Source organism: Amblyraja radiata, chromosome 29 (assembly GCF_010909765.2).
Source record: "Amblyraja radiata isolate CabotCenter1 chromosome 29, sAmbRad1.1.pri, whole genome shotgun sequence".
NCBI lineage: Eukaryota > Metazoa > Chordata > Chondrichthyes > Rajiformes > Rajidae > Amblyraja > Amblyraja radiata.
The window spans coordinates 3,090,052-3,234,230 of NC_045984.1; the positions used below are offsets into that span (position 1 = coordinate 3,090,052).

At 45.0% G+C, this 144,179-nt stretch overlaps 1 protein-coding gene and 2 long non-coding RNA genes across 3 annotated transcripts; 2 read left to right on the plus strand and 1 right to left on the minus strand.

Annotated features, from left to right (window-relative positions):
- Positions 1-22,638: 22,638 nt before the first annotated feature.
- On the minus strand, positions 22,639-36,311 carry LOC116989681. Its single transcript, XR_004416288.1, has 3 exons — positions 36,183-36,311; positions 35,817-35,820; positions 22,639-22,649 (listed from the first exon to the last, which is right to left on the minus strand). It is a non-coding gene; the product is annotated as an uncharacterized LOC116989681 (long non-coding RNA).
- Positions 36,312-36,997: 686 nt separating this feature from the next.
- On the plus strand, positions 36,998-115,389 carry LOC116989251 (nuclear receptor ROR-beta-like). Its single transcript, XM_033046445.1, has 10 exons — positions 36,998-37,143; positions 81,122-81,207; positions 88,669-88,810; positions 92,334-92,738; positions 93,699-93,820; positions 99,563-99,695; positions 105,807-105,914; positions 106,976-107,086; positions 110,388-110,500; positions 111,360-115,389. Exons 1-10 carry the CDS (start codon positions 37,137-37,139, stop codon positions 111,519-111,521), a joined length of 1,389 nt encoding a protein of 462 aa, XP_032902336.1. The 5' UTR covers positions 36,998-37,136; the 3' UTR covers positions 111,522-115,389.
- Positions 49,482-56,797, plus strand: LOC116989252. Its single transcript, XR_004416197.1, has 3 exons — positions 49,482-49,713; positions 56,437-56,439; positions 56,787-56,797. It is a non-coding gene; the product is annotated as an uncharacterized LOC116989252 (long non-coding RNA).
- Positions 115,390-144,179: the final 28,790 nt, after the last annotated feature.

Consider the following 144,179-nt stretch of genomic DNA (forward strand, 5'->3'; position numbering starts at 1 on the left):
GGGTGATCGTATCGTGGTTTACAAAATTATGAGAGGAATAGATCGGGTAAACGCACAGAATTTCTTGCCCAGTGAAGGTGCATCGAGGACCAGTGGCCATAGGTTTAAGGTGAGGGGGGCAACAAATTTAATAGGAACCTGAGGGGTTTCTATTTAATTAATTGTCCATTGAGCTAACCGCACCCAAGTCTGCCAGCAACGTGGCAAATTTGACCCACATCCCAAACTGCAAGAGCTACGTAAGTCCAGGCCAAGACTCACAGAGGCTGGGAGACTGCATTGTTATTGCTTCTCCTTGTGCCTAATCTGGAGAAAAGGGAGAAAGAGGCCAACAAGCATGACAAAACAACCAATGTGGAGACACTAAATGGAGCTCAAAGGAAGGTGTGGTGGGAACTATTTAATTGAGGTGTAATGGGTTTTTAATTTTTAGATTCTAGTTTTAAATGCAGCGTGGAAACAGGCCCTTCGTCACACTGAGTCCATGCCAACCTGCAATCAACCTGTATCCTCGTTCTATCCTAGGGATAATTTTTACAGATGCCAACTAACCTACTAGCCTTTACGTCTTTGGAGTGTGGGAGGAAACCGGATCAAACAGAGCAAGCCCACGCGGTCACAGGGAGAACGTGCAAACTCTGTACAGACAGCACCCATAGTCAGGATCGAACCCGGGTCTCCGGCACTGTAAGGCAGCAACTCAACCTCTGTGCCACTCTGTCACCCCAGTGTTCGTCCATGTGGCATGTTAGAAGGGTTAGATTGGCTCAGGAGTCTATGCTGTCAATTAAACTTTACTGAGATGCGGTTTTGGTAAGACTCAGACCTGACAAATATTCTGTCCTTTTCCAAGCCGACACATGCCTCAGTTGGGAATAGTTTCGAGCTTGTACATTCTTGTAAATAATTAATAGCCTACTGACTACAAACATCAGTGGTGGTGGCATTGAATCTTCTAATTCAATAAAGATTTCATGATTATCCTGATGAGATGCAAGTTGACTCCTTTAGACTTTAGAGATACAGAGCGGAAACAGGCCCTTCAGCCCCACTGAGTCCACACTGACCAGGGATCACCATGTACACTTGCCCTATCCTACAACACTTGGGGCAATTTACAATTTCTACTGAAGGCAATTAACCTACAGACCTAGATAAATGCAAAGTGCTGGAGTAACTCAATGGGTTAAACAGCATCTCTGCAGAAAAACGATGGGTAACCCTTCTTCAGAATGTAGAGGGGAGGAGGCAGGGGGGGGACTGGAGGAAACAAAAGGCCAGAACAAAGCAGGGCAAGCAACAGATGACCATGGAAGGGTGGAGCCCACAATGGCCCATTGTTGGCTGGTGAAGTGGTGATAACGAAGCGATACAAGGATGCGAACAGTGGAACTGGTAGGATGATAGGGTTGGGGAGGGGGGAGGGATGTGGGGGAGGGGGGAGGGGGGAGGGGGGAGGGGGGAGGGGGGAGGGGGGAAGGGGGAGGGGGGAGGGGAGGGAGGAGGGAGGGAAATGCAAGGTTTACTTCAAAATTAGAGAAATCAACGTTCATACGTTGTAAGCTGCCCAAGCAAAATATGAGGTGCTGTTGCTCCAGCTTGTGTGTAGGCCTCCACTGACAGTGGAGGAGGCCCAGGCCAGAAAGGACAGTGTGGGAATGGGAAGCGGAGTTAAAATGTAAAACCTGTACGTCTTTGGAGTGTGGGAGGAAACTGGAGCGCCCGGAGAAAACCCACGCAGTCACATGGTGAACATACAAACTCCGTACAGACGGTACCCGTAGTCAGGATCGAACCTGGGACTCTGGCACGGTTAGGCAGCAGCTCTACTGCTGCGTCACCATGCCATTCATATTCAACTCAAACTGCAAATATCATTGAGTGTTAGTTTAGTTTACAATTTCACAAGTTCACGTCATAAGAGTAGTATTGGACCATTCGGCCCATCGAGTCTACTATTCATGGCTACTATTCACGAGCTACTATTCAATCATGGCTGATTCCGTCACCTAATCCCATTTTCCTGCCTTCTAGTCATATCCCTTGACACCCGTTCTAATCAGGAACTTGTCTATCTCTGCCTGAAAAATAAACACTTACTTAGCCTCCACAGCCCTCTGCGGCAATTAATTCCACAGGTTAACCACCCTCTGACTAAAAAAATTTCTCCTCACCTCCTTTTTAAAAGAACTCGCTGCAATTCTGAGGCAATAACCTCTGGTCCTGGACTCTCCCACCAGTGGAAACATCCTCTCCACATCCACTCTCTCTGTGCCTTTCATTATTCTGTAAGTTTCAATGTGGTCCTCCCTCAACCTAAACTCCAGCGAGTAGAGGCCCAGTGCTGTCAAACGCACATCTGATGCTAACTCGCTCATTCCTGGAATCATTTTTGTAAACCTCCTCTGGACCAAATGGTGGGAGAGCTGGTGGGGACATGTTGGCCGGTGTGGGCAAGATAATAATAATAATAATAATGGATGGGATTTATATAGCGCCTTTCTAATACTCAAGGCGCTTTACATCGCATTATTCATTCACTCCTCAGTCACACTCGGTGGTGGTAAGCTACTTCTGTAGCCACAGCTGCCCTGGGGCAGACTGACGGAAGCGTGGCTGCCATTCTGCGCCTACGGCCCCTCCGACCACCACCAATCACTCACACACATTCACACACATTCACACACAGGCAAAGGTGGGTGAAGTGTCTTGCCCAAGGACACAACGACAGTATGCACTCCAAGCGGGATTCGAACCGGCCACCTTCAGGTTGCCAGCCGAACACTTAGCCCATTGTGCCATCTGTCGTCCCAAAGATGGGCTGAAGGGCCTGTTTCCACACTTTATCACTCTGTGACTATGAATCTATGAGATGCTCGGTTCTAGGGCAAATCCATTGGACAAATGTAACATCCAGTGAGGATTATATGGATCATCAAGTCTTTATGGTGAGATCATCAGGAACATTATAGAGTCTTTAGTTTTAGTCTTGAAAATGCAGCGGGGAAACAGGCCCTTCAACCCACTGAGTCCATGCGGACCATCTATCACCCATTCACACTAGTTCTATGTTATCCCACTTCCTCTTCTCCCTACAAACTCGGGACAATTTAAACACTATACCCGCACGTCTTTGCGATATGGGAGGAAACCAAAATAAAAGACATACCTTTAGAAGAGGAGTTTCTTTAGTCATAGTGTGGTGAATCTGGGGAACTCATTGCCACACAAGGCTGTGGAGGCCAAGTCAGTGGATATTTTTAAGATGGAGATTAATAGGTTCTTGATAGGGAAGGGTGTTAAGGGTTATGGGGAGAAGGCAGGAGAATGGGGTTGAGGGGAAAGATAGGGGGCAGATCAGCCATGATTGAATGGCGTAGAGTTGATGGGCTGAATGGTCTATTTCGACTCCTATCACTTATAAACATGAAACCAGAGCACTAGGATGAAACCCACCTGGTCACAGGGAGAAGGTGCAAATTCCCCACACAGACAGCACCTGAAGTCATGATCCAACCCGGGTCTCTGGCGCTGTGAGACAGCAGCTCTACTTCTCCAACACAGATAATCCCAACATCTTTGCCAGTGGAATCTAATAACATTGACTCCTGATTTTAAGCCGCATTCCGGGCTCCAAGCAAATCTCTCCCGGAAACAAAATCTTCACCTAATTTATCCATTGGCTGTATCTCTAAACTAAGCTAAACTAAGATGCACACAAAATGCTGGAGTAATTCAGCATGAAAGGCAGCATCTCTGGATAGAATGATTGGGTGACCTTTTGGGTCAACCCTTCTTCAGAATCCAGAGATGCTGCCTGTCCTGCTAAATTACTCCAGCATTTTGTATCTATCTTCGGTGTAAACTAGCATCTGCAGTTCCAGACATTAAACTAAGATGCAATTGGACTTATGAAATAACTTGACTGCAGTAACGTGAGGATTTATTTACACTTTAGAGAACCATTTCTTTGACGATCTGGCTTCACCTTATTTCTGGCTAAACTGTACACAAGTGTCGCTTTGGTCCACATCCCAGATGGAGTTTAGCAGTTGCTTCTTTGGACCCAGAGGCCATTCTTGAGACACGCTCTTCACGCTTGGTGACAATCCACAATGACACACAGCTTGAAAGGACATTGAAACGAATGAATACGTCCACAAATCTCCGCCCATCACAGAGCTACTTTACAGAAGTGGAAATCGTTTCCTCGACGCGCTGCTACACGCAGAATGCAATCCTGAACGATTATTCATGAGGGGGGCGTGTCAGTCGCAAAAGGTTTCATTGCCACTAAAAAGATGCATATTATGAATATCAATATTCTTGTTCCATGAGCGAATGGCGGTGCGGGCTCGACGGACCTGGTGGTCTACTCTCGCACCTACTTTCTATGTTTCTATGTTTCTATGACATGGATCTCAAGTGTCAAGATTTAAGAGAGTTTCATTGTCATATGGCCCAGACGGAACCATGACATTCTTACTTGCTGCAGCACAACAGAATAAGTAAACATAGTACTCTGTAAACAATATAATAAACAGAAAAACATTTATATACAAATATCAATATATGTATAACTTTTTTCTGTTCATTATATTGTAATTAATTTACATATGTAAATATATATGTATATATAGATATAGATATATGCATATACTGTACACCCACATACACTGCAAGGGCCAGGAAGTGAGCGGGTAAGATTATCTCTGACCCCTCTCACCCTGGCCACAAACTCTTTGAATCACTTCCCTCTGGAAGACGACTCCGGACTGCAAAGCCACCACAGCCAGACATAAAAACAGCTTTTTTCCACGAGTAGTCTGTAACCAAAAGTCTGTAGCCTCATTTTGCTCTGGTATTTTATTTCATTCACATATTTAAACTATAATGTTTTATTATTAATGTTTAATGTTTTATGTTTTATTTTTAATTGTTTACTGTATGTCGTGTTGTTACTTGCAAGCGGAGCACCAAGGCAAATTCCTTGTATGTGTATATGCTTGGCCAATAAACTTATTCATTCATTCACACACATATATACACATGAAAATAAACAAACAAATAATAACCGTGCAAAAAGACAAAGCCAATGCCCCCGAGTCAATGTAGTACAGAGCTTATTCGGAGGTAGTAGTGTTTAATAGCCTGATGGTTGTAGGGAAGTAGCTGTTCCTGTTACAGTTTTCAGGCTGCTATATCTTCTCCCCAATGTCAGGAGTGAAATGAGTGTGTGGCCAGGGTGGTGTGGGTCTCTGATGATGCTGGCTGCCATTTTTAAGGCAGCGACTCCTGTAAATCCCTTTGATGGTGGACCTTGTACCAAAGTACACAGGTGACTTCATATGTCACATCCAGAGGGAAAGAATGAATGGAAATCAAAACACACAGGGGTGTCATAGTGGCACAGCGGTAGAGTTGCTGCCTTACAGCGCCAGCGACCCATATTTGATGCTGACTATGGGTGATGTCTGTACGGAATGTACATGTTCTCCCTGTGACCGCGTGGGTTTCCTCTGGGTGCTCTGGCTTCCTGCAATTCTCCCAAGATGTGCAGGTTTGTAGGCTAATTGGGTTCTGTAAATTGTTCCTAGAGTCTAGGATAGAATTAGTGTATGGAGTGATCACTGGTCGGCGCGGAACTCGGTGGGCCGAAGTGTCTGTTTCCACACGATCACTAAAACTAAAAAATCTAAAACTGAAAAAGAATTGCAGATGCTGGAAATCTGAAATGAAAACAGGAAAATGCTGGAGAGATGTCAGGCAGCACTTGTGGAAAGAGAAAAAGATGGTCGTCAGAGGTTTTAGTTTTAGTTTTAGTTTTGGAGATACAGTGTGAGAAGAGGCCCTTCGGCCCACTGAGTCCACAATGAGCAGTGATCATTCTATCCTACACACTAGCGACAATTTACAGAAGCCAATTAACCTACAAACTGGCTCATCTTTGGAGCATGTTAGGAAATCTGTTGCTCCCTCTTCTCTCCCATCAGGCAAGAGGCATAGAAATGTGAAGACACACACCTCCAGATTCAGGCACAATATCTTCCCAGCTGTTCTCAGACAACTCTTAGAGAGCGGTCCTGAGCAACTATCCACCTCACTGGAGAACCTCGGACTATCATTAATTGGACTTTACTGGACTTTATCTTGCACTAAACATTATTCCCTTTCTCGTGTCTATGTACACAGTGGATGATTCGCTTGTGATCATGTGTACTCTTTCTGCTGAAGATAGACACAAAATGCTGGAGTAACTTAGGAGGGTTAATGGAGAGAAGGACTAGGTGACATTTTGAGTCGACACCCTTCTTCAGACTGATGTCAGGGGAGAGGGAGATACATAGATCAGGAAATGTAAGGTGTGAAAATAGGACAAAGGGAATGGAGATCAAGGAAAATGTAGAGTGGATGATTGTTGTCTGGGAGGTAGCTGCATTTTTTAATCTCTGTTCAAAGCAAACAGAAATAAAATGTATTCAGAGACAGAAAGACTGCTTGGAAAACTGGGCAGGGGAGGGATGGAGAGCGAGGGTTATTTGAAGTTAGAGAATACGCATACGGCTGGGCCAAGCTGCCCAAGCGAAATATGAGGTGTTGTTCCTCCAATTTGTGCTGGGCCTCACTCTGGCAATGGAGGAGGCCCAGGACAGAAAGGTCCGTGTGGGAATATGAGGGGGAGTTAAGTGTTTAGCAACCGGGAGATCAGGTAGGTTTAGGGACTGGGCTGAGTTGTTCAGAGAAAGGGCAGTCATGGTGGTGCAGCAGTAGAGTTGCTACCTTACAGCAAAATGCAACGCCTGAGACCCGGGTTCGATCCCGACTACGGGTGCTGTCTGTATGGAGTTTGTACATTCTCCCCGTGACCTGTGTGGGTTTTCTCCGAGAGCTTTGGTTTCCTCCCTCACTCCAAAGACATGCGGGTTTGTAGGATAATTGGCTTGATAAAAATGTAAAATTGTCCAAGTTGGCGATATGCAGAGTACTGCCCTGCCGACTACAAAATTCAGAATCGATCGTTCACGATCGTTGGTCGGCGTTGACTAGATGGGCCGAAGGGCCTGTTTCCCCACTGTATCTCTAGAGTCTAAAGTCTAAAAGACTGTTCAAGACCACAGCATAGAAATCCAATTCCTGCCTCTGTCCAGTTAATGTGCGTAGTGTTTAGAATAGAATAGAATAGAGTAGAATAGAATAGAATAGAATAGAATAGAATGCCTTTTATTGTCATTCAAACAGCTTGGTTTGAACAAAATTGCATTTTCTACACTCATCATTACAAAAAAAACCAGGACACACACTTAACACAATTTACACAAACATCCATCACAGTGAATATCCAACACCTCCTCACTGTGATGGAAGGCAGAAGTCTTATCTCTTCCCTTCATTCTTCTCCCGCGGTCCAGCAGTCCAACTGCAGTGTCGAGGCTCCCGATGTTAAAGCCCGCGGTGGGCGATGGTAAGTCCCGCGGCTGTTAAGCCGCACTGGGCGATGTTAGGCCCCGCTCCAAGTCCTTTAACCTCACGATTCCGGCGGGAGAAGTTGCAATTGCGGGAGCTCCTAGAAACGGTCTCCCACCAGGGACCTGCGATCTCCCGATGTTCCTAGCCACGGGGCCTCCGAAGCTCCGAAGTCGGGTCGCAGCTGCGCGCCACCACAGCTCTTCCCGTTCCGAAGACGGCCAGCGATGGCAGTTCCACCGCGACTGGAGACTTCAGGTTCACTCCAGCCGGAGGCCGCCGCCGGCTCCACGATGTTAGGCCCAATGACATCGGAGACCCTTCAGGGAAAAAGTCGGGTCCCCCTGTAGAGGGAAGAGATTAACGGTTTTCCCCACCCCCCACATATACACAGCTAAGAAAATAATAAAAACTAGAATCAAAACATACATTTAACGGGACAAAAATAAAAAAAGACAAATGCACTGCAGTCGAGCCGCTGCCGTTAGGCGACACCACACCACACCAGAATATAGATTAGTACAGCACAGGAACAGGCCCTTTCACCCACAAAGTCCATGCTGAATATGATGCCAGGTTCAACTCCTGCCTCCTCTTAAAGGCCGCACTCATATCTGTCCCGCCACCACCCCCGGCAGTGCATGCTCGGCACCCACTAGCACAGACACGATGTGTCAAACAGCCTGTTTCCCCGCAGTAAAGACTGCATGGGGTGCCTGCATGACTGGGAGGGAGCAATGGAAAGGAGAGGTGTCGCATCTCCTGCAGTTGCAGGGGAAAGTGCTGTAGGATTGGAAGTACTTGGTGAAGACAGAGGGGTAACCAGAGAGTTACAACGAGAACAATCTCTTCGAAATAACGAGAGGAAAGAGAAACTAGACAATAAGATTACACCAGGGGTGACTGGGCGGAAATGAGGTGCACGTTTATTATTGTCCCATGCACCGAGGTACAGTGAAAAGCTTTGTTTCGCATGCTATCGAATCAGATAATACAACGCTATACGTAAATACAATCGTCATACTCAAGTACAATAGGTAGACAAAGGCAAAGAAGAAGGTACAGAGTGCAGAATATTGTTCACATTATTGTAGCACATCAAAGAATTATATTGCATAAAAACAGGCCCTTCAGCCCAACCTGACCAAGGTGCCCCATCTCAGCTTGTTCACTTTGCCTTCATTTGGCCTATATACCTCTAAACCTTTCCTATCCTTGTACTTGACCAAGTGGCTTTTAAATGCTGTTAGAGTACCTGCCTCAACTACATCCTCTGGCAGCTCATTCCATATACCCACCACCCTCTGAGTGAAAAGTTACCCCTCACATTCCTTTTAAATCTTACCCCTCTCAACTTAAACCAATGCTCACTGATTTCTTCAAATTCCTGGGCGAGCATATTTCCGACGTTCTTTCCTGGACCCAGCACACTGATGCAATTATAAAGAAGCGCCTCTACTTCCTGAGAAGATTACGGAGATTCGGTATGTCAAAGAGGATTCTCCTGAACTTCTACAGGTGCACAGTAGAGAGCATACTGACTGGTTGCACCGTGGCCTGGTTCGGCAACTTGAATGTCCAGGAGCGGAAAAGACTGCAAAATGTTGTGACCACTGCCCAGTCCATCTCCGGCTCTGTCCTCCCCACCATCGAAGGGATCTATCATAGTCGCTGCCTCAAGAAGGCTGCCAACATCATCAGAGGCCCACACCATCCTGGCCACACACTCATCTCACCACTGCCATCGGGAAGAAGGTACAGGAGCCTGAAAACTGTAACGTCCAGGTTCAGGAACAGCTTCTTCCCTACAGCCATCAGGCGATTAAACACGACAACAAATAAGCTATGAACTATAATAGACTATTATAATTATTATTGCACTATTATTGTCTGTTCTTTTTTTCTGAATTTTTGTTATATTATTCATTAGGCTTACATGTTGTGCTGCAGCAAATAAGAATTTTGTTGTTCTATCTGGGACATATGACAATAAAACACTCTTGACTTGTTTCCCCTACCCTGGGTAAAAGTCTCTGTGTATTCACCCTATCTATTCCCCTCATGATTTTATCCACCTCTACAAGATCTCCCCTCACCCTCCTGTGCTCCATGGAATAAAGTCCCAGCCTGGGTAGACACAAAATGCTGGAGTAACTCAGCGGGTCAGGCAGCATCTCTGGAGAGAAGGAATGGGTGATGTTTCGGGTCGAGCCCCTTCTTCAGACCCGACCTAAAACATCACCCATTCCTTCTCGCCAGAGATGCTGCCAGTCCTGCTGAGTTACTCCAGCATTTTATGTCTACTCTTTGTCTTTGTCTGTATCAGATCTCCATTTCTGCCACAAGCCATCAACCTGTAGTTTAGTTCAGTTTGGAGACACAGCATGGGAACAGGCCCTTCGGCCCACCGAGTCCACGTTGACTATCGTTCTATCTTATTCCATTAACACATCCACTCCTTACACACCAGGGGTGATTTTTTTTACAAACCTACAAACCCACATGTCTTTGGGAGACTGGAGCACCCGGAGATAACACAATGTGTAACAGTGAGAATGAGCAAATTCTGCACAGACAGCACTGAAGTCAGGATGGAAGCTGGGAGTGTTGGTGCTGTGAGGCAGCAGCTCTACCAGCTGTGCCACTTGGTGTCTTCAGCCTCTGGCGTTCCAGAGAAACCAATTCAAGTTTGTCCAAACTCACTTTGTAGCTAATAGCCTCTAATCCAGGTATCATTCTGTTAAACCTCTTCTGCACCCTCTCTAAAGTCTCCACATCCTTCCTGTAATGTAAAGGCACAGTGGCGTAGTGTAGAGCTGCTACCTCAAGGCACCAGAGACCAGGGTTCAGTCCTGACAATGGGTATTGTCCAAGCGGAGTTTGTACCTTCTTCCTGTGACCATGTAGGTTTCCTCCAGGTGCTCCGTTTCCCTCCCACCATCCAAAGAGGCAGGATGACCCACTGAGTTACTCCAGCATTTTATGCCTATCTTCGGTGTAAACCAGCATGTGCAATTCTTTCCTAAACTAAACTAAACTAAACTAATTCATCATTCATCATCGTTGAAAGCATTAGTGACGCAGTGTTGCTGGTTTCCAACGGGAACGGTGACGGACGTGCCACACATCTCTGTCCTCCAGTTCCGGTGGACTTCTGCCGCTGGATATTTAGGATTTTGGTGTGTGTGCTTTATCATCATTCCTTACAATGCCGTGTACAACAGTGATCGCAACTTCTACTGAAGTGTGGATGGCCGTTGGCTCACTAAAAGCTCAACAGCCCTTCGACAGGTCTTGGTTTTGGTCCTGCTGGGGGTCCACAGCCCCCTCCTCACCTGGCAAACCAGGTGGGGGAAAAGATTAAGTCACCGACTAGATGTGACAAGTAAAATGGATGAAGGGGTGCCAGAGGAAGTAGTGTATCTAGACTTTCAGAAAGCCTTTGATAAGGTCCCGCAAGGGAGACTGGTGACTATAATTAGAGCACATGGTATTGGGGGTAGGGTGTTGACATGGATAGAAAATTGGTTGGCAGACCGGAAGCAAAGAGTAGGAGTGAACGGGTACTTTTCAGAATGGCAGGCAGTGGTGAGTGGAGTGCCGCAAGGCTCGGTGTTGGGGCCGCAACTGTTTACCATATATATTAAGGATTTGGAAGAGGGAATTAGGAGCAACACTAGCAAGTTTACAGATGACACAAAGCTGGGTGGCAGTGTGAACTGTGAAGAGGATGTTAGGAGGTTGCAGGGTGACCTGGACAGGTTGAGTGAGTGGGCAGATACGTGGCAGATGCAGTATAATATAGATAAATGTGAGGTTATCCACTTTGGCGGCAAAAACAAGGGGGCAGATGGGATTATCTCAATGGGGTTAGGTTAGGTAAGGTGCAGGTTAGGTTAGGTTAGGGAGGTGCAGCGAGACCTCGGTGTCCTTGTACACCAGTCACTGAAAGCTGGCGTGCAGGTACAGCAGGCAGTGAAGAAAGCTAATGGAATGGTGGCCTTCATAACAAGAGGATTTCAGTATAGGAGTAAAGAGGTTCTTCTGCAGTTGTATAGGGCTCTGGTGAGACCACATCTGGAGTATTCTGTACAATTTTGGTCTCCTAATTTGAGGAAGGACATCCTTCTGATTGAGGCAGTGCAGCGTAGGTTCACGAGATTGATCCCTGGAATGGCAGGACTGTCATATGAGGAAAGATTGAAAAGACTAGGCTTGTATTCACTGGAGTTTAGAAGGATGAGGGGGTATCTTATAGAAACATATAAAATTATAAAAGGACTGGACAAGCTAGATGCAGGAAAAATGTTCCCAATGTTGGGCGAGTCCAGAACCAGGGGCCACAGTCTTAGAATAAAGAGGAGGTCATTAAAGACTGAGGTGAGAAAACACGTTTTCACCCAGAGAGTTGTGAATGTATGGAATTCCCTGTCACAGAGGGCAGTGGAGGCCAAATCACTGGATGGATTTAAGAGAGAGTTAATGGCCTGTCCCACGAGCATGCGACTGCATGCGGCAAGCGCGACCAAACCAGAAGCGGGGCCCACGCGGAGGTCGAGTGAGTGACATGAAGTTCGGGCGAAGTCCGCGGGAAGTTTGCACGTGACGTACGGCGTCGAGACGGTGCGTACGGCGTAGAGGCGGCTGCGGGCAACTCCACAACTCCATACAGCTCCGGCGATCGAAGTGGGACCAGCCCCGAGAGGCCGTACGGCTCAAGCGGCCACGTTAGGTCGTGTTTGCCGCATGAAGTTGCATGCTCGTGGGACAGGCCCTTTAGGTCGCGCTTGCCGCATGGAGTCGCATGCTCGTGGGACAGGCCCTTTAGATAGAGCTCTAGGGGCTAGTGGAGTCAAGGGATATGGGGAGAAGGCAGGCACGGGTTATTGATAGGGGACGATCAGCCATGATCACAATGAATGGCGGTGCTGGCTCAAAGGGCCGAATGGCCTCCTCCTGCACCTATTTTCTATGTTTCTATCCAACCATGGAGCAGGTAGCACGGGATTACATGGTACCCGTGGCGGGGGGGGAACTCCTAAACTAAACTAAATTGCATGAAATACTCCAAGTGCAGTGTGTAACGTAGGCTCAATATTCTCTCCCTTTTAGAACAACTTCACCTGCCGGGCATGTCCCTCAATACTGCTGTTAGCAACACTTGTCAAAGAACATACAACTGTACAGCACAGGAACAGGCCTTTAGGCCCACAATGTGAGTTCCAAACACAAAGTCAGTTTAAACTAATCTTCTCTGTCCGCACATGATCCACACCCCTCCACCTCTTACTGATCCATGTGCCCATCTCACATGTTTCCACCGCCATCCCTGGCAGCATATCCCAGCGCCCACCACTCTCTGTGTAAAGTATCTGCCCACATCTCCATTAAACATTGTCCCTTGCACCTTAAAGCTGTGTCCACTAATTTAGTTTAGTTAGAGATACAGCACGGAAACAGGCCCTACAGCTCACCGAGTCCGCGCTGACCAGCGATCCCCACTATTATACTATATTATTAACACTATCATTAACTCTATCCTACACACACTAGGGACAATTTATATTTATACCAAGCCAATTAACTTACATATCTGTACATCTTTGGAGTGTGAGAGGAAACCGAAGATCTCAGAGAAAACCCATGCAGGTCACGGGGAGAATGTACAAACTCCGTACAGACAAGCACCCAAAGTCAGGGTCAAACCCGGGTCACTGATGCTGTAAGGCAGTAGCTCTATTGATATGCTACCATGCACCCCTTAGTCTTTAACATTTCCATCCAAGGAAAAAGATTCTGACTGTCTACTCTATCTATGCAACTCATAATTTTATATACTTCTACCAGGTGTCCCCTCAACCTCCGCCGTTCGAGACGTCTCCTTATAACCAATACCCTCTAACCCAGGCAGCATTCTGTTAAATCTCTTCTGCACCCTCTCCAAAGCTCCACATCTTGTAATGGAGTGACCAGAACTACAGGTAATACTCTAAATGCGGTCAAACCAAATGCTGGTTAGCACGCAACGGAAGCTTTTCACTGTACTTCAATACACGTGACAATACACTAAACTGAACTGAATTAACCAAAATCCTAAAAAGCAGCAACATGATTTCCTGACTGTTATACTCAATGCCCCGACTGATGAAGGCAAGCATACCATACGCCTTCCCACAAAAACGGAAGCATAATCACCATCTGCACTTCACGCAGCCAACGTGATCAAAGGGTGTCGGGGGTTATGGGGAGAATGGGGTTGAGAGGGAGAGATAGATCATCTATGATTGAATGGCGGAGTTAACTTGATGGGCCGAAGGGCCTAATTCTGCTCCTATGGTGATTATGATAAACCTGGTCCCCATTTGATGTCTCAAGCTCTCAGGGACACTTCAGGAATCAAGCAGAACTTATGAATGGACGAACTTATCCCACCCCTGTCACTCCTCCTTCTTCCCACTCCCGTTGAGCTGAAGATACTGAAGTTTGAAAGTGCGCACCACCAGACTCAGAAATAACTTTGAAGTTAGACACAAAATCCTGGAGTAACTCAGCGGGACAGGCAGCATCTCTGGAGAGATGGAATGGGTGATGTTTCAGGTCAAGATCCTTCTTCAGAAATAACTTATTTCCCTCTATCTTTAGGCTTCCGAATGTTCCTTGCAAAGTACTTAAGAGTTTAAGAAGGAACTACAGATGCTAGAAAATCGAAGGTACACACAAATGCTGGAGAAACTCAGCGGGTGCAGCAGCATCTATGAAGCAAAGGAAATAGGCAACGTTTCGGGCCGAAACCCTTCTTCAGTACTGTTCGATTCACCTCTACCTCATTGCGGACATTGGACTTTGTCTCTGGAATTGGTGCACTACAAAGGTGAGAACTATATTCTGCACTCTGTATCTTCCCCTTCACTCTGACTACTGTACTTGAATTTGGTTTGACTGTATTTGTGTATAGTATTATCTGCTCCGTTTGGACAGTGTGTAAAATAAAGCTTTGCACTGTACCTCAGCACACGTGACAATAATTAATCTAAACCTAAATCTAATCGTCCACGGTTTCTCATTTTAATTGGCCTCTCCCTTTCACAGACAAGAACTTTGTCCTGCCTCGTGTTGTCTTTGTGACGGTACATGCAACTCTAAAAAGTTAAAAGTCATTATTTTGTTTACCAGCCAGGTGACACATATGATAAGGCCACTGTGGGTCGGCACAGTGGCGCAGCGGTAGAGTTGCTACCTTACAGCGTTTGCAACGCCTGAGACTCAGCTTCGATCCCACTGTCTAGAGGGAGTTTGTACCTTCTCCCCGTGACCTGCGTTGGTTTTCTCCGAGATCTTTGGTTTCCTCCCACACTCCAAAGACGTACAGGTTTGTAGGCTAATTGGCTTGGCATAGTGTAAAAATCATCCCTAGTGTGTGTAGGGTAGTGTTGATGTGCGGGGATTGCAGGTCGGCGGGGACTCAGTGGGCCGAATGGCATGTTTCCGTGCTGTATCTCTAAACTAAACTAAACTAAAAGGGCTAAAAGGGACTTGCGCTGGAGGATGAGAGACTTTCGGCAGCAGTGGCAAGGCTTGCATGCCTCACTTTTTACAAGGCGAAAAAGCAGGGGGCAGATCAAGCAAGACATCTCTCCCAGATGAGCTCAATGCGTTCTATGCGCCCTTTGATAGGGAGAACATTGAAGTGCCTTCCCGGGCCCCCATAGTCACCAAAGGTGTTAGAATCTCAGTCACAGAGGCCGACGACAAATGTTTCAGGGGGTTGAAACCTTGGAAAGTGCCTGGACCTGATGGTGTTCCCGGTCGTGTCTCTAAAACCTGTGCAGACCAACCGGCTGGAGTTTTTGTGGACATCTTCAACCTCTCATTACTGAGGTCCGAGGTTCCAACCTGCTTTAAGAGGGTATTAATAATACTGGTGCTCAAGAAGAGTAAGGTGACGTGCCTCAATGACTATCGACCGGTGGCACTAACGTCCGTGGTAATGAAATGCCTTGAGAGGTTGATTATGGTGCATATCAACTCTTTACTCAACACAAACCTGGGACCCAGTATAATTTACCTAAAGTAGTGAACACTGCCCGGTCCATCTGGTGCATTGAACACTTATTATCCAGCCGCTTATTTCTAAGTATGTCTTTCACATCATCAACACGAGGGAAATATCCTTCCTAAGAAAGTAACGGGACCGATTCCATTCCCCTCAAGAACCAATAAAGGTGCACCACATATTTTCCAACACCCTTGGTTCAAGAGCCTTGCGTATTATCTGTTTTGACGGACCAACAGAGGTCATGATCTCAGGGGGGGGGGGGGGGGGGGGGGGCGAGATATCGGCCCACAAAGCCGGCCGCGGAACTCGGCTATGGATCTGCCGGAGTTCCAGAACCCCGGCCACAGGGAGTAAATGTGGACACACAAAGGGACTGCAGATGCTGGAATCCTGAACAAAACACAAAGCGCTGGGGGGATCTGAGCAGGCCAGGCAGCGTCTGTGGAAGGAATATTCAGAGGACATTTCGGGCTGAAGAAGGTCTGAAGGGTCGAGACCTGAAACGTTGTCTCTCCACTTCCCTCCGCAGATGCTGCCTGACCTAATGAGTTCTTCCAGCACTTTGTGTTTTGAGCAGGTCTAAGGCGGCTCAACATGGTAAAGCTCACAGACACCACAAACAGAAGCAGGTAGTGGTGGCGGGAAGAGCTGAGGAGAAAAGGTGGAGACACACAAGAGACTTCAGAAGCTGGAACCTTGAGCATGAGTCAAACTGTTGGAGGAGCTCAGCAGGTCAGGCAACGTCTGAGGAGAAAGGTTACTGAGAAACATTAGGAATACTAAGATTTATCCAAGCAGTTGAATCTTTGGTTCTTGAAAGACGGCATAGTGGCGCAGCGGTAGAACAGCTGCCTGAATGAATGAATGAATGAATGAATGAATGAATACGTTTATTGGCCAAGTATTCACATACAAGGAATTTGCCTTGGTGCTCCGTCCACAAGTGACAACATGACGTACAGTTAGGAATGAGCCGCCAGATATTCGGTTTCAATCATGACTATGGGTGCTGTCTGTACGGAGTTTGTTCGTTCTTCCCGTGACCTGCGTGGGTTTTCGCTGGGGTCTCCGGTTTCCGCCCACACTCCAAAGACATACAGGTTTGTAGGTTGATTGGCTTCAGTAAAATTGTAATTTGCCCCTAGTGTGTGTAGGATAGTGCTAGTGTACAGGGATCGCTGGCTGGCGTGGATTTGGTGGACAGAAGAGCCCCTTTCCACACTATATCTCTAAACTAAACTAAACTGAAACTAAGTCTGAAGAAGGGTTTCGGCCTGAAACGTTGCCTATTTCCTTCGCTCCATAAATGCTGCTGCACTCGCTGAGTTTCTCCAGCATTTTGTGTACCTTAAACTGAAACTAATGTGTGGGAAGGAATTGCAGATGCTGGTTTACACCGAAGATAGACACAAAATGCTGGATTAACTCAGCGGGACAGGTAGCATTTCTGGATAGATGGAATGGGTGACGTTTCGGGTCGAGACCCATTCCTTCTATCTAGAGATGCTGCCTGGCCTACTGAGTTACTCCTGCATTTTGTATCTATAAACTGAAACTAATGGGTGATTTTGGGTGACTAAACCATGGCGATTTTGATAGCCTTTATTGTGGTGTAATTTTGTGCTTGCATCCGAGCTGTGCATGATCCTACTGTTGTGATCTTATACAAGCTACACGTTATTGGTGTGAAACCATTTCCTGTTCACAAAACCTCCTGACTGGTCTTGTGGTGCCCTTTTGACATTTAACGGTGCCCTACTCTTGTGGGAAATTGGCCTGTTCCCCAAAGCCCAAGGCAGTCGTATTTTGTGTGTTAACATGCGAAGGAGAAGTTTTGTATATAAATTCCCTGGCAAGTAACTCATCAGCGACTGACCTGAGGCCTGCAGAATATGGAACATGGAACATGGAACATGGAACAGGACAGCACAGGAACAGGCCCTGCGGCCCTCAATGGCTGGGCCCAACACGATGTTAAGCCAATCTCTCACTCGATTTCACACGATCCATATCCCTCCTTAAAGCCTTAAAGCAAATTTTAATTGCCTGGATTCAAATCCTTTGCCTATCCACGTGCCTGTCTAAAAGCCTGCTAAACAGTTCTATCATGTCTGCCTCCAAAGTCACCCCTGGCACCCTCCACGCTCTGTGTAAAAAACTTGTCCCACACCCACCATATTTGCCCCTCTGACCTTAAAGTTTTCTCCGGGTGCTCCGGTTTCCTCCCACATTCCGAAGGCGTGCATGTTTGTCGTTTAATTGGCTTCTGTAAATTTCTCGAGTGTGTAGGATAAAGGTAGTGTTTGGGTGATCGCTGGTTGGTGCGGACTCGGTGGGCCGAAGGATCTGTTTCCATGCTGTATCTCTAAACTAAACTAAACTGAGATCTCGGGTATATGGTATTTCCATCTTGGGGAAAAGGTTTTGGCTGTCAACTTTTAGTTTAGTTTAGTTTAGTTTAGTTTAGTTTTGTTTAGACACACAGCATGGAAACAGGCCATTCAGCCCACCGACTCCATGCCGACCAACGATCACTACTACACTGCTTCCATCCTACACACCAGGAACAATGTACAGAGGCCAAATAACCTACAAACCTGCATGTCTTTGAAATGTGGGAAGAAACCGGTGAAAACCCACATGGTCATGGGGAGAACGTACAAACACCGTACAGAAATCACCCATAGTCAGGTCTGGGGCTTACCTGGATCACGAGCCGCTCCAGTACATCGAACGCATGGACCGGACTTTGGTCATTTTTTTAAATGGCTCCATAAATAAGGCGAGTTGTGCATGTGTGATCAAAGCAAAAAGAGTTTCACTGTGTAGTTCAGGTGTGACAATAAAAAAACATTGAACATTTAAAATGGTGGGCAGAAAGTCTTCAATGAAATGACAGGAATCTACCTACAGTACACGTGCCACGCACACTGCTTCTCTCAAATATCCAGGAAGATAATTTTTAGTCTATAAACCCCGTGCCTATTGGTATTGGTTTGTATCGTCACTTGTACTAAGATGCAATTAAATCTTTGGCATGGTCTCCACTCAAATAATACAATACGTGAGTACGATCAAGCCATACGCAAGTACAACAGAGAGTGCAAAGATCAAAATAACCAGAGTGCAGAATAAAATGTTACAGTTGCAGAGTAAGTGCAGGCAATAAAAAGTGTAAGAGCCATAATGAGGTAGATTGGCAGACTGGAACTACACCATTGGCTTACATGAAGATCATTCAGAATCTAATAACAGCAGGAAAGAAGCTGTTCCTAAATCCTGAAGGACGGCACAGTGGTGCAAAGATAGAGCAACTGCCTTACTGTGCCAGTGACCCGGGTTCGATCCTGAACGTCAGGTACAGTCTGGGTGGAGTTTGCACGTTCTTCCTGTGACTGTATGGGTTTCCTCCGATTTCCTCCCACAGAACGGCGATTTCCCTGCATATCGATACATTTATCTAAAAAACCTTTTAATGCCACAATCGCATCTGCCCCATCACCCCACTGGCAGTGTGTTCCAGGCACCCACCACCCTCTGCGTAAACGGTGGCGCAGTAGTAGTGTTGCTGCCTTACAGCGCCCAAGACTCAGCTTTGATCCCGCTGTCTGTACGGAGTTTGTACGTTCTCCCCGTGACCTGCGTGGGTTTTCTGGTTTTCTGGATCTCTGGTTTCCTCCAACACTCCAACAACATACAGGTTTTTATGTTAATTGCCTTTGGTATAATTGAAAATTGGCCCTAGTGTGTTTAAGTGTGTGGGGATCCCTGGTCGGCACGAACTCGATGGGCCGAAGGGCCTGTTTCCGCACTGTATTTCTAAACTAAACTAAATAAACTAAACATGCAAGTTTGTTAGTTTATAATTTCATGTGCATATGAGCAGAATTAAGCCATTCGGCCCATCTCCTCTACTCTGCCATTCAATCATGGCTGATCTAATTTTCCCTCTCAACACCATTTTCCTGCCTTGTCCCCATTACCTCTGACACCAGTACTCATCAACTAAGTAAAGTGGCTTCTGAAAAAACTCCCCCTGATGTGTGGGGAGTGGATGAGAAAGTGGGAAGAGCGTTGATCGATGTTTGGCGAGGTCTGGCTGGGCCAAAGAGCCTGTTTCCACGCTGTATCTTTCCATCAGTCAATTAAAATCTATTTCCATTTACATCCCTTTGGGGAAACAAGTGAGGTGTTCATATTTCAAAGATAGACAAAAAATGCTGGAGTAACTCAGCGGGCCAGGCAGCATCTCTGGAGAGAAGGAATGGGTGACGTTGCCAGTCGAGATTATTCATATTTCACTTTTGGCTTGAGAATTAACAATTATACACACCTTTCAAATCCTTGGCTGACTCTACAAGAACTTCTCTAAAATCCAATTAAATCTTAATTTTTTAATTGTAAGATATTATCTTGGTAATACACACCTGGTAGTGATTACCCTCATTAATTAGGGAAGTTATCAACCATCTCCTTGGCCTACTTAGTTGTTTCGCATTGGTCTGCTCAGATTCAGATGCCAAGTTTAAAGTGTGAAATAATAATTGGACATTTTCAAAACAAGTTTCACTAACCAATAATTAGCAGGTCGGTAAATACTTTGCAAAATATTGTTTGGTGTCTTAATTCAGCACAATCAATGCTGCAAGTTATATCTCAGGGGTGGAAGAGCTTTCTGCTCTTTCTTGTATTAAAATCGTTTAAAATGTTTGTGAGCAAAGCGACACAATGAGTCAGACTGGAACTACACCCTAACCTTATGTGACGGTCATTCAGTATCTAATAGCAGCAGGCAAGAAGCTGTTCCTGAATCATGTAGGGCGGCACAGTGGTGCAAGGATAGAGCCGCTCCCTAACATGCGCCAGTGACACCGGTTCGATCCTAACCTCGGGTACATTCTGTGTGGAGTTTGCACGTTCTCTCCGTGGCTGCATGGGTTTCCACCAATTTCCTCCCATACCCCAAAGACATCCCAAAAGTGCAGCACGGTGGATCAGCGGTTGAATTGCTGCCTTACAGTGCCAGAGATCCGGGTTCAATCCTGACCATGGGTGTTGTCTTTACGGAGTTTGTACGTTCTCCCAGTAACCTGGCTTAAAGGGTGCCTTCAATTGTCTGCTCACCAAGCCATTTTAGCTCATTTGCGTAGAAATTGGTTGCATCATTTTAATTTAAAATTATGACTTGTTTATACATGACTCTCTAAATAGTACAGCATATTTAAAACACTTGCTTTGCTTGCTTCTACCTGCCAGTTCCACCCTCTTATCTAAGTAAACCGGCCAACTATGTCCCAGCTGCACACACCCGCATTTGGTCCATATCGCTCCAAACCTGCCCATTCCATGTACCTGTTTAACTGTTTCTTAAATGTTCGGATAGTCCCCGCCTCAACTACCTCCTCTGGCAGCTTGTACCATACACCCACCACTCTTTGTGTGAAAAAGTTACCCCTCAGATTCCTATTAAGTCTCTTCCCCTTGTCCTCTGGTCCTCGATTCACCAACTCTGGGAAAGAGATTCTGTGCATCTACCCGATCTATTCCTCTCATGATTTTATACACCTCTGTATGATCAACACCCATCCTCCTGCACTCCAAGGAACAATGTCTTGGCCTACTCAACATCTCCTTATAGCTCAGACCCTCTAGTCCTGGCAACATCCTCGCAAATCTTCTCTGTAACCTTTCCAGCTTGACAACATATTTCCTATAACACAGTGCCCAAAACTGAACATAATACTCTAAATGCGACCTCACCAACGTCTTATACAACTGTAACATTGCCTCCCAATTTCTATTAATTAAAGTTGGTAAACTGCACAAACATTAGTTTGCTTTATTAAAACCTACTAAATCTTCGAGAAGATTATGTCATTGTTAATACAATGTACGATACTAGTTTATTTACTTCTGTAACCTTGGGGTTACATTTCTTCCATTCCTTCTTATTTTGCACGATTTCTAACTATGTTTGATTGTGCCTGGGGTGGACTCAAATGTGTTATGTAATCGTCAAATATTTTGACGTTTCGTGTAGTCTGAGCAACGTTATTTCACCAACAAGCTATTGTAAAGACAGCAGTGACCAAAATATTACAGTCTTACATAACAGCGGTGAATCTCTGGAACTCTCTGCCACAGAGGGTAGTTGAGGCCAGTTCATTGGCTATATTTAAGAGGGAGTTAGATGTGGCCCTTGTGGCTAAGGGGATCAGAGGGTATGGAGAGAAGGCAGGTACGGGATACTGAGTGGATGATCAGCTATGATCATATTGAATGGCGGTGCAGGCTCGAAGGGCCGAATGGCCTACTCCTGCACCTAATTTCTATGTTTCTATGTTTCACACTGCCGGGTAATGGCTCCAGCATCTTCTAGGTCGGCTGCCGGGACACGAAGATGGCCGGGCAAGGGGAGGAGAGGGGAGGAGAGGAGAGGAGGGACGTCAGTTCATCGGAACTGCTCCAGTACATCGAGAGCGTGTGACGACCAGACTTGGGACTTTAAATAACGGCGCCAAAAATGGCGGCACCTAGGTGTGTAATAATAATGGCCAATAAAACTCCAGGGACAATTGAACCATCATAATGCTGGGAGTTTAGTCTAGTTTAGTTCAGAGATGCAGCGCAGAAACCTCTGTTTTTTGTTGGGACTTTGAGAGGCGCAGCAGAAGAATTGCTGTCTTACAGTACCAGAGTCCCGGATTCGATCCCGACTACGGGTGCTGTCTGCATGGAGTTTATACGTTCTCCTCATGACTGCGTCGGTTTTCTCCTAATCTTCAGTTTCCTCCCAAACTCCAAAGACGTACAGGTTTGTAGGGTGATTGGCTTGGGAAAATGTAAATTGTCCGAAGTGTGCGTAGCATAGCGTTAATGTGCGGGGATCGCTGGTCGGTACGGACTCGGTGGGCTGCAAGGCCTGTTTCCGCGCTGTATCTCTAAATTTAACTAAACTAAGCTTTACAATGGTTCAATCATCACAGGTGCCATCTTTGTCACATAGGCAACTGCTATCTGAAGATGGGTCTCGACCCAAAACCTCACCCATTCCTTCTCTCCAGAGATGATGCCTGTCTTGCTGAGTTACTCCAGCATTTTGTGTCTATCTTCAGCACTCTGCAAACCACTCCTTCATCCTCTCCAAAGCCTCCACATCCTTCCTGCAAATGGTGTGACCAGAACTGCACACAATACTCCAAATTTGCCCTAATCAAAGTCTTAGAGAGCTGCATCATGACTTCCTGACTCTTATAATCAATGCCCCAAACAATGAAACCAAGCACAGTGTACACCTTCTTTACTTGTGCTGTGTCTATCTACTTGCGTTGTCACCATCAAGATCCCTCTGTACATTAATGCTATTAAATGTATACTACCCCTTACACTTACCCTTCCAAAGTGCAGTACCTCACATTTGCTCGCATTAATCTCCATCTGCCATCTCTCTGCCCTTTTCTGTAGCTGATTTATTCTCACTGCAGACTTTGACAGCCTTCCTCACAGTCTGCAACTTCACCAATCTTGGTGTCATCTGCAAACTTGCTAACCAACCCGTCTACATTTGTGTCCAAATGTTGGGTTCTGAGATCGCCAAACCACCAATGCAGTCTTTGGAAACACAAGGAACTGCAGATTCAGGAATCCTGAGGAAAAGTGCTGGAGTAACATAGAAACATAGAAAATAGGTGCAGGAGTAGGACATTCGGCCCTTCGAGCCCGCACCGTCATTCAGTATGATCATGTCTGATCATCTAAAATCAGTACCCTATTGCGGCATTTTCCCCATATCCTTTGATTCAGTTTGCCCTAAGAGCTAAATCTAACTCTCTCTTGAAAACATCCAGTGAATTGACCTCCACTGCCTTGTGTGGCAGAGAATTCCACAGATTCACAACTCTCTGGGTGAAAACGTTTTTCCTCATCTCAGTCCTAAATGGCCTACCCCTTATTCTTAAACTGTGACCCCTGGTTCTGGACTCCCCCAACATCAGAAACATTTTTGCTGCATCTACCCTGGCCAATCCTCTAAGTTGTATTTGTTTCTATAGGTTTCCCTCTCATCCTTCTAAATTCCACCGAATACAAGACAAGAGTCAAGAGTGTTTTATTGTCATATGTTCCAGATAGAACAATGAAATTCGTACTTGCTGCAGCACAACAGAATATGTAAACATAGTGCACTGTAAACAATATGATAAACGAGAGAGAAAAAAAAAGTTCAGTGGGTACCCACTGTATACACATACACATACCCACAAGTACACACATATATATACACATACACACATACTCAAAAAGCAAACAATAATAGTGCAATAATAATAGTAATCTATTGTAGTTCAGAGCTTATTTGGGCTTATAGTGTTTAATAGCCTGATGGCTGTAGGGAAGTAGCTGTTCCTAAACCTGGATGTTACAGTTTTCAGGCTCCTGTGCCTTCTTTCCGATGGCAGAGGTGAAATGAGTATGTGGTCAGGATGGTGTGGTCTCTGATGATGCTGGCTACTATTTTGAGGCAGCGACTCCGATAAATCCCTTCGATGGTGGGGAGGTCAGAGCCGATGATGGACTGGACTGTTCACAACTTTTTGCAGTCTTTTCCGCTCCTGGGCGTTCAAGTTGCCGAACCAGGCCATGATGTTCTTCACTGTACACCTGTAGAAGTTTAAGAGAATCTCTGACATATCGAATCTGTAATCTTTTCAGGAAGTAGAGGCTTTGATGTACTTTATATATAATTGCATCAGTGTGCTGGGTCCAGGAAAGATCGTTGGAAATATGCACGCCCAGGAATTTGAAGTTTTTGACACTCTCTGATATAAACAGGATTGTGGGTCCTCATCTTTCCTCTTCCAAAGTCCGCAATCAGTTAATTGGTTTTACTGATATTGAGAGCCAGGTTGTTGTGCTGGTACCATTTGGTCAATCGGTCGATCTCAAATCTATACCATCTACTCATCACCATCTGTAATTCGTCCAACAACGGTGGTGTCATCAGCGAACTTGAAGATGGAGTTTGCACTGTGTCAGGCTACACAGTCATGAGTATAGAGTGAGTAGAGCAGGGGGCTGAGCACGCAGCCTTGAGGTGCTCCCGTACCGATTGTTAATGAGAAAGAAGTATTTCTGCCAATTCGAATAGACTGTGGTCTGTGGATAAGGAAGTCGAGGAACCAATTGCAGAGGGATGCACAGAGACCCAGTTCCATGAGCTTGCTAACCAGTTTTTTTTAATCAAAAAATGTATTCAATCATTAAAAATAATATTTACAACACAATAAAACAAAACAGAACCCACCACCATAATACAAGACAAACAAATATACTAAATAAACGACTATATATCTATGTTACAATCCTTGTCAAAGATGCATTCAACCCCCCGCAGTGCCCAGCGGTCCCGGAAATCCCCCAGGGTGCCTGTGAACAGTGCGTAGTCCCTCTCTAGTACCACCCGGGTACGGATGTAACCCCGGCACAGGGGCAGGCAGCCAGCTCTGGCAGAGCCCTCTTCTGCCTGGCGCCATGACTCGTGGATGGCCCGCTTGGCCAGGCCCAGGACATCCTCGGCCCTACCCTCTCCCCTACGCACAGGGTGTCTAAAGGTGAGAATGGTAGGTGAGAAGTGCAGCCAGAAGCAGCCCCTTTAGATATTGGAACAGGGGCTGCAGCCTCACACACTCCATATACACGTGGTACACAGACTCTTCCAGCCCGCAACAGTGGCGGGCTGCCGCTGAGTTACTCCAGCACTTTGTGACTATCTTTATAAGATTTGGCTTTAACTCAATCAAATGACAGTCCTTGTCTCCCTAATATGATTGTACGATGAATATCTGCAACTCTTCCCTATTCCTCACTTTCATTCCATTCCTCTTTCTTCTCCATTCTCTATCTTCACCTCAGCTGATTGTCTATCTTTATTTCCGTGTACCACATTTTTATATTTACTTACAACATGGAAGGATGTCATTCGACCAAGTTCTGCCCCCCCACTAATTTTTGAAGTTATCAAGTGACTTGACTTCACAGCTATGGATGAGTCTGGTGTGTGCACTCCGAGCTGTTATAGTGCTGGCTACAGGTTTGTACTAAAGACCCTTCAACAAGATACCAACAATTCCTACAAAGTAAGAATGGAAAATGCTAGGATCAATCAGCAAGTCTGACAGCATCTGTAGAAAAGGAGCTCACGTTTCAGGTTCACCAGTTCTGATCTCATTTTAAGAATTTACATTTTGGATTAATTTTCAATAATTCCAACAAGTTTGCTGCCAGTTGTTCCCTCATTTTCACACATTCCATCGTGTTCCATTCTCTGTCTTGACATCTGTTCATAGTCTATTTACATTTCCACACACCATCTTTCATGCGACATAGAAGAATGCCATTCAGCCCATTGGGTCTATGCTGGAATAGACCAATTCCCTTCCCACACTCATTATCCCTGTGATGCATTCTCCCATGTTCCCATTCACTGCCCCACTCCCAGATTTAGTTTAGTTCAGAGATACAGCACAGAAACAGGCCCTTCGGCCCACCGAGTCCGCACTGGCCAGTGATCCCCGCACACTTAATGCCTTGTCCCACTTGGGCGTCATTTGCGCGTCATTTACATGATGTCATTTACCCGTCACGACGTACGACGTGCGCATGGTGCGTGGTGACGTAGCCAGTGACGCGCAGTTGCATGCGCCGCCCCAGGATTTTGGGATGTACAAAATCTTTGCGCGCCATCTGCGTGACGTGCAAATGACTCCCAAGTGGGACAGGCCCTTTACACTATCCTCCACACTCTGGGGACACTCCAACCTTCCACTATTCACTAAGTTTCAATGAGTTTCCCACACATTACTAATTCATTTACGATTATATTTGGAATAATAGGAGAAGATAGCAATTTAAATAAAGACCAAAATGTTTTTTTTAATTATGGGTTAATAATTGGAAAGAAATTGATACTTAAATTTTGGAAAAATACAACCATACCAACTGTTAAAATGTGGATTAGGAATATGATGGACATAGCACGCCTTGAAGAAATGAGACTCCGACTAATAAATAAATATGACCAATTCTTAAGGAGTTGGTCTCCTTTCATCGACTTTTTGGAATCATGTGATGCAGCGGTACCATAAGGATTACTGATTTCAGTTCATGACGTGGATAGATCTACATCTCCGAATACAGATTTGAAAAATTCTCTTTTAAGGGGCCTTCTCTTCTATTTCTAATTTCCACTTTTTCTTTTTTCTTTTCTTTTTTATTTATTTATTTATTTATTTTTATATACACACTTCACGTTTTTCTAATCTCTACCATCTATTTTTCCACTTTTTCCCCTTTCTATTGTTTTCTTTTTCTTGTCTTGCTTACTTCCTTCTCATAACTAGAGGTTGTACATAGAATGGATTACGGTATGACATAGTTGGCACCTAAAATTAGGTTCCACTGTACTGTTTTGTACTGTATTAACTTCTAATAAAATAAACAAATAAAAAAAAAAAAAATTATAAATAAATAAAATAATTCATTTACTCAATAAAGGTCGAGGGGAGATCCCATCGACACGGGTACCATGTAATCCCATGCTACCTGCTCCATGGTCGGATAGTCGGCGACTAAACCATCTCCCCCACCATCTCGTGGTGTGCCAGGTGAGGAGGGGTCTGTGGACCCCCAGCAGGACCAAAAACAAGACCTGTCATAGGGCGGATGTGCTCCTAGGAAGCCAACGGCCATCCACACTTCAGTAGACGTTACGATCACTGTCGTACATAACATTGTAAGGCACCGTGCCCGTTGATGTTTTCAACTATGATGATGATGATACACAATAAAGATTTATGCTTCAAAGGCCAACAAGGTTTATGATGCAGAGAAAGGGGTGGAAGAAAGGATAGGGCAAAATGAAGGTCTGTAACTGAGGGAGCGGATGTAACGGAGATGAACAACAAAGGGAATGGAATAATGTCCGATAAGGAAGAAGTGAGGAGATGTTTTCATGGGAGCCCTGAGGGTTGGAGAGCATATGGTGAATAGAGTGATACAGTGGTGTAACCAATAGAGCTGCTGCCTCAGAGCTCCAGTGACTATCGTTGTATCCTGACATCTGGCGCTGTCTTGGTGGAGTTTGCAAGTTCTCCTTGTTTCTCTGGACTTTCTGGCTTCCTCCCACATACCAAAGTTTGCAGGTAGACACAAAATGCTGGAGTAACTCAGCGGGACAGGCAGCATCTCTGGAGAGAAGAAATGGGTGACGTTTCAGGGTCGAGACCCTTCTTCACCCGACCCAAAACGTCTCCCTTTCCTTCTCTCCAGAGATGCTGCATGTCCCACTGAGTTACTCCAGCGTTTTGTGTCTAACCATATAACCATATAACAATTACAGCACGGAAACAGGCCATCTCGACCCTTCTAGTCCGTGCCGAACACGTATTCTCCCCTAGTCCCATATACCTGCGCTCAGACCATAACCCTCCATTCCTTTCCCATCCATATAACTATCCAATTTATTTTTAAATGATAAAAACGAACCTGCCTCCACCACCTTCACTGGAAGCTCATTCCACACAGCCACCACTCTCTGAGTAAAGAAGTTCCCCCTCATGTTACCCCTAAACTTCTGTCCCTTAATTCTCAAGTCATGTCCCCTTGTTTGAATCTTCCCTACTCTCAGTGGGAAAAGATAGATAGATAGATATAATTTAATTGCCACACAACCAAGGTCGGTGGTATTTGGGTTGCTAGCAGCGATACAGTAATAAAGAACACAACCACAATAAAAAATTTACACAAACATCCACCACAGCATTCATCACTGTGGTGGAAGGCACAGAGCTTGGCCAGTCCTCCTCCATTTTCCCCCGTGGTCGGGACCACCACCCTCCACAGCCGTTGCTGCGGGCGTCCAGATGGTAAGGGACAAAGTCAAAGTCAAGGTGAGTCCAGGATCGGCTCTTCCCAACCAGAGACCGCGGCTTCAGGCTGGTGTAGGCCGCAGGCCGGCGGTCAAAGTTTTAAAGTACCTGCCGTGCCGCAGCCGGAAGCACCGCAGTCTGCAGGGCCGGCGGTCGAAGCTCCCCTCCAGGGGAGATGGTAAGTCCATGCCGCACCCGCGGTAGAAGACGGCCGCGGGACGGCGGTGGAAGCTTCTTCTTCCCCCCGGGTCCTCCACGAGGGATCCCGGGCTGTAGACGCCGCACCAGCTGCAGTTCTGCAGACTGCGGCTTCAGGCTGCCGGCTGCCGGGCCAGCGTAACGGAGCGCTCCCCTCCAGCGAGGTCTCACCCGCTCCACGCCGAGAGTCCACGCTGCGCCCAGCCGCTGAAGCTCCGGGCGCGTCTCCGGGAAAGTCCGCGCCGATCCTTGCTGTTAGGCCACGGGGGAGGCGACCTGAAAAAATCGCCTCTCCATGGAAGAGGCGGCCGAAACGGTTTCCCCCTTACCCCCCCACACCACCCCCCACACATAACACACAAAGAAACATTAAAAACAGACTTTTAAACATACTAAAAAAAAAATAAAAATTGGAGAAAAAACGGACACGCTGCCGACAGGCTGCTGCCAGTGCAGCGCCCCCTTCCCCTATTAACTAAAGCTTATACACGTCAACTCTGTCTATCCCTCTCATCATTTTAAAGACCTCTATCAAGTCCCCCCTTAACCTTCTGCGCTCCAAAGAATAAAGCCCTAACTTGTTCAACCTTTCTCTGTAACTTAGTTGCTGAAACCCAGGCAACATTCTAGTAAATCTCCTCTGTACTCTCTCTATTTTGTTGACATCCTTCCTATAATTAGGCGACCAAAATTGTACCCCATACTCCAGAATTGGCCTCACCAATGCCTTGTACAATTTTAACATTACATCCCAACTTCTATACTCAATGCTCTGATTTATAAAGGCCAGCACACCAAAAGCTTTCTTTACCACCCTATCTACATGAGATTCCACTTTCAGGGAACTGTGCACAGTTATTCCCAGATCCCTCTGTTCACCTGCATTCTTCAATTCCCTACCATTTACCATGTACGTCCTATTTTGATTTGTCCTGCCAAGATGTAGCACCTCACACTTATCAGCATTAAACTCCATCTGCCATCTTTCAGTCCACTCTTCCAACTGGCATAAATCTCTCTGTAGACTTTGAAAATCTACTTCATTATCCACAACCCCACCTATCTTAGTATCATCTGCATACTTACTAATCCAATTTACCACACCATCATCCAGATCATTGATGTACATGACAAACAACAGTGGAACCAACAGTTTAACCTGCAGGTTTGTAGGTTAATTGGTTTCAGTAAAAAAATTGTAAATTGCCCCTCGTGTGTGTAGGATTGTGCTTGTGTATGGGGCGATCGATGGTTGGTGTGGGCTCGGTGGGCCAAAGGGCTGTATCTCTAAAGTTTAAAAGTCTAAAGGCTTTTATCTCTTGAACTAGGATAGAGTTTAAAGCAACAAAAAGACAAAAGGTCCACTATCATATTGCTTCATTTTAAATTGCTGTTAAATTTGCATTGACAGGTAAGGTCACATATTGGGAAAGAACTTTGGAAATCTAGAAGATATAAACTCGTGTTGGTCTCTATGTAAATCCGCAATATCTTGTCCTGGCATGCTGCTATTTCGCCTGTTCCAATCAGGAATATGTTTCTGCTTAATGGGCGGCTGGGTGGCGTAGCAGTAGAGCTACTGCCTTACAGCGCCAGAGACCCGGGTTGGATCCTGACTATGGATGCCGTCTGTACGCAGTTTGTACATTCTCCCCGTGACTTGCGTGGGTTTTCTCAGAGATCTTCATTTTCCTTCCATACTCCAAAGGTGTACAGGTTTGTAGGTTAATTGGCTTGGTATAAATGTAAAAATGACCCTAGTGTGTGTGGGATAGTGTTAATGTGCTAGTTGGAGTGGAGTCGGTGGGCCGAAGGGCCGGTTTCCGTGCTGTATCTTTAAACTAAACTTAACTAAATTAAAGATGCCGTCTGGTGAACTTGGATGCCTCGAAACCACGAGGCACAAGAATGCTCATATCCCGCTTGTGTAGCTAACAACACAATTATATGAACATTGAAGATAGACACAAAATGCTGGAGTAATTCAGCGGGCCCAGCAGCGTTTCTGGTGAACATGGATAGGTGACGTTGCAGGCCAGAACCTCTCTTCAGATGGATATGAACATATATCCATAAGAACATTTTAGGTAACTACAAACCCGCCACCCCTTCTCGTTCTCTCCCCCCCCCCCTGTCTTCCCCTCCCCTCTCCCCTGCGCCCCACCTGTACTCGCCCCTATTTCTCTCCCCCTCCTCCCACATTCCTTCCTCTAGCTTCACTATTTGCAACCCTTCAATCCTTTTGTCTCAAATGTTTTTTCTTTTCATCTCTGGCCTTTGTCCAACCATATGCTGAAGACAGACACAAAGTGCTGGAGTAACACAGCAGGTCGGGCGGCATCTCTGGACAAAAAGAATGGATGACATTTCGGGTTGGATCCGTCTTCAGTTTGTCCAACCACCTGCTTACCAGCCCCAGCCTCACTGTATCCGCCTAGTATCTGCCACACTCTTTCCTGCCCCTCCTCTCATCCAACTTTCCATCCCCCTTTCACAATCATACTGAGGAAGGGTCCCGACTCGGAATGTCACCTATCCATGTTCTCCATGGATGCTGCCTGACCCGCTGAGTTATTCCAGCACTTTGTGTCTTTTTTTTGTAAACCAGCATCTGCAGTTGCTTGTTCCTAGCTTTGACGATGTTGTGGTTAGGGCAGTATTAATTTCTAGTTCAATGCAGTGATCCCAAACTGTAAAACTGCATCCCAAAACCCAGCACATATAACCACAAGATCAGGCAATTATACCTCATGGGTAGGATTGACTTGTCATAAGTTATAGAAGCAGAATTAGGACATTCTTGCTATTGAGGGAGTGCAGCGTAGGTTTACAAGGTTAATTCCCGGGATGGCGGAACTGTCATATGCTGAGAGAATGGAGCGGCTGGGCTTGTATACTCTGGAGTTTAGAAGGATGAGAGGGTATCTTATTGAAACATATAAGATTGTTAAGGGTTTGGACACACTAGAGGCAGGAAACATGTTCCCGATGTTGGGGGAGTCCAGAACCAGGGGCCACAGTTTAAGAATAAGGAGTAAGCCATTTAGAACGGAGACGAGGAAACACTTTTTCTCACAGAGAGTTGTGAGTCTGTGGAATTCTCTGCCTCAGAGGGCGGTGGAGGCCGGTTCTCTGGATACTTTCAAGAGAGAGCTAGATAGGGCTCTTAAAGGTAGCGGAGTCAGGAGATATGGGGAGAAGGCAGGAACGGGGTACTGATCGGGGATGATCAGCGATGATCACATTGACCCTCAGGTGAGGCTCTGTTCATTTAGAAGACGCTCAAGTATGAGTAGAAGAAAGAAACACAAGAGACTGCAGATGCTAACATCTTGAACAAACCCCAAAGGGCTGGAGGAAGTCAGGCAGCATCTGTGGAGGGAAAATCCAGGACATTCCCATGTGCCTTCCCGCTGGTTCCTGCAGCACTTTGTGTTTCTGTCAGACTGTGAGCTTAGTTCCCCTTCAAAGGAATGACAGCATTACAGAGCAGCCCCGCGTCTAAAACATATCCTTTCCTCAACGCTATTTCTTTCATAGTATTCATCTTACTTTCTGTTTGCAAACAACATGAATTGTGAGCTTTTTTTTCACTTCTACCGCTGATCCCAGGGATCAAAGGAAACATCAAAAGCAAGCAACAAAAGAGCTGCAAATTCTCGGCAGTTCAGGCAGCAACTTTCGAGCGGAAAAAAAAGCAGAATGACATTTTATGCCAATTTCCTTTCAGGAAAGCCAACATTTCATGTTCTCAGGCAGAGTGTGCTGCCTGCCATCCCGGCGTGCACAATATTCGATCAAACCGCAGTATTATCATCCATGAATGGTTGTTTTCCCTGTCGTGTAGTCTATGACACAGTGCACTACAAAAGTATCCACTAAAGATAGACACAAATAGCTGGAGTAACTCGGCAGGTCAAGCAGCATCTCTGGAGAAAAGGAATGGGTGACATTTCGGGTCGAGACCCTTCTTCAGACTGAAGGTCAGGGGAAAGGGAAAGAAGAGATATAGATGGTGATGTACAGAGATATAGAACAAATGAATGAAAGATATGCAAAAATGTAAAGGTAATTGGCCATTGCTAGCTGTGGGTGAGGTGAAAACAGTCACAATGAAACTCAGCAGGACAACATCAAATTCTACACACACACATTAAATCAATTTAAACAAGACAATTGCTTATAAACTATCCAACATGAAAACAAATGTATGAAGATTGACTTCTCTAACTTCGAGTAACCCCTGCTTTCCCTCTCTCTCTCTCCATCCCTCCCCCATCCCAGTTCTCCCAACAGTCTGACTGTCCCCGTGATAACATTGTACCTCAGTCTGCTTAGTTGTCACCTTCTCCAAGCTAACAATGGCCTATTCTCCCTTTCCCTTGATCTGCATCTCTTTTGATCTCTTGCACTTCCTTATCTCTGTAACGCCCTATCCCCTGACGCTCAGTCTGAAGAAGGGTCTTGACCCGAAACATCACCCACACCTTCTCTCCAGAGACACTGCCTGTCCCGCTGAGTTACTCCAGCATTTTTGTGTCTATCCTCAGTGTAAACCAGCATCTGCAGTTCCTTCCTACGCATGTCCCCTGAGTTGATGTGATGGTTAATAAATACAATTATTTTCTCTCTTTATGGTTTCCACCAAACCAGATGCACACTGCGGGACTGGTATGCAATATACTTTGTTTCCTTTGCCACTTGCTCAGCACGGCGAAGTCATTGTGTGTAGTTACACCTTTACATACATTGTTAGACTTCAACCAGAGATTGCTATTTCACTATCACTAATAAGTACTAATGTGCAAAACATGTCTGGCGTGCACAGTATCGGTCTCTGAACTGGAAGAGAAGTCGAGCAGCCAGAAGTGTCAGCTCACGCGTCAAGCTGTGGCAGATGGCTCGGTATTTGTACAATGTGTTATGGTCTCCTATTTATTTGCTGGTTCAAGACTCCAAAGGCGAACTCGCATCGCCAATCGAAGCAATTTTTACCTACCTACCTAACAGGTAGGTCTGTCTAGCCGTTACCCCGACTGGCGTCTCTGCTATGAATATTCGCATCTTTTATAATAAAAAAAAACATCCTTCCAAAACTCAGGCCAACAGGTTCAATTGTAGCAATTGCAATTGCAATTCAAGATTCCAGCATCTGCAGTTCCTTGTATCTCAATTGTAAAACAGGATCAGTTGCCTTTTAGCGGAGAGGTAACTCTTTGAAGTTAGTATTCTCCCGTATTAGATTTCCAAGGTTTCGAAATAAATGCATCTTGTCCTGTAAAAATGCCCAATCTTCTAATCTTGTATGTGGATGTGTGTGTGTGTGTGTGTGTGTGTGTGTGTGTGTGTGTGTGTGTGTGTGTGTGTGTGTGTGTGTGTGTGTGTGTGTGTGTGTGTGTGTGTGTGTGTGTGTGTATTTATTTGTTTGTGTGTTGTCACATCTTCTCGAAAAAACGAAGCGCTAACTGTAAAATGTTTACATATTCGGGTAGAGATTTACCCCCTGGACTCCGAAATCGCCTTATCTGAAAAATTCATGCTTTATTTCCCGAGTTATTTATGAAAATGTTCACAAATCTGATAAAGCTTCGAAAATAAACGAAATGGTCTCGCTGATGACGTCACAATGGGTCTGCTGCGCGCAGCCTGCTCTGTGTTCCACGAGCTGCGAGTGACGTCACCCACCGACTACTCCCCACCCCACCGTACTCGGGCCCTGGAGCCTGCAGCCTGCAGCCTGGGGTCGCCAGCCAGGAGTGAGGGAGTATTCCGTTCGGGAACCAGCCTTTCCCTGTGATGAGCCCTCCCCCCGGGCTCTGGATTGAAGTCGCAGTCCTTTGGTTGACGCCAGCCCCGCTGCCCGCTCCCTGCTCCCCACTCCCTTCCTCCTCTCCCACCTCCTCCTCTGCCTCTCCCCCCCTTCTCTCCTCCCCCTCTCTTGCCTCCTCTCTCCCCCCTTCTCTCCCCCTCTCTCCCCCCTCTCTCTCCCCCCTCTCTCTCTGTTTCTGCCGCTCTCTCTCTGTCTCTGCCCCTCTCTCTCTGTCTCTGCACTCTATCTCTGTCTCTGCCTCTCTCTCTCTGTCTCTGCCCCCTCTCTCTCTGCCCTCTCTCTACCCCCTCCCTCTCTAGACACGCCTATGAGTTGGGGGCTATGCGTCAGTGGATAGGGCGGGGATGGGGTAAAAGGAGCTTATGAATAATATTGATATAATATCAAGGGGGTGGTTAGTGTGTGTGTGTGTGTGGGGTCAGCCTGGGCGATCGTTTCGCCGAACACCTCCGCTCGGTCCGCAATAACCAACCTGACCTCCCGATGGCTCAGCACTTCAACTCCCCCTCCCATTCCCCATCCAACCTCTCTGTCCTGGGTCTCCTCCATGGCCGGAGCGAGCAACACCGGAAATTGGAGGAACAGCACCTCAGATTCCGCTTGGGGAGTCTGCATCCAGCGGGCATGAACATTTAATTCTCCCAATTTTGTTAGCCCTTGCTGTGTCCTCCCCTTCCTCAGCCCTCGGGCTGTCTCCTCCCATCCCTCAGCCCTCGGGCTCCTCCTCCTCCTTTTTCCTTTCTTCTCCCTGCCACCCCCATCAGTCTGAAGGAGGGTTTTGGCCCGAAACGTTGGCTATTTCCTTCGTTCCATAGATGCTGCTGCACCCGCTGAGTTTCTCCAGCATTTTTGTGTACCTTCTACTAAACTGTGAGTGGTTTTACTGACCTGTCAGTGCCCTTAATGTGGTTTGAAAATATAGTTTGGAAATGCTAAAGCTGTGGTGCCTTTGGTTTGGAAATGCTAAAGCTGTGTTTCCTTTGGTTTGGAAATGCTGAAGCTGTGTTGCCTTTGGTTTGGAAATGCTAAAGCTGTGTTGCCTAATTAAAGTTGCCTTGCCTAATTAAAGTTGCCTTGCCTGATTAAAGTTGCCCTGACTAATTAAAGTTGCCTTGCCTTCTATATAATTAAAAGTCTAATCTTGACCACTTCCTGTTTGCGCTTTATATTGATTTTAGAAAAAATGCTACCATGTATGGCTGTGATTTTTGGCAATCTTACTCAGAGTCCCGCTCCGCTCATCAGGTGCAGAGGATTTTTCCCATCGATGAAAAATAAAAGAGTTATTAGTGTTTAACAAATGTTGAGATTCTCTCTCTCCTCTCAATCACGCAATGAAGGCCACGTCCCTTCTGGTGGAAGGGGGAGGGACTATAAAACCCAGAAGTGTGGGCGTTGCTCAGTTTCTGCAAGATGGAGGAGGGAGAGGTCATGATTCGCTGTCTTTAGTGGCCTTGCACTCTGCTTGAAATGGTATGAAACTGCACTTGAATTTGATGGCCTTGCACCCTGCTTGAAGTGGTAAGAAACTGCACTTGAATTTGGTGTCCTTGCACCCTGCTTGAAATGGAATTTCAAGGAATAGCCGTGAGTCAACTGCCAGCCCACCAGCCGTGAGTGAATGAGCTGCCAGCACAACAGGATTGAGTGACTGAGCCGCCAGCCCAAGAATCCAATCAGCCCACAATGTCCATACTAGCCCTCTTGAAACCTTCAGTCCACAACACCCCATACTAGCACACCAGAAAGCCCCTCCCACCACTGGCCACCAATATTGGAATTGGTGGAGAGGTGGAATATTGCATTGGGGGACCACCCCTCCCGTGTGATGCTGGGATGCAACGGGTCCCACTTAGTCTAGTATTCTTATAAAACTCTGATCTTAGATGTGTATTTATTTGTGTGTTTGTGTGTAATCACATCTTCGCGAAAAAACGACGCGGTAACAGTAACATTTTTACATATTCCAGTAGAGATTTTTCCCGTGGAGTCCAAAACCGCCTTATCTGAAAATTTCAGGCTTTATTTCTCGAGTTATTACTGAAAATGTTCAAAATCTGACAAATCTTTGAATTTAAAAACGACTCTTTCGCTGATGATATAAACTGTATATCACTGCACAATATGTGCATGTATGTATGATATAGATGTGCACAGTGATATATGTACATATCACATATATACACAGTATATATATATATATATATATATATATATAGGCATACAAACAACTCTATATTTCACATGTAACAATTTTGCTCCTTGTTGTATCCAAAAGTTGCTGCTATGGCAACAAGTTTTTTGAGGAAGAAATTGTTTGCAACTTTCAACCTCCCAAAAAGAAAAGTTCCCGTCTGCATGGAAGCGCAAGCAAGCGAGCAAGCAGGAGCGAGGGAGAGCAGCGCATGCGCGCCCACTGGGAGGGAGGGAGGGGGCGGGGCCAGGGCTGTGCGCCGTCGGCGAGGGGGCGGGGGGCGAGACGTCACGTGAGGGCGGCACATGCCTGCCGCTGACAATCTGGGCTAGAATTCCAGGCAGGAGGCAGCGCGAGCACTGGGCAGTCGCGCAACTGTGTGCAGCCGCGGAGCACCGAGCTCCCCCCCATTCCCCCTGCTCTCCCCCCCCACTCACCTCAGCCCATGAGAGCACCTTGCAAGCTGCAACCATGAGAGGTAAGTCGACGCTCGTGGAAAAGCAAGAATGCAATGTTTTGTTATTTTAAATTGCGTGCTTTGGCACCTGTTATTTCCTGCAGTTTATGCTCCCAAGTAAAGGGGCAGCGGTTCCAATGCAATGTCTGTGATATTTTTTTTATTATCTAATGAATGCAGACTCCCTAACTTTAGTTTTGCTTTGCACATGGGTCCGAAACTTGCAATGTTTTCTTCCTACTATTCCGGGCTCCGATGCAAGCTACGAACTCATCTTTTGCCACTTCCCCGACAGCCGCTGTGTGTGTTTAGTGTCCATGTTCATAATTCTCTGTTGCGCATTGCACTGGAAAGAGATCGGGGATTGTTGTTGCTTGCATTTTGTTTGGGTTCCCTTGCATGCTGACGGATTGGGTCAACGCGGCGCTTCTGTTCTCAGCCCAAGCGGGGAGGAGGTATGAACCGTGCAAAGTTGGCGTTTAACAATCTGCGCCCTGCAACTTTTTGTTTGCGACATTTGCAAACTGCAGGAACTTTTATTTAAAGCGTTGATTGCGGTGTACTCGGCCGGCAGTGCCAGACTGTCAGAGCGTCCCAGTGACCTAGATCTGTCAGAAGGGATAAATCTGGAGGAGGAGATGCGGGGGCGGCCGAGTGCTTCTGTGGATCTCAGTCCATGTGTGCACTGAACAACATTGTAGCATCAGGGCAAACGGGGGCAACATGCACTGCGCTCAATGCGCTCACCGTAAGGTACAAAATAAAGCGGGCTGCCCCTCTGTGTAAATGGGATCAAAGTTCAAGGAGTTTGTACTCTCCAAATGTGCCCAATTATTTATTATGATTTGCATTGAACGTGTCGTGCAAGAGGCATTGTCCTTGGCATTTAAATTATATATATTTTTAAAGCCCAGCAAGAAAAGTCACCAAGTATGGAATTATCCTGACAGCCCATCTTCTCACCTTTGTCCACTTTCAGGGGAAGAAAATATTCCACGAAATATTTAGGCTCTGTATACTGATTGTGCATAAGATTGGCTAAGTTTTATTGCTGCAGCTGAATGTAGCTGTTTCAATTAAAAAAATTAAAACTGGATTTTTATTTAAAAATCAGCAAGTGTGGCAGTAGTCTTGAAGCTGGAATTGTCAACTTGGTAGCCTTATCTAAGTGCTTTTATCAACAAAATCTCACATTAGTTACATTCAGTAGTAAATGTGTGTGCATTTTGAAAAATACATTTGGGAACTGTCGAACTATACACAATTTAGGTTTCTGTGTCAAATTGCACGAAAGAGTTTGGATGTAAAATGGAGTAAAATTGTGTCATATGGTGTGAATGTTAAGCTTTTGAGTTTGGGTGTAAAATGGAGGAATAGACGATTAATAGAACAATATCATGAATGCCCGTCGGTGTGATAATTCAGATTATTTTCCCGTTACACCACAACATAGACAGAATACTGGATAGTTGCTGATTTAGTGGAAAGATCCGTAGATCCTTTGAAGAGGAAGCAGATGAAGCCTTGTTGGCGTTGACGACTGTATCTGTTGTGCGATTGGCGTGAATAAAATCTAAATATTACAGAAGGTTTACTGTGACTAGAATTGCGGGATTACAGGCATTAAATTACCTTGAGATAATTCTGAAGTTTAAATGTTCCATTTTTATTCCCTGTTTTATTCAGAACAATAAATAGATGAAGATGCTTTTTCTCTGAGGAAAATACATGTCTAAAATATTTTCTATTTCATGGTGGTTACAAATATATAAAGAATGGGAACAGTAGGCATGTTTATGCTTTTTAAAATTTAATGGCATCTAAATTTAAAAAAAAATCTTAGTTTCCGTTAGAATATTATATCGCGTCCAGTTTTGTTTCTTGGTACGTTCAGTGAAAAGATGGGCCTATTAAATTTCTTCAACACGCTAAGACTTTCCACCTCTTCCTCCCCATGTGTAAGTCTTGCATCATTACGACCCTTCACGTCACGCCTTGAGAGACACCCGAGAGCAGAGAAACCAAAGCGAATGTCAGTTTATTCCAAAGTCAGTGCTATTACTGTCATTGTGCTCGTTGTATTTGCATCTTCCACTGAAATTAACAATTTCTTTATCCCCAAGAACATCTTGAAACCTAAGACCCACTCATCCAATTTATACTCTTCGTTAATAGTCGTACAGCATGGAAACAGGCCCTTCGGCCCAACTTGTCCATGCTGACCTTCTAAGCTAGTCCCTCCTGCCTGCTTTGACCCTTATCCCTCAAAACCTTTCCCATCCATGTACCTGTCCGAATGTTTTTAAAATGCTGTCAACATACCTGCCTCAACTACCTTCTCAGGCATTTCATTCCACATACCCACCACCCTCTGACTGACAAAGGTGCCCCCTGGGTTCTTTGGACTCAAAGGGCCGAAGGGCCTGTTTCTGTTCTGCATGCGTCTTTGACCCTAAAGGTCTAATCATTCAGCATGGAAACGAGCCCTGCGGCTCAACTTGTCCACACCGACCAAATGGTCCGCCTATTCTCTAAATCTTTCCTGTCTATGTACCTGTCCTAAGTGTCTTTTAAATGCTGTTATAGTTCCTGCCTCAACCACCTCCTCTGGCAGCTTGTGCCGTACGCCTGCCACACACTATGTGAAAAAGTTGTCCTTCGGGTTCCTATTAAATCTCGCCCCCCCCCCCCCACCTTAAACCTATATCCTCTGATTCTTGATTCCTGTACACTGGGTGAAAGCATCTCTGCATTTACCCCATCTATGATTTGCTCTTCAGTTTTGTCGAGTAGATGATGGATAGCTGACAAAACCAATGGATTTGAGGGGAAAAGGGGTCAATGCCTTGCATTAGAGTTGGCAGGTGTTCTACGAAGGTGAAGTAATAGTTGGCTAAAAGGAAAATGAAGTGTTCCTTTCAGCTGTTATATAACTATACAGTTAGAGCCCCGCCAAGGTTAATGTATTACGTGTAAAATTAGTGCAGGGATATTTATCATTAGATAGATTCCATTGTGATGATGTGCTGCATATTTCCATTTTTAGCATTTTTGGTCTTTTAACAGCCTGAATAAATTTATTCAGTTTCTGTCATCCTACAACAGTTAATTTAGTTTTCGGATACTGAATCTGACAGCATTTGAATTGAAAAAATGTTCCCTTTCAAAATGCTGTAAGTATAGTGTGCTGGCATTCACACTCTGGGACTTTACTGTTCCTTTATCTTTGATTATTTTTTCTTAAGGAAATCCAACAAATTACGAATTAATGTAAATTCCCTGAACAATTTGAATGATTTTTAATTGATTCTTGACAAGTGAGAAATCCGATGGTTTGACTTTTAACAGACACAGTAATTATTCAAGATCTTTCCTGGAGAGTTCTGTTCCCCCATTGTTATTTCCACTTTTTATACATGACTTGCATAAGCTTCTGTTGCATTCACTAACTGTTAAATAGAAGCTGGAGCTGTGAAAATGCTGCTTGTTGTTGTAAAGATGCTCGTAAGAGCTCCCTCAGTAGAAAGACATAGTCTTGCGTAGTCTTGATAGTTTGCCCTTTCTACTAAATGAGGTTTGGCTTGGGGCTTTATCCGACCAGAACCAAGTATGTTTTGGTCATTCTTTGAACCATTATTAAACAAACCCGAGGCTTTGATTCTGATTGTTATTTTCGCCTAATGTAATGAAAAGAATGTTGTCATTCCTAATAGAAATTTGCAAAAATATTATAATACGCATGATGTTTGTTCCCATGTGAAGCTTGTTATAAAGTGAAATCCTGTCTTTTTTTCCCAAATGAGCTAACTTTTGGCCCAATTATGTATAGGATACAAGGTGATTAAAGGTTTCAGACCCAAGGAAGTGCAGATACCAGGTTACACAGTGCTGGAGTAACTCATCAGAACCGGCACTATCCCTGAAGAACTTGGACAGGTGACATTTCCTGCTGGTTCTGAAGAAGGGTCCCGACCTGAAGCGTCATTTGGCCATGTTCTCCGGAGATTAAAGATTTCAAGTTGAATCTGAAATCTTGCAAGCTCCTTTTTTTTGGTCATTGCTATCCCCTTTTGATAAGCCTGGGGAACATCTTAGAATGATGCAGACCATATATTTGTAATGCCTGATGGGGAAGAGATTAATACATTACCACCTGGAAGATATCTTTAGAAATTTGCAGAGCACAACCTCATCACACTTGAATCTGAATCCTTATATGCAGCCCCAATTTAAAAAATATATAAAACGAGTGTCATTTCTTTCGGCACAGAACTTGGCCAAATGGTAGGTCCGTTCTCCATCACCATTCAGGCAGACTAAAGTACCAGTTATCAATTTCTACCAGAGTTTTATCCAAATATATATTCTTTGACAAACTTACTTTATTGCAAAGGAATGCCATTAGTTTTTTTTTAAAAGGATACGACATCTTTCCAGAGGAATGAACTCAATAAAAGTGTTCTATTTCATTCATCCCTTCAAAACTTTGCTCCATTTTTAATCAATACTTAATTGGTTTGGTTTAAAAGTGCAATTTAAACCAAACTAAAACTGCATGCATCGTGCCAGTGAATGCATGTAATGTTTTATTTGGATTTCCTCAATCGGATCACCAGCAATGCTTAGAGTTTTTAATGTGGTGATTTCTTATTCTGTTTTCAAACTCCATGTCTCAACATTAGACCACTATGTTTCTTTCGCCAATCCTAGAATTATTGTTTGAGTATTATATTAGTACACATTAACAATAATATATCCCCCATCCAACTTGTACCAGCTTCAAAGTCGTCTGTAACTGGTTTTCACCCAGCCCACAGCTAACAATGGCCTGTTTCCTTTATCATCATTACTTTTTTGCATATCTTTCATTCATTTGTTCTATATCTCTCTATATCACCGTCTATATCTCTCATTTTGATTTCCCTTTCCCCTGACTCGCAGTCTGAAGACGGATCTATCCTCCACTTGGCCCGTCTTAACCTACCTGATCTCCCGGTGGCTCAGCACTTCAACTCCCCCTCCCATTCCCAATCTGATCTTTCTGTCCTGAGCCTCCTCCATTGTCAGAGTGAGACCCAGCGCAAAGTGGAGGAACAGCACCTCATATTTCGCTTGGTGAGTTTACACCCCAGCGATATGAACATTGACTTCTCTAACTTCAGAAAGCCCTTGCTTTCCCTCTCTCTCCATCCTCTTCCCCTTCCTATTTCTTCCACTACTTAGTGTCTCTGACTACATTCTATCTTTGTCCCGCCCCTTCCCCTGACATCAGTCTGAAGCAGGGTCTTGACCCGAAACGTCGCCCATTCCTTCTCTCCAGAGATGCTGCCTCACCTGCTGAGTTACTCCAGCATTTTGTGTCGACCTTCGATTAAACCAGCATCTGCAGTTCTTTCTTACACGGTCTATCCGAAATGTCATCCATTCCCTTTCTCCAGAGATGTTGTCAGACCTGCTGCGTTACTCCAGCTTTTAGTGCCTATCTTCGATTTTAAATTAACATTTGCAGTTCCTTCCTACACATTAATGAGAAAATATTTGTTTTGAAAAATCTCTGAGGGATTTTATCATCTTGTTATGTGTTGCTGTCGTATTAAAGAGATTAAGCAAAGATTATTTCAGTTTATAAATGTTTACTTTCTTGAATCGATACATATGTTCTCAATGCATTTGCACAATTGACAATTTTTTATTGCAACATAATGTAAAATTTTCCATAATACGCAGGTAGAAGTATCTTTGGATTAGAAAAATGTAAATTCAGTGCCAACAATCGTATCCACACAGTTGTTCATTATATTTTTACAGCATCTTACCTCTGAAGATTCAAGTACACTTTAATAACTAACGAAACTCCTCTATTAAACCATGTTTGGCAATATCTTTGGATGAAATATCTTTAAAGATTGACAGTCACGGTGAAAAATGTATTTTACACTCCCTACAGGATGAAAACAGGCCCTTTGGGCCACCTATGCTGACCATCAATCACCTGTTCGCACTAGTTCTATGTTATTCCACTTTCTCATTCACTCCCTACATGCTTGGGGCAATATACAGAGGCCAATTAACCTTTGGGATGCGGGAGGAAACCGGAGCACCCGGAGGAAACCCACAGGGAGAACGTGCAAACTCCACACAGACAGCACTCTAGGTTGGTGTAGAAGCCTGTTGTCTGGCTCTGAGGCACCAGGTCCACCAGCGGTGCCAATAAGTAGGAATCTTTCTCCTCAGAATTTCACTACTTTAATTAGAACGCATCCTAACTTTCCGAGAGCATAGCGGTCAGATTTAAAATCATTAAAATCAGATTCTGCCCAAATAATTTTCTAAGCTTTGTTTATCCAAGTACTTCTTTAAAATCTCTTGTTTATTTGGTTTGTTTTGGGTGGCAAGAACTAACGTTGTATTCATAAAGATATCCATTAAGGCTGGGTTACCGATAACTTAAAATAGACACAAAAAGCTGGAGTAACTCAACGGGTAAGACAGCATCTCTGGAGAAAAGGGATGGGTGACGTTTCGGGTTGAGATTCTTCTTCATAACATCTGGCTACACTGGATATTTCTGCTGTGTCATTTCACTCTCTGAACTTTCTTCCCCTTTGCTCCGCCTATTGTACTTGAGTTTGACCTGATTGTATCTTTTATAGTATTATATTGGATAGCATGCAAAACAATGTTTTTCACTGTACCTCAGTACACATGACAATAATGAAGCTAAACCTGGGAACATCTCTAGAAGAACATTGAATTCTCTAATTTTAGGTAACTCTATAAGCCTCTCCATTCTACCCTATTTAAACCTCCCATGCCTTTCCCATCTCCCCTGGGCCCCACCTAGGCTCACACCTATCTCTCCCCTTCCACCTACATCCTTTCCTCTAGCTTCACAGTTTGCAACTCTTCAATCCTTTTGTCTCATACCTTCTGTCTTTTCATTTCTGGCCTTTGTCCAACTATTTGCCTTTCAAATCACCCTCCTCGCCTGTGTTGGCTTATTACCTGCCATGCTTTGTCCTTTCCCACCTCTCAGCTTTCTTCACTCTGCCACCGCCCTATAATCAGGCTGAAGGAGTGTACTGACCCGCAGTGTCACCTATCCATGTTCTCCTGAGATGCTGCCTGACCCGCTGAGTTACTCCTGCACTTGGTGTCTTTTTTTGTAAACCAGCACCTGCATTTCCTTGTTTTTCCCCATCTCTAGATGGCCAGCAAACGTTTTCCATTAAATCACGTAAACTCACTGAAGACCACTCTTGCCCCTAGTGAAAGTACGGCCAGTGTAAGGTCAGCTTGCCCAATCTGCCTGCACCGACTGTATTGTCTCAATGTCACCCCCACTGATCACGAGGCACGAGTCTTCTGGGAGGTGAGACAACAATAAAAAAATCTTTGTGGAGTTTGCACGTTCTCCCTCTGACTGTGGATTTCCTCCAGATCCTCTGGTTTCCTCCAACAGAAACCAACATCCCTAAGACGTGCAGGTTTATAGACTCTGTAAATTGCCCCTAGTGTGTAGGAAGCGAAAGTGGGCAACATAGAGCTAGTGTACCTGTAAGTCAATTGGCCTCTGTAAATAGTCCCTTATGTGTAAGGAGTGGATGAGAAAATGAGATAGCATCGAACTACTGTGAGTGGGTGATCGATGGTCGTCGAGGGCCGAAGGGCCCGTTTCCATGTTGCATCTCCAAACTAAACTGTCAAATGAAAACGTTCGTAATGTTGCTAGAATGCAAAATACCAATCTGTTATAATCTATGTTGCTGAGGTGTTTAGAACTGGACATGAAAGTTAAGGCCCTCTGAACAATCCCAAAACCTTACAATCATTAATAGAGCCAGGATTTTACCATGAATGCCATGTGCCTTTTCATGTATTTTTTGTTTATTTCACCAGGTAATGCCTTTTTCACGATCAAGTGCTTAAATCAGCCTTTTTTTGCCGTTTTGCTAAAAGGTCGTTTGATATTTTCTCTAGTTGTACCGTGATTACAATGACATTTTCTATGTTAACATGTTAATATTAATGTTATTATTAACGTGTTAACATAGTATAACTTACAAGAAAACGTCCCCACCGGGGGGAAACCTGGGACGCCACCCGTCGGTCGTTCATTCATTCGTGCCACTGCCCGCTGGTTCAGTCTTTTCCAAGATCTATTTAAGAAAGAACTGCAGATGCTGGAAAAATCGAATGTAGACAAAAAATGCTGGAGAAACTCAGCAGTTGAAGCAGCAACTATGGAGAGAAGGAATGGGCGACGTTGCAGGTCGAGACTTCTTCAGACTGATGTTGGGTGGGGTGGGGGGGGAGGGGAAGAAAATTAGAGGCGGAGACAGGACTAGAAGGAGATAGACAAAAATGCTGGAGAAGCTCAGTGGGTGCGGCAGCATCTATAGAGCGAAGGACATAGGCAACGTTTCGGGTTGAACCCCTTCAGACTAAAAGGAGAGCTGGGATGGGGGAGGAGTGAGAAGACAAGGGCTATCTAAAATTAGAGAAGTCAATGTTGATACCGCTGGGACTACCCGAGCGAAATACCCAAGCTGGTCTCCTCTCAAGGTAAATGTGAGAGAATGATTTCAGCTAACAAAGATCTTGAAGAAATAGAAAACAATGCTAACGTTCTCAAAGGTAGTTGTAATGCACAAGATATCGACATGAATATAGAGTCTGTAGCTTGTTTCGGGTATGCACCAGTGAACCTCAGCTGAGGAAGAAATAAGTTTTTTACAACTGAAGCATATTCTGTCTGATAGACGGCATAGTTTGACACCAAAACAATGCTAGTAATTATGTGCATGCGGGCAATTTTGGTCATTTAATGTAGTATACCTTTATATTATCATTTTTAACCATATTTTGGTGGTGGAAATAAATGCCTTTTTATGCCTTTTTTGTCAATAAATGCCCTTTTCGTGCCTTTTTTGTAATTTTATTATGTCTTTTTGCCTGCCTATTTCAGAGTTTTTTTAGTGCCTAAACATCCTGGCACTAATCATTGACCATGTGCAGAGACACAAAATATAGGCAGAGGATCAGTATATACTGTGGGCAATGGTGCAAATGGGTATTATTGCTGAGTTATTTAGAAGCAGTATGTATGCTGCTTAACTGTACAATAGATTGTATAATACAGTGTCATCCTATTTTGCACTAACTACCGGCCAAATTTCTATCTAGCTCTTTTAAAGGTTTTTTTATGTACAAGTACAGACCAAACTTTATTTTCTTTAGCTACTGCATAACAGGGCGTGACCCTCAGAGTTATGCATTATGACACAGAGACGTGTTTCCTTGCGTTTAGAGATACAGCTCGCAAACACATCTTTTGGCCAACCGAGTCATCGCCAACCAGCGATCCCCGTACATTAACACTATCCTACACACTAGGGACAATTTACAATCTTTACGGAAGCCAATTAGCCTACAAATCTGTATGAATGTGGGAGGAAACCCATGCAGTCGCAGTGAGACCATGCAAACTCCGTACAGACAGCACCCATAGTCAGGATCGAACCCGGGTCTCTGGCGATGTAAGGCAACAGCTCTACCACTGTTCCACTGTGCCTTTATTGACAATATTTCGGCTTGTCCTCTGTGATTAGATGTTCAATTCAATTCAATTCAACTTTATTGTCATTGCACAAATACAAGTATAGGTACAACGAAATGCAGTTTAGCGTCTGGTCATAGTCATAGTGCAAGATAGTAGAAGTAAGAATAAAAATACAAAGTTGGCATACAATAAAAGTTTTTAAAAAATAAATTAAAAAAAATACTGGTTAACAATGTGTGGATTGTGGATGAATTAAAACTGATACATAGGCAGATAACTGTATACAAGTGGGAGAGTCTAATGTAATGCTCATACTGCCTATAACACTACATTATCTAACTAAAATGTAATTTACCATACATCTGCCCATTCAAACCGCACACCAAGATCTGTTGTGATAATACTCACTCCATAATCTGTCGTAACTTTCAAATGCCACCAGTGGAAGATGTTGCAACAGGATACTGATTCACTTGCACCCAGTACAACTGTTACAGAAATCTCTGAATCTTGTGGATTATAGAGTACAATGGAGTTTTCTTCACACTGGCTGTTCATCTTTGAGGAGGGCAAATGTCCCAACCCGAAACGTCGCCTATCCATTTCCTCCACTGATGCTGCCTGACCTGCTGAGTTACTCCAGCATGAGTTACTTCAGCACTTTGTGTTTTGTTCAAGTATTTCAGTAAACTGTTTTCAGAATCTTTCTCCCCCCCCCCAAAAAACCTATTTTAACCCCCTACCAAAAACTAATAAGTATGTGAGATGCAATTTTGAGGTGTGTATTCCTCTTTACTATAAATACCTTTGCTTTAATTTACTGGAAAGCGCAAATAACTGTGGAAAATGGCAAGTAAAAGATAAATGCAGCACAGTGGTGCAGTTGATAGAACTGCTGCCTCAGAGCCAAAGACCCGGGTTCATTCCCAACTTTGCTGTTTATGTGGATTTGGCACGTTCTCACTTGGACCGCGTGGGTTTCCTCTGGTTTCATCCCACATCCCAAAGATGTGCATGTTTATAGGTTAATTGGCCTCTGTAAATTGCCCCTTGTTTGTAGGAGTGAGATAACATTAGAACTGGTGTAAACCGGTGATCACTGGTTGGTGTGGGCCGAAGGCCGGTTTCCATGCTGTATCCCTAATTACAAGTGTGACTCAATGACTAAAAAATTCAGCTAGCAGAATTCCATTATTGTTTATTTTAGAGATGTAGCAGTGAAACAGGCCCTTCGGCCCACCGAGTCCACAACGATAATCGATCACCCGTATACTAGCTCTATCTTGCACACAAGGGACAATCTACAGAGGCCAACTCACTTACAAACCTGCACGTGATTGGAATGTGGGTGGAAACACGAAGAAAACCCACATGGTCACAAGGAGAACATATAATTTCTGTTCAGACAGCACCCGAGGCCAGGACCGAACCGGGGTATCTGGTGCTGTAAAGGGACGGCCCCACTGCGGCGACCTAATCTGCGAGTTAAGAAGAGGGCACTGAAACCGCAAGCTGGCTGGATCGACTACACACACGCGCATACAGCCAGGGAAAGCGGGGGAGCGCTGTCTGAAATTCAGAGCCGACATGAAGAGGAAGGTCAAAGACGGCTGCAGAGTGTAGTGCAAGTCCTTTAGGGAGAGGGGGGGAGAAGGAGTGGAGACACTTTTAAGAAGTATAATAAAGTTTAGCGAACATTTAACTTACTGGTCGGTTTTCCTTGGTCCTGAACACTCCAATGAGCCTATTAAAATGCCCGGTCAGCCTATGGCTGCCCTCCACTGCCTGTAACTACACAGCGACCCCACTCCACTCCACTACAAGTTAAAAAGAACCATGCCGACCAAATTTTACTCGCGGAAAACTTTTTAACATGCCAAAAACAAATTCAGCATGTTGAAACATTTTCTGCGACCTAGCTGAGGCCGTGAGTATTCGGGAACTTCCCTCGAGCTTGAAGGAGAGTTCCAGTGACCTCGTAGGACCACCCAGGACCACGTGTCGACCATGCTGCGAGTTTGAGTCGAGGGCAAACTCTTCTAAACTCGCAGATTAGGTCGCCGCAGTGGGACAGCCCCTTAAGGTAGCAACTCTAAAGCTGCGCCACTATGAGAAGTTAGAATGAAATAAAAGCAAGTTAGTTTTAAGTTGTAGAGAATATGTCCACAAGTGCGCAAGTGTGAAATTTCCAAACTGCAGGTACTTGATGACAAGCCACCTTACCGGTTGAATGTTGGCCCAATATAACCACCCTTTAAAGATGGATGGCACAGAAAGGCCAGTTTCTTGACTATTGAACCTTTTGTTGTTTTCGGTTTTGCTTACGGTTATGTAATGCAATAGGACAAATTTTACTAAAACCGTTGAAAGGCCAATGCTTTCTAGACATATTTGACTATTTCCCCTGATATTCTGTTATGTAGTTATTTTTATTGTCCTTGCATTCTACTTCATTGGAACACTGAGTGGTGTGATTCGGGAGCTGCAGGTATTTTAACTGGTATATTAGAGGCCCAGTTTAAACATCGATAAACATTTCCCTTGGATGTGTGATTAATTGTATATTTAACGTTGCTGGTCCTGATAAAATGTTGCTTCACAGTAGTCCCTTTGCCTCTCCACCCTCCCCCCTCAGAGCAGCCTTGAGTTTTCATTTGGTGAAAGAAAAAATAATCTGTTGCTTGTGTAATGTTGTTCTAAGTGTGGAGGCTGAGGCAAAGTTAGAGTAGACACAAAGCGCTGGAGTAACTCAGACAGCATCTCTGGAGGACATGGACATGTGACGTTTCGGGTCGAGACCCTTCTTCACATTTTGCTGTTCTTGCAACTTCTATCATTACGGCCGTTTTCCGCATGTCGAGAACTGGTATTTACCGCCACCTAGTGTGCACTATGCAAACTGTGCAGCTCATCATTAATGGCCAACATTAATCTTTCTGCTAAAGATTTTTCAATGGACTGCAGGATAAAAGCATGCTTCCACATTGTCACTCGTTATATCTGTTCCAAGTTTAGCATCTCCCTGATTTGTCACACCCTAACATCCATCTTCTTCATTCAAACAAATATTGAGTGACGTCTTAAGACTGAAGACTTTACACTGTAAATTGACCCAGAGAGTTGAGAATCTGTGGAATTCTCTGCCTCAGGAGGTAGTGGGGGACAATTCTCTGGATGCTTTCAAGAGAGAGCTTTGAAAGATAGCAGAGTCAAAGGATATGGGGAGAAGGCAGGAATGGGGTACTGATTGTGGATGATCAGCCATGATCACAGCGAATGGCGGTGCTGGATCGAAGGGCCGAATGGCCTCCTCCTGCACCTATTGTCTAATGATTGTAACCATGTATTGTATTTCTGCTGACTGGTTAGCACGCAACAAAAGCTTTTCACTATACATCGGTACAGGTGACAATAAACTAAACTGAAACTGAAGAACGGTCTCGACCCGAAATGTCACCTATTCATTTTCTCCCGAGATGTTGTCTGACCCGCTGAGTTACTCCAGCTTTTTGTGTCTATCTTGAGTTGACAATTGCCTAGTTGATTTTTTGCCGTCAGCACGACCGGGCTGGTTTTTGTCATTGTTGATCCCATTTTGTCTACTTCCTTTTCATTTTTGTTCGGAGTAACACAGCAGGTCAGGCAGCATCTCTGGAGAAAAAGGGATTGGAGACGTCCACACATACCCTCCTTCGGACCTTCTGAAGAGTGAGCTGCAGATGCTGGTTGACAAGAACAGATGTGCAATGCTGGGTTAACTCAGTGGGTCAGGCAGCATCTCTGAAGAAGGATGTCTGAAGAAGGGTCCCGACCCAAAACATCTCCTGTCCACATCCTCCAGAGTTGCCGCCTGACCCGCTAAGTTACTCCAGAAATTTTGTGTCATTTTGTTTTAAATTGAGATGTATCGTCACTACTGTCCCTTGTTACAAACTTCAACAGCTTTCAAGAAAAAGTACAAAGAAATAGAAGTCATTGTGTGCTTGCAGCGAGTGAGGTGCCGTAGATGTGTGCGGCTGCAGGAACTGTTTCTTCTTGTGGCCATAACTTAAGAGGCAAAACAGACGGCTTGACATTTTGAAGAGCTATTTACTTCCTTTGCCACTCAACCTTGAAAAGGCTGTGTGTGGTTTCTGTGCACGCCAAGTAATTCTCATCTCTCTCCATGCCAGTCAGCTACTTATCTCTTTGGTTTGTGGGTGCTGTCTGCGACGGTTTCTGATTGCTGTTCTCAGCACTGGCATGGAAAATTGTTCAACCCAAGGGTTGATAATTAAAATAGAACAAAGGTCTTGATGTACTTGATTCTCTGGGGGCGGTACACTTAAACCTCAACAGCAAGCCAAAAATGAAACGGCACAACCAATAAATGTGCTCCTAGTTTATCCTTTTACAAACTGCTATCTGATCATAGAGGCCAGGTGATACAAAATAGCGTCGCTTTGCAGATAATGAAGATGGCTGTCAAAGATTGCAGCAGGATCTTGATCGGTAGGCCAGGCGGGCTAAGGAATGGTTGATGAAATTTAATATAGAGAAATGTGAGGTGTTGCATTTTGGAAAGTCTAACATGGGCAGGACCTACACAGTGAATGGTGGGGCTCTGGGGAGTGTTGTAGAGCGGAGAGATCTAGGAGTGCAGGTGCATGGTTCCTTGAAGATGGCGTCACAGATAGATAAGGTTGGCACATTGGCCTTCATCAGTCACAGTATTTAGTATAGAAGTTGGGAGGTCATGTTGCAGTTATATAATACGTTGGTGAGGCCATATTTAGAGTATTGTATTCAGTTCTGGGCACCGTGTTATAGGAAAGATGTTGTTAAGTAGGAAAGGGTGCAGAGTTATGAGGATGTTGCCAGGACTCGAGGGTCTGAGCTACTGGGAGAGGTTGAGAAGACTGGGACTCTATTCCTTGGAGGGCAGGAGAATGACGGGTGATGTTGTAGATCTGTATAAAATCACGAGAAGAATATATCAGGTAGACGCACAGAGTCTCTTACCCAGACGTGGGGATTTGAGAACCTGACGACATGGCTTTAAAGTGAAGGAGGAAAGATTTAATTTGATTTTGACGGGTAACTTTTTCCCACGCAAAAGGTGGTGGGTTTATGGAACGAGCTGCCAGAGGAGGTAGTTGAGGCAGGGATTATTGCAACGTTTAAAAACAATTAGACGGGTACATGAATAGGATAGGTATAGAAGGGGCAAATATAGTGTAGTAGATAGGACATGTTGTTCTGAGTGGGTAAGTTGGGCCGAAGGGCCTGTTTCCATGCTGTATGATTCTATAACATAGAATATTGACCACTTTCCGCTCATTGCTTCCGATGGATTGGGCCTGTTGTCAGTTTAGATGCATACAGCATTATTTATTTTGCACGCCGAGACAAAAGTTAATGCTTCAAGGGTGCTTTATTGTCACGTATGACCGCACAGTGAAATTATTTTTGCACAGCTCACACGTGCACGAGCAGCCATACTTTGACGCCATTTGCAAAATGTCCGGTCTACCTGCTCGATGTACGTTAGCGGCTCCCGATCCAGTTAAGCCCCAGGCTGGTGCAGGGCCTCCTCCATCGCTCTTGGCCCACAAACCGACGTCTCTCTCCTGCTGACAAAACTTCCTTTCTTTGACTTCCACACTGACTTCCAACCTTCCACCTGCCTCGTTACTGCATTGGACACCCTCTACGTCAGTTAACAGCATAGAGTGGTGCAGCTGGTTGAGCTGCCAGCTCACAAATCCAATGATCCAGGTTCAATCCTGACCTCCAGAGCTGCCTGGTGTGTTCTCCATGTGACTGCATGGATTTCCCAAGAAAGTTCCAATTTCCTCCCACATCCTGGAAAAAGATGGCTCTTCAGTCTGAAGAAGGGTCTCGACCTGAAACGTCACCCATTCCTTCTACCCAGAGATGCTGCCTGTCCCGCTGAGTTACTCCAGCATTTTGTGTCTATAATAGCTGGGTCTGTTGGTCGGCTGGGCTCTGTAAACTGCCCCTAATGTAGAAAGTCGGGGAATGGGGAAGGGAATGTAGGGAGAATAAAGGCTTTGCAACTAAACCTCTTGAAGACACAAGAACTTGCATGATACAACATAGATGTGGACACCCAGGGCAATGGCAACATTGCTGATATAATAACCGGACTCTAAGGTTTGTGACATAGGAATGTTTCAATAAACCAGACTGAAGAAGGGTCTCGACCCAAAACGTCACCCATTCCTTCTCTCCAGAGAGGCTGCCTGTCCCACTGAGTTACTCCAGCAATTTGTGTCTACCTTCAATAAATCATGTACATCAACAATATTTTGGTCGCTCAATTTTTTATTTTGACACTTGATGTAAGTTGTTTTGACTTGAATAGCTCAATTGGATAGACGGTCTCTATCTGTTACAAGATTCATTGACACGATGCATCAGTGTTGTAGGTAGGTAGTGTTCAGTTCAATCCATGCAATTTAGCTTCCTTCATTAAGGAGCTGGGGTACGACAGAGGCTGTAGATGCAGAATGTCTGACGCAAGCCTTGTCTTCAATTAAAAGGCTACAAATAATATGTGGACATTCTCAGGGAAATGTATTTCAAAGGAGCCATTATGTTGTATTGTTGAAGGCCATTGTTAGCACGGAATAATGCAGGTCAATGAAAAGCATAATAATTTGTTTGCGGCATTTGAATTTCTGGCTTTTAGATACAATCACGGGCGTGTGTAGATATATATCAGGAAGAAGACACGCCAGTGCCTCTACTTTCTTCGAAATTTGTTATGTCACTGAATGCTCCGACAAAGTTAATTTTTAGAGATAGACAGAAAATGCGGGTCAGGCAGCATTTCTGGAGAAAAGGAATAGGTGATAATTTGGGTTGAAACCCTTCTTCACACTGAGTCGGGGGAAAGGGAAACTGAAGGTAGTGAACTGATGACCACGGAAAGGTGGAGCCCAGAATGGTCTATTGTTGGCTATGGAAGAGGTTATAACGATGGGATATATGGCAGGCGGGATGGAGAGGGAGGGAATGCGAGGGTTAGTTGAAATTAGAGAAATTAATATTCATACCACTGGGTTGTAAGCTGCCAAAATGGAATATGAGGTGCTATAATTTATCAACTGGTCAAGTTTAAGCCAACAACGTGGGAATGTGGGCCTCACACAGGGTCAAGCCCGGATATCAACATGTGGAGGAATTGTCCATTTTAGCCCCAAGAAATCTAGATAAATAACTTTACTAGAACAATTAATCAACCATTCTGTTTTCAGAAAGTGTTCTAGGAACCATGTCACTGCAGTAAGAATATATTTGGTTTCATTCCCTTGGGGATTGAAAACCTGTTTAGAATGATGTTATGATTACATAAGGCGGCTTTTACATAACATAAAAGTGGGGCAGCATAGTGACGCAACTGGTAGAGTTGCTGCCTTGCAGTGCCAGAGACCCGGGTTCCAACCTGCTGACTGTACAGAGTTTGCACGTTCTCCCTGTGACCATATGTGTTTTCTTCTGATGCTCCTGTTTCTTCCCTCATTCCAAAGATGTGTGGGTTTGTAGGTTAATTGGCTTCTGTAAATTGTCTTTGGGTGTGTAGGGTAGAAGCAGTGTTTATGGGTAGTTGCTGGTTGGCCTGGACCTAGTGGCTGAAAGGCCTGTTTTCGTGCTGTATCTCAAACCTAAAAACTGTCAGGTTCCTGAACGAACCTGCACATCCCTAATCCTACTGGGCAAAGGAACCTTGACCTAGTGTTTAATTGTCATATGTACCAAAAACAGAACAATGAAATTCTTTTTTGTACCAGCATGATTGGCTTCTGTAAATTGTTCTTCGTGTGTTAGGATGGAACTAGTGTGTATGGGGTGGCCGTTGGTCGGCCTGGACTCGGTGGGCCGAAGGGCCTGGTTTTGCCTGTATCTCAAAACTCGGTCACGGTGGCGCAGGGGTAGAGTTGCTGCTTTACAGCTAATGCAGCGTCGGAGACACGGGTTCGATCCCGAATATGGGTGCTGTCTGTACGGAGTTTGTACGTTCTCCCCGTGACCTGTGTGGGTTTTCTCCGAGATCTTTGGTTTCCTCCCACACTCCAAAGACGTACACGTTCGTAGGTTTGTTGACTTGGTAAATGTAAAAAATGTCCCTAATGTGTGTAGGATAGAATTAATGTGTGGGGATCGCTGGTTGGCGCAGACCCGGTGGGCCGAAGGGCCTGTTTTTGCCTGTACTTCAAAACTAAATTATAAACTAACACCTTATTCTAAAACATTTCACAGGTGAAATAAGAGCCATGTGGGTCCTGAACTGGAGTAGGGGCCGTTTAAAACAAAAGGTTTAAATATAGAAGACATTAAGTAAAGCTGTACTACAAATACTGAATGGAAAGCGGAGCACTGGGCTGGAATTATGGGTTTGAGCTAGATGGAACAAACTAAAGGATTTTGCTTCCCTCCTCGCTGGAAAATAAACCTTAAGATTGGTAGTTGGACCTAATCCTCTTCCTGACGAGAAGACAAAGTAATAATATAAAAAATCGCGAGCTGTTCAATAGGTGCAAGTTAAGGCAGAAACGTTCCCACATAACCAATGGAATAACTGAGCCACTAAAATATACTGCAAATGATATCTGGGAATGACGGCAAGGGTGCAGAACAGAGGAAGGTACAGCACAAGAACAGGCCCTTCGGCCCACAATGTCTGTGATATATAGGACCTCCTCTGCCTGCACCTGATTTATAATCCATTCCCTGCATATCCATGGGCCTATATAAAGGCTCTAAAGCCCACTTTCGTATCTGCTTTTACCATCCTGGCAGAGCATTTCAGGCACTAAACGCCCACCTTGCTCTGCACCTGTCCTTATAAGCTTTACCCCGCTCATCTTATAACTATGCCCTCCATAAGTTATAGGAGCAGACCGTGGCCATTCGGCCCACCAAGTCTACTCTGCCATTCAGCCTTTTTTCCTTCTCAACCCCATTCTCTTCCCTTATCTCCCCCTCCCCCCAAACCCCTGACACCCATACTAATCAAGAATCTAGCCTACTTATGCCTCTCATAATGTGATGTACTTCTATCAAATCTCCCCTCGACTTCAGCGCGACATTCTACACTATTTTCAAGTCAAGTGAACTTCAATCAAGAGGGTTGAAACTATGTTTTCTAGAGAGAGTTAGATATACCTCTTGGGGCTAATGGAATCAAGGGATATGGGGAGAAAGCAGGAACGGGCTACTGATTTAAGGATGATCAGCCATGATCATACTAAATGGCAGTGCTGGCTCAAAGGGCCGAATGTCCTCCTGCACCAATTCAAGGCAAGATTAACCACCTCTGTTCCCTCCATATAAAATGGATCATTCTCCATATTTCAGTACGATGCGACCACATGGCATGTGTTCCTTCTCCTGTTGATTTTGCATTATAAAGGGATTGTTCCCTCTGCGATTCCCTGGTCCACTCAACCATCACCACCACCACCCACCTCTCATGGTTCCCTCCCCCATTTGCAAATGCAAGTGGTGCAACCCTGGCACCTTTCCCTCTTTCCACCAGCCAATGATCCCAACACTCAGAGATACAGAGTGGAAGCTGGCCCTTCAGCCCACCTAGTCCGTGCCTGCCAGCAATTACCCCGTACACTGACATTATCCTGCACGCCAGGGACCATTTTACAGAGGCCAATTAACCTACAAAACTGTACGTCTTTGTAATGTGGGAGGAAACCGGAGCACCCAGAGAAAACCAACGTAGTCACAGCGAGAACGTGTAAACTCCGCACAGACAGTCCCTGTACTCTGGATATAACCCTGTGTGGTGCTGGAAGGCAGCAACTCTACCGCTGCGCCACTGTGCTCCCCTACACGCCTTACAGGTAAAGCACCAATTCATCTGCCATTGATCCAACTAAGTTGACTGCAATTCCATGTTCACAATGCTATCTTCCTGTATGTGAGGCAACCACATTGCAGGGTGCCTGTGTCCTGTCTTCAAAGGTAACTAACTCTGTGCTTCAAGCCACCTGCCACTTTAAATCTCCATTTGACTGTTCTATTGTCGGACAGGACAGGCAGCATCTCTGGAGAGAAGGAATGGGTGCCGTTTTGGGTTGAGACCCCTCAGACTGATGTCAGGGGAGTGGGCGGGACAGAGATAGAATGCAGTCGGAGACAGCCGGTGGGAGGAGGGAGAGGGGATGGAGAGAGAGGGAAAGCAAGTGCTGTCTAGGTCACCAACCTTGGGTGTTACCTCAGATTTTCTAACCACAGTGGCCTGACCTGGTGGAGTGGTTCCAGAGTTACCTGTTTCCGTTTTAAAACAAAATAATAAAAAAAGGTCTTTTCCTGTTCCTGAAAATTTCAGGCCCATTGAACGTCATTAATTCTCTGAGGGTGTGGCAAACGTATAAACACTCACATGTTTTAGAAGTCTCTCGATGAATACTTGAATCATTAAACCATAGAAGGCTGCAGACTAAGGCATGGTAAATGGAATTAACACGGTGGCGCAGCGGTGGAGTTGCTGCCTTACAGCGCCAGAGATCCTCACTACGGGTGCTGTCTGTACGGAGTTTGTATGTTCTCCCGAAGGGCCTGTTTCCATGCTCTATCTCTAAAGTCTGAAAGATGGCTAGCATGAACGTGGTGGGCCGAAGGGTCTGTTGCCATGCTGTGTAACTCTAAATGGGGAGGAAATGATGAAATGAAGATTTTAGAACCATGTTGTGATTTGTGACCAATATGTAATTAAAGACTTCCTTTAATCAGCTCCCCTCTGATGTAGTGGGTTCAAGGCACGCTCCATCATTGTCATTCAGAGCTGAAGGATGAACCCATTTACTATGTTGTGAACATTATGGCCAGTTGAATATGGAAGGGAGTACAGGTGCACAACCTTTTATCTGAAAGCCTTGGGACCAGACACTTTTCGTAATTCAGAATTTGTCGGTCTTCGGAATGGAATTTTTTTAGCGTAGATTTTAATGGCTGGCTCAGTGGTAGAGTGCTCGGCTCATATCCGCAAGGTCGCGAGTTTGCGCCTTGATCCTGGCAGTTACTCGATCGCGAGTTTGAGTCTTCAATGTAGTTTTTTCTTGCAGAATAAATGTTTGTATGAAATGCAGTGTAGGAGAAGTGTACTGACTGTGTGGGCAGAACTTTGGAAGTGATTGCCCACCAGTCTAAAAAGCCGCTGTGTCTCCCTGTCCCTGGGATAGCAGGGGGGCGATCAAACAGCACAATACCCCCCTCCCCCTCCAACTCCAGAGGAATCCGCTCCCCGATGGGCCGCTACGGCGACAAGTGGCAGTTTGCCCACAGCCCCTTCATCCGTCAACCCAAGAACAAGACGTACCTTGCACACCATCAGCTTCTGCCCCTACGTGTTCCTCTGGAGTTGGAGCGGGGCTGGGCTGGAGTTGCTGCTGGCTGTGGGTCTCTGGGATCTCCGTGCTTGCAGTGGGCCTGGGGGTCGGTGGACGGCGGTGGGAGCTGTGGAGCCTGTGGACCTACGGACCTACCTCCGTGGAGCTAGCCAGCTTCGGAGCGTGGAGAGCTGCGGCGGCGAGCTGCTGCGACCCGACTCCGGTGGATGGTGACACCGGGAGCTCGCGGGTCCCCGGTGGGAGACCGCTTTGCAGGGCACCGGCAGCGGCGACTTCTCCCGCCCGAATTACGGGGTTGAAAGTGACCTGGAGGGGGGCCTTACAACGCCCGGCGCGGCTGTAAATTGCCGCGGACTTGCTAGCGCCCGCCGGGGGCTTTGACCTCGACTTTGGGAGAGGAATGGAGAGCAGGGGAGAGACAAGTCTTTGCCTTCCATCACAGTGAGGAGGAGACTCACTGTGATGGATGTTTATGTGAATTGAATTGTGTTGGTGTGTGTCTTGGTTCTTTTTTGTATGGCTGCAGGTTATTATTGTATTGTATTGGTGTCCCGTTGGTCCTGACGTCTCCGGCCACCCCCCTGGACTGGAGCTGAAGGGAAGACAGTGCAAAGCCCCCGCGCCGGTGCAATGGGCGGGGAGCTGGAGAGGGGAGGGAAGGGGTCACATACATGGCCGGGAAGCAGAGGGGTGTAGGTGGGGTGAAACTGAAGGGAGCGACAATCTGCACTGTGTATCGTGAGTCTACCGTGGGAACTTTTAAACTCAGCGGGCAGGCAGCAGCATATTGTCAATTATTAACCCTCCCGCGCAATATACCCTCACCTTCTCTTTTATGAATGGGGATTTAGTTCCCCTTTCTTCGAGGACCGAGCGGAGGTTCCGCTGTCACTTCTGCGGGCCGCCCTCGGTGAACGTTTTCAAGGACCTTTCTTCAAGGACCGAAAAAATGTCCGCTATTCGGAGGTTTTCGTTATTTGGATCTTCGGATAAAAGGTTGTGCACCTGTAGTAAGAGTGAGAGCTGGGAAGGGGGAGGGATGGAGAGAGAGAGAGAGAGAGAGAGAGACAGAGAGGAAAGGCAAGGGTTACCTGAAGTTAGAGAAGTCAATGTTCATGCTGCTGGAGTGTAAGCTGCCCGAGCAAAATACGAGGTGTTGTTCCTCCAATTTGTGCTGGGCCTCACTCTGACAATGGAGGAGGCCCAGGACAGAAAGGTCAGTGTGGGAATGGGAGAGGAGTTAAAGTGTTTAGTAACCGGCAGATCAGGTAGGTTCAGGCGGACTGAGCGGAGGTGTTGAGCAAAACGATCTTAGCTTAGTCGGTGATATATGGGAGTCCACCCCTGGAACCCTTTCGACTTTTCATTGTTTTACAATTGGCATTTGTCCTTCACACTCCAACCACGTGACTGCCCCTGAATGGATGCCCCTCTAATCCCGGGATTGAGTTTTAGGGATCGGATTGATACAGGTACCATATGATCAATACTCCCGTGCTCACTAGTTCAAGGTTGAAGCTTTCCCTCCGGTCATTTTCTCAAAACAAATGTTATAACCAATGGAGAACAAATGATTACCATCTCCTCACTCAAGTTGTTGCAAAGCCGAAGTGTGAGTCCATTACCGACCCTGGTCCGTGGCATAATAACTTGTGGCCAGGTAGTTTCAGATGGTTGAGTAAGAGACACAGCGCACCACATAACTGTGGTTCATCCATCTGGTCTGTAAATAAATGTTTTTATACTTATTGGTAAGTGAAAGGAAGTGCTTGCCACTCTATGCTTTTTGTATTTGCACTGTGGTTCGACACATCAAGGGAGGTGATAAAATTAAATGCATTAGAAGCACTTTGTATCATTGTCATTGCCCTCATGCAAGTTTACCGACCTTTAACTAATTAATTTGCTTAACCCAATTTTGTTTCCTTATTAATATTTGTTTAAATGTGCCTTCAAAGCATTGAAAATAGTTCAAACCAAGAGCAGCAGCAGCTGGATCTGGAGATCTGAAAGAGCCATAAAACTGGAAAATTGGACAATCCAATCTTAAACCATAATGTGATTCCTTAATCTCATAAATGTTTAGTCTAGAGATACAGTGCGGAAACAGGCCCTTCAGCCCACCGGGTCTGCGCCGACCAGCGATCCCCACACATTAACATTGTCTTACGCACACTAGGGACAATTTTCACAATTTTACCAAGCCAATTAACCTACAAACCTGTACGTCTTTGGAATGTGGGAGGAAACCAGAGCTCCCAGGAAAAACCCACACAGGTCTCGGGGAGAACGTACAAACTCCGTACAAACAGCACCAGTAGTGTGGATCGACCCTGGGTGTCTGGCACTGCAAGGCAGCAGCTCCACCGCTGTGCCACCGTGCCACCCTGTTTAACGATAGACAACGTGATTAACGTAAATGATGAATCAAATGGGCACTCTTGCCTCCGTTTAACAGTCTGATTGTTCGACAAGGCCAGAGGCAATTCACTGAACCGATCAATTTAAAAGTGAAAATGTTCAAAGTTGCCCGGTTTCTAAGTATTGGTGTCTTTGGTTGGGTCCATTTCTCGAGAAGCTGAAAGCACTGCTTGTGGTTTGTACATTTCGCAGCCAGCATGGATTCTGTTCGTGCTCAATGCAGCCAAAGTCTTTGCAATTAATGTTCGTTAGTCCAGTGTTTCTCGGCCGATTTATTCTTCATCAGTTCTCTTGTAATTCCTTTTCTCTTTTATTGAAATCACAAAATTTAATATTGCTGAATAAAGTTTAAAAAAGCTGTCAAGGGGAGGTGTGAAGAAGCTGTTAGTTTATTCAATAATGCAAGATATTTTAGCTCGTACCCGTGTGAAAGAACTTGCGATAACCACAATTCTCTCCCCCCCCCCCCCCCCCCCCCCCCCATCCATCTTTATTCCAAAGCAAATATTAGTTGAAAATTACCTCTTTTTGTTTCCAGGATCTCACCTAAATTATTACTTGTAACATAGAATTTAGAAAATTGACAATATTTTGTTGAAGACTTGAGAGGCTGCAGATGCTGGAATCTTGAGTAAAATAAATGAGCTGCTGGTGGAACTCAGCGGGTCCGGCAGCGTCTGTAGAAGGAAATGGACAGATGACGTTTCGAGTCGGGACTCTCCTGCAAGACTTCAGGAAGGGTCCTGACCCGATACGTCATCTGTCCATTTCCTTCCACTGATCCACATAGAAGACAGAGCACCTCAGCAGGTCAGGCAGCATTTCTACAACTCCAGCAGTTTGTTGGTATTTTTGCTCCCACTTCTTTGTGGCACAGCTGGTAGAGCAGCTGGCCCTCGGTGCCACGTTCGATCCTGACTTCGGGTGCAGTCTGTGCGGAGTTTGCACGTTCTCCCTGTGACTGCGTGGGTTTCCACTGTGTGCTCCGGTTTCAACAGTTCTGCATTATCATTTGAATCGATGTACACATCCCAAAGACGTGCGGGTTTGTTGGTTTAATTGGGCTCTGTAAATTGCCCCGAGTGTGCAGGGAGTGGATGAGGAAGTGATCGATCAAAAAACAACTGGGAATGGATGATCGATTATCGTAGAGTACCCCCCATCCCTTGCCACCGCAGCTTGGGAACACTGAAAATAAATGGGACATCACATTGCCCCTTGTTTCACAGCTGAGGCTGGAGAGGGGTCGGGTACTTTTCGGCGCCGCTGTTTCGGCGCCTCCGTTTATAATATCTGTACTCATCAGAACCCTAACCCTAACCTCTGTAAATACCTCCAGATAAATAAAAGTGTTCCATGCGTCACAATACTCCGGGATAGTGAATTCCAGAGATTCATCACCCTCTGCAAGAAGTTCCTATGCCAAGGATATTACAAGTGAGATCAGCTTTATGTTAACACGTTTGGAAATTGGTTTCCACTGGCCCATCGCTGTGGCACCCTAACCCATACCCTAACCCATACCCTAACTCTTAACACCCCGAAACGGAGGCGCCCAAACGGTTGCGCCGAATGGTACCATTCTGCTGGAGAGACCCAGGTTTGATCCAGACCTCAGGTGCTGTGTGTGTGTGTGGAGTTTGTGCGTTCTCCCTGTGACCGAGTGGGTTTCCTCCGGGTGCTCCGGTTTCCTCCCACATCCTAAAAACGTGCAGGTTTGTAGCTTAATTGGCTTCAGTTTCATTGTAAATTGACCCGAGTCTGTAGGATAGTGCTAGTGTAAAGGGATCGCTGGTCTATGCTGATTCGGTGGGCCGAAGGGCCTATTTCCACGCTGTATCACTAAACTAAACAAATTTATACTGGTAGAACTGAACGTAAACACACATGTAGCTCAGTCCAACTCTGTACATCGTGACCAGCATATGACAATATTGCCGACTGTACACATCGGGGGAATCCAGAGGCACTCATTTGCAATTGAGTCTGTGTTGTGCCACTGTTCATTCACACTACATTGCTTGCCTAATCTGGCTTATCTTTTAGTTCTGCCCACAGAAGGCCATCTGTTGTATGTTTTTTCTCTCTATTTTTGTTTCGTAGCTTTGTTAGGCTGAACATTCTGCTAATCTAGGTGTAATGAGAGAGTTGAACCATTTTTCTACTGGTGTAAGAACCTACGTGTAAGTTGTTCCTGCCTTTATGTTACTTTAGAGATACAGCGCAGAAACAGGCCCTTCAGCCCACCGAGTCCACGCTGACCAGCGATCACCCCGCACACTGGCACTATGCTGCACACCAGGAGCAATTTACAATTTTACCTAAACCAATTAACCTACAAATCTGTACGTCTTTGGAGTGTGGGAAGAGGCTGGAGAATCCGGAGAAACCCCACATGGTCACAGGGAGAACATTCAAACTCCGTACAGACAGCAGCCGTAATCAGGATCGAACCCGGGTGTCTGGTGCTGTAATGGGCCTGTCCCACTTAGGCGATTCTATTCGTTGCCTGTCATAGTCGTAGCAGGTCGACTGGACCCCCTTACGACAATGTCTACAACAACCCGCCACCTAGTCTACGGCAAGCTACCGACAACCGGCGAGGCATTAGGACGTCCACCTAGGGCAACCTACGTCCACCCGCGACAAGCTACGACAAGGTAAGACAATTCAGTCGCCGGTACCTGTCTCCGGATGACGTAGGTAGTCGCCAATGGAATTCACCGAAGTCAACACCGGCGATAACCTACGCAATCCTGGCGACAACCTACGACAGCACCTACATCAGGAGAAGTCAAGCCGACTGTCACCGAAAAGTTTTGAACATTCAAAATCCAGCGGCGACCAGAAAAATGCTACGATTCTTTGGGTGACTGAGGAGACCGGCACCCTGGCGACCATGTGGTGGTGACTGCCCAGTCACCTTTAGTCGCCTAAGTGGGACGGGCATAAGGCTGCACCTCTACCGCTGCGCCACTGTGCCGACCTGCATCCCATTTCTCATGCAGTCAATGCAATGCAAACGCTTTAACTTCTGATTGGCGTGTCCTCTCACTAAATGTTTTATAATAATTTTTAAAAACACTTTGTTCCAATGTTTATTACATTGTTTACAGTGTACTATGTTTTCATATTTTGCTGCTATCTGGGACATATGACAATAAAATACTCTTGACTTGAATCTGCAGTAAACCACACTTGGAGTATTTGTGAGGAGTTATCCTCATTAAGCACAGATTCCATCTCGATTAAAGCCATTTTATGTGGAGCACATTCAGGTATTAGTGAACACCCTTTGAAGCCAATATTTCGGGCTGAATGTGAACCTAAATATAGGCAAAAATTGATGGAGTAACTCAGTGGGTCGGGCAGCATCTCTGGAGAAAATGGCAGTTTCTTCCCAGCTATGATCGGGCCACTGAACCACTCTATTAACAACGAGAGAGAAGTCCTGAGCTATTATCTACCTCAAGGGAGATCATCGGACTATCTTTAATCACACTTTACTAGACTTTATCTCCACTAAACGTTATAGTCTTTATCGTGTGTACACTATGGCTGGCTTGATTGTAATCATGTACTGTCTTTCCGCTGACTGGTTAGTACGCAGCAAAAGCTTTTCACTGTACCTCTGTATACTATACGATAAATTAAACCAAATAACTGTTTTCTTCAGAGATGCTGGCTGAGTTACTTCAGCATTTTGTGTCTGACTGGTAGAAACCAACATCTGCAGTTCCTTTATTATATTGTGTTTGAGCTTGTAGCTCTTGTAAAATGACCCTGCCAGCAAGTGTGGCAACACAGTGGTGCAGCGGTAGAGTTGCTGCCTTACAGCGCTAGAAACCCGGGTATCATTCTGACTACAGGTGCTGTCTGTATGGAGTTTGTATGTTCTCCCTATGACCTGCGTGGGTTTTCTCCTGTTTCCTCCCACACTCCAAAGACATATAGGTTTGTAGGTTAATTGGCTTGGTGTAATGTCCGCAGTGTGTGTAGGATAATGTTAATGTGCGAGGATTGCTGGTTGGCACAGACCCGGTGGGCCAAAGGGCCTGTTTCTACACTGTATCTCTTCATTAAACTAAACACATGCTCCTGCTCTAATTTTTGCTCTGGTTATGTGACTTAGTAGCATGTACACATTGGATTCCAATCATTGTACATGTCAAATTTGGCAATTGGACCTGCAAACATTTACCTCTGGAGCCTTCAAAGACCAGTTATCCTCACTGATAATTTCCTTCCAGTTTAACTGCAATTCTAAAGGTGCACAAAGTGTTTCTCAAGTTTTTGCATGACAGAAGGAAACCAACCAAGACCCAAAGTGCTGCAATAACTGAGCTGGTCAGGCCGCATCCCTGGAGAACATGGTTCGGTGATGTTTCGGATCGGGACCCTTCTTCAGACTGGTTTGGGTCTGGGCCTTTCTTCAGACTCCCTGCCCGACCCACTGAGTTACTCCAGCACTTTGTGTCTTTGTTTGTAAACCAGCATCTGCAATTTCTTGTTTCAGGCAGCCATTTTGTAATTGCGTCCATGCCACCTCAGAGCAATTCCATCAATCCCTTCCCCCATTTTCCTATTGCCTATTCTCTCTCGCATGCCAATGATCTCCCCTTTAATTCACCAACTGTCCAGCAACACTAGTCATGGAGTTGTCCAGCACAGAAACAAGCCCTTCTGCCCAACGCATCCATGCCGACCAACATGGCCAAACGATCTAGTCCCACTTGCCTGTGCCTGTCACACACCCTCCAAACTATTCCCATCCAGGCACCTGTCCAAGTGTCTTTAAACTGTCATAATTGTATCCGCCTTCAACACGTTCTCGGGCGGCTCATTCCACGTATGCACCACCTGTAGCAAATAAACCTATCAACTGTAAATAGACAAAGTGCTGGAGTAACTCAGCGGGTCAGGCAGCATCTCTGGAGTAAAAGGATGGGTGACATTTTGAGTCGGAGCCTTTCTTCGGACTGAAAGTAGAGGAGGCGGTGGGGGAAACATCTTTAAGTCTGAAGAATCGTCACTCATCCTTTTTCTCCAGACATGCTGCCTGACTTGCTGAATTACTCCAGCACTGTCTTTCTTCTGTATAAACCAGCATCTGCAGTTCCTTCCTAAACCTACCAACCAAGTGTGCATTGTTACGTTTTACCGCTGTTTTTTCCCCAAACCATCTCATATATACGTTAATTCTTATCTCGAACGTACAGAGATTGAATGAGACGTGTGTGGGCGAATATACTTGACTTGTCAAAAGTTAACAATATTGCAAAAATACATTTGGGGTTATATTTAGTAACAAGCTCAAATATTTTACGGGAACATGTTAGTGGATCTAACCAAATCCTGTTGGCTGGAATCTGTTTCTTTGCGTGGGTTGCAATGTTGGCTGCATCTCGACAGGCACAGAGTCAAAGACACAAACTGTGTGATTGAATTTGTAAATCTGTCGTTTGCAGCCATAATCTCTTGCAGTTCCCAGATATAGTAAATTACTCATCATGGTGATAACTTCAAGGAAATTTGCAAATGCATCAGTTGATGCAGAGTCCTGAGCAGGACAGTGACTTGACATTCACCCCAAACCTGTTTTGCTGGTGTTTGAGCCTTTAGCACTAAAGCTACACCACAAAGGTTCTTACAACACCCTTATGAAAGCCATAATTTACTTGTGGCTGGCAGGCTAACTGATAAATGTTTATGATATGTAAATACTTCACTAATGCTTGCCGAAACATGCAATTACATAACACTCTTTCCCCAATGTGACATTTGAAGATTGTGTTTCTCCCCAGAAGATCCAGCAGATTATTAGTCCTGCGAGGGATAGTTTTGATTAGCTTAGAGATACAGCATGGAAACAGGCCCTTCAGCCCACCAAGTCAGTGTCAACCATTGATCACGCATACACTAGTACTATGTCTTACACACACAAGAGGGCAATTTACAGAGGCCAATTAACCTATAAACCTGCATGTCTTTGAAATGTGGGAGGCACCTGGAGAAAACCCATGCGATCACAGGGAGAACGTACAAACTCCACACAGACAACACCCGAGAACATGATCCAACCATAATCTTTGATATTCCTCATACACTAGCCCTATCCTACACACTAGTTACAACAACCAATTTTACCAAAGCCAATTAACCTACAATCCTGTATGTCGGAGCACCCGGAGAAAACCCACGCGGTCACGTGGAGAAGGTACAGACTCCGCACCGGAGGACAAGATCGGCAGGTAGCGCTTCACATTTTAAATGTGACTGTCTGAAGAAAGGCCCCGACCCGAAACATCATCTGCCGATTCCCTCCCTCCCCAGTTGCTGCCAGACCCGCCGAGTTCCTCCGCTTTGTGTTTTGCTTTTAAATGCGACCACTTGTTTGCACAGACTGCAGAATATTAATGCCTTGCAAAGCTCACAGAAGTGCCTCTGTAATCTCATCCAAGCAAGCTCAACACTTTCCAATAATGCCATCAAATCTGACTTGATCTCACAGCAAAACGTTCCAACTGGCCAAGTGATTTTGAAGCAGGCCTGCTTGGCCCTATGGTTTTGACACAATGCCAGATAGTTCTGTGACGTACACTCGCATCTTGGTCACTGGTACCCACCACCCATTGTACAGCACTGCTTGTAATCCGGGTGTCACTTGTGTTCCTGCTGAGTATAGTAGTGAAAACTCTCATTACTTGCATCTTTAAATAATCAAAAATAATCCCCAGTGCTGTACTTTCATTGTAACTAAAGAATATGTGTGCGAGCCAAAACCAGTTTTTCAATAAAGTGCATATTTTTGCTCTAGTTTTAGTTTAGTTTCTTATTGTCATGCCTGCTGTGGTACAGTGAAAAGCTTCTTGGTGCGTGCTGTCCAGTCAGCTAAAAGATTTCTAATCATGCCATCCAGAGCGTACAGATGTTGGATAAAGCGTATAACGTTTAGGGTGGAGTTGCTGCCTTACAGCGACAGAGACCCTGGGTTCGATCCCGACTACGGGTATCGAATACGGGTACTGCCTATACAGAGTTTGTACGTTCTCTCTGTGGCAATGTGGGTTTTCTCCGGGTGCTTCGGTTTCCTGTCACACTCCAAAGACGTACATTTTCTAGGTTTAATAGGCTTCAGTAACATTGTAAATTGCCCATAATGTGTAGGATAGTGCTAGTGTACGGGGTGATCGCCGGTCGGCGTGGATCGAAGGGCCTTTTTCCGTGCTGTATTGGTAATGTCTCGAGCTTAGTGCAAGATAAAATCCAGTAAAGTCTGATTAAAGATAGTTTGAAGATCTCCACTGAGATAGATGTGATGTCAGGACTGCTGGTGAGAGGACGGTTCAGTTTACTTCAGATGACTGATAATTTATTATGTGCATCTAATATGCCTGTAATGCTGCAGCAATGAAGAATATCATTGTTCTGGCCCATATCCGGTGCATATGATAAATGCACGCTCTTGACTCTTGACCTTTTGCTTTATAAAATTTGCAACACAGTTTCGTGAAGGCTTAACGGCAACGCATTATTTCCAACTCAGAAGTAACACAAAAGCTTTGAGCCTTCAATCAGTAAACTCGCTAGAGGTTCAGTGTAAAAAGCAACTGATTGAAACTTCTTACAGGAATCTGCTCCTTCTGCTTTCTCAGCAGAATATAACCTGTGAAGTTTTTTTTCAAAAACATGGTCTGACACCGAACAGGAAATGTTTTTGTTTCCTTCGAAGCTTCCTGTTATTTTTATTTACCCACTCACCTTAATTTAATCAATTTTTAATTTAATTTTTTTCTCAGCAATTCTGTTTTCCAAGAAGTCACTTTTTTTTTTGCTGTTTTAGAGAAATGGCAAAATTCTGGAAATAATAAGAGTGCTTAAAAACCGTAAAGTGTGGATTGTGTTGGTAGCAAATTCAGGTTTAGGAGCCGATTCTTCTCTACAGCCATCGGGCTATTAAACACTACAACCTCCATATAAGCTCTGAAGCACATTGTCTTTTTGCACTATTATTGTTTTTGTGTGTGCGAGTATATTAAAATATATATATTATTTTAATCAGTTTATACTATTTACATATTCTGTTGTGCTGCTGCAAGTAAGAATTTCATTGTTCTGTCTGGAACATATGACAATAAAACACACTTGACATCCTGCCATTCTAGATAATACTGTGAATTGGCCACTAAGAAGCTAAGCACAACGACAGAGGTTTTGGACTGAGTGTTTACATGGGCTGCATATAAGTGGCAATATAATGAGAATTGGAATAATGACAATCTCCAGAAAAATAATCTGTCCACCTGTACCAATCAATGGCAGTGTCATCACTATGGACCTTACCGTCAATGTCCTGGGTTCACTATTGGTTAGAAACTCAACCGTAGCACCCAGATAGGTAGTGTGGCTACAAGGTTAGGGCTGAGTTTGGATATCCTGGGGTGAGTCCCTCATCTCCTGACCTCCCAAGGTCTTTCCACCATCAACAAGATTCTAACCAGGAGTGTGGTGTGGTGGACTAAAGCCAACAAAACACAACACTTCAGGGAAATACAGCCTCCTCGCTTGATTGGTATCTTATCCCCATTCTAAACATTAATGTCCTATACTCCTGGTGGTTGCTCTGTGTACCAGCTGCAAACCGTACTCCACTCACTGGCTGAGCTACTCCGACATGCCTTTGTTCTAGGTAGAGGGATATGGGAGGGGGGGGGGCAGGCGGGAGAGCAAAGTGGGGGGGGGGGGGGGGGGGGGGGCCGAGAATGAAAAAGGACCAAATGTAATGAATATTTTGTGACTTTGTTGGTGCCCTTTAGATGGTGACTCTTTGCATACTTTGTGTATGGTTTGTAAAAACAAAGAATTTCACTGGACCCAGTATATTTTTCAATAACATATCACCATACCTCCCAAACCAGTGACCTCTCACTGACATGGAGGCATGTTAATCTTAAGGATGCCTTCACCAGAAAAAGACATAAAAGGCTGGAGTAACTCAGCAGTTCAGGCAGCATCCATGGAGAACCTGGATAGGTGATGTTTTGGGTCGGGGGCCCTTCTTCCATAACACAAAGCAAGTGATGAATTAGGGAATAATTATGCAGGCTGACCTTGTAATGCAATTTCGATCAGGAGCGAGAGAACCACTTAAAGGTCACTCAGATTGATTGCAAGGAGGGAGAAAGAGGGGAGAAATAAAGCTGGAGGGAAGGGAGGAGCAGCGCAGGGCAGGGCAGGTAATAACTCTGGCAAGGGAGGTGGGATTGATAGCATTCATGATCACAATTTAGTTTATTGTCACATGTATCGAGGTACAGTGAAAAGCTTTTGTTGTATGCTAACCAGTCAGCGGAAAGTCAATACATGATTACAATCAAGTGTACAGATCCAGTCTATAGATCTCTGATAATAGAATAACGTTTAGTGCAAGGTAAAGCCAGTAAAGTCCGATCAAACATAGTCCGTGGGGCCCCGATGAGGTAGATAGTAGTTCAGCACTGCTCTCTGGATGTGCTAGGATGATTCAGTTGCCTGATAACAGCTGGGAAGAAACTGTCCCTGAATCTGGAGGTGTGCGTTTTCACACTTCTATACCCTTTGCCCAATGGGAGAGACTGATCATTGATTATGCTGCTGTCCTTGCTGAGGCAGCGTGAGGTGTAAATGGGGTAAATTGAAGGGAGGGTGGTTTGTGTGATGGTCTGGGCAGCGTCCACATTGTTTTGGAATAAGTGCTGGAACTCCATTCCCTGCAGACTTGTGGAATACCAAGCACCTTGGAATGTTGTTTTGTGTTAGACTTGCCCTATAAATGGCAATTACTTATATTATATAATTGCTCTTATTTGGGCGGTTAGGGTGGCGCAGCAGTAGAGTTGCTACCTTATAGCGAATGCAGCGCTGGAGACCCAGGTTCGATCCCGATTACGGGTGCTGTCTGTACGGAGTTTGTACGTTCTCCCCGTGACCTGTGTGGGTTTTCTCCGAGATCTTCGGTTTCCTCCCACACTCCAAAGACGTACAGGTTTGTAGGTTAATTGGCTTGTTAAATGTAAAAATTGTCTCTAGTGGGTGTAGGATAGTGTTAATGTGCAGGGATCGCTGGTCAGCGCGGACCCGGTGGGCCGAAGGGCCTGTTTCCGCTGTATCTCTAAACTAAACTAAACTGAAGATGTACCTGCCCTCTTTCCCTTCTTGACTCATGATCTTGTTTATAATTCATAGTGGGAACTAATTGAGAGCCTAAAGCAAAGAATGGCTGTTTGTGAAAGCAGGCTCTCTGAGTTCCTAACAGATTGCTTTTTTCAATATACGTCAAAGAGTCAGAATGTTACATAACTTAATACATTAACCATATCTCCACCGTATTATAATGAATGGTATTGCAGAGGGACAAGTTAACATGGACGTATATTTATTGTCCTACACCTGCTTGGTTACAATGGGACAATAGAAACAAAGAATAGGTTATATTTCGTGTCGAGTCTGAAGAAGGGTCTCGACCCAAAACGTCATCTATCCATGTTCTCAGGAGATGTTGCCTGACCTTGGCTTAGTTTAGAGATTCAGCGTTTAAATAGGCCCTTGGGCCCGCCGAGTTCAAGCCAACCAGCGATCACCTGTTCACACTAGGTCTATCCTACACATTAGGGGCAATTTAAATAGGCCAATTAACGTTAGAATTAGGTAGATGGTAGATCAGGACCGCTCTCTAGTTGGTGATAGGATGGTTCAGTTGCCTGATAACAGCAGGGACGAAACAGTCCCTGAATCTGGAAGTTTGCGTTTTTGCACTTCTGTACCTCTTGCCTGATTGAAGAGGGGAAAAGAGGGAGTGACTGGGGTGAGACTCGTCCTTGATTATACCTGCATGTAATATACCTTGCACATTACCCCTGCAAGTAATCATTGTTACAACAGCAGGTGGAGAACAGTCTCCTCTTCACACCGCTTCAGAAGGCTGTAGAGGCCATACAATAGATATATTTAAGGCAGAGATTGACAGATTCTTTAGAAAGGGTATCGGGGGTTGTGGGTGTCAGGGGAAGGCAGGAGAATTTCAATGAAGGTTGAGAAGGAAAGATAGATCAACCCCCATGATTGAATGGTAGAATAGACTTGATGGGCCAAATGTGTAAGCAGGAACTGCAGATTCTGGTTTAAACCGAAGATGAACACAAAGCTGGAGTAACTCAGCGGGTCAGTTAGCATCTCTGGAGAGAAGGAATGGGTGATGTTTCGGGTCGAGACCTTTCTAAGGGTCCCACCTACAACTAGAGAGCGGTCCTGCTTGGAGACCCGCGGACTATTTCTAATTGTACTTTACTGGGCTTTATCTTGCAATAAATGTTATTCCTCAAGTCATGTATCTGTACACTGTGGACGGCTCGACTGTAATCCTACATAGTCTTTCCAATGACTGATTATCATGCAACAAAAGCTTTTCACTGTACCTCGGTTCACGTGACAATAAACTAATCTAATCCTCCGGCAGCAAATCACCCTTAATCCTTCCCCTTCCAACCTTAAACCTTTAACTATCTGACATTTCCACTTTGAGCAAAAAGTTCTGACTAGTTATGTCTCTCATAATTTTATAAACTTCTCCCCTCGGCACCTGATGTGCCAGAAAAAAATCAATTCAAACTATTCAATAGTGCTTCATAAGTTCTGGGATCAGAATTAGGCCATTTGGCCCATCAGAGGTTAGACACAAAAAGCTGGAGTAACTCAGCGGGACAGTCAGCATCTCTGGAGAGAAGGAAGGGGTGACCGTTCTTTAGTTGTGGGTGGGACAGTTCAGTTGCCGGATAACAGCTGGTAAGAAAGAAAGTTCTTCCTGGTGGAAACATCCCAGGTGGTGGTGGAAGCAAGTATGATAGTGACATTATGGGATATTTAGACAAACAAGTGAACACATAGGGAATGAAAGGATATGGACCATGTCCATGCACAGATATGGATGGTGGCAGATCCTCACCTTCATCCAAATAAAATAAACACTCTCCCAGGACAATAGAATACAAACCCACTGTTTTTATTCCTCTTCCATTCCTTAACATCACGGCAACATGTTTGCTCTGAAGTTGAAAGTGTTTCTCGTGTGTTGATCAGTACAGGTGTTAGAGGTTATGGGGAGAAGGCAGGAGAATGTGGTTGGGTGGGAGAGATAGATTAGCCATGATTAAATGGTAGAGTAGACTTGATGGGCTGAATGGCCTAATTCTACTCCTAGTCCTTATGACCTTATGTATAAGGTCCTCGAGTGGAATGACCACCTGCTCGGTGTGTGCCAGGATCTGATGCCCCACCACTCATCTCCAGCTCATACCAGTCTTGGTCTCTGCTCCTTGCGAAATGTTAATGGCATTTCCACTATCTTTCCCTGAGAGGTTGTGCAGCACAGTGTTGACTCCGTGTGCCAGATCTGACGGGTCATTTGGCATGGTGGTCGGCATTAACATAGAGGGGCCGAAGGGCCTGTTCCTGTGCTGAAACACAATTGCTGTTTGGGCAGCAGAGTTGAACTTTCCCCTTCGTTTGGGATTTCATTGAAATGAAAATTTGATTATGATGGTTTCCGCCTTTTCCTACTCATGCCTGCCTTGAGGAAAGCAAAATCATTTCGGCTCTAATTAATCCTCCAGCATTTATTTCCGTGCTCCTAATTTGTTCTGTTCCAACTTAATGACGCCGTTGTACGATAAGCTTCTTTAGACGTCTTGAAGCAGGAAGTATTTTGAGCATTAAACAAGTTGACACAACAGGTTAGGCAGTATGTGTAGAAGGAATGGGCTGATCCAACCAATGTGCAGGTTAAGAAACGAGGAGCTGCAGATACTGGTTTATACGACAGATAGATAAGAAGTCTTGAGAGCCTGAAAAAGGGTCCCGACCCAAAACGTCACCCATCCTTGTTCTCCAGCGATGCTGCCTGACCTGAGTTACTCCAGCACTTTGTGTCTATCTTCAATCTTAATGTTTATTCTCTGGCAAGGATTTTATGTAATTGGTGAAATGACTTTTCATGCCGAGGTTTGGATGTCCCTGCAACTCTTACGAGTTGCCCAGATTCTTGGCTGCTTCATGTCAAGCTTGATGATGAGAAGAAGTGAGTGCCTGGTGGATACACCTTCCATTCGTAGACTTTGCAGGCTGTAAACTGAAAGTGGGGACCGACACCAGAAAATACTGGGTGGCACAGCGGTAGAACTGCTGCCTTACAAAGCCAGAGACCCGAGTTCAATCCTGACTATGGGTGCTGTCTGTACAGAGTTTGCACGTTCTCCCTGTGACCGCGTGGGTTTTCTCCAGGTGCTCCGATTTCCTTCAACAGTCCAAAGATGTACAGGTTTTTATTTTAAGTGGTTTTTGTAATTTGTCCCTAGTGTGTAGGATAGAACTAGTGTGTGGGGTGATCGCTAGTTGGTGCGGGCTCTGTTGGCCAAAGAGCCAGTTTCTACGCTGTATCTCTAATAATAACAAAATTATTTCGGCAAGCCATGACATACAGACCTCAGCACTTCTATGGTACATTCAGTGGTGGTATGACTGCAGCCCTTCGGACTACAGTTGTACACAGACAGCTGACTATCTGGTCATTACATGGGTGGGATCCAAATTGCCAAAATCTTGCCCAACTGATCAAGATCCTGCTGTAACTTTTGATGACCATCTTTGCTATCCAGGATACGACCCACTTTAGTGTCATCTGCAAATTTATTAATCATGCCTGTTACATTCTCATTCAAATTGGTGATATAAACTCATTTTTCACGTGCACCATATTCTCTCCAATTCGTTCTCGACGTGACTTTTTAGGGTCTAGGACAATGGATTTGAGGGAAAGATAGATCAGCCATGATTGAATGGCGGAGTAGACTCGATGGGCCGAATGGCCTACTTCTGCTCCTATGACTACTGAACATCAGTCCCAATTGTCCACGTCGATCAAGATGCTTCATCTAAGATCATAAGACCATGAGTCATAGGAACAGATTAGGCCATTTGGCCCATCGAGTATGCTCTGCCATTCGATCATGGCTGATCTATTTTCCCCTCTCAACCCCATTCTCCTGCCTTCTCCCCATAACCTTTGACGCCCTTACAAATTAAGAACCTATCAATCTCCGTTTAAACAATACCCAATGACCTAAGCTAGTCGCATTTGGCCCATATCTGTACATGGGTGTCTTTCAAATACTATGATAGTGTCTGGTCTTAACATGCTTTGAATTTAGTTTTGTAGCCTTGGGTTTGGTACAACAGCGATTAAAATTCTCATCTCCGTGATACCACTTCCATCGGCACAGTCATTTTATCTGCAAGGTCAAAATTTCATACACTCAGCTGATTTGACCAAACGTGCTCGGCTACCGATCCAAAACTATTGCATAAAAAAAGCACCCAAAATGGCACTCCAAGAATGAGTTATTTTGTGAATGTATTCCCTAACTATCACATTCTGCTTGTCCTAGATTTACAGCTTTCAGCTGCTCCCAAAGGCTTTGGATTAAAGTGATTTTTTTTTTTCCCATCCCCTGCGTACCTTTTCAAAAAGATTTGTCGGCAAATCGTATACAGGTCCACCTGTTTTTGTTTCTTCTCTTTTTCTCCTTTCTCCTCTCATTCTATTGTTTTATTTTCCCGAGCAACTGGTGGTCCTGCACCTCCTTTAATCCGGGCAAAATTATGAGAGGCCACTTGAAACCCCCTCCCCAACGAAGTACCCCTGAAAATGAGGCGTCCGATGTCGACCTCGTCTGTACTTCCGCTGCCGATCGCCAGGTCAAATTTGCCTCCTGCGGCTGGGGCCCTGGATCTCTGGACCAGCCGGGGCTGGCGGATCCGTTCTCATCGCTGACTTTGTGGGCCGGTATCTCGACCACACCGGCGACCGAGGCGGACCTTTCACGAACCGTTGGACTTCTCTCATCCGCCTTACTGCAACTGTTGTGTCGGCTGTGATTCGGTAATCCTGCCGGGAAAGCGGCGCCTCGCGGTCGCCTGCCGGTCTCACCCTCACCGGGACCACCGAGGGCAACGCGTTAGCCAGCACCCAGGCTGCCCGTGCCAGAAATGCAAATTTCACTAACAAATTAATTCACATTTAAAATTTGTGTTATTTAAGTTTCCAGCCGTCTATGGTGCTTAAGAGACACGGGAGGAGTATAATTAGTGGGTTGGAGGTGTGTTGTTGTATCATTGTTATGTGGCCTCACTTGGTCCGGCAAAACGGATGTACAACAAGGCTCTACAACCTTGGGGCCAGGAAATTTAGTGGTGGACCTGCACTTTTGTTCAGACTCCTCCATTGGTTGTTAGATACACAGTCCCAGCCTCAACTACCTCCTCTGGCAACTTGTTCCATACACCCACCACCCTTGTGTGAAAAAGCTGCCCCTCTGATTCCTATTAAATCTTTTCCCCTACACCTTAAACCTACAGTGCTCTCCATAATGTTTGGGACAAAGACCCATCATTTATTTATTTGCCTCTACTCCACAATTTGAGATTTGTAATTTAAAAAAAAATCACATGTGGTTAAGTTGCACATTGTCAGACTTTATTAAAGCTGTTTATACAATAGGATGGTACACAAAATTGCTGGAGGAACTCAGCGGGTGCAGCAGCATCTATGGAGCGAAGGAAATAGGCGACGTTTCGGGCCGAAACCCTTCTTCATACAATAGGATGGCCAGGTTGCAGTTTGCCAAGAAGTACTTAAAAGAGCAACCTCTGGAAAAAGGTCTTGTGGACAGATGAGACTAAGATTAACATATCAGAGTGATGGCAAGAGCAAAGTATAGAGGAGAGAAGGAACTGCCCAAGATCCAAAGCATACCACCTCATCTGTGAAACACAGTGTTATAGCCTGGGCATGTATGGCTGCTGAAGGTACTGGCTCACTTATCTTCATTGATGGTACAACTGCTGATGGTAGTAGCTTAATGAATTCTGAAGCGTATAGACACATCCTATCTGCTCAAGTTCAAACAAATGCCTCAAAACTCATTGCCAGCGGTTCATTCTGCAGCAAGATAATGATCACAAATATACTGCTAAAGCAACAAAGGAGTTTTTCAAAGCTAAAAAATTGTGATTTCTTGAGTGGCCGTCAATCACCCGATCTGAACTCAACTGAGCATGCCTTTTATATGCAGAAAACTGAAGGGAACTAGCCCCCAAAACGGGCATAAGCTAAAAATGGCTGCAATACAGGCCTGGCAGAGCATCACCAGAGAAGGCACCCAGCAACTGGTGATGTCCATGAATCGCAGACTTCAAGCTGTCATTGCATGCAAAAGATATGCAACAAAATACTAAACATGACAACTTTCATTTACATGACTTGCTGTGTCCCAAACATTATGGTGACCTGAAATGGGGGGACTATGTATAAACACTGCTGTAATTTCTACATGGTGAAACCAAAATGTATAAAAATGGCCTTTATTAAAATCTGACAACGTGCTCTTTAACCACATGTGATTTTTTTTTTCCATTACAAATCTCAAATTGTGGAGTACAGAGGCAAATAAACTCGGTTAACCAGTTACGTAATAGAATTTATTAAAGAAGATGTTAAGACATGATTGACTTTCCATAAAGGCTTCCAGACTTGCCGAGTGAATCCAGTGTGGTTTATTTTAACTTTGAGAATTTTAATATCTACTAGACCAAGTGCAGACCCGTTGGGTCTGTTTCCCCAACGGCGTTTGCAGGGGGGGGGGCTGCGGCATCACACTCACATTAACCACCCCCCAAACACACAGGTGGGGGGTGAGAAGAGGGGAGGGAGGGGAGAGGAGGAGGAGGAAACGGGACAGATTTGGGAGGGAAAGGAGAGTGGGGTAGGGGGTGAGAGATGTGGGGGAGGGGGGGGAAGGGGAGGAGGGAGGGAGGGGGAGAGGGGGGGAAAGAGTGGGGAGGGAGAGTGGAGGGGGAAGGGGAGAGAAGTGGAAGAGTGGAGAGGGAGGAGGAGAGGGGTAGGGGGAGTGATGGAAGAGGGACAGAGGGGAAGGGGGCGGGGGGAGAGAGGGAAGGGGGTGGGGTAGAGGGAAGGGGGTTGGGGGAGAGGGGTGAGGAGAGGGGGAGTGAGAAGGGTAGAGAAGTGGAAGAGTGGGGAGGGAGGGAGCGGTAGCGGGAGTGGTGGAAGAGGGACGGGAGTGGTGGAAGAGGGACAGAGGGGTTGGGGAAGGGGTGGGGGAGAGAGAGGGAGGGGAAGAGAGGGGTGAGGGAGGGAGAGGGGTGGGGTAAGGGGAGAGAAGTGGAAGAGTGGGGAGGGAGGGGTAGGGGGAGTGGTGGAAGAGGGACAGAGGGGTAGGGGGAAGGGGGCGGGGGGAGAGAGGGAAGGGGGTGCGGTAGAGAGCGAAGGGGGGTGGGGGTGAGAGGGAAACATAGAAATTAAGTGCAGGAGTAGGCCATTCGGCCCTTCGAACCTGCACCACCATTCAATATGATCATGGCTGATCGTCCAACTCAGTATCCTGTACCTGCCTTCTCTCCATACCCCCTGATCCCTTTAGCCACAAGGGCCACATCTAACTCCCTCTTAAATATAGCCAATGAACTGACCTCAACTACCTTCTGTGGCAGAGAATTCCAGAGATTCACCACTCTCTGTGTGAATTTTTTTTTCTCATCTCTGTCCTAAAGGATTTCCCCCTTATCTTTAAACTGTGATCCCTTGTTCTGGACTTCCCTAACATCTGGAACAATCCTCCTGCATCTAGCCTGTCCAACCCCTTAAGAATTTTATAAGTTTCTATAAGATATCCCCTCAATCTTCTAAAATCTAGCGAGTACAAGCTGAGTCTATCCAGTCTTTCTTCATATGAAAGTCGTGACATCCCAGGACATCACACGATGGAACGTTCACCAGGGGCTGGGGCTCCTGCAAAGGCATATGTAAATGGATCCATTCCGATTGGACATATGTGAACATTGGGCATTGTGACATCACACGATGGAACGTTCACCTGGGGCTGCTTCTATGGGTGGGAAGCCAGTTTATTTTTGAAATATTGGGGGGGGGGGGGGGGGGGGAAGGATTTGATTAAAAACGTGTACTTAAACACGACGAAATGTAATGAGGAGCGGATACTTTGAAAGAAAAGTGAAATCTCTACCGAAATGGAAAAGATCTCTGCAATTCTGCGTCTGGTTTCGGAGTAGCAATGAATCAAAGGAAGAAAGGCGGCCGGCAGCCGCCCATGTAAATGGATCCATTCCGATTGGACATCTGCGAGTATTGGGCATTGTGACATCACACGATGGAACGAATCAAAAGGCAGAAAGGCAGCCGGACGGACGGCAGGCGGCAGCCACAGACTTTTATATAATAGATAGATGACACAGTGGAGCAGCGGTTAAAGTTGCTGCCTCACAGTGCCAGAGACCCGGGTTCAATCATGACTACGGGTGCTGTCTGTACGGAGTTCGTACGTTCTCCCCATGAGTTATCAACGGATGCTCCGGTTTCCTTCCGCACTCCAAAGACATACAGGTTTGGAGGTTAATTGGCTTCTGTAAAATGTCTCTGTCCCTAGTATGTAGGATTGTGCTGGTGTGCGGGTGCCCGCAGGTCAATGTGGACTAGATGACCTATTTCCACGCTGTATCTCTAAAGTATTTAATAAGTGCTGTTAAATTCTATAGACTACTGTTTTCATCTCACTGCTGACCTTATCAAAGTTCATTATTAGCATCCATGCCAAAAAGCGCCATAGGGATTCTTGTTTACTACGAGAATATGTATTTCGTGTTTATGATCATATGGTCAGTTCCAAAGTCACTGACGTATTTCAGAAGATGGGCTGTGTGATTGCATTGAATGGAGTGTACAGCAAAATAAAAAGCGGGGTGTCAGGATTAAACTAAGCCTGCCATATGACCTGATGTCATGCATTGCTTCAGTAATTCACAAGGGAGATTTGTGTTTTTAGAACAAAACTTTCTCAGTTAAAAAATATATTTACTCTTGAAAACTTAAGAGCATTTTCTCACAAGCGACTCCAGTAGAAGTAATTTTAACCAAATCTGTGACGTTTGAATGTAAGTAACCATGGTTGATATCTTTGAGGCTTACAGTCTTCGGAAATTTTAAAAGAATTATCAGCGTGCAGTCTTTATCTTTTCATGTTTCGTCTCATTAAAGGGAGCATTGTATCCTGCAACCTACTTTTTTCTACTTTTATAAACCAAAACATGTGCACATGATCTTTGAACGTAAGCCACTCCGACCTTCACAGAAGGCCACATTAGTAACGCAAAACCATGTAGATTGGGCATCTTGGTTGGTATGGATGTGTTGGGCCGAAGGGCCTGTTTCCGTCCTGTATGACTGAGCTATTTTGCTTGGTATTTAGTTTAGAGATACAGTGTGGAAACATTCCCTTCGGCCCACCGGGTCCGCACCGACTAGTGTTCCCAGCACATTAACACAATGTGTTACACACACTAGGGACAATTTACATTTATACCAAGCCAATTAACCTACAAACCTGTATGTCTTTGGAGTGTGGGAGGAAACTGAAGATTTAAGTGAAAACCCATGCAGGTCACGGGGAGAATGTACTGGAACAAGCTGCCAGTGGAGGTGTTTGAGGCAGGTACATGGATAGGAGTATTTGGAGGGATATAGGCCAAACACAGGCAGGTGGGACATGTTGGTCGGCGTGGACAAGTTCGGCCGAAGGACCTGTTTCCAAGCTGTATGACTCTGAATATGACTCCCTCTTGTTCAGGCTTGTTTCTGTATTTGGAGATACAGCGCGGAAACAAGCCCTTCGGCCCACCGAGAGCACGTCGACCACAATCACCCGTACACTAATTCTATCTTACACTGGGGACAATTTACAGAAGCCAATTAACCTACAAACCTGCAGGTCTTTGGCGTGTGGGAGGAAACCAGAGCACCCGGGAAAACCCACGTGGTCACGAAGAACGAACAAACTCTAACAGGCAGCACTCATCGTCGGGGTTGAACCCAGGTCTCTGACGCCATGATGCAGCAACTCTGTCGCTGCGCCACCGAGCCGCCCTGGATGTATTCCTGAAGATGGAAGAGTTAGTTCCTCCTGGTCTAGATTTTCACTCCCCTGGAAACTCACGGCTGGCATTTTCAGGTCATTCGTTAAATCTGAGAATATTTTTGGAGTGTTTGTCCGATGGAAATTGTCAAACGCAAGAGACTCTCAGGATGGCTTGTTCATAGCTTGCAGTGTTACTGTCCAGAATACCTTGCATGGTGAAGGTATATCAGAGCAGTTGTGCAGCGTTGCATTATTCTGCAAATACCCTTGTTAGCTGCACGTGAGCAGGGTGACAAGGGTGCAGATAATGCAAATTTCATTTCCCATTTTCAGTTGTGGGGTAGTGGGCTTCACAACCCGAGGCACACTATGGAACATACATGTTGCAAATGAATTATGGCTCTGAATTGATAACTTAATAAATGCTCTGCTTAGTTATTGAACAATGGGAATACGCAGATAATATTGGCCTATGGTTTAATAATTCTACCCAGTGGGGGAGAACTCTTTTTCACAAATGTCTGGGGTTTTTTGGGGCTTAGATCACCTTTTGACTGGACTGTGAAATCATTGTTTAATCTCTTATTGTTCCCCTCTCCACATTACAGCCCAAATCGAAGTGATACCATGCAAAATCTGTGGAGATAAATCTTCAGGGATTCACTATGGCGTCATCACTTGTGAAGGATGTAAAGTAAGTGAGACCACCAAAATTACTTAATTCCTTTCTCTATCTGGTACTCTGCAGTGTGTTTGGTTTTTGGTGCCATTAATCTGGAAAAGGTGTGCAGTGAATATTTACGAGGACTTGGAGCTCTGAGGTGGAGACAGATGGAGGTTGGGCAGGCTAGGACTTTATTCCCTGAGTGCGGGAGGCTGAGAGGTGATCTTATAGAGGCGGGAAAGATTACCAGGGGAATAGATAGGGTAGACGCCCAGTCTTTTACTCGGGGGTAGGAGAATCAAGAGCAAGAAAGCTTAGGTTTATTGTGAAAAAGGAACCATTTAACAGGAACCTAAATGGTAGCTTTTTCACTTCGATGATGGTGGTTTTATGGAACTGGCTGCCAGAGGAGGTTGTTGAGGCAGGTACTATAACAACATTTTAATAGATACTTGGATAGGTACATGGATAGGAAAGGGTTAGAGAGATGTGGGGGCAATTTGGTCAACATGGACTGTTTGGGCCGAAGGGCCCGTTTCCTGCTGTAATGACAGTGATTTAATCTTCTCATCACCCCTTCTCTTCCATCTTATTGTACCTTCACGCACGTGGAGCCATTCTATTTAAACACTTAAAATCGGATCATAAAATATAGTAATTGAACCTCCACTAACTTTACAAAGCAGATTTAATTGGGGTCAATGCATGTATCCTTTTCCATAATTGCATTCTGAAATGATCAGCCACGCCCCACTTACAAATCTACTATCATTTAAATTGTGTACAAATACAATTCTCTCAACCTTTCCTTGTGCCATTGGTAGTAATCTTCAATTTATATTCTCAAGTTACAGATGACTAGAAAGTTATTTCTGATTTGCACCTTAACACTGCTCAAAATTAAAAGAGTCATTATTAGATTTTATTTTCCTTAATATTCCCTATTCTAATGTAAAATTCCCCAATTCATTTTCTCTTCACTAATGCATCTCATTCCTAATTTTACCGTAGCTAATTCCTTTTAGACTCGAGAATTTGATATCCTTCCTAAAATAGGTTGCGCAACGGAGCATAGCTTTGGAATGGTGACCTAGATAAAGGCTTGCATTTAGCATTTGTATTCTACCCAAGAGTGGCACTATGGTGCAGCTGGTAGAGCTGCTGTCTCACAGTGCCGTAGACCCAGTTCGATCCTGACTTTAAATGCTGTGTACAGAGTTTGCTCGCTCTCCCTGTGACTGCGTGGGTTTTCTCCGGGTACTCCGGGTTCCACACACACTCCAAAGACGACGGGCTTGTAGGTTAATTGTCATCTGCAAATTGTCCCTGGTGTGTAGGATGGAACTAGTGTACGGGGGAGATCGCTGGTGGGCTCGGACTTGGTGGGCCAAGGGGGATTGTTTCCACGCTACATCTGTAAAGAAACTCTCCGATTCCTGCATCTCTTCTGTTATAAGTTTTACTGACATGCCAGGCACATTGTTACTGTGTGCTGCTTGCGAGGACATTGGAGGTCATTGCACGCCCTGAGCGAGGTACGAGATGGGAAAGGCAGGGTGGTCTCAGCTCCACTGGACCAAAGAGAATCTTCTTAGAGATGAAGATCAACCTGGAACACTCTGGTATCATTGAGACATTATTCATCTATCTTCATCTGAAATACACAACCAACCTTGGACAAGAAACTTCATTTTGCAGTCATGGAGTTATACAGCATGAAAACAGGCCCTTTGGCCCAACTTGCCCGCTTCAACTAACATGTCCCATCTACACCAGTCCCACCTACCTGCTTTTGATCCATATCCCTCTAAACCTGTCCTATCCATGTACTTGTCTAAATATTTCTTGAACATTGCCATCGTACCTGCCTCAACTACCTCCTCCAGCAGCTCGTTCCATACACTCACCACCCTTTGTGTGGAAAAGTTGTCCCTCTTAAATCATAACACCCTTATCTTAAACCCATATCCTCTGTAAAATCACCCCTTTGCTCCTGCCCTCCAAGGAATAGAGTCCTAGCATGCTCAACCTCTCAGGACCTCGAATCTTGGCAACATCCTCGTAAATCTTTATTTCCTTTCTAGCTTGACAACATAATTCCTTTAACATGGTGCCCAAAACTGCACGATACTCAATGCGGCCTCGCCAACATCTTGTACAGCTATAACGTGACTTCCCAATGTCTATACTCAATAATCTGACTAGTGAGAGCCAATATGCCAAAAGTCTTTTTTGACCACCCTATCGCCTACCTGTGAAGCCACTTTCAACAAACTATGGTGCCTGTACTCCTAAGTCCCTCTGCTCTACTACACTGCCCAGAGCCCTACTGTTCACTGTATAGGTCCGGCCCATGACAGGAGTGCTTCCAAAATGCAACACCTCACATTTCACATCACTCATAGAATATGGAATAGTACAGGATGTGTAGGAAAGAACTGCAGATGCTAGTTCAAATCGAAGATAGACGCAAAATGCTGGGGTAACTCAGTGGGACAGGCAGCATCTCTGGATTCCTTCTCTCCAGGGATGCTGCCTGTCCGGCTGAGTTATTCCAGCATTTGTGTCTATTGTGGAATAGTACAACGCAGGAACAGGCCCACTCCCCACAATGTCTGTGCCGAACATGATTCCAAATTAAACTAATCTCTTCTGCTTGCATGTGATCTATATATGTAGGAAAGAACTGCAGATGGTGGTTTAAATCGAAGATGGGCACAAAATGCTGGGGTAACTCAGCGGGATAGGCAGCAACCTCTGGAAAGAAGGAATGGGTGACGTCTTGGGTCGAGACCCTTCTTCAGACTGATTCTTCTGACCTCCGTCAACTGTGACCTATAGAGCTCCATTCCTTGCATATTCATGCGCCCATCTTCAGATTGGAGTTGGGGAGGGGGGAGAAAGCTGGAAGAGAGGTGGGGGCAGGACAAATCCTGGCAAGCCATCTTCGTTGTGTTTTATTTCAGACTTTCAACATCTGCAGTTTTCTCACAATATTCAGTAGCAGAAACTACAGCAGACAAAGCTGGCACAGGTTCAGAGCATTGAGCAAGAATGTAGGCGGAGGTCTCGATTGAACTTGAAAGAAATTAGTTATTTTTAGCTGACATACTTCATGTATGTAATCAGAGCTACAAAATTCCTTAATGGTTACGTAAAGAACTCATTATTTCCAGCAGGTAAAAACAACACACGTCTTTTCCAATTGTCACCGACTATGCCAGTGACCCATTTGTAGATGTTCATCTTGACCTCTCTGTAAACCTCAGTCTATATCTTAATTGGCCCTTTCTTGTGTTTACCAATGATCCTAGTACTCACTAAATTGTGTAGGAAGGAACTGCAGATGCTGGTTTACACTTTAACTCCCCTTCCTCTTCCCACACTGACCTTTCTGTCCTGGGCCTCCCCCACGGTCAGAGTGAGGCACGATGCAAATAGGAGAAACGCCACCTCGTATATCGTCTGGGCAGCTTACAACCCAGCGGTATGAATATTGACCTCTCCAACTTCAAGTAACTCTTGCATCCCCTCTCTCCCCGTCCCACCCCCACCCTAGTCGCGTACTAGTTTCACTGTCGTTCCTCTTAGTTTCATGGTTAGTATCCCCTTGTTCCCCACACCCACCATTGTGGGCTCCACCTTTACTTGATCATCAGTGCTTTTTGCATACGTTTCATTCATTTGTCTATGTACCTTTCATATCTCACATAGAAACATAGAAAATAGGGGCAGGAGTAGGCCGTTTGGCCCTTCGAGCCAGCACCGCCATTCATTTTGATCATGGCTAATCATCCACAATCAGTAACCCGTGCCTGCCTTCTCCCCATATCCCTTGATCTCGTAGAGCTAACTCTCTTTTAAATCCATCCAGTAAATTGGCCTCTACTGCCCTCTGTGGCAGAGAATTACACAAATTCCCAACTCTCTGGGTGAAAACATTTTTTCTACCTCAGTTTTAAACGACCTCCCCTTTATTCTTAGACTGTGGCCCCTGGTTCTGGACTCCCCCGACATTGGGAACATTTTTCTTGTATCTAGCTTGTCCAGTCCTTTTATAATTTTATCTACTTCTATAAGATTCCCTCTCATCCTTCTAAATGCCAGTGAATACAAGCCCAATCTTACCAATCTTTCCTCATTTGACAGTCTTGCCACCCCGGGGATTAACCTCGTGAACCTAGGCTGCACTGCCTCAATATCAAGGATCTCCTTCCTCAAATTAGGAGACCAAAACTGCACACAATACTCCAGGTGTGGTCTCACCAGTGCCCTGTACAACTGCAGAAGGACCTCTTTACTCCTATGCTCAAATCCTCTCGTTATGAAGGCCTACATACCATTACCTTTCTTCACTGCCTGCTGTACCTGCATGTTTACTTAGTGACTGGTGTACAAGGACACCCAGGCCTCGTTGCACTTCCCTTTTTCCTAATCTCGTTTCCCCCTCCCCTGACCCTCAGTCTGCAGAAGGGTCTCGATTCAAAACGCCACATTCCTTTTCTCCAAACATGCTGCCTGACCCACAGACCTGCTGAATTACTCCAGCATTTTGTCTATATATTCACTAAGTTGTATTGGCTCTGAGTCTGGCAGCTTTTAATGTTCATGTCCTCCTCCTCCTAAATTAGAAATCTTTCCAGGAAGTTGCAATCCCCTCTCTCTGTAACCACTGCAGGTGCAAGGTGAGGAGTAGCAATGAGGATGTCTGGGATCAGCTTATTTGCCAACTAGTCTGTTGGAACACATTGTCATATATAAATAATTTTAAACACCGTGCTGGAGTAACTCAGAGGGTCAGGCAGCATCCCTAGAGAACATGGACAGAGGGCACAGGTCTGTGAAGGGAATGGACTGATGACCTTTAAAGGGCCTGTCCCACTGTACGAGGTAATTCAAGAGTTCTCCCGAGTTTCCCCTGATTCGAACTCTGAGAATTACGGTAATAGCCGCTCGTAGGTACTCGGGGTTCTCGTGGACATTTTTCAACATGTTGAAAAATCTTCATGAGTCTTCACGAGCTTGCCGTGTTTCACGAGTACCTGCCGTTAGCGTTATGAGCCGTTAAGAGACGTCCCGAGCTCCGACGCACCCACTACGTACATTCTACGTGCTTACCATGAGTTTGATATTTTTTTTTAAACTCTGGTGAGCGCTTCAATTACCTCATACAGTGGGACAGGCCCTCTAGGGTCAGGATCCTTCTTTTACAAAAAAGAGGGTGGCACAACGGTGGAGTTGCTGCCATACAGCGCCAGAGACCAAGGTTTGATCCTAATTGCAATTGCTGTCTGTAGGGTGTTTGAATGTTCTCCCTGTGACTCCAGTTTCCACATTCTAAAGACATACAGATTTGTAGGTTAATTGGCTTCAGCGCATGTGAACCTCTGTCTCACCTGGAAGGACTGCTGGGTCCGTTTGAAGGAGGAGGTATCGAGACTTGCCAGGATTTGTCCCACCCTCTCCTCTATTCCAGCTTTCTCTCCCTTACTGAAGAAAGGTCCCGACCCGAAACGTCACCTACCCTTCTCCCCCCCCCCCCCCCCCCCATGGTTGCTGCCCGGACCACTGAGCTACTCCAGCACGTTGGGTCTTTTTTTGTAAACCAGCATCTGAAGTTCTGCATGTCTACCATAAATATAGTTATGATATATAAGTTTAGGAGACATATATGCGAAAGCAAAATGTAGCGGATACCAGTAATCTGGAATAAAAACTGAAAGTAGGTGAAGTAGCAACTGGTTATCTGCAGATCATCACGTCTGCTGAGAATATCTAGCAGTTTACGTTTCCATTTCTGCAATTTTCATACGCGTGTCAAGAGTCTTTTTCGTAATAGGAAATTCTCTGCAAAAGGATTCTTCTAAAAATAGATCCTTTATTGAAATAAATGAACTGGCTTAATGCCAAAACTATTGCAAAATAATGAGCTACGGTTTTCAATGCATCGTTGTTTTTCCTCGAAGCATAAAACACGTAAATGTTCAGTTTCCTTCAGAGAAATAGTGTGGAAATAGGCCCTACAGCCCACCGAGCGTGCTCACCGGCGATCCCCGTACACTAATCATCCTCCACACACTAGGGACAATTTACAGTTTCACCAAGCCATTTAGCCTACAAACCTGTACGTCTTTGGAGTGTGGGAGGAAACCGGAGCACCCGGAGAAAACCCACACAGATCCTGAGGAGAATGTACAAAGTCCGTGCAGACAGCACCCGTAGTCAGGATGGAACCTAGGTCTCTGGTGCTGCAAGGTAGCAACTCTACAGCTGTGCCACCCTAAACCACCTGGTAAATGAGAACACCACAGAACAACTGGTGAAACCCCCTCATGGAGCAGAATATCCAAAATCCATTCCACTTAATGCTGGGCTAGTGAGTTTCAACTGTGGTCCCAAGCAGTGCTATTTCTCGACAACACGGTGGCACAGCGGTAGAGTTAAAGGCCTGTCCCACGAGCATGCGACTCCATGCGGCAAGCGTGACCTAACGTGGTAGCTTGAGCCGTACGGCCTCGCGGGGCCGGTCCCACTTCGATCGCCGGAAGCCGTCTGGAGTTGTGCGGATCTGATCCCGACATCGCGCGGGGCTCCGAAAAACTGACGGTTCAAAGATTCCGCGCGGCAACGGCCTGTCGGCCGCAACCGCCTCGACGGGCATGCACCAGTGCCTCAACGCAGTAGGCAGCGTACGTCCCGCGCGAACTTCCCGCAGACTTCGCTCGAACTTCAGTCACGCACTCGACCTCCGCGTGGCCCCCGCTTCCGGTTTGGTTGCACTCGCCCGCATGCAGGTGCATGCTGGTGGGACCGGCCCTGTACGGGGATCACTCGACCTCTGCGCAGCCCCAGCTTCCGGTTTGGCCTCGCTTGCCGCATGCAGGTCGCATGATCGTGGGACAGGCCCTTTACTGCCTTGCAGCGCCAGAGACCCGGCTTCGATCCTGGCTACGGGCGCTTGTCTGTACGGAGTTTTTACGTTCTCCCCATGACCTGCTTGGGTTTTCTCCAAGATCTTCGGTTTCCTCCCACGCTCAAGTCGTACAGGTTTGTATTGACTTGGTATAAATGTAAAATTGTCTCTAGTGTAGTGTAGTATTAATGTGTGGGGAACAGCTGGTTGGTGTGGACTCGGTGGGCCCAAGGCCTGTTTCCACCCTGTATCTCTAAACTAAACTTCTAGGTCTTGAGCTCAGAGCCTGCGGAAGTGCAGCGTGTGTAACCCCAAATTATAACCAGATGTGTGGGAAAGAACTGGTTTAAACTAAAGATAGACACAAAAAGCTGGGAGTAACTCAGCGGGTCAGGCAGCATCTCTGGAGAAAAGGAATAGGTGACTTTTCGGGTAAAAAAAGGGTCACGACCCGAAACGTCGCCTATTCCTTTCCTCCAGAGATTCTGCCTGACCCACTGAGTTACTCCCAGCTTTTTGTGTCTTTCTTTGACACTGTAACTGACTGGCTCCTAAACTTTTTTTTTAACCCGAACCAGGGTTTCTTCCGAAGGAGCCAACAGAATAACGCTGCGTATTCCTGCCCGCGCTCGAGGAACTGCCTCATCGACCGAACGAACCGCAACAGGTGCCAGCACTGCCGCCTGCAGAAGTGTCTCACACTGGGGATGTCACGTGATGGTAAGGCAGCTGCCAACTGGTTTAACCATCTGCCTTTTTGCTGCAAATCAAATCATTACATTTTTATTCAATTTTTTTTCATGCCTCCATTTATACAACGCGCTGCCTCGGCAAGGCCAGCAGCATAATCAAGGACGAGTCGCACCCCGGCCACTCCCTCGTCTCCCCTCTCCCATCGGGCAAGAGGTGCCGAATGTGAAAACGCACACCTCCAGATTCGGGGCCAGTTTCTTCCCAGCTGTTTTATCATGCAACTGAACCATCCTACCAACAACTAGAGAGTGGTGCTGAACTACTATCTACCTCATTGGAGACCCTTGGGCTATCCTGGCTTAACCTTGCACTAAATGTCATTCAATTATCATGTATCTATCCACTGTAATGGCTCGATTGTAATCATGCATTGCCTTTCTGTCGACTGGATACCATGCAACAAAAGCTTTTTACTGTACCTCAGTCCACATGACAGTAAACTAAACTGAAACTTTTAGTTTTGGGTGCCGAGGTACAGTGAAAGGCTTTTGTTGCATGCTAACCTGTCAGTGGCATGCAATGCATGATTGAGCCATCCACAGTGCAGAGATAAATGATAAAAAATAATATTGTAAATTAAGGTGCGGGGGGGATAGATTTTATAGGAATCTGAGGGTTCATTTTGCGATGGGTATATGGAACGAGCTGCCAGAGAAGGTAGATGAGGCAGGCACGGTCGCATTTATGAGGCAATTATACAGGTACATGGATAGGAGAAGTTTGGAGGGACATGGGCCAAACATAGCAGGTGGGATGAGTGTATATGGGATATGTTGATCGGTGTGGACAAGTTGGGCCAAAGGGCCTGTTTCAACACTGTATGTCTCGATGACTCAGAATAATGTTTATTAGATAAAGCCAGTAAAGTCCGATCAATGATAGTCCGAGGGTCTCCGATGAGTTCATGCGCGTCCCTTATTGCATTAGTCGGGGAGTGTCCGTGGAGGTTTAGTTTAGATTAGAGATACAGTGCAGAAACAGGCCTTTCGGCCCACTGAGTCCACACAGACCAGCGATCCCCGCATGCTAATACTATCCTACACACTCCCGGGACAATTTACATTTATACCCAGCCAATTAACCTACATACCAGTGTGGGAGGAAATCAAAGATCTCCGAGAAAACCCACGCGGTCACAGGGAGAACTTGCAAACTCCGTACAGACAGCACCCGTGGTCAGGATCGAACCCCGAGTCAGAGTGATACAGTGTGGAAACACGCCCAACTCGCCCACACTGGCCAACAAAGTCCCAGCTACCCGAGTCCCACGCCTGCACTTGGTTCATAACCCTCCAAACCTGTCCTATCCATGTACCTGTCCAATTGTTTCTTAAACGATGACATAGTCCCAGCCTCATCTACCTCCTCTGGCAGCTCGTTCCATACACCCACCACCCTCTGTGTGGAAAAAGTTACCCTCTGATTCCTATTAAATCTTTTCCCCTTCACCTTGAACCTATGTCCTTTGGTCCTCGATTCCCCTACTCTGGGTAAAAGACTCTGCATCTACCCGATCTATTCCTCTCATGATTTGGAACACTTCTATAAGATCTCCTCCCCTCATCCTCCTACGCTTCATGGAATAGAGACTCAGCCTACGCAACCTCTCCCTATAGCTCACACCCTCGAGTCTTGGCAACATCCTCGTAAATCTTTTCTGAACCCTTTCAAGCTTGGCAATATCTTTCCTGTAACAGGTGCCCAGAACTGAACACAATATTCTCAATGCAATCTCACCAACATTTTATACAACCGCAACTTAACTTCCTAACCTCTGCACTCAATACTGTGCCTGATGAAGGCCAATGTGCCAAAAGCCTTTTTCACCACCATATCTACCTGCGACTCGACTTTCAAGGAACGATGCACTTGTATTCCTACATCCCTCTGCTCTACAACACTCCCCAGAGACCTACCATTTACTGTGTAGGTCCTGCCCTTGTTTGATGTCCCAAAATGCAACACCTCACACTTCTCTGTATTAAATTCCATCCACCATTCCTCCGCCCACCTGGCCAATCGATCCAGATCCTGCTGCAATCGTTCACAACCATCTTCACTATCTGCAAAACCACTAACTTTTGTACCATCAGCAAACTTGCTAATCTAAATCATTGATGTAGATGACAAACAGTAACGAGCCCAGCACCGAACCCTGAGGCGCACCACTAGTCACAGGCCTCCAGTCTGAGAAGCAACCTTCCACCATCAACCTCTGCTTCCTTCAATGGAGCCAATTTGTTATCCATTCAGCTATCTCTTCTTGGATCCCATGTGATCTAACCTTCCAGAGCAGCCTACCATGCGGCACCTTGTCGAACGCCTTACCAAAGCCCATTAACACAACATCTACAGCTCTGCCTTCATCAACCTTTTGCTCACGTCTTCAAAAAAATCAATCGGATGTGTGAGACACGACCTCCCATGTACAAAAACCATGTTGACGGTCCCTAATCAGCCCTTGCCCATCCAAATGCTTTTGTATCCTATCCCTCAGAATACTCTCCAGTCACTAACCAACTACAGATGTTAAGCTCACCGGCCTATAGTTCCCTGCAGCCCTTCTTGAAAAGGGGTACAACATTTGCCACCCTCCAATCCTCTGGCACCTCTCCTGTATTCAACGACGACTCATAAAACCTTCAAACACGACAGTACCTTCAGTACTTCCTCGACGGTAACCCTGACTGCTCTCATGACACTTCCAGTGACTGCTCCAGTTTCCTCCGTCCTACTGTCTTTCTCCTCTATAAATACAGAGGTGACCGCTTTGATTCCTGAGAGGTCCCACTCTCTCTCTAGTTACCCTTTTCCCCCTAATGTACTTATAAAATCTTTTGGGATTGTCTTTTATGCTATCCGCCAGAGCTATCTCCTAGCTCCTTTTTGTCCTTCTGATCTTTTTTAGTTTGCACCTTAGTTCCCGAAACTCCTCCAGGGATGCACTTGGTCCCAGCTGCCTCCACCTGTCCCATGCTTCCTCCTTGTTTTTGACTAACGTCACAATTTCCCTCGTCAGCCACTTTCTTCCGTTTGCCTGCTTTGCCCTTCACTATAATGGGGAAAGTACACATCCTGAGCTTTCTTCAGTACACTTTTAAAAACCTCCCACTTGGCTGATGTTCCTTCCCCCTCTAATAACCTGCTCCAGTCACCTTGAGCGAGACCTTATCTCATACCCTCAAAGTTGGCCTTACCCCAGTTAAGCATTTTAACACGTGGACCCTCTCCGTCCCGATCCATAACTATCTTAAACCTAATTGAAATGTGGTCACTTGTCCGAAAAGACTCCTCCACACACACTTCATTAACTTGTCCCTTCCCAATTTCCCAATACTAGATCCAGCGTTGCCTCTCACGTGTGGGGGCCTCCACATACTGTTTAATACTGGCGCTGTAAGTCAGCAACTCTACCGTTGCGCCACCGTGCTGCCCTACGCCCACGGTGATGGAGCGGTCACTATCAAGGATTTCTTCTCCTTTTCCGCAGCTGTGAAGTTTGGCCGGATGTCCAAAAAGCAGCGGGACAGTCTGTACGCGGAGGTGCAGAAGCATCAGCAACACCAGGAGCAGATGGCAATGAAGGAGGAAGCGGATGGTCTGGTGCGGGGCTATCCTGACAGCGGACTGGGAGACCTGGACGACATCAGCAGCACCTTCTCGGACGGTCTGCTCCTTGACTTTCCCCTCACTCCCGACGGCGGAAACAGCTTTTATAACTTTGACACCTCTGCCTCGGCTGAAAGATCACCAGACCAGTCGGCCATGGACGTCAATGACATTAAATACATCAAGCAGGAGCCCATCTATGAAATCATGCTGGAGCCCAGCTTGTTCCCCTATCCCTCTCCAGAGAACAGTCAGCTCGCCATTGAGGTTTCCATGGCGGAGATAGGTATGTATACTGCCTCGCTAGGTCAGTGTCCGCATGTGTGCCCTGCCATTTTACATGTTCTCCACCTGAATGCCGCATAATTAAGGATGAGGAAGCTGTTCGGCTGCGTTCTGTTCCTCAGTACAAATTACATCCCAAGACTATTCCCTGCATCATAAGCATTTCCCCTTCAAGACGGTCAGAACATACTTGGTGATTGTAGTTTTGCTTCCATACTTGTGCATCTTTCAAACAATGTGAACGAGAGCGACAGAGATTAAATCTCACATGGGTTTGTATTTGACGTCATAGTGAAGCCATGTGGGAATGGGTCCTTCGGCCCAACTTTCCCACACCAGCCATCGTGTCCCATCTACAATAGTCCCACCATTGATGACAAAAAAGCAAAATGCCCAAACCTCCGTGTTAAGCAAAAGGAGAACTCTGAGAACTTTTGCCTTTGGCATTTAACCACTCACCCACACCCACTCACCCACCCAAACACTCACCCACCCAAACACTCACCCACACACCCAAACACCCAGCCACTCAAACACCCACCCACCCAAACACCCACCCACCCAAACACCCACTCACCCAAACACTCACCCACCCACCCACTCACTCACCACCCACCCACTCACCACCCACCCACTCACTCACCACCCACCCACCACACTCACCACCCACCCACTCTAACACCCACCCACTCACCACTCACTCACCACCCACCCACCACACTCACCACCCACCCACTCTAACACCCACCCACTCACTCACGTGCAAGTCAAATCCAACCAGTGGAAGTGGATGGGCATTTTGCCACAACAGAAACTGATCGGTTTTGCAAGAAAAGTAACGAGAGGCCAGACAATGACCTTGCTTTTTCTCGGCAGAGGGAATGGGATCCGTAGGATAAAATGTCATGAACTTGGCAGCCTACGGACCACTCTTTAAGTCCTGCTTCCTCGTCTCCTCCAGATCGAATATCACAGAACGTGGTGGAGTCCCATCTCGAGACTTGCCAGTACACCGTGGAGGAGCTGAAGCAGCTGGCCTGGCAATTGTACACACAGGAGGAGATAAGGAACTTTCAAAATAAGGTACAATTTCAAGAGACCTTGCGGCATAAAAAATCAACTGAGGCAAACAATTCCTAAGAACTGATTTGTAGACAAGATCTCCATCTTGGTTATTCTCATTGTCATTCGGCGTGGAAACAGGCCGAAACAGGCCGTTCGGCTCAACTTGCACACACCGCCCAACATGTCCCATATACACTAGTCCTACCTCCCTGCCTCCCGCTAAACCTGTCCTATCCATGTACCTGTCTAAATGTTTCTTAACTGTTGAGATAGTACCTGCTGCAACTACCTCCTCTGGCAGCTCGTTCCATACACCCACCACCCTTTGTGTAAATAAGTTACCCCTCATGTTCCTATTAAATTTGTTCTCTTCCCCCCCCCCCCCACCTCCCACCTTAAACCAATATCCTCTGGTCCTTGATTCCCCTACGCTGGGCAATTACTCAATCTATTCCTCTCATGGTTTTTGTGAGCCTCTATAAGATCACCCCTCATCCTCCTGCGTGCCAACGAATAGTCTCTTCATAACATTGAATGACAAAGCAGAAGCAAGTGGCCATCAGTGCCAACTCTTGCTTCTATTTCTTATGATGGCTTCTATTGAAAAGGTGTTGAATATTTTCATGCTACTCAAAATGGTTCCCAATACTGGAATTGAACATACAGGCCCTTAGTTCCTAAGATAGACACCAAATGCTGGAGTAACTCAGCGGGTCAGGCAGCATCTCTAGAGAACATGGATAGGTGATGTTTCGGGTCGAGGCCTTTTATCAGACCCGGGTCATAGAAACATAGAAACATAGAAAGTAGGTGCGAGAGTAGACCACCAGGTCCGTCGAGCCCGCACCGCCATTCGCTCATGGCTGAACACTAAACAGACACACTTACCCACAAACAGTAGACACAAGACACAGAACACAAGACACTACCCTCCCCTTTATACCGCTATCACCCCTCTCCACCCCAAGAACCTCGTGATCTCCTGGGGGAGGCAAAAAACCGGATAAAAACCCAGGTCCAATTCGGGAAAAAAATCCGGGAAATTCCTCTCCGACCCCAATCCAGGCGATCGACACTTGTCCAGGAGATCACTCAGGTCTTACTATACTAACCATACCTAGGTCCATATCCCTGCCCTCTCCCCGTAGCCCCTTATCCCCTTGGCAGCTAAAAAACCATCTATTTTAGTCTTAAATATATTTAAAGTTTCTGCTTCCACTGCTCCCTGGGGCAGTGAATTCCATAAATTAACCACCCTCTGGGTGAAGAAGTTCTTCCTCATCTCAGTTTTAAAAGAGCCCCCCCTTATTCTGCAACTATGTCCCCTAGTTCTAGTTTCCCCGATCATTGGGAACATCCTCGGTGCATCCACCCGATCAAGGCCCCTCACGATCTTATATGTTTCAATGAGATCGCCTCTCATTCTTCTAAACTCCAAAGAGTAGAGTTCCAGCCTACTTAACCTTTCCTCATATGTCAATCCCCTCATTGCAGGAATTAATCTTGTAAACCTTCGCTGCACTGCCTCCAGGGCTAGTACATCCTTTCTTAAGTATGGACCCCAGAACTGTACACAGTATTCCAAATGTGGTCTCACTAATACTGTGTACAGCTGCAGCAAGACCTCCGTGTTTTTATACTCAATCCCCCTAGCAATAAAGGCCAAAACTCCATTGGCCTTCCTGATTGCTTGCTGCACCTGCATACTAACTTTTAGTGATTCATGTACTAATACCCCTAGATCCCTTTGCGTTGCATTACAACGCAGCTCCTCCTCATTTAGAAAATAACTTGCCCTATCATTTTTTTTCCCAAAGTGAATGACTTCACATTTATTAGTATTAAATTTCATCTGCCAAGTTGTTGCCCACTCACCTAGCTTATCTATATCCTTTTGCAGACTCTTCCTATCCTCCTCATCCCCTACTTTTCCTCCCATTTTTGTATCGTCCGCAAATTTTGATATATTACACTTGGTTCCCTCCTCCAAATCATTTATATAAATTGTGAACAACTGGGGTCCCAGCACCGACCCTTGCGGAACCCCGCTAGTTACCGGTTGCCATCCCGAGTATGAACCATTTATCCCCACTCTCTGCTTCCTATTTGTTAGCCAATCCTCTACCCATGCTAATATATTACCCCCAATCCCATAATTTTTTATTTTTAGCAATAGTCTCTTATGTGGCACCTTGTCAAAAGCCTTTTGGAAGTCCAAGTATACCACATCCACCGGTTCCCCTTTATCCACCCGGGTTGTTACTTCCTCAAAGAATTCGAGCAGATTCGTTAAACAGGACTTCCCCTTCACAAAACCATGCTGGTTCTGTCCGATGAAGTCATGTTTATCCAAGTGCCCCATTAGTGTTTCTTTAATAATTGTCTCTAACATTTTACCCACCACCGATGTTAGACTAACCGGTCTATAGTTACCCGCCTTCTGTTTACTTCCTTTTTTAAATATAGGTGTTACATTGGCCATTTTCCAATCCACTGGGACCGTTCCTGCCTCCAGGGAGTTTTGGAAAATTATCACCAATGCATCCACAATCCCCACCGCTATCTCCCTCAAGACCCTTGGATGTAATCCATCAGGCCCAGGGGATTTATCCTCCTTCAGTCTCATTAATTTCCCTAATACCACCTCCTTGGTGATCTTAATAGTATTTAGCTCCTCCATTCCTACCGCCCCCTGTTTATCCAGCGTTGGAATATTTTTTGTGTCTTCTATGGTGAAGACTGATACAAAATACTCGTTTAATGCCTTTGCCATTTCCATGTTCCCCACCAACAACTCTCCAGTCTCACCCTCCAATGGACCAACGTTCACCTTAGCCACCCTTTTTCTTTTTATATAGCTATAAAAACTCTTACTATTAGTTTTTATGTTGTTCGCTAAATTCCTTTCATAGTCTATTTTCCCCGTCTTAATTAATCTCTTAGTTATTTTTTGCTGACCTTTAAATGCTTCCCAATCCTCTACCCTCCCACTATCTCTGGCTACCTTATATGCCCTTGCCTTCAGCCGAATACTATCCTTTATAGTTTTACTGAGCCATGGCTGACTGTTCTTACCCTTACCCCTTTTTTTCTTCATAGGAATAAATTTTTCTTGAAGGTTATACAGTATACCCTTAAACGTACACCACTGCTCATGTACCGTCTTATTCTTGAGTCTGCTATCCCAGTCAACTTTGATCAGCTCAGTCCTCATACCTTCATAATCCCCCTTATTTAGACTAAGCACCCTAGCCTGAGTTTCAACCTGCTCCCCTTCTATTTGAATATGGAATTCGACCATATTGTGGTCACTTGTTCCCAACGAGTCCCTAACTATGACATTTTTAATTAATCCTGCTTCATTACACAGGACCAGATCCAAGATTGCCTCCCCCCTTGTCGGTTCTGTGACATACTGTTCTAGGAACCCGTCTCTAATACATTCTATAAACTCTTCCTCTAGTCTACCCTGCCCAGTTTGGTTTGCCCAATTAATATGAAAATTGAAGTCCCCCATGATTACAGCAGTTCCCTTTTTACATGCGTCAACTATTTGCAGATTTATGTTCTGACTAACAGCGTCACAGCTATTTGGAGGTCTATAAATTACACCCACTAGTGTTTTTTTTCCCCTTATTATTCTCTATCTGTACCCAAGCTGTTTCACTATCCTGATCCTTCAACGCAATATCCTTCCTCTCTATTGCCGTTATTCCCTCCCTTATTAAAAGGGCCACCCCTCCTCCCTTTCTTTCCTGTCTATCTTTCCTAATTGTCGAGTACCCCTCTATATTTAACTCCCAGTCCTGATCCCCTTGCAGCCATGTCTCCGTAATGGCCACGATATCATAACTATATATACTTAATTGCACCGTTAATTCATTTATCTTATTACGAATACTCCGTGCATTTAGATAAAGCACTTTCAGATGATTTTTACTACCCTTCCTTTCCATTTTTGCCCCTTTTACATCTAGAGCTTTATCTTCACACATTCTGTCTCCTGTCACATTTTGACTTTCCGCTTCCCCACTGATACCCTGCTCTATTTCCTCTACCCCTGCCGTTATTACCCCCCTTGATACCTCCCCCCCGCTACTTAGTTTAAAGACCTCTCTACTGCCCTAGTTATATGATTTGCCAGGACCCCAGTCCCAGCACCGTTCAGGTGAAGTCCGTCCTTACAGAACAGATCCCCCCTGTCCCAGTACTGGTGCCAGTGGCCCAAGAAACCAAACCCATTATTCCCACACCAGTCTTTGAGCCACGCATTTAGCTTTCTAATTTTACGTACCCTCGCCGATTTGGCCCGTGGCTCAGGTAGCAATCCGGAGATCAGTACCCTCGAGGTTCTGCTTTTTAATTTATTCCCTAACTGCTCAAACTCCTTCAGCAGATCCTCCTTCCTCGTCCTTCCTATGTCATTGGTCCCCACATGGACCACGACCACTGGATCCTCCCCCTCCCACTGCAAATTTCTCTCCAGCATCGCAGAGATATCCTTAACCCTAGCACCGGGTAGGCAACACAGCCTTCGGGACATGTTCTGCTGGCCGCAGAGAACCTTATCTACCCCCCGAATAATACTATCCCCTATCACTACGGCATTTCTTCTAACTCCCCCCTCTTGAATGGCCTCCTGATCCACGGTGCTGCAGCCAGGTTGCTCATCCCTCCCACAGCCCCTGATCCCGTCCTTACATTGAGTAAGAGCCTCGGTCATGCTCGTCAGGGACAAGGGCTGTGGCTCCTGCCGCATCTCCTCCTGGTTCCCCCTACCTGCCTCGCTTATGGCCACACCTTCCTTTCCTTGCTCACTGCCTACTGAATTAGTTAAACTGGTCGGTGTGACCATCCCCTGGCACAAAACATCCAGGTAATACTCCCCCTCCCTGATGTACCGCAGCGTATGAAGTTGGGTCTCCAGCTCATCAATGCGGAGCTGGAGTTCCTCTAGCCTCAAACACTTACTGCAGCTGTAGGGATCTTCTACATCAATGGTGTCGACAAATTCCCACATCTCGCAGTATTGGCACATCTCCTGACCGCCCATCTTATATAAGTAATTAACTGGTCCTATTTAAGAATCCCCTACTGTATTGATACACCCCTTATTTATATAATCCTACCTCCTATAAATGGGAAAGTACTCACCCCAGCCGTAAATTACCTACTGGTTTGGCTGTCTAGTGGTAATTCCTTCCGCTCTTCCTGTCTGGTCCACTGCTCCCTTGCAGTGCGTGGCAAACCTCTTTGCCTCTGTTAGTCTCTGTTAGTCTCTCGAGTCTCTCGAGCCGCGGTGAGTTCCACCTGCTACAGTAGTGAGTTCCACCAATGGCGATCCATCCTCCACTCAATGGATGACTAGTCCCTGACCAGAAACATCACATTCCGTATCTCCAGAGACGCTGCCCGACCCGCTGAGTTACTCCAGCATTTTGTGTCTATCTTCGGTGTAAACCAGCATCTGCAGTTCCTCTTACGCACCTGTTCACCACTAGTTCTATGATATCCCACACTTTCCTCACCCACACCCGACACACTAGGGCCAAATTACAAAGGCCAGTTGGCCTGCAAACTCGCACGTCCTGGGAATATGAAACCGGAGGAAACGCATAGAGCCACAGTGAGAACGTGCAAACTCCACACAGGCAACGCCCGATGTCTGGATCGAACCCGGTTCTTGAACTGTATCTGCAGAATGGGGAAAGGTGATGTCTTTTGTACCATCCATTCACTTTGACCCTTTGTTGCAAACAGTCGTGTGAGGCCATGTGGCAGCAGTGTGCGATCCAAGTCACCGATGCAATCCAGTACGTGGTGGAGTTTGCCAAGAGGATCAGCGGTTTCATGGACCTGTGTCAGAACGATCAGATCATCCTCCTTAAAGCAGGTAGATACTAAACCCACTCCATCACTCTTAAGAAGCAGGTAACATGGGCACCTCCGCAGAATCTTTCAAGTCCCAGTGAACAAAGCTAATGGCATGTTGGGCTTCATAACGAGAGGATTTGCGTATCGGAGCAAAGAGGTCCTTCTACAGTTGTACCAGGCCCTGGTGAGACCATACCTGGAGTATTGTGTGCAGTTTTGGTCTCCTAATTTGAGGAAGGACATTCGTGCTATTGAGGGAATGCAGCATAGGTTCACCAGGTTAATTCTCGGGATGGCGGGACTGGAAATATGATGACACAATGGAACGACTGGGCTTGTATTCACTGGAATTTAGAAGGATGAGAGGCGATCTTATAGAAACATATAAAACTATTATGGGATTGGACATGATAGATGCAGGAAACATGTTCCCAATGTTGGGGGAGTCTAGAACCAGGGGCCACAGTTTAAGAATAAGGGGTAGGCCATTTAGAACTGAGCTGAGGAAAAACATTTTCACCCAGAGAGTTGTGAATTTGTGGAATGTTCTGCCACAGAAAGCAGTAAAGGCCAATTCACTGGGTGAACTTAAAAGAGTTAGATAGAGCTCTAGGGGCTAGCGGAATCGAGGCATATGGGGAGAAGGCAGGAATGATTGTAGATGATCAGCCTTGATCACATTGTTTGCGGTGCTGGCTCCAAGGGCCAAATGGCCTCCTCCTGCACCTATTTTCCAAAAAAAAGATAAGTAATCAATACAATCTACCCTGGTTATTAAACACCTCTTTATAACAGATTTCAGTTACAGTTGTCTGTTCATGCTGGTAGTTAGCGGGTGGTGCACTGAAGCTTCAGATATTCTGAAGTGTTTTGTTTGTACGTATATGGAGTGTTTGTTTACTCGTTTGACTTCCTGTCTATTTAGCAGTTCTGGAGCTGCCGCGTAATCGGAGATGGTGCTGAGCGTTCCTTGTCACTTCATGTCAATAGCTGTTAGTCAGCGGGTCGGGGGGGGGGGGGCGAGAGAGCGAGTAGGTAAGCAATCTTGCAGAGCATTGCATTGGGCATGCAACAAAGCGGGCGGGTGGATGCGGAAGCACTGCGCTCCTCTGCTCCTCCGCCATCTTGGCAACTCCTAGCCTCGGCCACCTGGTAACGGCGCAAAGCTCCCATTGTCGTCGTCCCCCCCCCCAGCCCGCGTTTCCGCCAGGTTACCCAATGACCTGGCGCGGCACGGCAGGAGTGGAGAGAGCGAGCGGCAAGGATTATTAAGAGTCACATGTGGGATCTGTGGCTCTGCCGTTCCCTGGCTGCGAATCTCTCCCCCCCCCCCCCCCCCTCCCCCGGTTCAACCCCCCACTCACGAGTGGGGAGAGGTACCCTCAGTGGCGCAGTGGTAGAGTTGCTGCTTTATAGCGCCAGAGACCCTGGTTCAATCCTGACTACGGGTGCTGTCTGTACAGACTTTGTACATTCTCCAAGTGACCACGTGGGTTTTCTCTGGGTGCTCCGGTTTCCTCCCACACTCCAAAGATGTACAGATTTGTAGGTTAATTGGTTTCCATTAATTGGGCTAGTAAAATGTCCCTAGTGTGTGTAGGATAGTTTACACAGGGTGATCGCTGGTCGGCGCAGATTCGGTGGGACGAAGAGCCTGTTTTCGCGCTGTATCTCTAAACTAAATTAGACTGTGGATCAAAGTTGTAAGAGTGGACACTTCTCATGGAGATGTAGTCATTCCGCTTATTACATTTACTGACTTGTGAAATATTCTATAGATGTGGTTTAAGAGGAGAACTTATGTTGTGAAAAACCAGTGTAGCTGCATGGCTTCTTTTGAAAAGTTGCACAATAACATTTGACATTTAATTTTAAAATTAAAAAGATTTTTGCAACTGTGCTGTACACGAGTTGTGATGCTGGTCGTACCTGGCCCGGCGACTCTATTTAACCCGTATCCCCACGGCCACCGCTGCCACATTCTGCACCACTGTTCAGCCCAGCACCTATTTTTATCGCAGAATAAATCCCGCATGTGGATAGTGAGCGACAATGGATAATCTGGCTGGATTTCTTGCCCGCTTTATAACCAAGGCCCACAAGCTGTTACAGTGGTGCTTTGTGGAGCTAAGCAGATCGCTGCATCTCACAAGCACTCGACCATTTATACTTCACTCCTAAACATTTTAAGTAGTGTATTGATCTACTAATTACAGCAGCGGCAAAGCGCATTGAAGACGTTGTGAATTTGATGGAACAAGCTCAAATAGAGCGATCCAATCAAACAGAGTTTGTTTCCCAGGTACACAAAATTGCTGGAGGAACTCAGCGGGTGCAGCAGCATCTATGGAGCGAAGGAAATAGGCGACGTTTCGGGCCGAAACCCTTCTTCAGACTGATAGGGGGTGGGGAAAGAGAGAAGGACAAAGGGAGGAGGAGGAGGAGCCCGAGGGCGGGCGGATGGGAGGAGACAGCTAGAGGGTGAAGGAAGGGGAGGGGGGGAGGGGACAGCACGGGCTAGCCAAATTGGGAGAATTCAATGTTGATGCCAAGGGGACGCAAGGACCCCAGACGGAATATGAGGTGCTGTTCCTCCAATTTCCGCTGGTGCTCACTCTGGCAATGGAGGAGACCCAGGACAGAGAGGTCGGATTGGGAATGGGAGGGGGAGTTGAAGTGCTGAGCCACCGGGAGGTCAGGTAGGTTATTGCGGACTGAGCGGAGGTGTTCGGCGAAACGGTCGCCCAACCTACGCTTGGTCTCACCGATGTAAATCAGCTGACATCTAGAGCAGCGGATGCAGTAGATGAGGTTGGAGGAGATACAGGTGAACCTTTGTCGCACCTGGAACGACTGCTTGGGACCTTGAATGGAGTCGAGGGGGGAGGTGAAGGGACAGGTGTTGCATTTCTTGCGGTTGCAACGGAAAGTGCCCGGGGAGGGGGTGGTGCGGGAGGGAAGTGAAGAATTGACGAGGGAGTTGCGGAGGGAGCGGTCTTTGCGGAAGGCAGACATGGGGGGAGATGGGAAGATGTGGCGAGTGGTGGGGTCACGTTGGAGGTGGCGGAAATGGCGGAGGATTATGTGTTGTATTTGCCGGCTGGTGGGGTGAAAGGTGAGGACCAGAGGGACTCTGCCCTTGTTGCGTGTGCGGGGATGGGGAGAGAGAGCAGTGTTACGGGGTATGGATGAGACCCTGGTGTGAGCCTCATCTATGGTGGCGGCGGGGAATCCCCGTTCCCTGAAGAACGAGGACATTTCCGATGCCCTAGTATGAAATGTCTCATCCTGGGAACAGATGCGGCGTAGGCGGAGGAATTGGGAGTAGGGGATGGAGTCTTTACAGGGGGCAGGCGACGTTTCGGGCCGAAACCCTTCTTCAGACTGATAGGGGGTGGGGAAATTGTTTCCCATTCCCTTTGCTGTTTGAGCGTCTGCTTCAATTTTACTCGCAAGTTTGCTTCAACTCTGGTGTGTCCATAACCTGGTCTAAGCATCCAGTGCGTGTCAAATATTTTCCTTTAGCTCATCTATCCATAAACCAGAATCTAAGCCCGCCTCTTCACTTTTGTCCTCTTAGAATTATTTTAATAATTTGGGCAGCACAGTGGCGCTGCAGTAGAGTTGCTGTCTAACAGCGCCAGAGACCTGGGTTTGATCCTGACCATAGGTGCTGTCTGTACAGAGTTTGTACGTTCTCATTGTGACCTCGTGGGTTTTCTCCAGGTGCTCCCGTTTCATCCCATACTAAATACGTACAGTGTTGTAGGTTAATTGGCTTTAGTAAAATTGTTAATCGTCCCTAATGTGTAGGATAGTGATCGTGATTGATGGTCGGTGTGGACTCGGTGGGCCGAAGGGCCTGTTTCCGCACTGTATCTCTAACGTCTAACTGTAATGATAGATTTTTCCCATCCTTTTCACTTAATCCTGCCATTGCCTTCCTCCAGGTAACCAGAAACAGTCATCGTAGAGCCATTCACTATTGAAACAGGCCCTTCAGCCCACTGTCCATGCTATCCACTGAGTACCATCTATACTAATACAATTTTCCTGCACTTGCCCTTAGCTTTCAATGACCCATCTTCAGACTGAACAAAATCTGAAGGGTCCCGACCAGAAACGTCACCCATCATTTTTCTGCAGAGATGCTGCCTGAGCTACTCCAGCACTTTGTGTCTATCTTTGGTATAAAGCCGCATTTACAGTTCATTATTTCTACATGATGTAAACATAGTATTCTGTAAAGACCATAATAAACAACATTCTTTACTCCTAAACTTACAAATACAAGATGTCCATGAAATATTTTAGTTTGGTTTGGAGATACAGCCCGGAAACAGGCCATCGGCCTACTGGGTCCGCACTGACCAGCGATCCCTATACACTCGCTCTATCCCACATCCTAAGGACCATTTTCAATTATTTTTATTGAAGCCAATTAACCTACAAACCTGTACGTCTGGAGTGTGGAAGGAAACCAGAGCACCTGGTGAAAACCCACACTGTCATGGGGAGATCGTACAGACAGCGCCCTCTGGTCGGGATCGAACCCAGGTGTCTGGCGGTGTGAGACAGCAACTCTACCGCTGCGTCATTGTGCCGCTCTTGTTTGGAGTTGAACTGCGCTAATTTTATGACATTAGATTCACTGGTTGGACAAGTCTGCCCAACAAGTAGACTGTATAATAATGGAGATAGAGGATTGTTCTCCTTTTAATATAGGAGCGATCCTTCTCTCCCCGATAAAATTGAATAATACAATATACAAGAAAAATCCAATTATTCATAGTACAATACGAATTTGGAAACAAATAAAATTAACTCTCAAATTAAGAAATCCTTCGCTTCTCTCTCCAATAGTTAATAATCTGTCGTTTAAACCATCTATTATTGATAAAACGTTTACCCATTGGGAAAGAATAGGAATTAAAACGCTTGGAGACATGTATGAAATGGGAAACCTTTTATCATTTCAACAATTACAATTAAAATACAACCTGAAAAGTAATCAATATTTTAAATACCTTCAAATCCGAGATTACTTGAAAAAACACACACAAGAATATCAAACTTTAACCTCAGATCTATTAGATGAAGGAATGAACAGAAAGGCGGAATCAATTAATGTAATATCATATTTGTAAAACATCATTCTAAATATAGAAATACCATCGTCAGATGCAATTAGAATGGACTGGGAACAAGAACTATCTATAAAAATTTCGAAAGACATGGGAAAAATACTTGCTATACGTACATAAATGTTCGATTAATGTAAGACATAACTTAATTCAATTTAAAATTTTACATAGATTATATTACTCGAAAACTAAACTGAATAAAATGTTTCCAATTGTTTCCCCCATCTGATAAATGCTTATCTCAAGATGCTACTATAGTACACTCTTTTGTCTCTTGCATAAAACTTCATAAATTTTGGAATGACATTTTTGGAATCTTCACAAAATTATTTAAAATAAAATTGAACCCCAATACAGAACTGATTATTTTCGGATCAATGGAAGACGGCTGTAAGCTGACTTCGTTCCAAAAGTGTCTCTTTAATTATGGCTTAATAACAGCAAAAAAACTTATACTTAAATTCTGGAAAAATGCACCCACACTGACGCTCAAAATCTGGATTTCAAATATGTCTGAAATGTTACATCTCGAAGATATGAGATTCGTCCTATCAGGCACATCAGACCAATTCTAAAAGATTCTCCCTTTATCGACTTATTACAAGCATATGGTGCAACACAACCTTAGAAATTAACTCTTTCAGAACCGGGTGAGGGGTGGGTAAAGATACGAAGCATTTCTTTTTTTTCTCTTCTCTATTTTTTTTTTTTGTTTCATCTCTCCCTTTTGTTTTTTTCTCTCGGGCTTTACATCTTTATGGGCTCTTTCTCTCAAATTTTTCATGAACTATCAATATCACTACTTTATTTAATATTCTCTTTCTCTCATTTTCTTGCTTTTGCTACTTTTTTTACTACTAAATTTAAAACAAAGTTGTACATGAAATGTATTATGCTTTATATTATTGTACATTGCTTCTAATAAAAATATTTAAAAAAAAAAAAATTATGACATGAGTAAACAGATTTTTGTCGTCTTATCTTAGGTTGCCTTGAGGTGTTGTTAGTGCGAATGTGCCGGGCATACAACCCAATGAACAACACGTTGTTTTTCGAAGGGAAGTACGGCAGCACACAGATCTTCAAGTCCTTGGGTAAGATTGCGGAATAAAGATCGGGTGTCTGAAGGAAATGCACTCTGGCAACAAAGCTCATGTTAGGAGCAGAATTAGGCCATTCAGCCCATCAAGTCTACTCCGCCATTCAATCATGGCTGATCCATCTTTCCCTCGCAACCCCTTTCGTCTGCCTTCTCCCCATAAGCCCTTGACACCCGTACTAATCCAAATTCTGTCCTACTCCACCGTAAAAATATCCATTGACTTGGTCTCCACAGCCTTCTGTGGCAATGATGTCCACTGATTCACCACCTCGGACTAATAATCCCTCATACTAGTCTAGAAGCATGTTCACCTGCCTGCATCTGTTTTATAAAGATGATAAACTGTCTCCTGATGTTTTTTAGAATCTATTTTCTGTTTAATCTCTGCCCACATGTTTCAGCGACTGTCTGAGAGTATTGCGTATAGAAGTTGGCGGATAATCTTGCAGTTGTGTAAGACGTAGGTGAAGCCGCATTTAGAGGATTGTGTTCAGTTCTTGGCACCATGTTAGGGGAAAGATGTTGTTAATTTGGAAAGGGTACAGAGCAGATTTACGAGGATGTTGCCAGGACTCGAGGGTGTGAGCTATAGAGAGATGTTGGGCAGGCTGGATCTCTATTCCTTGAAGTGCAAGTGGATGAAGGACGATCTTATGGAGGTGTATAAAATCATGAGAGGAATAGATCGGGTAAACGCACAGTCTCTAGCCCAGAGTAGGGGAATCGAGAACCAGAGGATATAGGTTTAAGGTGAAGAGGAAAAGATTTAATAGGAATCTAAAGGGTAATTTTTTTCACACAATGTGTGATGGATTTATGGAATGAGCTACCAGAGGAGGTAGTTGAGGCAAGGACTATCACAACATTTAACAAATATTTAGACAGGTACATGGATAGGACAGGTTTAGAGGGATATGAGCCAAACGCGGGCAGGTGGGTCTAGTATAGATGGGACATGTTGGTCGATGTGGGCAAGTTGGGCCGAAGGGCCTGTTTCCACACAGTATGACTATGACTGGATTTACAAGAGTTGTCATTTCTTCTTTCCCTCAGGTTGTGACGATTTTATCAGCGTTGTATTTGAATTTGCTAAAGGCTTGTGCTGCCTGCATTTAACGGAGGAAGAGATTGCGTTGTTCACAGCTGGCATCTTGTTGTCACCAGGTGGGTACACTAAATATTTCTGCATCGTTGTAGGAGATGCAGTAAATGTTGGTCACATCTTATTCATAACGAGAGAGATACAAAATGCTGGAGTTACTCAACGGATCAGGCAGATCTTTGGAGAGAAGGAATAGGTGATTTTTCGTGTTGAGACCCTTCAGACTGAATGAATGAATGAATAAATTTATTGGCCAAGTATTCACATACAAGGAATTTGCCTTGGTGCTCCGCCCGCAAGTGACAACGTCATACAGTGACAGTTAGGAAAGACATATAAAACATTAAACATTAATAATAAAACATTATTGATTAAACATGTGAATTAAGTAAAATACCAGAGCAAAAGGAGGCTACAGATTTTTATACATTTTGGTTTCACCATGTAGAAATTACAGCTGTGTTTATACATGGTTCCCCCCCCCATTTCAAGGCACCATAATGTTTGGGACACATGGCTTCACAGGTGTTTGTAATTGCTCAGGTGTGTTTAATTGCCTCCTTAATGCAGGTATAAGAGAGCTCTCAGCACCTAATCTTTCCTCCAATCTTTCCATCACCTTTGGGAACTTTTATTGCTGTTTATCACCATGGGACCAAAGTTGTATCAATGAAAGTCAAAGAAACCATTATGAGACCGAGAAACAAGAACCAGAGACATCAGGCAAACCTTAGGCTTACCAAAATCAACTGTTTGGAACATCATTAAGAAGAAAGAGAGCAATGGTGAGCTTATTAATCGCAAAAGGACTGGCAGGCCATGGAAGACCTCCACAGCTGATGACAGAGAATTCTTTCTATAATAAAGAAAAATCCCCAAACACCTGTCTGACAGATCAGAAACACTCTTCAGGAGTCAGGTGTGGATTTGTCAATGGCCACCGTCTGCAGAAGACTTCATGATAGAAATACAAAGGCTACACTGCAAGATGCAAACCACTTTTTAGCCGTGAAAAATAGGATGGCCAGGTTACAGTTTGCCAAGAAGTACTTAAAAGACCAACCACAGTTTTGGAAAAAGGTCTTGTGGACAGATGAGATGAAGATTAGCTTGTATCAGAGTGATGGCAAGAGCAAAGTATGGGGGAGAGAAGGAACTGCCCAAGATCCAAAGCATACCACTTCATCTGTGAAACACGGTGGTGGGGGTGTTATGGCCTGGGCATGTATGGCTGCTGAAGGTACTGGCTCGCTCATCTTCATTGATGATACAACTGCTGATGGTAGTAGCTTAATGAAATCAGAAGTGTATAGACACATCCTATCTGCTTAAGTTCAAACAAATACCTCCAAACCCATTAGCCGGCGGTTCATTCTACAGCAAGACAATGATCCCAAATATACTGCTAAAGCAACAAAAGAGTTTTTCAAAGCTAAATAATGGTCAATTCTTGAGTGGCCGTCAATCACCCGATCTGAATGCAATTGAGCACGCCTTTTATATGCTGACGAGAAAACTGAAGGGGGCTAGCACCCAAAACAAGCATAAGCTAAAGATGTCTGAATTACAGACAATAGACAATGGGTGCATGAGTAGGCCATTCAGCCCTTCAAGTCAGCACCGCCATTCACTCTGTGATCATGGCTGATCATCCACAATCAGTACCTCGCTCCTGCCTTCTCCCCATATCCCTTGACTCCACTATCTTTAAGAGCTCTATGTAACTCTCTTGAAGGCCTCCGGAGAATTGGCCTCCACTGCCTTCTGAGGCAGAGAGGCATGGCATTAGCAGAGAAGGCTCGCAGAAACTGGTGATGTCCATGAATCGCAGACTTCAAGCAGTCATTGCTTGCAAATGATATGCAACAAAATACTAAACATGACTACTTTCATTTACATAACATTGCTGTGTCCCAAACATTATGGTGCCCTGAAATGGGGGGACTATGTATAAACACTGCTGTAATTTCTACATGGTGAAACCAAAATGCATAAAAATGGCCTTAATTAAAATCTGACAACGTGCACTTTAACCACATGTGATTTTTATTTTTATTACAAATCACAAATTGTGGAGTACAGAGACAAATAAATAAATGATGGTTCTTTGTCCCAAACATTATAGAGGGCACTTGAAGTTTGCAGTTCCTAACTGCACATTACTTTATAAGGAGTTTGATTGTGAGCCAAGTGTAGGGATCCATTTGTTCAATGCCAACTCTTAGGCCCCTTTCCATGGTTCCTCATTTGATCTATGTCACCTAAACCTGTAGAGCAAACTTGTTTGAAATTCAGTGACTGAAAGGCTCCAGTTTCATTTTGATTCAATTTAATTGAACAGGAAGAATGTAAGTCCCATCTACACTAGTCTCACCTGCCTGCATTTGGCCCATATTCTTCTAAACCTGTCCTATCCATGTACTGTCTAAATGTTTTGTTAAACATTGTGAAAATACCTACCTCAACTAAGTCCTCTGGCAGCTCGTTCCATATACCCACCACCCTTTGTGTGGAAAAAGTTACTCCTCGAGTTCCTATTAAATCCCCCCCCCAACCCCATGTCCTCTGGTTCTCGATTCCCCTCCTCTGGGCAGGAGACTCTGCGTCTACCCGATCAATTCCTCTCATGATTCTGTACAGACTGATGGGCGTCATTTTGTGTCGGACCTCTTCTTTAATCCTGTCCCGAAACGTCATCTATCCATGTTCTCCAGAGATGCTGCCTGACCTGCTGAGTTATTCCAGCATTTTGTGTCACTACTTGGTATAAAGCAGCATCGGCTGTTCTTTCATGGTTTAATCATGGCTGATCTCCGCGCTCTTTATGACTCTCGTTACCTGATGGTTTTGTAAACTGAACTGAGCTGATTGATTGAAAGATACAACATGGAAACCAGCCCTTTGGCCCATCGAGTCCATGCCTGCCACTCGTCCACACTAGTTCTATGTAATCCCACTTCCTTATCCAGTCCATGCACATTTTGTCGATCCCTCAAACCAAACTTTTTAAAAAAGGGAAAAAATGAGGGAAATAGAAACAGATGGCACAATGGCACAGCTGTAGAGTTGCTGCCACACAATGCTAAAGACCCAGGTTCAATCCTGACTACGGGTGCTGTCTATATGAAGTTTCTAAATTTTCCCCACAACTGCGTGGGTTTTCCCCGGGTGCTCCGGTTTCCTCCCACACTCCAAAGACGTGCAGGTTTGTAGGATAATTGGCTTTGGTAAAGATTGTAACTTGTCCCTACTGTGTAGGATAGTGCTAGTGTACTGGGCGGTCGCTGGTCGGCGCGGACTCGGTGGGCCGATGGGCCTGTTTTCTTGTTGTCACTCGAACAATATTTCACCCCTCTCTTTAAGATCGACCATGGCTCACAGAAGCCAGAAAAGTTAAGAAGCTACAGGACAAGATTTATGAGGCATTGCAACACGTCATTCAAAAGAATCAACGGGACGATGACAAGTTATCAAAGGTAAAGAACTATGTATCAACTTGGCTGTAAGATGGAAAGTTATTTTTGGGGAAAATAAATATAAACACAGAAATGAGGGCAGCACAGTGGGGCAGAGTTGTTGCCTTCCTGCGCCAGAGATCCGAGTTCGATCCTGACCAAGGGTGCTGTCTGTATGGAGTTTGTACGTTCTCCCCGTGACCTGCGTTGGTATTCTCTGGGAGCTCCAGATTCCTACCAAAGCCCAATGACGTGCAGGTTTGTAGGCTAATTGGGTTGTTGAAATTGTAAATTGTCTGTAGTGTGTGTAGGATAGCGTTAGTGTGCGGGGATCGCTGGTCGGTGTGGACCGAAGGACCTGTTTCGGCTCTGTATCTCTAAATTAAACTAAACTATGCCTCATACAACTTGTGTTCACAACATGGCACACTTCGATAATGCTATTCTCGGTTAAAAACTTGAATTTCTACCTATGATTGGTGAGGTAAAAGATTTTGGGGAAACTCTTTCTGTTCCCTCTCAACTGATTGCAGTCTCTCTGATGTTTCCACTCATCAGTTAGTCTAGCACCAGGGGGCACGGCCTCAGAATGAAAGGACATAACATTAGAAAAGAGATGGGGAGGAATTTTTTCAGTCAGAGGGTGGTGAACCTGTGGAATTCGTTGTCACAGACTGCTGTGGAAGCCAAGTCAGTGGGTGTTTTTGAAGCAGAGATTTGTAAGAGAGTCAGGAGCTATGGGGAGAAGGCAGGGGATTGGGTTTAAGAGGGAAAGATAGATCAGCCATGATTGAACGGCGGAGTAGACTCGATGGGCCGAATGGCTGATTGTGCTCCGATGACTTTGGAACTTATGAACTCTTCCCTTCCTCCACCACAGCTGATATCCAAGTCATCGGTGCTGAAGTCGGTTTGCAACCTTCACGTGGACAAGCTGCAGCTGTTCAAGTTGCTGCACCCACAAACGGTGCACAACTTCCCGCCACTCTACAAGGAAGTGTTCAGCACGGAAATGCAGTATCCTGACTCCACCAACAGCTAAACGCGGCGTTCCCAAAGTGGGAAATGGACGGGCTGTAAACTCCTCCATCCCCCAGTGGCAATAGCCCGAGAATGAATGTACTGCACTCCATCTTGTTTCACCGTCACAGTCGAACGAATGTAAATAACCAGACACTGAGTAGTGGAAATACTGACTTTTGTGCATGGCAATTAAAATCAACTCCATTGTGATCATGGACCCGAATGCAACATTACAAGACTCTCCCTCCAAGGTTCTTTATATAAAATCTGTTTTGTTTTTTTCCATCAGTTTAAAAGAAAGAGCAGCAAATTAAAGGAATATAGATAGTATTTTATCTGTAATGTAAACCTATATATGTTATTAAGTTGGTTTCTTTTTACACAAAAGCTCGGTGACTTCAGACTTGTTCTTGTTGAGATTGGATTTTTCTTTCTCCCGAACGTTTCTTCAGCATGACGGCATCGAGAAGATTTGAGAAAGTGTGGGTCAAAGTCCCTTGCAATTGGCATCCAACACTGCTGCAGATAACGATTTTTTTTTTTAAACTCTGAAATCCTATACATATAAATGTCTATATGTTGATATTACTGCTTTATATCTTTAGGCTATGGTCGATAAGATGCCTGCATGTAATAATAGCTCAAACCTATGGTACCTATTCAAACTCTGATTGTGCTGGTGGACAATAGTCACAGCTTAGCTACGCATTTACATTTATCCCCAGGACAAAAATCTGGTGTTTTCCCACAAAGTGGCCTGAAGGTGCGGCTTGTGCAGAAAATGCACATTAGACATTTTTTTGTTTAAAGGTTCACAGTTTTGATCTTTAACTAACAGCAGGCCAGCATTTTTTTAACCAGCCTGTGCAGATCTGAAGAACCCAATTTACAAGATTGGACCTGGGCAGATGCAACCAAAAAGGGTTTATCTGTCCCTTCTGCAAAATGGCCACAGTTAGCAGAAAAATAACATCAGTGAGCCTGCACTGTATAAGAATGAGGTGCTATTTGCCCACAGACTTCTCACTCTGAAAACCAATTTGTTGAACGAACTACTGGTCAAAAAAGACGTGATGTTAAATGGTTTATCCAAACTCCATAGCCACCCTTTAAAATTAATAACGCATTTTGTACCCCTTTGGAAGTTCTTATCAGCCGTTCCCATCAAAAGTTAAATCGGATTAGTTGATTGTCAGTAAGGAGGATGCAATGAAATTCCTTATTGAAAAGGAGCTCTGAGTAAATAATACAGATACAGAAGTGATGAGTTATGTGGCGAGTGTAAAGGTTGTGTGGTGCGAGATTGTTGTGCAAAGTGCAGTTAGTGCAACAGGATAATGGAATAAGTGAATGAGGTGGAGTTCAGAATGTGAGACAGCACCTTGGGGAAGGGGAAGGGGGTGTATGAAAGAGGTGATTGGTTCAGGATGGACACACAATGCTGGAGCAACTCAGCGGGTCAGGCAGCATCTCCAGAGAGTAGGAAGAGGTGACGTTTCAGGTTGAGACCCTTCTGGAGGAGTCGGATAGCAGAGGGGAAGAAGCCGTAGTTAAGTCTGGTTGTCCGAGCTTCCCAGCTGTTGTATCTTCATCACAGAGGGCAGAAAAGGGGGAAAAGGGCCAGGAGTATCCAAATCCTAAAATAGTTTCTGAATATTATTTACTCATCGGTATCTTTTACTGAAATGATCATCACTGCTTAATTTGTTTCTGACCAGTAGCTGTAACTAACACGTTCTAAATCATTACACTTCTACTGTCGTTATGCGCTCCATTCCATGTACCAGGGAGGAGAAACTGTTCGACGTCCTTGCCTTGTGTCAAAGAGCAAGCTTTTATAAGTATATATTTAATTTTGCGTAGCGAGTAATCTAATTTCTCCATTACAGGTGTCCTATAAGGGAATATAGTCATAGAATAATATATAACATACAAAATAAATTATTTATTAACTTAATCGTGGTTTGGAACTTTACACACAGTGGGTCTTTTCATTTAAAATACCATTTGAAACTGGGGAAGAATAATAATTTGTTTTTAATTCAAACAGGGAGGAAGCTGCAATCATGTGATACAAGTCCAGGTTGAGCACAGTTGAGGAAGTCCATAGGAAGTTACTTGTGCACTGGAAGTTAGTTGAAGCAGGAGTTATAAATCCCCAAAAAACAGATTGCTGCACTGAGACATAAAGAGGAAGCACTCCGTACTTCACCTGAGGGACATTCCTGACCTGATGACTATGGTCTCTCAGTGGCTCTGTAAATGGACACAGTTCATTTACCTTTAGAATGGAGCCGAGGAGCAATTTCTTAGTTGGCGGGTGGTGTGCCACTGAAAGCTGCGGAGGCCAAATCAATGGATATTTTTAAGGTGGAGATTGGTAAATTCTGGGTTGGTGCGGGTGTCAGGGGTTATGGGGAGAAGGCAGGAGAATGGGGTTGAGGGAAAGATTGATCAGCCATGATTGAATGGCAGAGTAGACTTGATGGGCCAAATGGCCTAACTCTGCTGCTAGACATTATTAACTGTGAGACTAGGTCCAGGCAGTCTAGATTTGACGTGATTGTTTAAAATCAATCCCCTGGACTTGAGGGTGAATAATCGCAACTTGACTGCTGTCTACTGAATGCCTTGGATAGATACAAAATACTGGAGTAACTGGGTCCGGCAGCATCCCCGGAGAAGATGAATAGGACCCTTCTTCAGACTGATTGCAAGAATGGGAGGAAAGAAAGCTCTAAGTGTCCTGAATGCCTTGGTGTGAGTGGACCCTTGCAGAGTCCACTGGGCGCAGGCTCAGACACATAGAAGGCTCTTTTTAAGCAAAGTAGCAGAGAGCCTTCAGAGCAGCGGAGTCTTTGGTCTGACAACAGAGCGGGATGGAGGAGAAGAAGAGTAAAGGACAAAAGTGGGAAAAGTTGAGACGCGACGGAACGGTGGAAGTGAATAGCACATGGTCTAATCGGCATTTCTGACCCCCTTGTCTTCTCCAGTGCAAGAACTAATTGGAACATATTGGCAGAGTACAGGCATGGAAACCCAGAGGGTGATTCTGCCTTTTAAGTGGGGAGCGAATATTTAAAAAAAACTTATGAAACAACAAAGTATTATTTTCTTGCAAATTTGGACATGGGTACGTGAAGGATCCGTTTGTTGAATTCCAGATTTTAAGCACTTTCTTCTTTGTTTTATATGAGGAAAAAAAAAGAGATTTCTTTATGAAATATTCATTAGATATAGCTGTGCTTTAGATCTTCTGGTGCATTGATGTGTCTTATATATTCGTTTCAACACCTGCAGCGCAGGATACGGCCTGCTCGGAAACAGAAGGATATAATTAGTCTGTATTTTGCATATCTGCTTGGCAAAAATTGTATTCAAAGATATTCTGCTGGGATTCAAAAGCAGATTCATTCCTTATAGGATGCGTTTTGGCTCCTGCTATACGGTAGCATCTCACACCACTTTAAAAAGAAAATTTAAACTTACACTGTATTATTTTTGTCAATGTTGTGGACAAAATGAAATGAATGAGCACCCAGCTATTTTTCCTCTTTCGATATGGTGAAACCCGCTTTCTCTGGCACATTTATTGACAAAATATTTGTTACCTAGTTTAGAAAGTAATTTTGATGTTTATTGCTCTGTATCGTTAAACTGTAATTCTATTTTTTTTAAGAAAAAAGAATGAAATACTTATATAAATGTAAGATGAGAAGAATAGAAAGATTTTTTTAAAAGCCTTATCTGGATTTCAATGACAAACAAATTCTTATTTTAATATATTGTGAATTTAAGAATGATTGGGATAGCAATTAGTGATTCTATTCTAGATGCATAATGTAAAGGATGTGTATATGAACCATAATAAAATTATATATTATATGAACATGGGGAGTTATTAAATGTGTAAGAAGGGACTGCCGATGCTGGTTGAAACCGAAGATAGACACAAAACGCTGAAGTAACTCGGGGACAGGCAGCATCTCTGGAGGGAAGGAATGGGGGCTTTTCGGGTTGAGACCAAGAAGGGTTGAGACCCGAAACGTCATCCATTCCTTCCCTCCAGAGATGCTGCCTGTCCTGCTGAGTTACTCCAGCTTTTAGTGTCGTCGGGAGTTATTAAATGCTTTAGTTTCACTTTCGTACACAGCATGACAAGTATTGCAATGGGTCTGATGTTATAAATTGGGCAAAGTAGTCAGGACGGCATGGTGGCACAGCGGTAGAATTGCTGCCTAATGCCCCTGTCCCACTTAGGAAACCTGAACAGAAACCTCTGGAGACTTTGCGCCCCACCCAAGGTTTCCGTGCGGTTCCCGAAGCTTTTTGTCAGTCTCCCTACCTGCTTCCACTACCTGCAACCTCTGGGAACCGCACGGAAACCTTGGGTGGGGTGCAAAGTCTCCAGAGGTTTCCGTTCAGGTTTCCTAAGTGGGACATGGGCTTTACAGCGCCAGGATCCCGAGTTCAATCCTGACCACGGGTGCTGTCTGTATGGAGTTTGTATGAGCTCCCCGTGACCAGCGTGGGTTTTCTCCGGGATCTCCGGTTTCCTCCCACACTTCAAAGTGTTTGTAGGTTAATTGGCTTGGTAACATTGTAAATTGTCCCTACTGTGTGTAGGATAGGGTTAGTGTGGGGATCGCTGGTTGGTGCGGACTCAGTGGGCCGAAGAACCTGTATCCACGCAGTATCTCTAAACAGCTGCAGCTGAGAGCTATCTGACAAGGTTGTAAAAGTTTAAAGGCGTCTGTTTGTTTGTTAGTGACATAAGAGTGGTTGTAGGGACAAGGAACAGCAGATGCTGGTTTACTAGACTAGTGTTAGAGTAACTCAGCGGCTCATGCAGTATCCTTGGAAAACATGGACAGGTGACGTTTTGGGCCAGTCCCTTCAGGCTGATTTTGAGGTTGGAGCAGGAACAAGCTGGCAGTGAGGAGAGGCAGGACAAAGCCTGGCAAGTATGAGATGGATAGGCACAAGGTGCTGGAGTCACTCAGCAGGTCAGGCAGCATCTCTGGAGGAAAAAAAGGATGGTTCTGAAGAAGGGTCCTGACCTGCAACGTCACCCATCCTTTTTTTTTTCTTATAAATTGGCCCGAGTGTCAGTGCGCGGGGATAGCTGGTCGGTGGGCCGAATGGCCTGTTTCCGAGCTGCACCTCTCAATAATCCTGGCAACGTGCTGCTAAATTATCTGCACACTTTCCAGCGTGAGATAAGGCAAGGAGGAAGCGGGGCCATGGTATTGGATGGGAACGGGAGAACCAGGGAAAATGGGGAAAAAAACCAATTCTAACTGGAAAGAAGTTGTAAATGTTATACAAGTGCAGTTTGAACACCCTCAGAAAGTTGCTTGTGCACTGGATGTCAGATGAATCGGGAGGTATAAATGCATAAATCTGATTCCTGCATACGACATGATAGAATTTTATTTATCCCAGGAGGGAAATTGATCTGCCAACAGTCATGAAACACAAAATACATGAAACATGAAATTAAAGTGACGAGTGGAAAGGATTGGGAATGTGTAAAGAATGGGAACTCAGTGGGTCAGGCAGCATTTCTGGGGGAAAAAAGGAATAGTTGACGATTGGAGCCAAGACCTTTTTAAGATAGGGCATGTGGGTCGGCATGGAGAAATGGGGCTGAAGGGCCTGTTCCCAAGCTGTACTGATTCTATGAATCTACTATAACAACATTTAAAATACACTTGGACAGGTACGTGGATCGAAAAGGTTTAGAGGGATATCAGCTAAATGCAGGCAGGTGGTTCTCGCGTAGTTAGGGCATCGTGATCAACATGGACAAGGTGGGCTGAAGGGTCTGTTATTATGTTATATGAATATGACTTTACAGTACAGGAATAGGACCTTCTAACCAAAATGTCCTAGTGGCCTGGGGAAAGCAACCAACTAGTGTGATGTAGAGCATGGAGCAGCACAGAAACAGGCCCTTCGACCCATCATGTCCGTGCTGGGCATGATGCCGATCATTAACCTCCTCTGTACATGATCTATATCCCTCAATTCCTGGCAGATCATGTTCATAAGTTCTAAGAGCAGAATTAGGCCATTCGGCCCATCAAGTCTATTCCGCCAATCAATCATGGCTGATCTATCTTTCCCTCTCAACACCATTCTCCTGCCTTCACCCCATAACCCCTGACACCCGTACTAATCAAGAATCTGTCAAGTTCCAAATTAAAAATATCCACTGACTTGGCCTCCACAGCCATCTGTGACAATGAATTCCTTCCACAGATTCACCACTCTCTGACTATTCCTCCTCATCTCCATTCTAAAGTACGTCCTTTTAATCTGAGGCTATGCCCTCTGGTCCTGGACTCTCCCACTAGTGGAAACTAGATTTCACCCCTCATCCTTCTAAACCCCAGTGAGTAGAGGCCAGTGCTACCAAACGCTCATCATATGTTAACCCACTAATTCCTGGGATCATTCTTGTAAACCTCCTCTGGACCCTCTCCCACGCCAGTACACCCTTCCTCCGTTATGGTGCTCAAACCTCCGCCTGCGCCAATCTAACAGCCTCTCAGATGCCACTGTCGTATCTGCCTCCACCACCACCCCTGGCAGCGCGTTCCAAGCAAAGGCTACCGGGGAGACTTTAAACTAGAACGGTTGGGGGGAGGGACTCAAATAGAGAAAGCTAGTAAGTGTGTGAGGCAGGAGGCCGAGAAGGGAAGCACTCAGACCCAACATGTAGGGGAGAAAGAAGAAAAAGATAATAAACAGAGAATAAGAGGTGGTGGGTTTCTTAAATGTGTATATTTTAATGCTAGGAGCATTGTAAGAAAGGTGGATGAACTTGGAGCCTGGATTGACACCTGGAAGTATGATGTTGTGGCGATCAGTGAAACATGGTTGCAAGATGGCTGTGATTGGAAACTAAATAGTTCAGGATTTCGTTGCTTCAGGTGTGATAGAATTGGAGGGGCAAGAGGTGGAGGTGTTGCATTTCCTGTCAGGGAAGATATTACAGCAGTGCTTTGGCAGGATAGATTAGAGGGCGGTTATTTGGGAGGTTATTCTAGGGAGGTTATTTGGGTGGAACAGAAATGGGAAAAGTGTAGTTTTGGAGTTTGTAAAATGTGTGCAGGATAGTTTTTTGCAGCAATACATAGAGGTACCTACTAGAGAAGGGGCAGTGCTGGACCTCCTGTTAGGAAATGAGACAGGTCAGGTGGTGGTATGTGTTGGGGAGCACTTCGGTTCCAGTGATCACAATACCATTAGTTTCAATATAATTATGGAGCAGGTCAGAACTGGACTTAGGGTTGAGATTTTTGATTGGAGAAAGGCTAACTTTGAGGAGATGCGAAAGGATTTAAAAGGAGTGAATTGGGACATTTTGTTTTATGGGAAGGATGTAGAAGAGAAATGGAGGACATTTAAAGGTGAAATTTTAAAGTACAGAATCCTTATGTCCCTGTTAGATTGAAAGGAAAGAGTAATAATTGGAAAGAGCCATGGTTTTCAAAGGAAATTGGACACTTGGTTCGGAAAAAGAGAGAGATCTACAATAATTATAGGCAGCATGGAGTAAATGAGGTGCTTGAGGAGTATAAAGAATGTATAAAGAATCTTAAGAAAGAAATTAGAAAAGCTAAAAGAAGATATGAGGTTGCTTTGGAGGTGAAAGTAAATCCAAAGGGTTTCTACAGCTATATTAATAGCAAAAGGATAACAAGGGATAAAATTGGTCCATTACAGAGTCAGAGTGGACAGCTATCTGCAGACCCAAAAGAGATGGAAGAGATATTGAACAATTTATTTTCTTCAGTATTCACCAAGGAGAAGGATATTGAATTATTTGAGGTAAGGGAAACAAGTAGAGTAGCTATGGAAACTATGAGGATCAAAGAAGAGGAAGTACTAACACTTTTGAAAAATATAAAAGTGGATAAGTCTCCAGGTCCTGACAGGATATTTCTTAGGACATCGAGGGAAGTTAGTGTAGAAATAGCAGGGCTATGACAGAAATATTTTAAATGTCATTAGTAACGGGAATGGTGCCGGAGGATTGGCGTACTGCGCATGTTGTTCCATTGTTTAAAAAGGTTTCTAAGAGTAAACCTAGCAATTATAGACCTGTTAGTTTGACGTCAGTGGTGGGCAAATTAATGGAAAGGATACTTAGAGATAATATATATAAGCATCTGGATAAACAGGATCTGATTAGGAACAGTCAACATGGATTTGTGCCTGGAAGGTCATGTTTGACTAATCTTCTTGAATTTTTTGAAGAGGGTACTAGGGAAATTGATGAGGATAAAGTGGTGGATGTTGTCTATATGGACTTCAGTAAGGCCTTTGACAAGGTTCCACATGGAAGGTTGGTTAAGAAGGTTCAATTATTGGGTATTAATAGTGGAGTAGCAAGATGGATTCAACAGTGGCTGAATGGGAGATACCAGAGAGTAATGGTGGATAACTGTTTATCAGGTTGGAGGCCGGTGACTAGTGGGGTGCCTCAGGGTTCTGTGTTGGGTCCACTGTTGTTTGACATATCCACTGTTGTTTGACATATATATCATTGATCTGGATGATGGTGTGGTAAATTGGATTAGTAAGTATGCAGATGATACTAAGATAGGTGGTGTTGTGGATAATGAAGTAGATTTTTCAAAGTCTACAGAGATTTAGGCAATTTGGAAGAGTGGGCTGAAAGATGGCAGATGGAGTTTAATGCTGATAAGTGTGAGGTGCTACATCTTGGCAGGACAAATCAAAATAGGACGTACATGGTAAATGGTAGCAGATTGAGGAATGCAGTTGAACAGAGGGATCTAGGAATAACTGCATAGTTCCCTGAAGGTGTAATCTCATGTAGATAGGGTGGTAAATAAAGCTTTTGGTGTGCTGACCTTTATAAATCAGAGCATTGAGTATAGAAGTTGGAATGGAATGTTAAAATTGTACAAGGCATTGGAGAGGCCAATTCTGGAGTACGGTGTACAATTTTGGTCACCAAATTATAGGAAAGATGTCAACAAAATAGAGAGAGTACAGAATGTTGCCTGGGTTTCAGCAACTAAGTTACAGAGAAAGGTTGAATAAGATAGGTCTTTATTCTTTGGAGTGCAGAAGGTTAAAGGGGGACTTGATAGAGGTCTTTAAAATTATGAGAGGGATAGACAGAGTTGACGTGGATAAGCTTTTTCCATTGAGAGTAGGGAAGATTCAAACCAGAGGACATTATTTCAGAATTAAGGGACAAATGTTTAGGGGTACATGAGGGGGAACTTCTTTACTCAGAGTGGTCTCTGTGTGGAATGAGCTTCCAGTGGAAGTGGTGGAGGCAGGTTCGATTTTATCATTAAAAAATAAATTGGATAGGTATATGGACGGGAAAGGAATGGAGGGTTATGGTCTGAGTGCAGGTAGATGGGACTAGGTGAGTGTAAGTGTTCAGCACGGACTAGAAGGGCCGAGATGGCCTGTTTCCGTGCTGTAATTGTTATATGGTTTTGTAATATGTTTACTCGCCGCACTCTGTTTGAAAGACAACTCACTCCGCAAATCTCCTCTAAATTTTACCCGTCTCACCTTAAATTCACTCGGTGTTTAATTCAGATTGAACCGCAATATTTGTGGAACATCCTGCTCCAGTTTACGTCAATGAATGTCTGTCATTGGCATAACAAAGCTATTCGTGGTTTGTGGCTGATGACTCACAAGGATGTGTCCAGCCAGTTTCACACCTGACGCAAACTCACCTGGCTCATGCGCTGTCAACAACTGCATCACGTAACACCGTAAAAACTAGGTATATAATCCAATTTATAAGCTGATTTTTCAGAGCCACCTTCAGCTTTTGTGCCTTACCAATGGCTAACCTAGACATACAGCCATACAGCATGGAAACAGGCCCTTCGGCCCAACTTGCCCACATCGACCAACATGCCCCATCTACACTAGTCCCACCTGGTTGCTTTTGGCCCATATCCCTCCAAACCTCCCCTATCCATGTACCTGTGTAAATGTTTCTTCAATGTTGCGATAGTACCTGCCACAACGACCTCCTCCAGCAGCTCGTTCCACACACCACAGCTCTGGTAACAAAGTTACTCCTCAGCTTCGCATTAAATCTTTCCCCCCTCACCTTAAACCTATGTCCTCTGCTTCTCAATTCCCCTACTCTGGGCAAAAGACTGTTCATTTACCCGATCTATTCCTCTCATGATTTTGTACACCTCTACAAGATCGCCCCTCATCCTCCTGCGCTCTAAGGAATAAAGCCGTAGCCTGCACAACCTCTCCCTTTAGCTCAGTCCCTCGAGTCCTGGTAAATCTTCATAAATCTTCTCAGCATCCTTTCTAGCTTGACAATATCTTTCCTATAATATGGTGCCCAGAAATGAACACAATCCTCTAAATGTTGCTTTACCGACATCTTATAGAACTAAACTGTAACATGACCTTTCAATTTCTATACTCAATACTCTGACTATGATATTATCTGTTATCTACATGTGATGACGAAGAACCATTGATGTAATAGCTAAATCACTGCCCGCTCTTCCAGAGGGAAGAACTCAAAGCACCTCAAACCTGCCACAGACACAAGGAACTGCAAGATGAACTCAGCGGGTCAGACAGCATCTGGGGAGGGAATGGACAAATTACATATCGGATCGAGACTCTTCTTCACTGAATCTGATTTCAAGGCTGAAGAAGGATCCCGACCCGAATGCCGTCTGTCCATTCCCTCCACAGACACCACCTGACCCGCTGAGTTCCTCCAGCACTATGTGTTTCCCAGTTTAAGTAGAGGTCAGCATGGTCATTCATAACTTCCTAAATTCATGTCATAGGAGCAGAATTAGGCCATTCGGCCCATCGAGCCTACTCCGCATTTAATTAATGGCTGATCTATTTGTCCCTCTCAATCCCATTCTCCGGTCATCTCCCCATAACCCCTGACACCCGTACTATTACAGAACCTAGTTGAACTTTCACTAAGGGTGGCATTGTGGTGCAGCGGAAGCATTGCTGCCTTACAGCCCCAAAGACCCAGGTTTGATCCTGATTATGGGTGCTACAGTGACGTGCGGTGAGGTCAATGGCTGGGGAGGCACTGGCTAGTATCAGAGCCAGATTTACACAAATATGAACCCGATAGAGGTAGCTTAAATTCACCATCCAATTAGCAGGTTGCACAATGACTACCGTATGCTTCATATTTCATATCAGCATTCTTTACAACACATGCATACAGCTTATTGATTGAGGACGATCAGCCATGATCATAATGAACGGCGGTGCTGGCTCAAAGGGACAAATGGCCCCCTCCTGCATCTATTTTCTATATTTCTAATCTAGCCCAGAAATCCATTTAATATATTTCTTATATTATTAACATAATTTAGCCTTATCAATGCAGCACACAAAACAGACAAACACAACACTTTAGAATTTAACGTTAAACATAAAAACATCCCCCCACAGTGGAATCAACGTTTCCCACTGTGAGTGAAGGCACCAAAATTGAACAGGCCCCGACCACAGGTGAACTTTGAAAGTTCAGTCCTCTTCCTCTGTTCACCCATGGTCGGGGCCTATTGAGGCCTCTGCAGTCGCCGCTACGGCCCAGAGCCTCAGATCAGCCACTTACCTACCGGAGACCGCGGCTTCCGACGTCCACAGGCCAAGCTGGGCCGAGAATCAACGCTGGCGACCCCCGCGATGTTAAGGCGGGGCTGAGCCTACGTAATTGACGCACGCTCTTCCTCCACTGGGCTCAAGACATGCCCCCTTGTGAGGCAGATGTCATCGCTGCCTCCCCTGGAACTTTATCATTACAGATTTATGTGAGACCAGCGAGCTCAAATTTAATATCTTTATATGTGAAATATGTTACCTGGACTATGGAAGGTGAGGACATTTAATGAAGGGGGTTACAAACATTACATTGGTGACATACATAGAGATAGTAACAGGCACAAGCTTATTGCCCGCGCTCCATGCAGTTTCTGAGGGGTTGTGCAATCAGAGGGGAGGCTCAACTCGTCACTGCCTCACCTCTCAGCTCCCCCTATATTTGCAGCGGAGCTGTGAAAATTTTGCGATTTTGACTATAAAAAATTACTAGATTCATTTAGAAATGACATTTATAACACAGATCAGTGGAAAAATCTTTATATTTAATTAATTTTATTATTATTTTTCTTTACTTTTCTTAACAGCTATTTTCATTGGCAGTATGACAGGTGAGGCTCTGCCTCCCCTGCCTCCCCTGACCGCACGTCCCTGGGGTGCTATCTGTACTGAGTTTGTACGTTCTCCCTGTGACCGCATGGGTTTTCTCCGGGTGCTCCTGTTTCCTCCCACACTGCAAAGACGTACAGGTTTGTCAGTTCATTGACTTTGGTAAAATAGTAAAAATTGTCCCTAGTGTGTGTAAGAGAGTGTTAGTGTGTGGGAATCACTGGACGGCATGGATTTGGTTGGCCGAAGGGCCTACTTCCACTGTATCTCTGAACTAAAGTTAAATTGTACCACAATTTAGCAATTCCACCACCTAACCTTTCCCCAATTAAATCATCTTGCCTATCAAGTGGGAAAGGATCGGGGTAGGGCTGGGGGCGAAAATGATTTGGATCAACCAAAATTGTACAGAGTAGCATAAATAGTGTAATGAAGAAGTTAGGGGTTGGAATATTATTATTATTATTATTATTATTATCTCCACCCAAATGCTCATTGTTTCTTTATTCAACTGCTGGGATTAAGTTTAATTAATTACTGCTCGGGACCACTAAACGGAATGACAAATGGTGTAACCTTAAAAAGCATGTTATGGAGTCAGAGTCGTAGCCTGGATGGTTTCCTCTGGAACGTGGGAGGTTGAGGGGCTGATGGAAGTCGAGAAAATTACCAGAGACATAGACAGGGTAGAGAGTCAGAACCTTTTTACACCAGGGTGGATATATCAGAGAAAGAGGTCAGACCTCGTGGAAACAGGCCCTTCGGCCCAACTTGCCCACACCGACCAACATCTCCCACCTACACGAGTCCCACCTGCCTGCGTTTGAGCCAGATCCCTCTAAACCTGTCCTATCCATAAAGTGATTTAACGTTGAGATAGTCCCTGCCTCAATTACATCCTCTGGCAGCTCGTTCAATACACCCGATACCCTTTGTGTGAAAAGGTTACCCCTCAGATTCTTATTAAATCTTTCCTCCCTCACCATAAGCCTATGTCTTCTGGTTCTCGATTCACCTAATCTGGATAAGAGACTCTGTGTGTCTACCGATCTACAACTCTTGTGATTTTAAAGACCTCTATAAGATCTGAATAAGATGTTGTCTATATTCTCTTCACAATAAACACACACTTACCCCCCCGATTAGCTGATCACATAGAGAACAATCCACAGACGATTCTTCAGCTACACCCGGCTTGGCTTCCCAATGAGAGAGCTTTAGAGACATCTTGTGGCTTCCGGAAGTACGGCAATGGAGGGATACAACACATAAAGATGACCAGGTTTGCGAAATCATTTATTGTTATAGTTTCACTGTTGCTCCATAAATATATAGTTCCTGCTGAAAGAGTGGTAAAGAAGGCATATTTAATTTAGTTTAGTTTAGAGATGCAGCACAGAAACAGGCCCTTCAGCCCACCGAGTCGGTGCCGACCAGCGATCACCCTGTACATTAGCAATATCCTACACTCTAGGAACAATTTACAATCTTTACCAAAGTCAATTAACCTACAAACCTGTACGTCTTTGGAGTGTGGGAGGAAAACTTGAGCACCCGGGGAAAACCCATGCAGTCACAGGGAGAACGTACAAACTCTGTACAGACAGCACCCATAGTCAGGATGGAATCCAGGTCTCTGGCGCTGTAAGATGGCAATTCTACCACTGCACTATCATGCCGCCCATATGGTACGCTTGCCTTCATAGGTCAGGGCATTGAATATGTGCTAGGAGCTCATGATGCATCTTTATAGGACCTTGGTTAGGCCACATACAGTCATACAGAATGGAACGAGGCCCCTCGGCCCAACTCGTCCATGCCTACCAAGATGCCCCATCTAAGCTAGTCCCATTTGGCCGTGTTTGGCCCGTATCGCTGTAACGTGCTGTTTTAAAAAGTAAACCAATAACATACTGAGCCTATCTGCCTTCTTCTGTGGACTGAACAAGAAGTAGCTGAGGCCTTGTCTGCTAGGATGGATGGAGACTTAGGAAAGTGTGGAGAGGAGGTTTACCAGAACATCGCCTGGATTAGAGGGTATTCGCTATAAGGAGAGGTTGTACAGACTTGGGTTGTTTTCTCTGAAACATCGGAGGTTGAGGGGGGACCTGATAGAAGTATGATGACAGGTGTAGATAGAGTAGACAATCAGAACCTTTTTTCCCAGGAAAATCAAAGATAGAAGGCATAGATTTATAGTGCGGTAGGCAAAGTTTAAAGGAGATGTGTGGAGCAAGGTCTTACACAGATGGCACGGGTGCCTGGAATACACAGCCAGGGGTGGTGGTGGTATATATATAGACAATAGACAATAGGTGCAGGAGTAGGTCATTCGGCCCTTCGAGCCTGCACCACCATTCACTGTGATCATGGCTGATCATCCCCAATCAGTACATATATATACACGATAGCGGCATTTAAGAGGCTTTTAGATAGATGCATGAAAGTGCGGGAAATGGATGGATATGGATCATGTACAGGCAGATCAGATCAGTTTAACAACATCATGTTCCGAACAAACATTGTGGGCCGAAAGGCACGGGCCTGATCTATATTCAATGTATGTAAATACAATCAAGTCAATCTCAGATACAATAGATAGAGTAAAGGGGAAAATGCAGAGGGCAGAATATGGTTCACAGCATTGTGGTGCATCAGGTCTATAGACAAAGTCTAATGTCCGCAATGGGGTAGAGGTGAATCAGACAGTACGCTACCTTATGGAAGGGCCGTTCAGAAGCCGAATAACAGGAGAAGAAGCGATTCCTGAGTCTGGTGGTGCTTTCAAGCTTGGTGTTACTCAGGTGTAGAACTGGAAATGGAACTTTATCCCATTAAACATTGTGTCATGTAACTAAAGGCCTAGTTCGAGTGGATGTGGAGAGGATGTTTCCACTAATGGGAGAGTCTAGACCAGAGAGCACAGCCTCAGAATAAAAGGACGTGCCTTTAGAATGGAGATGGGGAGGAATTTCTTTAGTCGGAAGATGGTGAATCTGTGGAATTCCTTGCCACAGACGGCTGTGGAGGCCAAGGCAATGAGTATTTTTAAAGCAGAGATTGATAGATAGTAAGGATGTCAAACATTTCAGGGGGAAGGCAGAAGAATGGGGTTGAGAGGGGAAAATAAATCAGCCATGAGTGAATGGTGGAGCTGACTCGATGGGCTGAATGGCCTAATTCTGCTCCGATGTTTTATGGTCTTACGCTCTCTGTGGTGCAGCAACATTTGTCACATGTACTAGTGCCCTTCAGACTGTGAAGAGACTTTAAATAAACTATACTAACTTTATTGAGCACCTCATGAATTACAGTGGAGATGTTTCCAGATTCAGTGTGGGTTTCTTGGTAGCTGAAGAATCCACTGGGCTCAATTGTTGACAAAAGGGAAATTGAACACATTAATCTTTTAATGAGTTAGTCATGCACCTTAACAAAGGAATGCAGTGCACTAATTTAACAAGATAAAGCTTTGTGCCATCTCTTCCATGTGCCAAATCTAGTCTACTATTGGAATTGCTTGAAATACCAGGCCCACTACTGTGCCTGTCCCTTTCTGACGGACAATACTGAGGGCAGCACGGTGGTGCAGCGGTAGAGTTCCTGCCTTACAGCACCAAAAATCCAGGTTCGCTCCTGACTACTACTGCTGTCCGTACGGAGTATGTACGTTCTCCCTGTGACCGCGTGGGGTTTCTCCGGGTGCTCTGGTTTCCCCCCCACACTCCAAAGACCTAGAGGTTTGTAAGTTAATTGGCTTCTGCAAAATGTAAGTTGTCCCTCGTGTACAGGATAGTGTTGGTGTACAAATGATTGCTGATCGGTGTGGACTCGTGGGCCGAAGGGCCTGCTTCCATGCTGTATCTCTAAAATCGAAGGTCAAACGAAATAAAATATTACTGTCCCACAGAATGACTGTCAAGGGTTCTTAAGATAATGGAACTACTAAGACACTACATTACATCCTCCATGGCAATTAATAAACAGTTAAACTAAACTCAAGAAACATTTGAGTTTATCCGTATTGGACAGCAAGATTATCTTTATCAAATATCTAATCTTTCGTCCCACCTCAAGACTCAAGATTAACATTACAATCTTAATGATCCCATTTGGAATAGACTTTACACTTTAGAGATACAGCGTGGAAACGGGCCCTTCAGCCCACCGAGTACATGCCGACCAGCGATCACCACACAGGCTCTATCCTACACATTACACAAACCAATTAACCTACAAACTTGTATGTGGGATGTGGGAGGAAACCGGAGCACCCGGAGAACATCCTCGCTGTCACAGGGAGAATGTGCGAACTGCGTATAGACAGCACCCGCAGTCAGGATCAAGCTTGGGTCCGTGGTGCTGTACTAGTGCAGCTCCACCACTCCACCACTCCACCACTCCACCACTCCACCACTGTGCCAAACAAGAACCTGCGTTATATCCACTCTTTGAATGGATTGTTAAATATGCGCAAAATGAATATGTGCTCTGGCCTTTCACCAGCGATTGGTTGTTGCAGTGCACATGACCTGAATTATCAAAGCAAATTTCTGAAACATACCTCCAATGGCCATAATAGTTTGAGTTTTAGTTTTGTTTAGAGATTCAGCATGAAAACAAGCCCTTCAGCCAATCAAGTCAACATCACCATTGATAGTCAGAATCGATGGGCCAAAGGACCTGCGCACAGGCTGCAAGGATGATTCTCTTATTGGCGATCTTATTTTACAAGCAGAAGTGGTTTGTGTTTTTGTGTGGATTAATGTTTTTCAATGTAAATAACCTCAGCTCAGTAAAAGATGTGGCACGGTGGCGCAGCAGTAGAGTTGCTGCCTCACAGCGCCAGAAATCTGGGTTTGATCCTCACTATGGGTGCAGTCTGTACGGAGTTTGTACGTTCTTCCTGTGACCGCGTGGGTTTTCTCCAGGTGCTCCTGTTTCCTCCCACACTCTAAAGGGCCTGTCCCACCAGCATGCGACATGCATGCGGCAAGCGCGACCAAACCGGAAGCGGGGGCCGCGCGGAGGTTGAGTGAGTGATGTGAAGTTTGAGTGAAGTCCACGTGTGACGTACGGCGTCAAGACGGTGCGTACGGCGTCGAGACGGCTGCGGGCCGGCAGGCCGTTGCCGCGCGGAATTTTTGAGCACGGTCAGTTTTTCGGAGCCCTGCGCGATGTCAGGAAGAGCTCCGCACAACTCCATACGGCTCCGGCGATCGAAGTGGGACCGGCCCCGTGAAGCCGTCCGGCTCAAGCGACCACGTTAGGTTGCACTTGCCGCATGGAGTCGCATGCTCGTGTGACAGGCCCTTAAGGATGTCCAGGTTTGTAGGTTAATTGGCTTCAGTAAAAAAATTGTTCCCAGTGTGTAGGATGATGCTGGTATATGGGGTGATCGCTGGTTGGCACAGACACGATGGGCCACAGGGCCTGTTCCCGCACTGTATCTACCGTCTATAATCTATCTCCTTAACCCATTCACACAGTGGACAATGTTTAATTATCATTGAACATGATACTTATGTCCCACCAAGTCCATGCCGACCATCGATCACCCGTTCACACTAGTTCTATGTTATTCCACTTTCTCATCCAATTTACCGAGGCCGATTAACCTATAAACCTGCACGTCTTTGGGATGCGGGAAGAAGCTGGAGCACCCGGAGAAAACCCACGGGGTCACAGGGAGAACATGCGTTACTCTACACGGATAGCATCTGAAGTCAGGATCGAACCCGGGTCTCTGGTGCTGTGTGGCAGTGGCTCTACCAGCTGTACCACTACTGGCATCTCGGTCGACATCATGTTCAGCACAGGCTTTGTGGGCTGAGAGGCCTGTTCTTGTACTGTACTGTTCTACAGTATGTTCTATGTCCTAACCCTGCCACCACGATGCTATTATTTGAGAGTATTTTACATTCTAACAAACATCAATGCAATTTTTCCCCTCCTCTCTAATTGTTCTTTTAATAATAATGTCTTATGGCTCCGGTTGCTAAATTCTCTTAAAACTCAATATCTTGCAACATAGGATCATAATGAGGCCATTTACTGCTCCGTATCTATATGCTAATTCTTGCCTTGGCTTCATATTCCTTGATAACTTTAGTGAGGCAGCAATTCTACCGCAGTGCCACTGGGCCGCCCAAATTACAATTATATACTGATAACATAATTTAAAATAAATATTTGAGAAAATATTATTAATACATAATGTACAGCAGCACAGCTAGTAGAGTTGCTGCCTCACAGCACCAGAGATCCAGATTCGACCCTGGCCTCTGGTGCTGTCTGTGTGGAGTTTGCAGTTCCTTTAGATTCAGGTCTATTATTTTTACATGCATCGAGATATGGTGAAAAGGTTTGTTTTGCAATTCCTTCTACACAGAGCAGATATACCACACATAGATACAATCAGTTAAAACTCAAGCACAATGGATAGAACAAAGGGGGGGGATACAGAGTGCAAAATATAGTTCTCAGCATTGTAGCAGATTGTAGTGCATTAGTTCCTTAAACAAAGCCCAATGTCCTCAATCGGGTAGAGGTGAATCGAATAGTATCCTAGCTCATGGAAGGACCGTTCAGAAGTCTGACAATGGAGAGGAGGAAGCTGTTCCTGAATCTGGTGGTGCGTGCTTTCAAGCTTCTGTACCTTCTGCTGGACAGGAGCAGGGAGAAGAAGGAATGACCCGGGTGGGATGTCTTTGATTACGTTGTGGGCTCGGGAGATTCTTTGCGTACTTTATGTATTGTAGCTGGAACAAAGAATCTCACTGTACCTAGGTACATGTGACAATGAAGTATCATTGAGTATTGAGTATTATCTAGTAGGGGACTGAGAATGCGGGGCGCTGGTGTTGACAATTATTGTTCAGGAGGTGTTGAGACCTATCCACAGATTGTGCTCTGTGGGTCAGAAGGTCAAATATCCAATGGCAGAGGGGGAAGATGAATTCTCACCATGTGTTTGGAGATGAAATGTGTAGGAAGGAACTGCAGATGCTGGTTTACACTTAAGATAGACACAAGATGCTGGTGTAACTCAACGGGACAGGCAGCATCTCTGGATAGAAGGAATGGGTGACGTTTCTGGTCGAGACCCTTCTTCAGAAGAACCCCTCTAAACCCCCTCTAAACCCCTCTAAACCCTCTAACCCCCGCTTTGGGGAATGGGTTGCATTGGGGGAACGGCCCTCCCATGTGACTGGGGAGACTGGGACCCAACTAAACCCCTCTAAATACCCTCTAAACCCCTCGAATCCCATCTAAACCCCTCTAAACCCCTCTAAACCACCTCTGAATCCATCAAACCCCTTCTAAACCCCCTCCAACCCCCTAAAGCCCCATCTAAACCCATGTAAACCACCTCTAAACCCCCCTAAACTCCATAAACCCCCTCTAAACCCCTCTAAAGCTCTCTGAACGCCCTCTAATACCCTCCAAACCCATCTAAACCACTAAACCACCTCAAATCCCCTTCTAAATCCCTGTAAACATTTATAAACCCAGGTAAACCCTTGTAAGCGCCTCCAAACCCTTCTAATCCCCTCGAACCCCCTCTAAACCCTTCTAAACCCTTCTAAACCCCTTCTAAACCCTTCTAACCCCCTCTAATCGTCCTCTAAGACCCTCAAACCCCCTCGGAACCCCCTCTAAACCCCATCTAAACCCCTCTAAACCCCATCTAAATCCCTCAAAACCCCTCTAAACCCCTCTAAACCCCATTCTAACCCCATATAAACCCCTCTAAACCTTCTCGAAACCCTCTAAACCTGATGTAAACCTATCTAAACCCCCCTAAATCAACTATAAAACCCTCTAAACCCCAACGGGTCCCACTTAGTCTAGTGTTCTATAAATCTCCATTGAACTTTTTTAAATTCCAGAGAAACAAAGAATGCTTCATATAATCTCTTCACAAATGTATGAATCAACTGCATTATACGTTTTGCAAAGCCAATTTATTCTTATTAGAACGTGGTTCAAGAACTGTACAAAGTAAAAAAGTTGTAGTTTAATGAAGACTTTGTAAGACGCTAGAAGAACCTCCTTCTCATCTTATTCCAACCTTCTGGATATAAAGGCTAATATACTATTTGCATTTTTCATCAATATTTACAGGTTACTGAGCAAAATACTTCAACCTAAATACCTTTTCACCTCCCCTGCTCCCATTTTCCACTATTAAAACACACAGGTTTATATTTTTCCAACCACATGATCAATAATAATAATATTAAATATTTGTGTGAAAATGTTGTTATGTATTCAGGGGTTGGAATCAGTTGTAGTTTTACACAAAACATAGAGCATTACAGCACAGAAACAGGCCCTTCGGCCCACAATGTCTGTGCCAAACAAGACAATCTCACAATCCATATCCCCCTATTCGCTGCATCTCAATGTGTCCATTTAAAAGCCTCTTAAACATTTCTATTGTACCTGCCTCCACCACCGTCGGCAGAGTTGCACAGACCCAAAGGCCCGGGTTCGACCCTGACCTCGGGTGCTGCCTGTGTGGAGTTTGCATGTTCTCCCTGTGACCTTGTGGCTATCCTTCAGGTGCTCCAGTTTCCTCCCACATTCAAAAGACATGCAGGTTTGTCGGTTAAATATATAGGAAGGGACTGCAGATGCTGGTTTATACCGAAGATAGACACAAAATGCTGGAGTAACTCAGCGGGTCAGGCAGCGTCTCTGGAGAAAAAGAATAGGTGACATTTCTTCAGATTTGTAGGTACTTTGGCATCTGTATATTGTCCCTAGTGTGTAGGATGTGAAACAGGAATAACATCGAATTAGTGTACAGGTGATCGTGGGTCTGCGTGGACTCGATGGGCTGAAGGGCCTGTGTCCATGCTGCATCTCTAAACTAAACTAAACACCATCTCTGACAGCGTGCTTGACACCCACCATGCTCTGTTGAAAATAAAATGTTTTGTGGTGTTTAAATCACTTATTCACAAAAATGAAAACTGTGGTTAGTCTTCCTCTTAACACACAATTATATCTTCATCATTAACTATGATTTCACCTCAATGTGAACTGAACAGTTTATTTCATTTTGCACAGCATGCATTATTATAAAATGATAGTCATCAAGCCAATAGCTTTGGCTGAGAAAGTCCCCCTGTTTTGCTAATGAGTTGCTAATCTCTCATCGCAGGTTCAGGCCTGCAACATGGGACTGTTTTCTGAGAAATGTGCATGATTATTGCAGCAAGCACATTGAGATAATGAATACCTGGTGTTATCATAGCTGGTATTGTGTGTGACTGAGGAAATCCCCATATTTGTACTTTTAAGCTAAAACTATTGCATTAATCTCATTACTCAGTTGGAATTTAACATCATACTGGCAAGCTTACAACCCAGCGGTATGAATATTGATTGCTCTAACTTCAAGTAACCCTTGCATCCCCTCTCTCTCCAGCCCTCCCCCACCCAAGTTGTACCATCTTCATAGTCATCATATGCTCATATGGATATTTTTGTTATTTTTAGTGTGTTTTAAATAAAAGTATGTGTAAATGTTCTCTGGTTTGTTTTATGTGGGGGGTGGGGGAGGGGGTCGGGGAAAACTTTTTTTCAATTTCTTACCTTGCCGGAGATGCGATTGTTTTCCGGGGCGTATCTCCAGTCGCTCTGCGGCCTAACATCATGGAGCTGGCGGCCTCGCTCGAGACTGACTTTGAGCCCCACCGCGGGGCCGTGGACTTACCATCGGTGCCTGTGATCCCTTGCCTGGGATCGACACTCCAACCACGGCCTGCGGATTTCACCATCGAGGAGCTCGCAGTCTCGGGTAGAGACCGATGTCGGGAAGCTCCAAACGACGCAGAAGGTTCGACCAGGCCCGACCCCGTGTCCGATCGCCCACCGCAGGGGAGCTGAGATCCCCCCTAAGTGGGAGCTTGATCGCCCCTATGCGGAGGGCCCGACCTCCGGCTACGGGAGCCAAGATCGTCCCATCAACGGAAGACTCGACGGAGAACAAAGAAGGGAAGAGGTTGAACTTTATTTTGCCTTCCATCACAGTGAGGAATGTGGAGGAGTCGCTGTGGTGGATGTTTATGTTAAAATGTATTTTGTGTGTCTTGTTGCTTTTTATTGGTAGGACTTTATGCAAATCCTTGTATGTTGCAAAACATACTTGGCTAACAAATATGATTATGATTATGAATTGGAGCAAAATTAGGCCATTCGGCCGATCAAGTCTACTCCGCCATTCTATCATGGCTGATCTGTCTCTCCCTCCTAACCCCACTCTCCTGCCTTCTCCTCATAACCTCTGACACCTGTACTTATCAAGAATCTATCTATCTCTGACTTAAAAATATCCACTGACTTGGCCTCCACAGCCTTCGGTGGCAAGGAATTCCACAGATTCACCACCATCTGACTAAACAGAAATTTCTCCTCATCTCCCTCCTAAAAGAACATCCTTTAATTCTGAACGTCATATTGTTGGGTCTATTGTTTATAACTGGTTTTCACCGAGCTCAGAGCTAACCACCGCCTGTTTCCTTTATCATTGTTACTTTTTTGCATATCTTTCATTAATTTGTTCTATATCACCGTCTATATCTCTCGTTTCCCTTTCCCCTGACTCTCACTCTGAAGGAAGGTCTCGACCCAAAATGTCAACTATTCCTTTTCTCCAGAGATGCTGCCTGACCCACAGAGTTACTACAGCTTTTTGTGTGTATCTACTGAACACAGTACTTTGCAAATTCTTAGCTAGGGATATATTCCCCTGGAATCTCATGAATTTTGTTTAGTAACATATTGAAGATGAAGGCTCCCAACCCATGTTCTTCAGAGATGCTGCCTGACCCGCTGAGTTACTCTAGCACTTTGTGTCCTTTTTTGATCACAAAGATGGCGCCCAAGCCAAGCGACCTCTGTGCTGGTCCCAGAAGTGGACCATTCATTCATTACAATCGCTCGACTCTTTTAAACCTCTACTACAACACCAGTACTAAATGCTATTCCCTTTATCCTGTATCTGTACACAGTGGACGGCTTGATTGTAGTCATCTATCATCTTTTCTCTGACTGGATAGCGCGCAACAAAAAAGCTTTCCGCTGTACCTCGGTACACGTGACAATAAACTAAACTAAACTAAAGCTGTTTATTCCTACTTTTTTAACCAATTTTGAATCCATCTCTGTATATTCAATCTGATTTGTTATGCCCTAACCTTGTTGCCAAACCACCTGTGTAGGATATTATTGAAAGTCCTCCAAATCCTCGGTTACAGTGCATTCAGAAAGTATTCAGACCCTTTCACTGTCTCCACATTTTTTGGCCTTATTCTAAAATGGATTAAATTCTTTATTTTATCATCAATCTACACACATTACCCCAGAATAAAAAAGTGAAAACACTTGTTTAGAAATGTTTGCAAAGAAATTAAAAAGAAATAACTGAAATATCACATTTACATAAGTATTCAGACCCTTTACTCAGTACTTTGTTGAGGCACCTTTGGCAGCGATTACAGCCATTCTTGGGTATGACCTACAAGCACACCTGTATTTGGGTAATTTCTCCCATTCTTCTCTGCAGATCCTCTCAAGCTCTGTCAGGTTGGATGGGGAGCGTCGATACACAGCTATTTTCAGGTCCCTCCAGAGATGTTCGATCGGGTTCAAGTCCAGGCTCTGGCTGGGCCACTCAAGTACATTCACAGACTTGTCACGAAGCCACTCCTGTATTGTCTTGGCTGTGTGCTTAGGGTCGTTGTCCTGTTGGAAGGTGAACCACCGCCCCAGTCTGAGGTCCTGAATGCTCTGGAGCCAGTTTTCATCAACAATCTCTCTGTACTTTGCTCCGTTCATCTTTCCCTCGATCCTGACTGGTCTCCCAGTTCCTGCTGCTGACAAACATCCCCACAGCATGATGCTGCCACCACCATGCTTCACCATAGGTATGGTATTGGCCAGGTGATGAGTGGTGCCTGGATTCCTCCAGACATGACGCTTGGCATTCAAGCCAAAGAGTTCAATCTTGGTTTCATCAAACCAGAGAATCTTGTTTCTCATGCCTTTTGGCAAACTCCAAGCAGGCTGTCATTTGCCTTTTACTGAGGAGTGGCTTCTGTCTGGCCACTCTACCATAAAGGCCTGATTGGTGGAATGCTGCAGATATAGATGTCCTTCTGGAAGGTTCTCCCATCTCCACAGAGGAACTCTGGAGCTCTGTCAGAGTGACCATCGGGTTCTTGGTCACCTCCCTGACCAAGGCTCTTCTCCACGGATTGCTCAGTTTGGCCGGGCGGCCAGCTCTATGAAGAGTCCTGGTGGTTCCAACGTTCTTCCATTTAAGAATGACGGAGGCCACTGTGCTCTTCTGGACCTGCAATGCTGCAAAAATTGTTTTACACCCTTCCCCAGATCTGTGTCTCGACACAATCCTGTATCGGAGTTCTACAGACAATTCCTTCATCATCATGGCTTGGTTTTTGCTCTGACATGCACTGTCAACTGTGGGACCTTATATAGACAGGTGTGTGCCTTTCCAAATCTTGTCCAATCAATTTAATTTACCACTGGTGGACTCCAATCAAGTTGTAGAAACATCTCAAGGATAATCAATGGAAACGGGATGAATCTAAGCTCAATTTTGAGTGTCATGGCAGAGTCTGAATACTTCTGTAAATGTGATATTTCAGTTATTTCTTTTAAATTACTTTGCAAAAATTTCTAAACATTTTTTTCGCTCCTTCATTCTGTAGATTGATGATTTTAAAAAAAAAATGTAATCTATTTTAAAATTAGGCTGTAACGTAACAAAATGTGGTGAAGGTGAAGGGGTCTGAATACTTTCTGAATGCTCTGTATTTCTTTATCAAAAAATGTCTGATTTGCTCTTCTAGATATGTGTTTACTAGGAACCTGAGGTATCAATCATCACATGTAGGAAAGAACTGCAGATGCTGGTTTAAATCGAAGATAGACCAAAATACTGGAGTAACTCAGCGGGACAGACAGCATCTCTGCATAGAAGGAATGAGTGATGTTTAGGGTCGAGACCCTTCTTCAGCATGAAGCTCTTCTAAAAATGAGAATGGCACGGTGGTGCAGCGGTAGAGTTGCTGCCTTCCAGCGTGAGAGACCCCGGTTCGATCCTGACTACGGGTGCTGTCTGCACGGAGTTTGGACCTTCTCCCCGTCACTGCGTGGGTTTTCTCCGGGTGCTCTGGTTTCCTCCCACATGCCAAAGACGTGCTGGTTTGTAGGTTCATTGGATTCTGTGAATTGTCTAGGATAGGACTAATGCATGGGTGATTGCTGGTTGGCGTGTACTCGGTGGGGTCAAAGGTATGATCTCAAGAGGAATACAATGTGGAGAACAGAGTAACTGGTTAAACAACTAGGGTAGAAGAAGGGGGCAAGGGTGGAGAGGAAGGGTGTAAGTAGAAGATACTTCAAATTGGAGAATCCAACATTGCTGGATTGCAAGCTACGAAACAAAATATGAGGTGCTGTTCCTCCAATTTGCGTGTGGCCTCACTCAGGCAATGAAGGCCCAGGACAGGAAGTTCAGTGTGGGAATGGGAACGGGAGTTGAAATGGTTGGCAACTGGGAGATTATTATTTATTATTTTGTAGTCTAGTCACAATACGAATTGCAGCAGTCTGCTAAAACAGAGCAAGGTGCTACAAACTGCAATGCATTAAATGGACAGTTAATCTATCTTTGATATTTATTGAAGTATAAACATTGACTGGATCATTGTTTTAACTTCCAAAATTAAACTTTTAACGTCACCATGAGATCTTTAGCACACATCTGAGAGGGTTGGTTGATACTCGGTTGAACATTTCTCTTGACAGTGCAGTAGAACTCCAATAATCTTTTAGTTTAGAAACATAGAAAATAGGTGCAGGAGTAGACCATTCGGCCCTTCGAGCCTGCACCGCCATTCAATATGATCATGGCTGATCATCCAACTCAGTATCCCGTACCTGCCTTCTCTCCATACCCCCTGATACCTTTAGCCACAAGGGCCACATCTAACTCCCTCTTAAATATAGCCAATGAACTGGCCTCAACTACCTTCTGTGGCAGAGAATTCCACAGATTCACTACTCTCTGTGTGAAAAATGTTTTTCTCATCTCGGTCCTAAAAGATTTCCCCCTTATCCTTAAACTATGACCCCTTGTTCTGGACTTCCCCAACATCGGGAACAATCTTCCTGCATCTGGCCCGTCCAACCCCTTAAGAATTTTGTACGTTTCTATAAGATCCCCCCTCAATCTTCTAAATTCTAGCGAGTACAAGCCGTGTCTATCCAGTCTTTCTTCATATGAAAGTTTAGAGATACAGCATGAAATCAGGCCCTTCAGCCCACCGAGTCCATGCTGACCATCGATCACCCGTTCACACTAGTTCTATGTATTCTATTTTCTCATCCACTCCCTATGCACGTTCTTGGGATATTGGAGGAAACCGGAGCATCTGGAGGAGACCCACATGGTCACAGGGCGAACGTGCAAACTCTGCACAGACAGCACCCGAGGTCAATATTGAACCTGGATCTGAGGCGCTGTGGGGCACCAGCTGCACCAGTGTGCGACTATCAGCACTCTTGACAATGCCGGTCAAGCAGATTCTCCAGACTATTAAATGGTTTTCCAATTAATGCTCCAAAAGACTTAATTGTCTTCACTTTTTAAGCTGCCATATGGTAATAAACTAGTGAACTTGGTACATTTTTCGCTTGGGCACCTTACAACCCAGCGGTATGAATATTGACATCTCTAACTTCAAGTAACCCTTGCTTTCCCTCTCTCTCCATCCCTCCCCCTCCCTAGTTCTCAGACCAGTCTGACTGTCCTCCTGATTAAATGTTATCTTTGTCTGCCTCGTTGTCACCTTCCCCATGTTAATAATGATCTATTCTACATTTTCCTTGAGCTTCGTCCCCTTCGATCTCTCGTTTTAACACCTTACCCTTCCATATCTCTGTGTCTCCCTCTCCCCGGACTCTCAGTCTGAAGGAGGGTCGCCCACACCTTCACTCCAGCGATGCTGCCTGTCCCGCTGAGTTACTCCAGCATTTGGTGTCTATCTAGTGAATTTATGTAGATATCAGTGAGTTTAAATGTAACGGGGTCGGTCACAATGAATTGAAGGATTGCAATAAGGCACTGGCGGGCTTAGAATGAGCGGCAAGATTGGGATCTTGGTGAGTTTGCACGGAGCTGGGGAACGGGGCACCAGTGTGTTTAAAAGGCCAGTGAGATGAGGCTACAGTGAGATTGCAGGGAGGACAGAAACAGCGACTGGCAAGTCAGACACTGAATGGTGGCAGGGCAGATTATTGGGGTTTTACACCACAATGCTGCTTAGTTAGTCATTGAAAAAGACACAAAGTGCTGGAGTAACTCAGCAGGCCAGGCAGCATCCGTGGAGAGCATGGATAGGCAACCTTTCAAATCAGGAGCCTGCTGCAGACTGAAGAAGGGTCCCAATCCCGAAACGCCACCTTTCCATATTCTCCACAGATGCTGCCTTACCTGTTGAGTTACTCCAGCACTTTGTGTAAACCAACACCTACAGTTCCTTGTTTCAATTGTCTACCTCTTCACCCGTGCTTAAAGTTTCTCAAATGCAAATGTCTGACTCACTGACTGGGCTTATATTCTATTTACAAGAATTTAGAAGGATGAGAAGGGATCTTTGAGAAATCTATAAAATTCTTAAAGTATTGGACAGGCTAGCTGGAGGAAAAAATGTTCCGATGTTGGGGGAGTCCAGAACCAGTGGTCACAGTTTATGAATAAGGGGTAGGCCATTTAGGACTGAGATGAGGAAAAACATTTTCAGCCAGAGAGTTGTAAATCTGTAGAATTCTCTGCCACAGAAGGCAGTTCAGGTCAATTCACTGGATGTATTCAAGAGAGAGTTAGATTTAGGGCTAACGGAATTAAGGGACATGGGGAAAACTGGGTGCTGATTCTGGATGATCAGCCATGATCATATTGAATGACGGTGTTGGCTCGAAGGGCTGAGTGGCCTACTCCTGCACTTACTTTCTATGTTTCTATGTTTCTAATGTTATTTGCAACTTTTTCGTGCGATCGTGGTAATGCTTCATCTATTTAACGCAGATGATGCAATAGTATAATTAATGGCGGCACAGTGGAGCTGCCTCACAGCACCAGAGCTTCGGCTTTGATCCTGACCTCCGGTGCTGTCTGTGTGGAGTTTGCACGTTCTCCCAGTGATCGGATGGGATTCCTCCGGGTGCTCCAATTTTTTCCCACATCCCAAAGACGTGCAGGTTTGTAGGTTAATTGGCCTCTGTAAATTGCCCCGAGTGTGTAGGGAATGGATTAGGTATGTTGCAAAACCTACCTTCAGCGGGGCTGCAGATCTGTCCCAGCCCGTGTGCGTGATTTTGGCGCCGTTGAGAGGGGGGCGGGTTTAAAACGCGATTTTCCCTAGGCTATTCAAATCGAGGTTGTTCAGCCTACTTAGTTGCTGACGAAAAATTGCTGCCAGGTTCGTTCGCTGCGGCTATTTTTTAACTTATTTGGTTCATTTAATTGTTATAGTAGGTTAAAAATTATCCTCTAAACCCGCGACCGCCGACAACGGGACGGATCTCATACAGGGGACAACGGAAGGTAGGTTGTTTATTTTTACATTAAAAAGGGCTTCTTAAGATCCCTTTATACAAAGTTTTATGTTGCGAGTAGCTAATTTGGGGCCCCATTAAATCCCGCAGTATTTTTCTGGGCATATGGGGGTACAAATCTACCACAATGGGAATGTTCCAAACCAGCGCGTTCCACAGAGTTCTACAGGATCCCCCTCGAAAGCTGATTTAAATGGCCATTAATTTACAGCAATTGAACACTAAATTCCTTCCATTTGGCCTATAAATTAATGTAAATGAGATTTAAAAATCATGTTTTATTGTGAATTCTTTGTGAATGTTATCTGGACACTTAGGCTATTTAAAAATGTTAATCTTTTCTTAAGAAATGGATAGATGTTTAGATCTAGTAATTGAAGTTTGGAATTAGCTACAATTGGATAACTAACCAATTATATGCTTTAATTTCAGGTCATCCAAGTAAGATTGTTTCATATTTGTTTCAGAATGCTTCAATCTATAATAACTGAAAATTTATTTCAGTTCTCTTAATTTTTAAGAATGTTATGGCCATTTCACTATCCTCGATCACAGCTTTTGCGTTAAGTCAATGGAAAATCAATAGGGAACAAGATGCTAATTTCCGAGTGTGAAAATGGCCATAACTTTTTTAATACTGAAGATATGAAAGTGAATTAGGTGTCAAATTAAACTTCTTTTTGTGCTTTATCTGATGGGATAAATTGCAGACTTGATTTCTAAAATCTCAAAATTTTGTAACATTGCTAAATGGATGAGAAGTTAGGATAACATAGAACTAACGTGAATGGGTGAACGATGTTCGGCGTGGACTTGGTCGGCCGATGATTATGTTTCCATGCTGTATCTTACAATCAACCAAAATTAATAGTGAACGCAAAAAGTTTATAACAGGTAGACCCTCAATGAGGCTGAGATTATTCAGGGACCTTATTTCTTACTCAGGATATTTGTTTTGCCTGCAGCACATAAAATAACAGTTTTATTTGGATCCAGTTTTTAATTTGCTAGCTGTTGTGAACAAAAGCATTAATGGTGACCATATTCAATGTTCCTGCCCACTAAATCATACAAAGTGTTCTTTTTGTATGATATATTTAAAACAGCATCTGTAGTTCTTTATTTTTAAGCTGTAACATTGTTGGCTGTTAATTTATCTTTTTTTCTTTTAACCTGTTGTTCCTGTAGATAAGCCCAGGGATACGTATAAAGAACACATTGAAAGAATTACCTGACATGGTCTGCATATTTCACTGAGAGATCGATGGTGCTCTGTATTTTGTGTGCTATTCCTTCCTCTTTGTTTCAATAAGTTATTACAGATGCTTAAATATGCATAATGGCTGTACTAAAAAATGTTGCAAAATAAAGTTAGGCTTTGTAGATTAAAGACTTTCTGGGGAGATGTAATTGTGGATGTGATAAACATAATTTTAAAACTTTAATATAGAGACTATGAATTTTAGAATTAGATATGACCAAAATACTAGGGCAGCGGTAGAGTTGCTGCCTTACAGCACCAGAAACCCGGGTTCGATCCTGACTACAGATGCTGTCAGTACGGACTTTGTACATTCTCCCCATGACCTGCACGGGTTTTCTCCAGGAGCTCCGGTTTCCTCCCACACTCCAATGACGTACAGGGTTTGTAGGTTAGTTGGCTTAGTATTGTCCCTCGTGTGTGTAGGATAGTGTTAATGTGCGGGGATCGCTGGTGGGCGTGGACTCGGTGGGGTGAGTGGTCCTGTTCCCGCGCTGTATCTCCAAACTAATCTAAACTACTACACAATAAGTAGATTTTTTTAAATGTCAACTTGTTTTTAAAACGAGGAATTGATCTGATAACCTGACAGACAAATGCAAGTTGGTCGCAATTTGCAAAAGTCTGACTACGTGGCTACAATATGATGCTGGAGCATAGATAATGCATATTAGTCTCTGAATGTTCGCAGATCCATTATCAGTCTAACCACAGAATAATATTTGATGGCCTTTGTCAATGTGAGCATCTGTTTTGAAATCTTAACCTCCGAGATAGGTAGAAGCCTCTGCAAACCATATTTCTGTAGCATTATTAAGGCAGAAAAATCTTCCTAGGCAAATTAATTGATTGAAATTGAAAGATATATCATGGAAACATGCCCTTCGGCTACCTATCCCATCAATCACCCGTTCACACTAGTTCTATGTTATCCCACTTTCTCATCCACTCTCTGCACACTAGGGGACATTTTTACAAGAGACCAATTAACCAGTACAGTGGTCGCGTTGCTGCCTCACAGCGCCAGAGACCTGAGTCCAATCCTGACTACGGATGCTGTCTGTATAGAGTTTGTACGTTCTCCATGTGACCTGCGTGGGTTATCTCTGGGAGCTCTGGTTTTCTCCCACTCTCCAAAGATGTGCAGGTTTGTAGGCTAATTAGCTTGGAAAAATTGGATATTGTCCCTACTGTGTGTGGGATAGTATTGATATGCGAGGATCGCTGCTCGGCGCAACTCGGTGGGCTGAAGGGCCTGTTTCTGCGCTGTATCTCTAAACGAAACTAAAGAAAACCTACAAACCCACACATTTTTTTGGGATGTGGGAGGAAACCAAAGCACCCAGACGAGACCTACAGGGTCACAGGGAAGAACGTGCAAACTCCACACAGACAGAGGGCAGGATCGACCCCAGGCCTCTGGCTGGTTTAGAGGTAGTGGCTCTAACAGCTGCACCACTGTGCTATCCCTGTGAATAACAAAGACAAATGTGATCAATTTGATTGTCACCAAAATCTTGGTCAAAGTAGCAAGCTTTGAAGACAGGTGGCAGAAAGAATTGAGAGTGAGTGACATGAATTTATTGAAGTTGTGTGACATAATTCTGTAAAAGGATTGGAACACAATGAGTGCTGGGAATATAAACGGCAAAACGCTAGATGGTTTTAAAACTATATTTATTACTCCGTTGCAATGTGGGATAAAGAAAAAAAGCTTAAAAATCTGTAAAATCTGCTTATTCTTTTTATGTAACCGTTAAAGAGAGGAAACATTTATCTGCTGGTCATTTGCTATCAAGACAGGAATACCCTTTCAGTTAATCAAAGGTTCATTGTTTAAGTTTATAATGTGTATCATCCACTTATACTTTGGCAATTTTACAAGCTGTATCAATGAACCACAATAATCAGAATGTATTCATAGAGTCATACAGTGTGGAAACAGGCCCTTTGGCCCAACTTGCCCACACTGACCAACATGCCCCTTCTACACTAATCCCACCAGCCTGCGTTTGGCCCATTTCCTTCCAAACCTGTCCTATCAATGGACCTGTCTAAATGTTTCTTAAATGTTTCAATAGTACCTGCCTCCACTACCTGCTCCGGCAGCTCGTTCCAAACACCTATCATCCTTTGCATGAAAAAGTCATCCCTCAGGTTCCTATTAAATCTTTCCCCCGTCACCTTAAACCTATGTCTTCTGGTCCTCGATTCCCCTCCTCTGGGTAAAAGACTCTGTGCATTTACCTGATCTATTCCTCTCATAATTTTGTACACTTCTATAAGATCACCGTATAACCTCCTGCGCTCCAATGAATAGAGTCCTACCCTGCTCAACCTCTCCCTACAGCTTCAGCCCTCAAGTCCTTGTAAATCTTCTCTGCAGCCTTTCCAGCTTGACAACATCTTTCCTATAACATGACTTCCCATGCACAACGCCATGCTGACTAACAGTAATCAGTCCTTGCTTTTCCAAATGCAAATAAAGTGTAATTTGACAATTTTACACGTTCTCCCTGTAACCGC

Coding starts and splice junctions, on each gene's coding strand:
- LOC116989251 (XM_033046445.1), top strand. Junction 92,739..93,698: donor GGTTTCCATGGCGGAGATAG/GTATGTATACTG, acceptor CGTCTCCTCCAG/ATCGAATATCACAGAACGTG. Junction 107,087..110,387: donor TGGCATCTTGTTGTCACCAG/GTGGGTACACTA, acceptor CCTCTCTTTAAG/ATCGACCATGGCTCACAGAA.